This window comes from Pelodiscus sinensis, chromosome 5 (assembly GCF_049634645.1).
Source record: "Pelodiscus sinensis isolate JC-2024 chromosome 5, ASM4963464v1, whole genome shotgun sequence".
NCBI classification, from domain to species: Eukaryota; Metazoa; Chordata; order Testudines; family Trionychidae; genus Pelodiscus; species Pelodiscus sinensis.
In genome coordinates, this window is record NC_134715.1 from 122480094 (window position 1) to 122581490 (window position 101397).

The 101397-nt window shown below is 44.0% G+C and overlaps 2 protein-coding genes and 3 non-coding genes across 6 annotated transcripts; 4 read left to right on the plus strand and 1 right to left on the minus strand.

The window, feature by feature from the left end:
• Positions 1–4500: 4500 nt before the first annotated feature.
• POLR1A (RNA polymerase I subunit A) lies at positions 4501–61639 on the minus strand. The gene is made up of 34 exons (XM_006111628.4): positions 61245–61639; positions 60005–60209; positions 58172–58321; positions 57991–58098; positions 52106–52191; positions 51878–51987; positions 49542–49628; positions 48076–48178; positions 46731–46893; positions 44124–44297; positions 43788–43910; positions 39436–39663; positions 35049–35303; positions 34672–34863; positions 32584–32733; positions 31954–32137; positions 29729–29811; positions 29485–29643; positions 28933–29031; positions 27380–27532; positions 27041–27123; positions 25297–25462; positions 24546–24767; positions 22537–22751; positions 20553–20720; positions 19885–20020; positions 18622–18779; positions 16433–16562; positions 15490–15606; positions 14377–14634; positions 13395–13595; positions 12497–12614; positions 11478–11642; positions 4501–5546 (listed from the first exon to the last, which is right to left on the minus strand). The coding sequence occupies exons 1-34, from the start codon at positions 61319–61321 to the stop codon at positions 5446–5448; spliced, it is 5127 nt and encodes a 1708-aa protein (XP_006111690.2). The 5' UTR covers positions 61322–61639; the 3' UTR covers positions 4501–5445.
• Positions 61494–100024, plus strand: PTCD3 (pentatricopeptide repeat domain 3). 2 transcript variants are annotated; one of them, XM_014574642.3, is made up of 24 exons: positions 61494–61624; positions 63102–63151; positions 63391–63427; positions 64729–64774; positions 65736–65804; positions 66872–66976; positions 68395–68518; positions 70474–70592; positions 72853–72926; positions 74908–74995; positions 75088–75148; positions 75514–75596; positions 76254–76398; positions 77733–77783; positions 78578–78652; positions 81339–81367; positions 82279–82385; positions 85826–85904; positions 86009–86099; positions 86670–86755; positions 87679–87827; positions 94795–94836; positions 96743–96901; positions 98284–100024. In XM_014574642.3, the coding sequence occupies exons 1-24, from the start codon at positions 61530–61532 to the stop codon at positions 98342–98344; spliced, it is 2025 nt and encodes a 674-aa protein (XP_014430128.2). In that variant the 5' UTR covers positions 61494–61529; the 3' UTR covers positions 98345–100024. The 2 variants fall into 2 exon arrangements, with proteins under 2 accessions (XP_014430128.2, XP_014430131.2); XM_014574645.3 differs by lacking the exons at positions 61494–61624; positions 63391–63427.
• On the plus strand, positions 75277–75423 carry LOC112546209 (small nucleolar RNA SNORD94). The gene has a single exon (XR_003089849.1). It is a non-coding gene; the product is annotated as a small nucleolar RNA SNORD94 (small nucleolar RNA).
• Positions 79958–80090, plus strand: LOC112546205 (small nucleolar RNA SNORD94). The gene has a single exon (XR_003089847.1). It is a non-coding gene; the product is annotated as a small nucleolar RNA SNORD94 (small nucleolar RNA).
• Positions 86421–86552, plus strand: LOC112546204 (small nucleolar RNA SNORD94). The gene has a single exon (XR_003089845.1). It is a non-coding gene; the product is annotated as a small nucleolar RNA SNORD94 (small nucleolar RNA).
• Positions 100025–101397: the final 1373 nt, after the last annotated feature.

Genomic DNA, 101397 nt, shown 5'->3' on the forward strand with positions numbered 1-101397 from the left:
ATTTGTCTTAAGTGTACACATAAACTTAAAGCTCTTTAAAGATTAAGCTGTCACTTGGGACCATTATTTCTATTTTCTATCTTTATTTTCTTTGTAACCATTTTTAAAATCTGTATTTGCTAACAGTTAAGAAAAAGAGCAATAGCCATTGTAACCATATGCTTTTTAATAAACCTGTAACTGTTTAAGTTTTTAACCTAACTCCTTCAGTTGCTGTAACAGAACCCAACACAATTTTAAAAAACTTCAGCCGGTCATAAGGAACAGGTATAGGAAGAGCTTGGGCGTTTTGGATCGTGTCACTCCCAGGTGACAGATCCGTTGGGGCATCTCTCAGTCTTCCCTAGACTGCCCGCTGCGGAGGAATCTTGTATCCTAGCAGCTGAAATCTAAGGTGTAATAAGCTCTTCCTATAAACAGGGGCGTCTGTCAGCCTGTTGGCTGCCCTCTGCAACGGGACCCCGGTCCTAGCAGTAAAGTCACGAACGTTAAACCTTTTCTCAGCACACACACACACACACACACACACACACACACACACACACCCCCCCCAACCATCGGCTGACAGAATTGGCATAGTCGGCAGGATTGTGTTATTGGTTCAAATACAGCAGCATGAAGCCTGTCACGCTGGACATGGATTTTAGCTGTATAGAGAAAGAGTTTGCCCAAGAGGGATGGGGCAACCCTAAATGGGATAAAGAGATGTTAGGGAAAGATGCTTGCATCTGGCTGTTAAAGGGTGTGTGGCAAGCAGCCTGTACTAGCTACTGGAACTTAGAAACAGAGCTGATAAGGTTGCAGAGAGAGAAATACGAACTCTGGGAACAATGCCAGAACCTAGATACCCGGATCGCTCTGCTGCCTGCCACAGTGAGTGCGGGGGGGTTCAAACCCTGCTGCTGCCAGGCCCCTTATAATCCAATGGGCCACCCTGACCCCCGTCGCCATGGCTAAAACAGTCCATAGGCCGGTAGAGGTGGTTGCACCGAACCATCCTATGGATGGGATAGCTCTGCTTGTGGATATAGACAAGGCCACACTGAAACACTCAAGGCACTGGGGCTGCCTGCCCTCAACTCGCAGTTACTTTACTAAACAGACTGAGGCCAGGGATCAATTGGATGTTGCTCATCCCAAACTGTTCCACATGGTCAAGTAGAGCAGCCCGGGCTGTCTTCGATTTGCTAGGGCCCAGGACGGATGCCCAAGTCCTGAGGCCCAAGGCCGAAACTGAAGCCTGAGGGCTCAGCCCTGGGTGACAGGACTCCGGTTACAGGCCCCTGCTGGGCATGGAAACCCTTGAGCTTCAGTTTAAGCCCCTCCCAGTGTAGTGAGGCTTGGGCTTTGAATCGCCTCAGCCCCAAAGATGAGGCAAGGGTGGGCTCAGGCTTTGATCCCAGCACCTAGGTGTAGTAATTTGTGTGTGTGTGTGTCAGAAGGGGTGTGTGTGTGCAATGATGTTTGAGAACCCTTGAACTATAGGGATGTTGACTTGTTGAATATGGGAAGGGGGAGCCCTGTTCAACTGAATGGGTCGAATGTAATTAATTGGTAATAGACTCCACTGTATCTAAGGGTGGGATGGTCCTTTAAGAAGTGGAAGTAGCCCCATCTATGAAGATGATGGGCGATTACTCATTGCCGAGTATAATCATCTTCTATGGGAGTTATGGACCCTCAGGTGGCTGATAAGGCCGGTCCTTGAACCACAAGTTCTATTACAGTGAGGACAGATGTTTCCAGATAGACCAGGAGGCTGATGACCACGACTAGAAGCCAGTCTCCTCTCCTTCCTGAGCCTCTTCTCCTCCTCAGCTTGTTGGTGGGCAAATTCAAAATGCAGGGAGCCATTGACAAAGCTCTGGCTGGGAGGATTTAATTAGGGTTGGTCCTGCTCTGGCAGGGGTTTGGACTCGATCACCTCCCGCGGTCTCTTCCAGCCCTAGGACTCTATGCTTCTATGAATCTTTTCAGGATGTTAATCAATTAGTATATTTAATTTTATTGCATTTCTGCATGTTTAATAAGAATGCATTTTTATAAATTAACATTTGTATTTGTTGCATTATATTAGCAATATTAATTGTGCTGTATACAATATTTTGTAGTTTTTCAATTTTTATATTACTGAAAAAGGATACAGAAGTATATTTTTCTATTTCATTTTTTACCACTTTTGGCATTGTTTTGGCATTCACTATTTATGAATTTATTTTTAACATTTATAATGTTTTTTAAATTATACTTTGGAAAAGTACGGAGACACATGAAGGGATAACTAACAGTTAAGACTGCCAGGAATCGCTGGTTGCGTACACAAAGTAACTGGGTCAGTTTTGCAACCATCAATGAAATATTTGGATGGATTTTTAGGGGATTCTTTTAAAAGCCAATTCATTTTACACAAGTTTACTTTAAGAGGTGTTTTCTTAAATTCTGTGATCTCTTCCTGTGTTGTAAGCAGTTTGTTATGAGACCAAATAAATATTTTATACTTTCTCGGCTTAGTGTTACCAGCTGAGCCTCGAACTTTCTCCTTTTTTAAAATGGTTTTACAGTCCTAGAGCTGTGCTTTTTTTTTTGTCAATTTGAAGTTAAGAGCAGATGATATTTACATATTGCTTATATTTTAAACTGTAATTTTTATATTTAAGCTGAAATTACGTTTTTCAACATGCAAGATAACGTTTCCCACCTGGGCTCTAATAATGGCTGCATTCTAGCAATGTTTAGTTTTACTACCAGGTTAACACCCTGATTTTATTTCTGTTTTTCCAGATATCTGAGACTGTAACCATAAATGTACTATAATTTTTTTTCCTGACAGGCAGTTTCTGCTGCTTTTGTATTTGTTTTTAAACTTAATACAGGTTGAACCACTCCCTGGTCCGGCAACATCCATGGTCTGGCAGGACCGCAGAGTTGCTAGACCACAGAGCTCCGGCTGCAGAGGTTGAGAGGGGCTGGGAACGGATCTGGTCTGGTCTGTGGCAGTCTACAGGGGCAGTGACCTGGGGGGTAGAGAGCCCTAGAAGCAGTTGCCAGCTATCTCTGGTGTTCCACGTCCCCATGTGGCAGCAGCTGCTTCCAGGGCTCCCTGTCCCTTACAGAGAATCCTGGGATCAGCTACCGCTGCTGCGCATAGGAGGCGAGGGAAACCTCGGAGCAGCTACTATCACCCTGCATGCAGGGTCAGGAAACTCAGGGAGCAGCCATCACTGCACACACAGAGCTGGGGAACCCTGGGAGCAGCTGCTGTTGCTGCCACTGCTGCATATGCAGGGCTGGGGAACCCCGGGAGCAGCCGCTGCCACCCTGCAATGCCATGGGCAAGAAGCAATGCCCCGGGAGCAGGCTGGGGTCAGCAGACCTAGGCAGTGAGCCCAGATGCCTGATTTCCCCTGACCCAGAAAATTCCCTTGTTTGGGACCACTCTGGTCCAGATTAGGGAGGTTCAATCTGTACAATTACTTATAACCTTTTTTGTGTTGTGGAAACAAGGATTATGTGTAGCCATCCGAGATTTGTTAGCAATGGACCTAACCCTATCCACAAGGGGATGCATCTCTCTTACTAAGTGATGAAAGGTGTGGAAGACTCCTGGCCTAGTGGATTTATCACATTTCTGAGGGGTTCACAGTGTATCTGACTTTTGAGTTTTAAAAGGGTTAGGAAAGGGAAGAAGGTCTAAGAATTGTAACTAATCCCGGGCCAGCCCTTCCTCTGATTGACCCATTGTGGTGCAGCCCATTGAAAACGGGCAGCTCAGGAGCTGCCACTTTAGCATTGTTAAGGGGAAAGTGAGTGTGTGGGGGGGGAAAGAAGGGAGGAGGGAAGCGCTGAGAGGTCCTAAGTTCTTTGATCCTGGATCCCTGCCACCAAGAACGCAGCTGCTTCGCCCCTGTTGCCTCAAGAGTTCCCACCACCAGCCTCACTGTTCCCCTACAGGCTCTCAGCTCCCCACTGCCTGTCATAGGGATTCCACTAGAGATCTGGGTGACGGCAGCCCACTGGAAATGGGAACCCGACCTATGCAGCCCCACTCAGAGCTGGAAGCCTAGACAGCAGCCAGGCTGGGGAAACCAGGACCCAAGGAACAGCTGGACCCCCCACTGGGTCCTGGCTTTTCTGTCAACTTCATGCCTCCATGCCATGATAAGAATGACAGCCAACAGCTGATATAAGCAATGCAGCATCTATATGGACACAGCATCACCCTAGCTGCACCGACACAAGCCCTATGCCTCTTGAACGTGTCGGTGTAGTAGGGCACTTACATTGGCAGGAGCTAGGCTGTAGCTCATACACTGGCATAATTAGATTGACAGACAGCAGTTTACATCAGCCTAACTCTGTAGCGTAGTCCGAGCCTCATTTGATTCCTGGTAAGTGGCTAACATGGGTCTCAGCACCACATAGTCTGTGCACTTGTTAGGAAGTAAAAGATCCTGCATACTGATGTGAGAGCTTCCACAGCACAGAGAAACTACACAAAGGTGTTTTTCCAACATCAGATGTTCTTTATTGCAGAACCTCCCTTTACACAGGATAATGTTCACCAAAAATAGAAGTTTAAACTCTGCTTTACAATATGGTTACATGCTTGCTTTGTGCAGCCAAATTCACAGCAGTTCATTTTGCTCCAGCTGCTCTAGAAAGAAATCTCAACGAAAGAGAAGAAACAGCATTGCACTGAGGGCCGCTCTATTTAGGGCAAGCACAGATCTTAGAACCGTCTAAAAGAACTCGTGAAAACACAGCATTCAAATCACAGTCCTGGCCAGAGGGCCCGTTAATTGTCCAGACTCACTCTTCTGAATGACTGGAGCAGAGACATTCGGTGCACGATCATTCTTTAAAAATCCTTACCAGTATAGCTCAAATAAATACAATAAAAGAACAAGACTTGCCTCCAGCTCACAAGTTTCATTCCTGTCAACACCCTGTTCCTCAGGCCTTGTGAGCTTATCCTAGAGCTATTTAAAATAAGATTAGGTAGAGATATTATGTGACAGAGCCAAGTGACGCCTGAGGCCTATCCAGATAGGCTGGGATTACCAAACCCCTCAGATATGTGAGCAGACTTTCCTCTTTGAATTGTACGCACACAGCTTTGTTCATCTCGCTCTAGTGTAAACCCATAGTTTCATTTTGATGACTATTGAATGTGGGTGAAGGGAGAGAAAGAAGTACTGGGCCAGAGGAGAGATTTTATGCATGAACATTCCCAAAAAATGCTTAAGTTGAGGTACACCACTTAGTCCATTGGCAATGAAGAGAAAAAACTGGAGATCTACTGAATCCCTCAACAACTTGAAGATATCATTAACGGACTTGCACAAACATTCATTGGTTTTGGCATTCAGAAAAGGCCTACAGACAACTGCAGTGCATGTACAGCTCTCGTGATAGCCACGCCACTTTTTAAATACAGGCAAAATGTTACGTAAGGGGTTGCTTGAGGTCAAACAAACCAGTCCCTCCTCTGACAACTTTTCCTACCACCAGGCATGCAGAAGGAGATCTCAGCTCATCGTGGGCACCTAAGTCAAAGAGGTCAACAAAAATCAGATTAAAGCCATTTCCAAAGGTCTTTCACAGGTTACAAAAATAAAAGTGATCCACTTATTTATTTTGTTTACACAGTTAGATCTGCTGTCTCAGATACATGCTGCCACCTGCTGTTTGGATTCAAGTAATCTCTGTGGAAAATGTGGACCTGATTCTTTTCTCACAGTAGTTTTATACTAGGCCTTGTCTACACTTACCAGGAGATCAGTGCTGCTAGTAAAAGACACCTAAATCAACCACTGATTGTGATCCCATCAATGCTGGCACTCCACCAGAATGACACGAACAACCACTCCCCTCCCCCAGCGAAAACTCTGTGGTAACTCAAACTAAGTATGTTGACTCCAGCTACCCCTAGTGTAAACCTGGCCTAGCGTACCTCTTCTGACTTCAATAGGGTTATTCTATATTGGTAAAAAGAGAAAAGAATCAGGTCCTGCTTTCTGAACCAATTTAAGATAGCTCCTTTTATTAAGTGACATGAAAAGGCAATGCATGCAGAGTTCTAAAGGAAAACACAGTACTTCAGGGTAAAACACTTCAGGGATGGGGGTGGTGTCTGTGTTTAAAGAAGTATATACCCAGACAAAAATAATCATCATTTTTATTACTAGCTTTTGCCTATAAAGGCTAGTTTTGGTGCTTTTTGGCTAGATTTGAAGGGAACTAAAATTATTTTCACTGTAGACGCATTCCATGAATTCTTGTAATTCTGTGCTATTTACAGAAGTAATTAATAGTGTTACACACACTGCAAAATTCTCCTGGCTATGATGTTTGTTTCGTATTGAATTTTCTGGTGTTATGAGCAACTATGCTGTTCATCATTCATACTAAATGTTTAGCTAAAATGTTACCATGTCAACATTCACTGCCATTCACAAAGATGCACAGTTATTTAGCATATGGTAATTCTGGTTCTTCGAGGTACGTTGTCTATACAGATTCCACTTCTCATGTGCACAAGATTAATTTTTTTTGGCCAGCAACATCCTTAATGGCACACCTACACTGTGGATGCTCTCCCCACAAATGCACACCCAGACCATCAGCCATATACAGCAAAGTGGGCCCAACACTCCCTCATTTCCTTCTCCAAAGAGTCCAGGTGGAACAGGACTCCATGGACTTGAAGGAAAAGTGGGTGATCCTGGAAGCCAGGTGGGCCACACTTCTTGGAGAACCACAGTTACTGAATAGCAAGTAACAATTTTTTCCTGAGTGACTGTCCACAATGGATTCCACTTTGGGTGACTACAAAGAAGGGACCTCAGTCAGGAGGCGGGTGCTAGGAGGCCTATTTAAACAAGGATTACAGTGCTGCTTTTCCAAAGCAGGCATCAGAGCTTGGAGCCTGAACTAGGGAACAGTGCTGTGCCAAAGTGTGGATGGATCTCCCTGCAGCGGCTCTGCAAAATTTCTGGAATAGTCACGTTTCTTAGAGAAGGCTCAGAGACTGCTTGAGCCCTGGGAGAATGAGCTGCTAATCAGCACAGATGGATCTATACTTCATAACAGGATTTAGTGCAGTTAGAAGTCCACTGGATGGATACAACCTGACCTGTAATCTTTTCTGCAAATGCTACAGCCTACGGGAGCACCTCCAGGGTCGCATCCTGCCCAGGAAGCATAAAAGAGCCCTGGTGACATCAAGGCTATGCAGTTTCCATTTCCCTGAAAGCTTGAGGAAGAAAGCTAGGGTTTGAATCAACTGATAGTCTTGTTAGTCTTTAAAGTGCTACATAGTCCTGATTTAAATGATAATTGGAAACCTAGGGTGAGTCACCCCAAGGTACATGGAGTAAGGTGGACTAGCTATACACCTGGGCTACGTCTACACTGGCGCCCTTTTTCGGAAATGCTTAAAATGTGGCCCCTTATTCATTGTGGAAAATGGAATATAGAGGTGACTGAAGGATCATGTTTGCTCTTCCACTAAAAGAAGTGGAAGAACAAATGTATCCGTGGATGCAGAAGAGTTTTTCTGGGATATCTCCGGAATCCTGAAAAACTCCTGCAGTCTAGCCATTACCTTGCTGGGTTGAGACAAGATGTGTAGGCTCTGGGATGGGAATGAGGGATTTGGAGGTGGTAAGAGGTGCAAGCTCTGGGAGGAAATCTGGATGCAGGAGAAGGTGGATAAGGGGACACTGGCTCGGGGAAAGGGTGCCAGGCCGAGCAGTATTGGGGTCAGATGTAGCGTTAGGGTATTAAGCAAGCCACAGACTTCTGGATGTGATGGTTCAGGAATTTGGGTTGGGGTATGTGAGGGGCTCAGGGCAGGGGGTTCCAGTGTATGTTAGGCTCCCATGTAGGGTCTGGGGGAAAGGGGAGCGCAGGAGTATGATGATGCTGTGGCCAGATAGGTTCTTAGCACCAATTTGGGGTTTGTTGGCAAGGCTTCATTTTAAAATAAAATACTGTGTCAAACAAAATGTTTCTGCATTGTCTTTATTTCTGAGAAGGGCAGGGAACCTGTCTTGAGTCAGGGGTCACTGACCCAAGAAAAGTCAGTTGGGGCCACACAAGTGAGATGCAAAAAAACCCGCCTCCATCAAGCTTCATTAATGTGGCCCCAACTGTGTTGGTGGGAACAGGGGACATAGAACTGGGGATGGGTGCTAGTGGGTGCTTTGGCAGGGAACAGGGTGCCAGTGGGGACAAAGTTCTGTGGCTTGGGACAGGGGAATGGGGACAGGGCGAGTGGGGGGGGGGGAGGAGGAGTGGAGGCAGAGAGTCCTCTGCATCTGCCTCCTCCCAGGATTCTCCCCGCTGCCCTCACGGGAAGCCAGCGCATGCCTCCTCGGGGCCCAACTCACTCCCCCGGTGCAGGAAAACCCTGCACACGTCTGCACTGGGGCTGCCCCACCCCCGCACACGCAGGGAAACCCCGCCCAGGGCTGACTCACTCCTCCTCTGCGGTGCAGGGAGCCAATACTCCCTCCTGCAGTACACCCGGCAGAGCAGCCACTGCACTTCCGGAATCGCTGGAAGTGGCGCTAAGCTGCAGGACTTCTGTCCATCCCCGGGAAGCCGACACTACCTCCATTTTCACTTGAGGTAGGTAGTGGGGCTTCTTGGGCGTGGGAGGGAAATGGAGGTGGGGCGGACAGGACGCCTCGCGATCGACCATCGACCTGTTGGTGACCACAGATGTAAAATGTACTGTAAGAATTTACATCATCCAGCTGGGTAGGAGCAGAAGGGACTATTAATCTCATCTGGTGAGAAAAAGGATATTGCTGCTAGACTCAGCTTCCCTACCATTTTCTGCAGGTTTTTCTCCTGTCATGTTTCTTACAGTAGCTGGTGGGGGTCGTACCACCAACTCATTGAGTGAGCCTACAAGGTTATGCAGTGTTGGGATGTAGAGGAGGGTTTTCCCATATCAAGACTATATACTGTAGGATTAAGCAGTTGTGGGTCATGTGAAGTGGTGTGTGGTTCACTGTCCTCCACGCGATCCCTAGAGTCGGTATTTGTCAGGGTGATTCCTGGATTCTCCAGCAGGCCAAGATGGCTCATAAAAGCGAGAATGGAGGTGAATGGGGACATCTCTCAATTATATTCAAAGGATAGGATGAAGTCTTCCTCTGAAGGAGAAACTACCCAATCTTGGCCTATGGTGAACTTGAACCCCTGACCCCACAACCTGAGCCAGAGCGCTCATCTATATCTTTGTAGTGTTACTAATCAGCATGGAAGCAGAAGAGGAGGGCAAGGATGAGACTGGTTGCACAGTCCTGGCAAGATCACTTGAAAAGCATCCGTCTGTAGAGCTAGGCACTGGAGTATGGGTACCCACCTACTCAACACCAAGTATGTCAATATCAGGACTAAAAGACTGGTCTTGGGAGAAGTGTGTGCTATAGATTCAGGCAGAACAGTGGGTTTGGCATCAGAGCACCTGATGTGGGCTGTGACTGGCTTTTGGTAGAGTTGCATGAAGCGACAATGACCTAGTGTAGTTTTTGCTTCAGTAGTACCTGAGAGGGTGACCTATACCTGCGCTCATTCTTCTTTCCTACCACTTTCTGAAGGCTGAGTGGAAGAGGTTTTAGCTTTTTGCTGGGCCTACTGGTCTTTGATCTCTTCAAAGAGTGAGCAAGCCCAGAAGACGGGAGTACAGCCACAGTGCAGAGAAGCACTAGCTGAAGAGCCCGGTTCAGGATTCGTAGGTCCTTATGTCTCAAGTTCTGAAGAGGCTCCCATTGAGTGGAGAAAGAGTAACAGACTGAGCATCCAACATCAACATGCTCCTTTCTGAGGCAAAAATGGCACAAAAGCGCCCATCACTGAGCAGAAAAGCTGCATCACAGGAGGGGCAGCTTTAAATCCCTGGGACGTTGTTGCAGATGTAGCCACTAGATCCTGTTACGGAGGATTGTCCCATATTAGAAAAAGGGGTAAAAAAAACCCCAGAAGTATAACAAGAGAAACTACTACTTATTGGCCCAAGAAAGGTCACAGAAGTTCACAGAGTACAGAGATGTGATAGGTAGCAAGAAGAGTGCTTAAGTAAGTGGCAGGAGAGCCCCTTGGATGGGAGCCCTCAAGGAGACTTAGGCATGGTAGGACAAAAGATTCTGAATTTGCATGCTTGGGGCACATGCACAGCAGAAGTGGAATCCATGCAGACAATTGTTCAAAGAACAACTATATGCTTTGTTAACATCACATAAGGAACTAGAACAGTTGACTGTCTTATGCAATGAGCTAACAAAGAGGCTTTATTTTTGACTGAAAAACAGAAGCAAATTATTTGCTGGCACAGCTGTGGCTGAGATCAGAAACACCAAGCACCACCTACTACACTTTTCACTTTCAATACTCCTCACCCCAAAGACAAAAGGTTACATGTATTTTGCCCAATAGAAATGACAGATGACCACCCAGCTGACTAAATCTAATTTGTTGTAATGTTCAATTTATACCACCATAATCCCATCTATGATTTCAATTTCCATCTGACTGCTGCCAACAACTTCCAGCTTGACCTCTTCACCCTTAACCACATTAGAGAACTTTCTGCTGATCCTTTATGCCTTGTTGTTGCTTCCATATTTTGTTTATTTGTGATGTTATCTGTATAACTAAGATTAACATTCACTTGGCAAAGATCATTTAGTATTTCGAAATCTACCTAGGATACTAAATATGTAAATATGGGAAGAAGCAATGTGCCATACCCTCCTTTTTTAAATTTAAGCCTGTATTTACACTTATCCCTTTGCAGATGGTCATGAGCACTGTGCAGTTTTTTAAATATTATCACCATTCTTTCAAGTTTAAAAATTATCTTCTGTCTCTTGAAAAAAAAACCTTAAACAACTAATAGTCTAGCAGCACTTCAAGATGCTTTTCAAGGTTTTCCTGTTACAGACTAACTCAGCTACCTTTCCAGAGCTTCTGTCTCTTGCGAGTGTATTCAGGGTTAAGGTGTGATCCTCCACCCTTAGCTTGTGCCTATACACAGAAAATTATTTTGGCGGAATTTTTAATCGATTTGAATAGAAAAGTTAGACCAGCCCCGCCAGAGGTTACAATGCAAACATGAGAAGGACCTGGAAGCGTTTGAATGCTGTAGACAGTGGAAAAAAAAGACCAGATCTTCAAGTTATAATAGACTAGCCCTATCTGATACTTGAAAAAAGGTTAGACTCCACAAGTACCTCCATGAGGGAGTCTTCTTTATTTCAGCTATCAGCACCATATTAAAGAGAGCATCCCAGTTTTTTCTCAAACTTTTTGGCATGCAAGGAACTCAAATGTTTTAGCCTGTAAAAAGTTTTAAAATGTTGAATAGCTCTCAACAGAGAGAAGAATTATAAAGAGAAACCAAGCAGATGTGAAATGTAGCTACAGTAATGCACAGACTTATAAATCAACTAAAAACTATTTACCCATCATTGTCGCATCCTTCAAAAATTTGTAGCTGGTTTCAAATGTCATCTGTTGCAGAGGGGAGGAGTTAGACTGCATTCCAAACCGATTCAGTGGTTTGTAAACACCCTCAAAACACATGTAATCTGCCACAAGAGAAAGGTGCCGAGGATCTACCTCAATACCTGACAATGCACAGAAAGGGAACACGAGACCATTACAAAACTAAGCAGCATTAGGTTAAATCCCTAAAGTCTAATCAGTGGGGGGTAAGCTCTTTACTTCCATCACTAGGACACACCACCACACAGTGAAGTCATTAATGCTGCAGTAGTACTTCTCCTTTCAGTAACTGGCATCAACTGTCCTCTGCAACACTATCAGACCTCCCCTTTGTTGCAAGAAATAATGGAAATGCGGGGGTGGTGGTGGTGGTATATAATGAGAATTGTGCCTTAGCTACCCAAAATTTTACCATATACTGTAACAGTATGCTAAAACTTTTGGGGCAGTACCTATTTTTTAAAAGACGGCAATAAATATGCATCATCTCTGTTCACCCAAAGCTGGCTAAATAATTTCTGGTCCAGCCACTACAGCACAGAGCTCTGCTCACTCCCTCCATGTGCAGATACCCCTAAATCCCATGCAGTGAAACAAACACTTATTGAGGAACGGTTCCACATTGTCATACACATGTAGGCTTTATCCCAGCAGATGTATAACCGCATAACAGCAATGGAGCTTTGGACATTTGTGCAACATGATGGTGAAGTCTGTTAACAGCCTCTACCAACAAATATCCCAGAGCTCTAAAATAGCATAAAGAAAGTCATGCATTAATGTAAATGGGGATTAGTGAGCAGTTACTGCAGCAGTATTTGTGGACTAGCAGTCCAAAAGTCTTCCCTCTAATGAAGGTGTAGTTAATGCAAAGAGGTCACTTTCCAAACCTATTTCTAGTGGTGAAATTTCCCATCTTAATGAAAATCAGAAGAACCACAATACTAACTCAGTTGATCAAACAACAGTATCTTACCATACACAGCAAACACATCTTTAATTTCCTTTTCAATCACCCTCAGGGCAGCCTCGATTCCATAGGTCTTAGCCATTGCATGAATGTCATTGGAATAAAGTCGGTTTAGGTCCAAGAGCTGAAGGCAAAAAAGATAGGTGCAAGTTATTACTGCATTTACTGTTCCTCTCCCACCTCCCCCAAGATAAGCTGGGATAATTTTTCTCCAAATCTCCACTTGCTCAAATCAGCTCAAGGAGGGCCACCAATATAATCAATTACAAACTGGTCAGATGAAGACACAGCATTAGCTAAAGAAAAAAAATGTACATATCATTTTACACCTGGTCAACAACTTCATTATCATTTACATCAAGAAGAGTAAGGGATGGATATTAAGTAAAATATAACACTTTCAGATGAAATTCCCAATGAGATCTATTAAGGAAAAGTCTTTTACACAGTGGAAAATACAATGTTTGGGACATCTGAAACTCTTAGACAAAGCACTGGAGAATACACTGCATTCAGTAATCCTGCATTTGTAAGGAGATGGGCCATGTGACAGAATAGATCTATTCATCTCTAACTGCTGTGATTCATTTAAGATGGGAGAGCTCTCCCTCAAGCAATACTTTCAGAAACAGCTGCAAGGAGAGTGTAGCCTCTTTGGTCATTATTCTGTTAATAAGACACTCTGTGTCTCTGCACAAAAGTCCAACTGAAATTATCAAAGAGTGACATCTAGGTTCATCTGAGGGAGAAGTAGCACAAGCATTAAAATATGCCGGGGGAGATTTTCAGAGAGTCAGAAGGTACCCAGTTCTCACTGAAAATCAGTGGGGCAGATAGGTGCAAGTCCCCTCAAACCTTATACAGCAATTACATAATTCTAAGGGATTATAAACATGTTACATACATCAGCATATCTGAATAGCTCCGGGAGGTTTATTCCCTCTGTGTTTAAAACAAATTCTCTCTCCCCTTTCTTATTGGTATTTTCATTTAAAAAGCACCGCGTGACTCCCTTCGTCTCATGGATAACTGTGTTCTGCATGAGCGACTTTAGGATAGAGGAGAGGTCAAAGTATGCCTTCATCAGAGGAAGCTTCAGTGAAACCTAGAAGAGAAAGACAAGCAGTATTGTACTGAGCGAGAGGGCAGGGAAGGTAGAGGCTCAACCACTGGGTTATTTCTTTTCAGGGGAATGAGATTCACAACACACACATTAATCCTAGTACTCAATTATTTAGAAATAGACAGATCCTGATATAGCTCCCAACAGATGGGTATTAACAGGAAACTATCCACACCAGGACTATTCAATGACAAACTGCAGCTAAGGCCTTACTGATACGAGCTCTGAACAATTTCACTTTTATTTCAGCTCACCTAGAGAATCCCTTTACCTGCCATTACCTGCCACTTAGTTCAAGTAAAGCTAAACCTTCTTAAAGCTGCATGCTCATTTTACACACCTCAACGAACATGGGCCTCCCTTTGCTGGATATGCGCTTTGGAGGATTATGCAGGTTTTCCCACTCTGAACACGAACATGAACGCGTGCCAACATGTGCGCGCGCACACACACACACACACACAGGTGTGTGTTAATAAAAGCCTCGAGGCAGAATGAAAACCTGTTACTTGCCAATAGAAAAAATACTTTCAGCTCCCAGCAGCTAAAAATCAACACCCAGGAAGTGTTGGCTTACATGCATTAGCTGGAGAGACACCATATTTGCATGTTAATAATAGTAGTGGTGAGACAGAGCTGCAGCACTCTAGTAGAGAAATTTATTTATTCTTTGCATTGTGGTAGCTGTGCATTGTAGCCTGAAGATACACAAGTGCCTGCATGCATAAAAGCAGCAGCTGTTTTCCAGTCATCACCATCTTACCTCACACCAGAGCTCATTTTCTGTGTCATATGTGTAGTTGACTATGGATGGATGACTGCTCATCACAGCACTAACTCTTAGCTGTGTTGAATACTCTAGTTTTGGTCTTTTTCCTTTGTTTGTCTGAGAATTATCTTCATGCTGATCCGCTTCTTCAACATCCTCAGTCTGTTTATCGTCATGCAGCATGCCTTCTTCCTCTTCTGGATTTTCCTCACCATTTTCTTCACCGTTCTCCTCTTCACTCTCATAATCCACCTGAGAGAGATTATATGATTAAAATTCAGTCAAGACCCCATGCACGTGGAGAGCACTGCAGGAACCACAAACCCCTCACTGTGGAAGTGATCTTCCTGACAGGCAAATTGACATATAGAGACAGAGGCGCTTATTCATTTTAGTCTCAACTCCTTTGCAATCATAACAAGATTTCTCAGCATAAGTTTTACTGTGCATTGTTAACTTTAGGCTGCATATCACACATACACACAGAATGTATACTACCATAATGCAAAGCATGGAGGTTTCCTCAAGGATCCTAGGGAGAGAGCAATGCTTCTATAAGGGACTGTAAAGGAATGCCACAAATTTCCACTAGTTCATCTTCCTGATGAAATTATAGCTATCCTTTATTAAATAATAGAATACAGTAGGGACATGTTAATAATATAAACACACAAGAAGAGGATGTGTTTAATTCTACAACAGGGCCATGAATTGAAATAATGGGATGAAATTAAGAAAATTTAGATTGAAATACAACAGACACAACTTGACTCCCAGAAGCATCAATCTTCCATCAGCAGGAGATTGACTAGAAAATCCACCTGGTCTTTATCATCTCTAATTTCTATATTTTTTAGTCAATTAGACTAACGAATACTAGATAGATAGTGTCCAGATCGATAAAGTGGTTTATACTTAATTTTTTGAGGTTCTGGACCAAACACTGCTTCTACCAAAGCATATAGCTGATCAGAAAATAGGGAGAGTTTTCAGTTTCTTTCCCATTTTTCTCTATCATTTTGCTTTAACAAAATTATCTGAACAAGCTAAGTCAACGGCAGCTGCAGGTGCTTAGCACCTCTCTCTAATTGGTCCCAATGTCATTACCTCTTCTTCCTGATTCTCTCGCCGTTTTGCATCTGTAGCATCTGCATCCCCTTCATCTGCTTCACCGTCAACGAATCTTCCTGCCTCTTCTTCCTCAGCATTATGATCATCCGGTGCCTGTGAAGCACAAACTGGTTCTACATTTGATATGCCCAAGGTTAAACAAGAAAAAGTTCAACCATTTGAAAGATTCCCCTGCACTAGAAGCACCCTGCTAAAACTTTGGAACTGAACATCCCCATATCCTTCTACCTGAGACTTATCAATTTATGAAGATGAATATTCAGTACATCAAGTCACACTTTGAACCCTATTTCACAGGAGCAGCAACGCCCAGTGGGTGATACTTTCAGGCTCTACGAAAGAGAAAATTCCGTAGATGATACATCCACTATCACCCTGGTTAGCCAATACCCAAAGCCTTCAGATGAAACCGGGAACTGCCCAGAATACTTTGAAAAATGCTGCTCCCTTAAGTTCTTGAACTGAGAACAAAGCAATCACTGGAGCTAAAGCCAGCCAGGCATTTTCATTCAGTAAATCCTAAGGGACTGCAAGTTTGGCAAATTAAGATGTACTAAACTATTCTAAGCTATTCATTCCCATGCCCTCCTCTGGGAATGTCGTTCTGAGTGGAGTGTGTGTCACCAAGTTGCTTTTCAGACTTTTGTCTACAAAGACTTTTTTGTATATACATAAAGGGCATCTTTAGAAAATCATTATTACATACACAGAGCTTCAAAAACAAAGATATAATCTTTAAATGATATAAGCACTATATGGGGCAAGCATTAGTATTCTATATATAGCAGCATTTTAATGATGCTATTAGATCTCTTTAGAAAAATCTGACCTTAAAAGGATAATGGAACAAATAAAAAAATAAAAAGGATTAAAAAAAACCAAACAAAAAACAAAACACATTTCCCCCTCCCCCCCACACCTGGTTTTCTTGGGATTCTCCACTACTGCCATCTAGATCCTTTCGAGTTGCTTTACGAGTATTGACCATGTTGAAAGATTCCAGCTTTGCGCTCTTCCTTTTAATAATTTCCAGCAAGATTTTAAAGAATCTAAAAGAAAATGCAGTGCAAAAACGTCCAAGCTCAGAAGTACCATAATCACCTTCCAAGCATTGCAAGGTGCTAAGAAGCCAGCCAATTCAGAAGCAGAGGACACACTCATTGATGCATTTAAAGAGACTTTTAAAGGTGGGGCAAATTACTTTGCTTTTCCTCTCTCCCATTTTTTTTCCGAAGAATGATGTAGTGTCTCTTTGACCTGTCCTGATATGAAACCACATGTCCAAAGCATAAACAATTAGTTCACCCATCAAGATCAAACCGAAAGAGGCAGGAGACACGTTTTCAGTGGTGCTGGTTTATTGTCTCTAAGGCCCTACCAAATTTTCAGCCACGAAAAATGCATCACAGACAGTGGGATCCTCTGGTTTATTGTGCACTTTTCCCTTGTACTGTGTGCATTTCAAACGGGAGACCAGCATTGCTCAGACTGGGGGTCCTGACCCAAAAGAGAGCTGCAGAGGGGATGCAAAGCTATTTAAAGGGGTTGCAGTATTTCCATCCTGATTTCTGCTCTTCTTTCAGAACTGGGCATCTGGACAGCAGTGGCTGGTGGCCAGGCACCCAGCTCTGACGGTGGAACCCCAACAGCAGCACAGAAAGAAGGGTGGCAATGAAATAAAATGCCACCTTCACTTCTGCACTATTGCTGGTGGCAGCTCTGCCTTCAGAGCTGGGGTCCTGGCCAGCAGTCACCACTCTTCAGTAGGAATGCGAACAGGTAACCAGATACCTTGTAAGTAACACCTATTACCCAGAAGCAGCCCCCTTACCCAGGGCCTGCCCCCAGGTAGAGGGCTGTTCTGCTATCTCCCAGTCCATGTGGGCTGGGAGTCGGCAGCCAAGTAGGTGGACAGCTAGGGGATGAGAGCAAGCTGGTTCCTAGACTGCATAAGCTGGGAGTCAGCAGCCGTGCGCAGGGCCAGAAGCAGCTGGGCTAGAGCAGACCCTGCCTGCAGCACAGGGGCTGCTCCAGCCTGGCCACAGCGGGCAGAGGGATTTCCCCGCCTGCCCATTTTGTCAGTTAACTGGTTAAACTTAACGGTTAACCGATTTACTCAACGAGATTTTACATCCCTACTGTCCAGTTGCACACCTCTGAAGGCAGTGCCGCTGCAAGCAGCAGCACGGAAGTAAGGGTCACAGTATGGCAAGCCTCTCCACTGTAATCTTGCAATCCCTGCCCCCACAACTCATTTTTGCATCAGGACCCTTACAATGACCACACTGTGAAATTTCAGATTTCAATAGCTGAAATAATTAAATCTGTGATTTTTAAAATCCCATGACATTGAAATTGACCCAAATGGACCATGAATTTGGTAGGGCCCTAATTACCCGAGTCACATTTTTTTAGCAATAAAAGTAGTCAAGCATTTTTTTAAAATCATCTCAGTCTGAACTAACACTGCCAGTGGGAAGAACAAAGAAGGCTGGAATGGTGATGAAGTCTCCCTTGTTAGGCAAAACCCAAACAGCTTTCAAAATAACTGTTCAACTTGAATTTTCTTTTAATGCATATGTGAAGTTTGAATTCAGTGATCTGATGGGAAGGATCAGACTCCTCAATGAAACAATCTGCTTTCAGCCACATCACATTTGGCAATAAACACTGAAAAGCAGCCTCTCTTGAAATGTCATCAACATGGGAAAGTTCATATTTGGTCAGAAAGAGTCATGGAATCCCTTGTTCAACAATCCTGCCTGTAGTACAGGTGAACACATGCAGATGAGGTGGCTGATGACAAAAGACAATCTGTAGTGTGAGTAGAGAACAGTAGAAGAAGATTTGGCCCGAACTAATCATATGATGCATGTGCAGATCTAGACAGTTTATTATTTTGAAACCTTCTGCCATTCTCCATTTAAATCCATTTACTGGCCCAGTGAACAGCTGTGTGGACATTTATTGCACAAATACCTTCATGAGTGTCCAAAACTGAAGCCTCAAACTGCACTGGTGAGATCTCGCAGCCTAGAATGAACCACAGGACTAGACAGATGGGATGAGTGACCATTGAACAGTGGAGGTATTTGGAAGTGAACTCACCGTGTTTCCATGAAGTGTAAGATGTCCCTGGGCTTCAGGCATTTCTCCGCCCGATAGTATTCATAGGGCAGGAAATAAAATTTGATTTGGTAGAGACGGTGTTTGCTTAGCTTCCCTTCTATGCATAGAGATTCCTCAACTTCAACTTTTTGCAAGACCTAGAACAGCAGTAAGTAAGATTCTGCCAACTCCAAGCAAGGCCTTTTCATACACTTCCCAGAACTTCATCCCTTGTCTCCCGTTTAGTTAATCGGTTAACCATTAAGTTTAAGCAGTTCACTGATTAAATGGGAGAGAAGGTGCATGTAAGCAAGCTGTCAAAAACTTTGGGGATGTGATTTGACACTTTCAGCTCAAACTTAACACTGCACATCTGGATATACCTTTCCCTCTTCACTGACCAAACTGCCTTACCCTCTAAGAAGCCAGGAAAGCTTCTCACATATACACCTCACCTTGCCAACAGACTCTAGCTAGTGACTCACATCCATTTGTTCATTGATGGTGTCAGATTCTCAGCACACAGCAGCAGCTTGTGTTTGCAACTGCTCTTTTTCAGTTTTAGGAAAAGATGCCAAAGCAGGAGGAGGAAGAAGCAGAGGTTAGGGGAGCATGGGAAATAGTCAAGAGGGGGAAATACAGGCTAGACCATACTCTAATCTCTCCATTCGTCCAATTGCTTGCCTCCTTCCTAACACGGCAGCTTAGGGAAAAACCTAGAGGAATAGCTAGCTAGTCCCTCCAATGCAACCCTCTAAGATTAACTCATTTCCTAAAGGCTAAAGATAATGAAAATCTCCAATTCGAGAGTTTAACAAAATGAGCGGGTGGCAAGACCAAGACAAGCTACTTCAGGAGATAATTCCTGAACCTTCCCCTCAACATACCATTATGCACTCTTACCCTTTCTTTATGGCTCTTTGGCCAGTTTCTAGCCTGTGACGGTGCTCTCATTAAAAATTCAAGTACATTTCAATTTCTATAGTTACATACTTAGCAAAGCTCTTTTCCAATTATCTGATTTATTCAATGAACTCAGCTGGCAAGAATAGTCATAAAAGGACCTCTAAATCTGTAGATCAAATTCTAGGCCTTTCTCCCTCCAACTCTATTGCAACTTGCATCTTCAGGGCAAATCTAGAGCAAGCAATGGTTTACTAAACAGCAGACTGATAGTGTACCTACTTTGTTGAGCTATTTTTTGAGGCAAGGGGAAGCTGCAAGGATCTGCAAAACATGCGCAAAGAAAAAGTAGAGGCTCACCTCAGCTAAGTACACTTGTGTAAACTGTTTCTTAAGCCTTTTCACCTTCTTGTGAGCTTTTTTGGTATTAAACACAGGAACAGTCATCATTGGAGTTTTAATGTTATCACTAGCGATCATCAGGATCTCCCGCAACCTTTAAGAGAAAATACTCTCTCTCAAACTAAGCTACAAAGGCACCATACAATTGTATACGATTATAGTTCATTTAATGAGGAAGCATGCAATACTCTCTGGAACCACCCAGTGTGCATCTAAAAGCTAAGGCTAGTGTAACACTTGTTGCTTTTCAATTAGATATTCAGTTCCCCATTATCAGATATATACTGAATAAACAGAATATAGCTCTCAACTGTAATATCACCCAGATGAGATCTGAAATGACGTGAAATAAAACAGTACTGACTAAAAATATAAAACAAAAAGGATATTCAATCGCATTAAATTAGATAGAAAATTATATTAATAGCTATTCCATCTCCAATTTGTTTTTCTTTCAATCTATAAAATGTTTAAACACTTATATTTTCCATACAGACACCAGTGATCAGTTACCTTGAGAGATTATTATGCTTTGTTTATACATGCTGTTTCCAATAAGTATTAATGGGTACTCTCTACACGCTTCAAGAGGGACAACAGGCCCAAAGGGAATAAAAGTTTCTTACCTTGGAATACCCAATGTGACATTCATTTCACCTCTGCCGGCAAAGTGAAAGGTGTTCAGAGTCATCTGTGTGGAAGGTTCCCCAATGCTCTGAGCAGCAAGGAGACCCACAGCCTCTCCTGGATCACAGAGGGACCTTTGCCACTTAAAATGCAGCAAGCTCTTTAATCTGAAGACAACAAGAGATGATTGCACACTGAGGTTTAACTCACAACTGTGCAGAGTGGCAACCAGATAGAGACTGAAGCACTACTCTGTTTACGAGAACTGTTTTCTGTTTTACAGCTAGTTTCTTTTGGAAGAGTCAGATATCCATGTGTCTGCAAACACTTAAACTCCACATACAGTAAGCCAGTTCATCTAACTCGAAGGGGAGATCTACATGCAGCAAGGAAATGCAATTCCCAGACTCACGTTAGCTCAGCTCACTGTAGCTCGCTAAAAAGAGCAGCATGGATGTTGTGGCACTGGTAGAGCTCAGACCCAGCGTTGGGCAGGCTTGAACCCTGACAGCCAATCTGAGCCACTGCCACAATGTCCCTGCTGCTGTTTTTAGCATGCTAAAGCTAGCAGGAGTCTGCCCAGCCTTCATCACACCTCCCCTAGGCAGTGTAGGCATAATCTAAGCTTGAGAGGCACAGTCTACTGATCTAAACACAGAATTAAGAGCCTGGATCCAGGGCCGGCCCACAACATTTTGGCACCTGAGGCGGGGAGCTCAAATGACGCCCCACCCCTATGCCCCATCGCTTGGGCCAAAACTTTGAAAGGTCTCTACACAGACATCAAGAACCATTTGCACCTTCATTGGTTGGTTAAGTCATTAAGATGTAGAAGATAATGTGCGAGCCAGTTGATACCATTTGCATAAGAATTAAACTTGTGAATGAAGTTAAGTTCCAACCCTTCTCTGTGTATTTGACTTGTGGAATTGGTCTGAAACAAAACAGCAATTTGGAGATCCATTAATGAGTGTCCAGGAAGACTAAATTATTCTCCAACGGGTTTTTGTATATTGCCTTTTCGGATATCTGATTTGTGACCATTAATTCTTTCCTGTAGAGACTGTCCAGTTTGGCCAATATACATTGCTGGCATAAATCACATTAGTGGATATGCAGTTAAAATGAGCTTCTGATTTGGTGCTAATGGTTCTTATCAGCCCCATGTAACTATTTAGTCTTTAAGGTGCTACTAGACAAGTGTTGCTCAACTTTTTTTTTTGTAAAGTACTCCTCCCCCCCCCCTTTTTTTTTGGAAAAAGTTAAAGTACCCCCAGTACCTACAGTTTTCAGACACACAACATTTTCTACCATGGTTTAAACAACTTAATCGTAGCCGGGCAGGCGATGAAATTTTAAGTATAAAAAGTACAAAAATAATAAAGCATGGTAAAACTTAAAACAAAAATTCAGTTTTCTCCAAATTTCAGTTGTGTTGACGTACCCCCCATTTTTCTCAAGTACCCCTAAGGGTACTCATACCACTAGTTGAGAAACACTGTCATAGACTATTTGTTGTTTAAGTTTTTCCTGTTACAGACTAACTCAGCTATCCCACGGAAGCTTATCTACTCACTGTCTCTTTTTTCCTTCCTCCCCTTCACTTCACTTATTTATTCTTGGATCTGGACTTCCAATACTCCTGTCATCTGAAAAAGTGGGTTATGTCCATGAAAGCTCATGATACCATCTACATATTTTGTTAGTCTTTAGGGTGCTACTAAGACTATTTGTTGTATTTTAAGTTTTTCCTGGAAGAGATGAACTCGGCTACCCCTCTGAAGCTTTTGAACATAAAGGTACCAGCTATGGCCATGGGCACACTGGTCTCCTAGGAACTAGACAGACTCACTAACTCATTTCACAAAGGTCAAGACAGAGCCACCAGATGGTAAAGACTATCACTGCTGTCCTGGATCCTGGAGAGGAAAAGGGGAGGAGGAAGAGGAAAGATGCACTATGTAAATATCTAACAGTTATTACCTATCACAAGAAAGCTCTGATCTTATATAGTTGCTGCTGTTCTGAGCATTCCATTCACCGATGTAATTCTCTACTTCACTTTCAAATGTTTCCGAAACAGATGCAAAATAAACATCTGGACGCCAGACGGCCAGGCTGGGGTCAGGACACTTAGATGTCCTCTTCAGATATTTTCTCTGGCTCTTCTCATCCAATTCACACCACATCTTCTGTAACTGAAAAGAGAATTGCAAAATGAGCCACAGTTTACCCATGCAGCATTACAGCGAGCAACAGAGAAAGGAAAAAAAATGACCAGTGTGCCAGTAAGAGAATATCAGGGGTCTCATGAGACACGTTTATGTTCCTATTATCAGATCCAAAACACTTAGCCAATTTAAAGTGGCTATACCAGCAGTGTGCAATGGTAATTTCACTCATTACTGAAATGCTGCCATGTCTGACAGTCAGGTAGTTCAACAGTATACAGTAACACTATGCACCTGTTTAGTATAAAGTGAAAAATACCTTTTCCAATTACAACTGAAAGTGGATGGGAAGATGTTCTGCAGACAGGATGGAATGAATTGTGCAAGTCACTGGAGTTAACACACCTACTTTTATCAGCAGTGATATACAATCTTGAATATCTCTGTTGTAAGTCTCATCTGAAAAATTGCACTTGTAGCAGAATAAGGACTCCTATTATATGGGGAGCTGGTGCAATATTTCCTCAGACAAAAAGGTGACACCTTTTGAAATACAACCGCCACTTTCCTCAGCTCCTCACCTAAAGTAAATGTGGCAAATCAGTGGAGCTATACTGTTTACACCAGCCAAGGCTCTACCCAACAGGTACTAAATGGACATTTTCCATTTAACTTGAACCTTATCAACACTGACAGGGCAAAACAAGATGATTGTACCGTCTCGGCCTATATTTCTTTTTTCTTTTTTATTTAAAAGGGGGGGGAAAAATCAACTTTTTAAAAATTAAAACAAAACACAAGCTAACACCAAACAAGAGCATTTGATATACACAATGGGGTCAAATTAATTTCTCATGTAACTCCCTTGTCTTCCAGGGCTTAGCTCAGAGATGAATAGGGTCCATGGTAAAAAAATTCAGTTTCATATTCCATGTATCTGCTTTGCACTGAAAGTTAGTGGACCTGTAATCACATCACAAATGTGTAAATCAGATCAGTGACACTATTTATAAAAATTTCAGCTGAGTTACCAGAATTAGAAGCTTCACATTTTACAGTGAACAATTAACCATAGAAACAATTTACCAAAAATTGTGGTGATTTCTCCATCACTGGCAATTTTTAAATCAAGATTTGATACTTTTCTAAGATATCTATTCTAGTTCAAACAGGAATTATTTTGGTGAAGTTCTCCGGCCTTTGTTGTACAGAAAGTCAGACCACATGATCACAGTGGTTCCTTCTGGCTTTAAAAAAAATGAAGCTTTAGGAGCACAAAGTAAAATTAAGCTCCTGTGCAAAATGAACCTACACATATTGGAAATTCAGACTTGTTATAGGTAAACACAACCACACTGAAATCATTGGACTTGCACCTGTTTACACCATTTATCTGCATGTTTGCTTTATTAATAAGAAGCTACATGGTACAGGTAAGCACTCTGAAGTATAAGATTTTGAATAGTTATACTATTTGAAATAGTAGGCACGGCTGATTCAGCCTTTTACCCTCCCCAATTAAATTAGGCTTTCACCTAATTTGCTATGCATCAGTCTGTCAAAGAAGACTACTCTGTGGGGATGTTCAAGATCCCAGGGCCTACCTCATGTTTTAGCCCTCGGCCCACCATCAAGCAGTATACATTTACCAGGATGGCACATTCCACCTCAAAGCTGGCTCCATCTCATAGCTCAGACAGCACTTTGGGATACAAGATATGATATAGAAGTAACATGGGAGCAGTTTCTCCTTGCCCTTTTCGTCCCAAATCCTGTACTAAAGTGTTTAATCATAATCAGTTCATTTGCTCTTTGAATTACCTGTAGAGTTGCAGGGTCTCTGCCATTTGTGATTTCCCCTCCTAAGGTCTGTTCCCTCACTCTAGCCATTTTTTTCTGAGAATAAAGCAGAAAAGCTCCTTCTCTTGGCAAAGAAACTTGGTGCTTAGCTTGCCACTTTTTGATAGCGCTGAAGTGCTGATTTGCTTGCTGAGAATCTATCTTGGATAAAACTTCATCTATGTGTTTAGACTTCTGTATCACCTAGAAAGAGAGATCCAAAGCACAGAGTCTTCTAGTTTTCTGTATGACAGTTTCTTATCCTACATTCATTACAACTGAAACAGACAATGGCCCTCAATCTTCAGTTCTTGTAATGCTGTCTATTATTTTCCAACAAAGCTGACTTGTAAAACTAATCTTGTTTCATATGACCATTATCACTCCGTAATAATTAAGGTTGCCATGACAATATCAAGGAAGATATTTGGCCATGGTAATGCTGCACAACCTTGGTTGGATTCGTAGAGGTTGGAGTAGAGGAGAGAGTACAGGTATGAGTGACCCTGAGGCACCACTGAGAACCAAGCTCAGCTCTGTTGTTCCTTATTCTAATTAGACACTTTTACAATCTAAAGGAATCGGGGACATAAAATACTGTGTAAGAGATGCACTTTCAGACAATGCCATAAAAGCCATTCTGCCACTGTAAAGCTCACAGATCTACCAGATGCTCGCTGTGTGCATATGTCTTTCTCCTCCCCAATGTGAGTTGAAGATCAGAGTGTTCTACCTCATAGTTCTCTGCAATGAAGGGAAACTGCTTGGGTTGCAGGAACTGGGTCCTGGGAACATCTAGCCCATCTTCACCATAAAGAAACTGCACCACGCTGCCATCGCTGTCCCTCACACTCAGGTCATACTGAACTACCAGCCCTTCCAAGTGCTTTATGATACACCTGCAAGAAAACAAGTGTTGTTAAAAGCAAAGGAACAAGTAGGTTGTGAGAAATTTTTAACCTGGATTATTACTCTAGTCAGGATGTTTCAAGTAAGTTTTAGGGGCGATCAGGAGGCTGAAATCTCATGCAGCCACTGCACAGTTGTGACATCCCCTCCTATTTACTTTGGCCATGAATGGGAAGAACCCCCTCAATGAGCAAAAGTGTAGTTTACTTTATGCGCATTTTGATCCTTAACCCCTCTGCTTAACAGCTACTTTAAGCGCTATGGACACACATTCAATAGGAGTAGGATTGAGACCAAAACATTCCAGATGGGCCACTGAATATATAAAGGGGTATTTTGCATTATGTCACTTTTGCCAAAAATTCACGATACTGGAAATAGAACCTATTCTGAAGTCCTTATGAGTTTTGCCTGAGTATAGACTAAAGCTGTTTGGCCAAGAACACTGACACTGAACTCTGATCTCCTTATTTTCTTTCCAAGAACTTGCTTTTCCTAGTACAGATAAGAAGCCAGTATCAATACAAATCAGAGAGGTTAGACATGAAAAAGACCCATTGGACCTTGTAATGGGGTGGCTATACCCCACACTAGAGAGAGTGGGGTAAAAGGCCTAAGGGTGGAGGAAGCCCTGCCCCTTTCAGCCAACTGGGCATGCTCCCGGTGTGGGGACTGAATAAAAGGCCCAGGTACACCTCATTCAGGGGAAACAGCAAGCAGGGAGGGAGTTCAGGCTGGAACTCCTGAGCCAGCCTGGTGGCGCAGCCATTCTCCAAGCAGCAACCCTGCAGCAGACCCAGCCACAGCTGCCACCAGAGGAACAAACTGAGCAGCCGTCCCAGCCACAGCCCTCTCTGGAGCTGCAGACCCCATCGCAGCTGCTGCCACCGCCGCGACCCAACAGACTACCCCATGACCAGGAGACAGCCGCAAGGTCCAGGTACACCGTGCCGCAATCCAGGGACTGAACCCCACCAGAGACAGTAGGAAGTGGCCCAGAGTGGAGGAATACCTTCCCGGGAGCTCAGCGTGTTGCGGGCAAACTACCCTGGGTCAGGACGCAGCGGAGTGGGAGGGCCCCAATCCACCTACACTCACCCCAACTGGTGGTAGGCTCTCCAACAGCCGGGGAGAGCAAACCTGCTACTCAGACCTCTAGGCCACTGAACTTTTGGACTAGGCCTGTGGGCCATATTACCTCTGGAAAAGGGGCACTGAACTTTTGGACTAGGGTTGGGGACCATATTTCCCCTAGAAAAGGGGAACTGAACTTTTGGACTAGACCTATGGGCCATAATTCCCCTGAATAAGGGGTACTGAACCATGGGATTGGGTTTGTGGGGTTAACGGACCCACTGATAGAGGGCGTGCTTCATGACAGACCTCAGCCCTCAGAAAGAGAACATTTATTTTTCTTAGCTCAAAAGCCTACATGGTGAAACTATGCTTTACGAACCCACCAGATGCTGTACAATTGGACTCGATGATCCACATCTATTGCCTAAGTTTAAAAGTTTCTTTTCTGAAATATTTAAAATGTCAAAAAGTTTCCAAGGAACATCTCTTACCTTTGAAGGTATCCAGATCGGCTGGTTTTGACAGCTGTATCCACCAGACCTTCCCTGCCAGCCATGCAGTGAAAGAAGAAATCCTAAGATACAAGCACAATTTTCATGAGGGGAAAAAAAAAAAAACACCAAACAGCTTCATGCTGCCAGAGAAAAGTGTTAAGGTAGAGCATGATCTAGTCCTCAAGAGCAGTATTTCAAAAGTGTTGGAGAAGGCCTATTTTTATCTGGATTTTTAGAAGTACACTCTGCACTTTAGTGTCTGGAGTTAAGTCAGTCACCTTACAAGTAAGGCATGAAAGAGGAAAAGAGAAACAGGTGTCTAAGCAGAATACTTACAGATGGTCTGATGCCTGTGAGAAATCTGCCTGTCACAAATCCCCCTGATTTAGGGGAAAAATCATAAGGCTGGAAACAAGGCAATGATTTGCCAGATGCCATCAGAGGTGGCCTTCGACCTTCCAACTCAATCTGGCCCAGCAAGCACGAAATCTACATTGGAAAGATACAAGCAGAAAAGAAAAAGAAAGACATGCAAAACTGTTAATGGTAAAAAGCTAATTTTTCTGTCTTACACTCTTGGTTCACATAAGTGCAACACCTTTTCCCTCCTGGAAAAAAAAGTATACATCATAGGAAATAAGCACTGTTAAGATAAAGTGAAGCCCAGTTCTCTCTGTCCAGCCCTTTCCTTGTAAGGCTTTCCTTTGCTCAATTTCGTCACATTACTAGTTACGACCCCTAAGATTATCCTGAACAATTCATAGAATCACTTAGATGGGAGGCTAGAAAGGATCTTGAGAAGTCATTAAGTCCAAACCCCCTGTGCTGAGGCAGGCCCAAATAAGCCTAGACCATCCCTGACAGGTGTTTGTCCAAATAGTTCTTTAAAACTTCTAGTGACTGGGATTCCACAACCTCCCATGGAAACTGATTTCAGAGTGTCAATTATCAATACTCTCAATTTATCTTACCAACTAACCTAAATCTCCCACATTAAACACTTCTTGTCAGTGTCAGTAGACACAGATCAAGTAATCGGTCTTTTTTATAACAATGCTTCATGTATGTGAAAGCCTATCAAATCCATCCCCACTCTTTTTTCCACCAAGACTTTTTTTCCTAACCTTTATGCATAGGTCAGGGTTTCTAAACCTCCTATCAATTTTTATTCCTCTTTTCTGTACATGCTCCAATTTGTCCATATTTTTCCTAACATGCACTGCCCAGGTATATCAGCTAAAACCTCACCAGTGTGAAACACAGAAAGACAAAAATCTCCTACATGTCACTCCTGCCTATACACCCCCGAATATTAGCTTTTTTCACAACTGCATCCTGTTGTTGACTCGATTAAGCAACATGGCTGTCATGGTGGTTCATTTTCTTGGCCATTATCCTCCAAAGGGAGAAGTGGAAAGCTGGGATGACCCTTAGTTCCTGTGGAAGTTCATTTCCCTGAGAAAGCTCCATCTCCTACATAGACAACCTTTACCCTGAAGTACAAAGTTCCATTGTGAAATACAAAACAATTCCCAGCTAGAACTGAGGTTTGTTTTGATATTCTTCATTATTTCATCATCTACTAAGGAGTTATGTTTTTTGTTGCAAATCTTGCTATTTTAAGAACTGATGCAAAGGTGAAATGTGGTCAAATTGAAAAGACTCGTCCCTCCCTGTCCTTTGCATCATTGAGATCTTTGATTCATGATATTTCCCCTAAAAATTACTCATGCCAAAATTGTGCCCTCCCAGCTCAAAGTTAAGAATAAATCCCTTATTTTGCTACAGAATACATAAGCCATTCTAAAATAGCCTCTTGATAAACTATATTTGTAGAACAAACCATGTACACAAAACAGTGAGTATTATAAAAATAATTACTTGAATACCTGCATAGTATTTACAGTCGATCCTTTGGCTCCTGACTGCACCATTAACTGCAAGTTGTTCTCAGGGAAGCTCCTGTGGAGACCAAGGGGCATGCATGCCTAAAAACAATTTTTGAAAGAAAGATACCAAAAAGAGTCAAGTTCACATTTCTAATTAAATCACAGGAATTTCTGTTGGCAGTAAGAAAAAAATGTGAAATCTGGGTAATCAAACGGACGTCTGTAGTTACAGGAAACATTCTTGTTTTCCATAAAAATTTTACTCTTGCCAGAAGTACCACTGCAGCTGGCAGCCTTGATGCTAGGATCTGACATCAAGTAAACATTAAAAGGGTCTTAAAGGTTAAACTAGTTTCTTATTCTCAGAGGTCATCTTCCTTTAAAAAAAAAAAATAATAATAATATTAATAATAACAACACGAGCAGGGCAGTGTGGAAAGGCCCATTCTGTGGACAAAGGATAATTAGGCACCTTTCCTCAGCATTAAATCAACATCAGAAGAAAAAAATCTCCAAATAACTTAGTGCATATGGATGCTTCTGAATGCCAACCTTGTTAATCTCATTGCTGTAATTGTTTACTTCCTCCTTGAATTTCATATCAACCATATTAAAATCCCTCTGGTCTTTGTGGAGATGGGCATCCTGCCATTTCCCTTGGACCTCTTCACATGATGCCGTTTCTGGCATGTTAAATGCAGCTCTCACAGCCTGAAAGTAAAAAAGTCTCTTAGGTGCCAAAGCAGATGTAACTGCAGAAAGCCAGGACTAAAACCCTGCTCCAAGATGTGCTTACCTTGGTACCACAACGGGTGGACTCTTTGATTATTTGGTGTCTTCTCCGGTCTGCTTGGGGTTTGACCAAAATATCTTCAACTCCTGCAACAATGGAAGAGATACATTCCATAATGGTCTGAATGTAAACTCTGACAGCTTGGATTTATGTGCTTGACTGCTACTGGCATATTTGAGGGTCAAGGTAGCGATAAAGAGGGATTTATCACAAACATAAAGCAACATAACTTGAATCAGACTTACTGCATTTTAATTGCTACACGAAGAAAAAATACTGGGGACCTTTTTTGGGTGGGCAAGTTATATATGCTATATATAAAATCTTAAACAAAACCACACATACAAAAGGTCTATTAAAAAAAAAGTAAGACTGCAAAATCAAGCATTAAAAATGGCTGCCTATGCAACCTTAATTCAGTCCCCTTGTGCGTGTGCAGTATCATTGATTTTAAAAAACATGATCACATTCTGTGAGAGAAGGGTCCTGTGTAAAGAACAGCGAGAGCAAAATGGAGGATGCTTACTCATAATGAGGAGCTAGTCAATATTTTCTTCTAATTTCTCAATGTATACCCTACATACTGCACACTATTAAAACCCTGCTCTGACAAGAGAATTATTCATTTCCTCCTGGGATTTTCTAGGTCACTCAACACCAGAATATCTGAACACTTTGACAATAAAAGTGAATTTACTTACACAATACTCAGAGATGAGTGGGTATTAGCATCTCCATTTTACAAGTACAAAAGCACAGAGAAGTTAAAGGTCAGAAGTACCTGTATGTTTTCAGTGCCCAGTTTGAGACAGAGGACCTGGTTTTTTAGGTTACTTAGCATTATATAGCACTTCAATTATGTGCAAACCTCAGCTCCCACTCACTTCATGTTGCAGTTGTGATCAGCATTTCTGCAAATCAGACCAAGGGTCTCCTGTTAAGAACCCAGAAATCTCTGACGTCTGATACAAGTGACTTCCCCAGCATCAACCAGGATCTCTGTGGTGGAGGTAGGGTTCAGTTCTCACGGAAAGCATCCAATTGCCTCGGCCATGAGACTACTGTTTTCCCCTTCCTGAAGTCTCCCTATGCACCTTTTAACTTCTGCAGCAAGAACTCTAGAGACAACATTCTCTTTACTATCCAACCTTGATTCAAGCTCAGGGCAAGTCCAGCCTGTGCTCTGAATGAGACAGAGATTTTTTTGGGAGGAGAGAAAGAAAGCTGATTTCATAATACACATGCACAAGAAGGCCAAATTAAGGTTGCACAGGGAACCTAGTGTAATTTCCTAGGATTGATGAGGAATGTGAAAAAAAAAATGAATTCCATCACGTGGATTGATTGATACCAACATCAGCCATCAGCAGGTTTGAAAACTTAAGATCCAGCAGAGAGATCTCTGCCACTTGATCTAGCAGAGTAAGTGAATGCAACAGTAAGTTTATCCCCAACATGGGTCAGCTATTGAGGGAACGAGACACTCTGCCAATGGATTTTACAGATATGCACCGACAGCAGCAAAGATTCGGGAATTATGGTTTCCATTACAGCTCTGAAAGGCACAGCAGCAGTTCTCGACCAGGGCTCCATTACTTAATGGGTACCACAAGCTGTTTCAGGGATCCATTAAGCAGGGCTGCTTGGAGCCTTGAGTCCCATGAAACAGAAGGCCAGAGCCCCCCATGTAAAATAAGAATCCAAGGAAGATTAACAGCCAAAAGCAAGACAACTGATAACACCTCCAAATACAATAGCATTTGACTATGGGAAATTTAATCCTTTAATCTGAAAACGTGGGTAAGATTTGGTTATTATGCTGCTTGGAAGTTGGTTTTAAAGAAGAGTGGGGAAAAACAAACAAACAAACTCACCTTCAGACTTTATAATTTAACGAACCTTCATTCAGGACAAAATTACAAGACATTATTACCAGGTACACATCAAAAACAGAGGACATGAGATAATTTCAGTGATGGATTTACTTGGGAGTGGATCATTTCTCCATAGTGTTTGGAAGGAACTGAACTGCATACTGAATAGAAAGAAAGCCATGCTAGGTCCAGGAACACAGCAGAATGCAGGGTCAGATCCAGGAATACTGCAAAATGCTGTGAAATGTCATGCATGGAGTGGTTTTAATTTCTTATACACAACTGCAGTTTTGAACCTCAGGAGCTGCAGCAGCAGCAGCAGTCGAAGAGCTCATGCGCATTTTCCATACTCACCCATTGTAAACCCCCTGTACAGCTGCAAATAGGCAGTAAAGAGGCGAGCCAGACACGTGAGCACCTTTCCGCTGGTTTCACCACCATAGACTTCATGGCAGCAGTGGACTAGGCCATAGGCCGAGCTGCCATAGTGAGCTTTGTCCAAGACTCCGCAAAGTAACTCCCCATCTCTAATGATAACCTAGTGGATAGGATGAGATAACAGATTTAAACAGTGAGGAAAGTTGCCATTTTGATCCTTACACAGATTATTCCACTAAGAATAAACTATCACGAGGAATAAGAACGTATAACATACAAAATGCTTATGGATGAAAATCTTCTGGGGAAACCATAAGTAAGTAAATTGAAATAGAGTTACAAATAGATTTTGCACTTATGTAATACATTCCATCCTGAAAGTACTTTACAAAACAAAGTAAGCAGGTGCATATGAGTTGCCCCACATGCAAAATGGGAAAAGATATTCTGAGAAGATAATTCAGTGTTCCTGGCTCCCAGTCCCAACCTCACACCACCCCATTCTAGCAAGTATAAAAACTTGACAAGACATTTTTTCTGCTACAGGATTTTTTTTTTAAATAAATGAGTCCTTGCCTCTGTGGCCACTTATTTCTACAAACATACCTTGGATTCACACATGGAATCAAGATTAGAGCCAGGAATTCTGTTTTGGAGGCCTTTTACCCAAGCTCTTCCGCCAATCTTAGCTTTCCCGGACAAATTCAGTGGGATTTGATTTTCGGGAATTACGTTTAATAGCAACGTAGAAACAACCTGTAATGAAAGACATAGGGCAGGATTAACCAACTATCAGACGCCATCAGTTTTTCGCATCTCCACCCACTGTGGCACACTGGGAGTGAGGATAAACAGCCACACACATCTATAAAAAGCGCTGTTGCTCAGCCTTGTTCTTGCTGCTTGCCTTTCCAACAGCAGAAAGCTTCCAGGAGTGTTGAAAATCAGCATTCAGGGAAAGACTATCTTTATCCACAGATGCTGAAAGTCCCCTAAGGCAGTGTTTCTTAAACTGTGTTCCGCGGAATATTGGTGTTCCATGAACAACTCACAGGTGTGCTGCGACCTCTTTGTTTTTGTCTGACAATTTTTTTTTTTAAAGAAAATATTCATGTGTGTTCTGCATTAAAAAAAAACATTGTTTGGTGTTCCGTGGTCTCAAAATGTTTAAGAAACACTGCCTTAAGGTATTCCCCTATATTACCAAGAGCCAGCAGATCTTTTTTGTTTAAAATTTCCCATAGTCAAATGATATAAGGCATTAGTCTACAGTAATGAGTTTCAGATGCTGTAGTGCAGTAATACTGTTATGAGCTCTCAGGCATTTACTATAGAGTGGCAGCAGTATTTTTCAAAATTTTGTATTTTTTTAATAGACAGTTTTTAAAACTGGTTTCTACACTCCTTCCACCATACATTATGATTCAGGCTCATTACACATATGGGCAGTAAGACTACTGAGACACATTTGGTAGCGTATCTATCAAAGGTCAGGATGATACAGCATAAAATAACACTAGAAGATTCCCTTTTTGTGCCAATGATCATAATACCTGGATATAGAGTACTTCACCCTGAAAAAAAAAAGCACAAAACCCTCTAGTAGGAATTATCAGATATTACATGACTAAAATCAATACTGTAGTAAACATTTAAAAAAAAAAACAGATAAGACTTTGCACATCAAAATTAAATTTAGAGATTCAAGCTGATCCAACTTTAAGTCTCCTTCTCCCTCTCCCAGTGAAAAATTCTATTTTCTATGGACAATGATAGAATTGTTTTGATATCAGAGATGCATAAATACAAAATCTGAGGGACTGGAAAAAAGAATACCTAAAAAAAAAAAAAAAAAAAAAAAAAAAAAAAAAAGGATAAAAAGACGTTATCTAGATCCCATCCCAAAAAGGAAACCACTATGCAGCAGTCACATCATTTCTCTGCTTCTGTCCCGCATGTGCATCTCCTCCTTCAGCTGACACTATAAATCGTGCAACAGTTCTAGCTGAAACACTGCTAAAAGTAAAGTGATGAAGTACAATTCCTATATTATTTTAAAGCACATAACACTGTGCAACTCCAGGAAGAATACACGTAGGCTGTGTCTAGACTACATGCCTCTGTCGGCAGAGGCATGTAGGTTAGGCAGATCAGCAAAGGCAAATGAAGCCGCAATTTAAATGATCGCGGCTTCATTTACATTTACAAGGCTGCCACGCTGAGCCGACAAACAGCTGATCAGCTGTTTGTCGGCTCGCCGCTAGTCTGGACGTTCCCCCTGTCGACATCAAAGCCCTTTGTCGGCAGCTCCGGTAAACCTCATTCCACGAGGTTTACCGGGGCTGCCGACAAAGGGCTTTGATGTCGACAGGGGGAACGTCCAGACTAGCGGCGAGCCGACAACAGCTGATCAGCTGTTTGTCGGCTCAGCGTGGCAGCCATGTAAATGTAAATGAAGCCGCGATCATTTAAATCGCGGCTTCATTTACCTTTGCTGAACAAACAAATCTACATGCCTCTGCCGACAGAGGCATGTAGTGTAGACGTACCCATATAGACTGTTTAGACAGGCAGTGTTACCTATCTACTGGGGCTATGCCTTTCAGTCACTATAGATAGTGCTAGTTTTAAATTACAGAACTTGGCTTAGTTCTCAACAGTGTGTTTTCTTCACAGTTTTCACTTTTCAGCTACCTGCTTTCCTGTCCATAACCGTTGTGGTTTCATAATGGCAGGGGGAAGGATTTTCACCCTTCCCTTTTTGTCCGTCAGTCCTCGATATATCAGCTCCATGTACTGTTCTCTTGTGAAAAAGCAGCCTCGGATTGTCATGCTGGTGCCAGAGATCATATGATCCTGGATCAAACCTGCCAGTGGCTTGCCATCCTAAGAGATATTCACAGAGTTAGTGAAGTGGGAATCACATATTAGTATCTTCCAAAATTAGCCCCATCACGGGAATATAAAGGCACAACAGTCCTTGTGGGAGGAGTTCTTTATGGTGACAGCTCATCCCCCTCCACTAGATATCTCCTAATCACTGTTCTTTACACCAGGGTGATTATATTTACCTTTGGAACAAGATACTGTTCATCAGTGCAGGCTAACACATAGGCTTCTGCCCGACCCAGCTCACTCTGAGGAAAGTGAGCATTCATTTCGTCACCATCAAAATCAGCATTGTAGGCTTTGCAGTTGGCATAGTGAAGCCTCAGCACCTTTTCTCCTGGCAGGATTCTTGCTCGATGGGCTTGGATGGAAGGTCTGTGAAGGGTGGGCTGACGGTTCAGTAAGAGGACATCCCCATTTTTTACATGGCGACATACCTATGAGATTGAATACAGTTCACCTTTTCATAAAGCATTCCTGCTTCATCAGAAAATGAGACCATGTTTAACTGCTGTGCACAGTCTAAAGAAGTTTTTCCTCTACCATTTTTGGTCTATGGACCCCTTTGTAAGATTATCAGATCTAGTCCACTTATCTCCATCACTCTGTTCCTCACTAGACCACATTCCAAGACTCTACAGAAATCAAAATTAGTTCCTTATGTTATCTAGCCAATTCCGCATTCCCAGTAAGATGCAATCCCTTCCCCCTTTCACAGTATGGTTTATCAAAAGACCTCAGCATAACACTAAAAAAAAAAAATTTTTTATAACTCTGCCATGTAAGGGGAGAAAAGTAATTTGCTAGACATGTAAAATCCCAGTTAACCAACTAAGCAGGATCCAGGCTGGCGACTGCTGCAGGCTGGCTGGAGTAGTTCCCAGGCCTGTGCTGGGCAAAGGCTGCCAGTTCTCAGCCTTGGGCTGGGGCTGCCAGCCAGCTCCTGCTGGAGCAACCTCTGCCTGCGGGGGCACCCAGGTTCCCCGCAGACAGGGGATGCTCCAGAAGAGAGCAGCCCTTATGCACAGCAGACCCCCTGTGGGACTAAAGCAGCCCCAGCCAGTGGCAGGCAGGGAGCTACTCCAGCCCCCACTAGTTAACTGGAACCAGTTGGCATTACCCATTTAGGGTGATGCTTAGCAGCTAACAGGGTAATTGGTTAACCTTTCACATCCCTATCATTTACCTAGTTCTCTCTAAACTAGATTGGTAATAAGAGGGAATAATTCCAATATCAGGCATCCTAGAACGAGACAGCATGGTTTAGGGGATGATGCACGGAACCAGATCACATGGACTCCTGAATTTCATTCTTCTAATTTCATTTTGGACACCAGATGGGCACATGATCTTGATCACACTTACTGTACCTCAGTTTCTCTGTCACTAAACAGATGCTAGAATACTTAACTACTTGGCAGCACTCTGGTGATTATTTAAATTTTTGTACAAGTGCTTTACACACACAAAACACTATCATTTGTTTGGTATTTTATTCTAAGGCATCCATAGCCTGAGCAGTTGCAGCAAGCTTTCCAAGCACTGCAGTGCCCTTAAGAGGCTATGCTTGCATATTTCTGTGCTGAGTGCTCTCCACAGACTGGTTAGTGGGTGCATTCAGCACATACGTTAGTGATTAACTTAATTTTAATGTTTAAACCAATAGGAAAATGTATAGCTCCCTTTAAGTAATAGGATAGCCAGTCCAATGAGCCCAAAAGGGAGGGAACCTATAATCACTGGAATTCCCCAGCCCTTAGAGAGGATTCAATGACCAGGATAATCAAAATTTTCCCAAGAAGATACTCCAACTCTGACTCGGTAGATCTGTGAGCATCTGGCAAGTGTTCCAACTACAACCTTATGTCAGAGGTCTTTTAAGCAGGCTGTGTGTTTTCCCTTTTACCTTTCTCTGTGAATTTTAGATGGATAGGCCGACAGTTAATGATGTTCTACTATTTCAGGTTTATAAAAGCGCAGATACTGCTGTAATGTAAAGCGAGTGCATTATTGTCCACCCCTGAGCATATCTTGGAAATGCCTTAAATGTCCACAACTGTTGCCAAACCGCAAATGTTTGAACACTGCCCTTTCTAGTCCAAAACAAACAGCTCTCTTGCTTCTGTTCATTGAATAAATACTACAGTGATAAGCCTTTTATTAAGGCTTCTGTAGGACTTGTTTTGGATGAGAGAAGACGTTCCCTAAAAATTAGTTCTCATCTACTGCAAAAATATGAGCAACAACAGAGAAAGTTTATGTACAGATATTTTTTGGGGGTGGGGGGGAAGGGGTGGCAGAGGCAGGCGTGGTGGAATTGTCTGCCAAGCTTCCTAGTGGTTCACTATTTAAAGAACATAAGAATGGCCATATTAGGTCAGACTAAAGGGCCATCTAGCTCAGTATCCTGTCTTCTGACAGAGGCCAATGCCAGGTGCCCTAGAAGGAATCAACAGAACAAGTAACCATCAGGGCTCGACAAATAATACAATCTACTTGCCACGGGCGAGTAGATTGTAACCCGGAAGAGCCGGGTTCGAGCGATCTGCGCGTGTGCAGATCGCCAGACAACGCAGCTGGCGAGCAGGGCTCGCTGCGGTTCGGCGAGCCCTGGTAATCATCAAGTAATGATTTAGTTGGTATTGGTCCTGCTTTTAGCAGACGCTTCGATGACCTCCTGAGCTCTCTTCTGGTCCTATGATTCTAAGCCATTCACCCCTTGTCACTGATTCCCAGATTCTGACAAAAAGAGGCTAGGGACTAGGGATGTAAAATCCTGTTTAAAATGGTAATCAGTTAAACTACATATTTAACCAGGTAACTGGCCTGTGGTATCGCACCACGGGGCTGCTATAGCTCAACTGGGCTAGAGCACCCCCTGCCTGCAGCGTGGTGATCCCAGCTGAGCTGTAGCATCGAATAACCCATTACCTTGGAAAGCATGCTGGTAAGGCAACGTTTACCAGGTGTCTGGTTACTAGCCAGGGCTTGACAAACGGCGGCGAAAGCCACTCGCCAGCCCCGCACTGCACAAGAGCCGCATTGTGCATGCACGCACCGCCAGTAAACAGGGCACGCACCTGAAATCTACTTGCCATGGGCAAGTAGATTCTATAGTTTGTCGAGCCCTGTGAAAAGCCATTGATGGACCTGTCCTCCATGAATTTATCTAGATCTTTTCTGAACCCTGGTCTTTACAAAATCTTAGGAAAGGAGTTCCACAGGTTGACAGTGCGTTGTGTGAAGAAATTTCTAGAGGGATTTTTGTTCAGTCAAAATTGGCTGTATTATATATTATCTATGGCAGGAGTGGCCAAACCATTTAACAAAGAGAACCAAGACAGTGGTGGAAAAAAATGTGAAGAGCTGCCCCCGAATTGTCAAAAGGAAGAAAAAAAAACAAGCTCCTCAGAACAGAATTGCCAAAAAAATTTTCCAATTTTTTTTTTTTTTAAATATTTTTAAAGGAGGCTGCCCCGTTAAGATGGCCGCCATCTTGGGCACCATTTTTAAAACCAGTGGGGCGTGGGAGATGTTTGGGGGGGCGAGAGCCACACTTTACAAGCCATACTTTGGGGGGCAAGAGCCACATGTGGCTCACGAGCCATGGGTTGGCCACGTCTGATCTATGGTATTTATATGGCCCTCATTATTATCATATGTGAGCACATCACATTCTTGAACACATTTTTCCCCTCAATACTCCTAAGGTAGGAGGACAAAGCTCTACGCCCCCTTTTACAGAGGGGACGCTTAAATACAGAGACTCTATGTCACTTACCAACCATGTAAGCCTCAAATCATGTGAGGTAGGGAAAATATTATATAAGTTTTACATGTGGGTTGAACTGTGGTATAGTGAAGATAAGTGATTTAGACAAGATCAGGCAGTGAGCGGCAAAGCAAAGATCAGAATACTAGAGACCCAGCTAAGGACTCTAACTAGACAACACTGTCTGTACCATACTACCACTGCTTAGCCTGTGCTATTTTTAGCAGAGCTAGCTAGCCAGCAAGGGTAGTAGATTGAACTAGCTACCAGAATGCATACCCAGTGTGTCTACAGGAGCTAAGAATCACATGTCTCAGTTTGAATGGAGACCCAGCCATAAAATCAACTCCTTTTCCTGACAAAACAAGAGGTCCTCTTTTTTCCCCCCCTTCCTTCCCACTATACTCAGCTGAGCATAAAGAGGTGCACAACCTCATCCACAGAAAGCTAGAAACAGTACATGTACATTTAGGATGGGAAAAAAAAATCTGACAAAATAAGTTGTGTGACTAGAAGAAAACTTATCTTGCTAGTTAAATCCACCCAGATCTCCAAGAGACGCAGCATTTTACAGGATTGGGAAGTCATGCAAACATCAAGAATTTAAGCAAAACACAGGAAGGAAAAATTCTCTCAGCCTAGAAGTTGATTATTTCTCCTCAGACATCTCCATGAGCTTCTCTAGTTACCAGATATAAAGGTGAGTTAAGTGGAACATCCGCTCAGCTTTGTAACCAGCTTCAATAGCTCCTGCCCCCAAAAACATCTTTAACTGGCTGGGTTTGTGCAGTACTCACAATTTTCATTCCTGGTTTTGGGGCACCAGTGGAAGGAGTAAGGAGCTGCTTCGCTATGGCTTCCCTCTGGGTCTGACTGGCTGCACTCAACACTGTACGTGATCCATCTTCATTAACAACCATAGAGGCACCAGGGTGGACATTTGGACCGTTTATGACAGCCTGCCTCAGTTCTTTGACATTCCATGGAGTAACTGGCTGAGGGTAGGTCAATTTGGTAGCAAATACCTAACCAGGAAGAAAAAACAGGCACAATGCTCAAGGAACAGTAGCCATTTGACATACAGATAAGTTGTTATTTGCAAAAGGTTCTGGGAACTTGAAAGATGAGGCATGCTCCAGCCATTTCTCCTATCTGCATCTTAACCCACATAATTTCCACCCACCCTTTAAGCCCCACAATGCCATTACTATCTCCACACAATCTAGGACGTACAACCTCTGATTTACCAAAGACACAAGGACAGATCTAACACGTGACCTTTTATGTAGGTTGTTTAAATCTCCTGATGTCAGGATTTTTTAAAAATATCAGTAGCCTTCTAAATAAGCCATTTATTTACAACCATTTTTCTGCTCTAGTAAATCAAATTAAGTGATTTCTTCCTCACCACATATCAATCACTGCACAACAAAGTAAGTGATTGTTGAATTTAGTCTTAAAAATGGTACAGAACTAGCAACTCAAAAGGACAACTCTAGAACCACATATGAATGTAAACTAAAAAGAAAACTGAAATCCAGAAGCTGCAACCCCAAGCAATATCTTTGGGGACCACTGCATTTAATTTATGAACGGCTTATGTAGAATTGGTCTTCCTTTCAATTCAGCAAATGGACAGAACCTTCTGTCCAAGGAAAGGCTCTGTCTCTTTTTCCAGAACTGGAGGGGCATGGACTTACCACACTCCCCACATGGAGTATGGGCAATTTCCGGTTTAAGTAACTGTGAAACATTATTATCGGCTTTTAAATACACATTTATTGTTATGCATCTATGTGCTTTCCTCTGCTAAGAATAAACGTACCCTGCTGAGTCATGGTTGGGTGGTAATTTGTACATCCTGGTAATACACTGTTCATAGCCCAGAGAGAAAAAGCAACCCACGGGCCTTTAGGCAGATTGGCTTGCAGGGGATATCCGTGTACAGCAGGGAAATGTGCAGCCTTAAAAACACTGCTCAGAAGGGAGTTGGACACACAGGTCCCTGCCCAGAATCAGAAGACAGCTGAAAATCTGGTCTTGACTAGGTGCTCAACGTGGGGTTCCCTGAGATGGCATGCAGGTGCAATTACCCCTGAAACTGAGATAACTGCCACACTAAACAATTTTACTTATAACAAACATATTTCTGTTCCTATTTTTGTGATCTCACTATGATAAACTAGATTGTTCCTTCTCTGTTGTTTTCCTCCTGCAAGGACAAGTAGAAAAATCCATTAACTGGATTGTATAAAGAACAGAAATCATGATTTTATTTCCCAAAAGCAAACAGCTGATGATAAAAGCAAAAAAACGAATCAGTCACAGATCTGCTGGTTTTAGCAGGCAGTGAAGCGGAAAAGATGACGTTATGAGAACAGCCCAAGAGTTAAACTCCAAAATTAAAAACAAGGGCAATGTAATTGCCAGAAAAAAAAGAATTAACAAATCACAGTAACGCCCTTCCCTGTGGGCCTTGCTGTACAGGCTCAGTCACAGAGCCACAATAATTAACAGAACTTTCAGGTCTTCAGAATTGTCAGCAAGAGCTTCCCTTGGGGTGCAGCTCACTCTTTGGGAGGAAATTTCAAGTCAGTAGGGAAGGAATTAAGCAGCCTGCACCAATGACTCAGCACACTACCCAGCACACTACCCTAGGTCCTGAAGCAGGGATCAGCAACCTGTTCAAACCAAAGAGCCAAATTACAGGCAGTCCCCGGGTTACGTACAAGATAGGGACTGTAGGTTTATTCTTAAGTTGAATCTGTATGTAAGTCGGAACTGGCGTCAGCCGCTGCTGAAACTGATCAGTTTCAACAGCAGCTGAATCTGGACGCCAGTTCCTACTTACATACAGATTCAACTTAAGAAACCCAGGTGTCCCCAAGTCAGCTGCTGCTGAAACTGATCAGCGGCTGATTCCAGGAAGCCTGGGGCAGAGCAACTCTGCCTCGGGCTTCCTGTAGTCAGCCGCTGGTCAGTTTCAGCAGCGGCTGACTTGGGGACACCTGGGGTAGAGCAGCTGGGGTGCTGCTGGGTTGCTCCAGTAGCGCGGCTCCTTGGCGCTACTGGAGCAACCCAGCAGCACCCCAGCTGCTCTGCCCCAGGCGTCCTGATTCAGCCGCTGCTGAAACTGACCAGCAGTGGTTGAATCAGGATGCCTGGGGCAGAGCAGCTGGGGTGCTGCCGGGTTGGTCCCGAGCGGCGCTGCGGGACCAACCCGGCAGCACCCCAGCTGCTCTACCCCAGGGGTAGGCAAGAAAAGCCTGGTCTGCTGGCGGGGGGAGGGGGGACACTAGCTGCACCCCCCCCAGCAGACCAGGGAGACGGGGGTGGCGGGACCGCCCAAGTCCTCCACGGCTTTGCTCCGTCTCCCTGGTCTGCTGACCTGGGAGACGTGGAGCAAAGCCGCAGAGCACGCGGACAGCGGGACAGTCCAGGCACGCCGCGGCTGTCCCACTGCGGGCGTGCTCCGAGGCTTTGTTCCCCATCTCCCTGGTCAGACCAGGGAGACGGGGAGCAAAGCCTTGGAGCACGCCCGCAGGGGGACAGCTCAAGCGCGCCCGGGCTGTCTTGCTGCGGGCATGCTCCAAGGCTTTGCTCCCCGTCTCCCTGCAGACCAGGGAGACGGGGAGCAGTTTCTCGCCCTGGAGGACGGGGGCAGCGCATCTGGGAGTCCCGCCGCTCCTGTCCTCCGGGGCGAGAAAAGCCCCATTCGTAACTGCGGATCCGACATAAGTTGGATCCGCGTAACTCGGGGACTGCCTGTACATTAAAATTCAGAAAGGGTCAAAGAGCCGTATAAGAATGCCCATCCGAATGACTGAAAATACAGAACTATGTATTATTGACAACTGACACAATGATTAATAGCGGCATCAATGAAACATTGAACACAGACTATTTAATGGGACTTCTGCTGCTGCTAGGAGTGCAGTTTGTGGATGCGAAGGTGCAAGAGTCAGGCCAGGGATTAATGATAGGCTCAGGGCAGAGGGAAGGACAGGGCACTGGGGGTGGGAAGTGGAGTATGGGGGGCCCTGGGGCCAGATTACCTTAGCTGGCTGGGGCTCGGCTGCTGCACCCAGGCAGCAGGGCCTGGACAAGGGGCCAGGATAGCCAAACCCTGATCGTGGTCTCCCTGTGCTGCAGCAGGAAGGGGGACGCCACCAGCCCTTCCTGTGGCCAGACCACAGGGCCTGCCCCAAGATTGGGGCTGAGGACAGGACACTGTGGCCAGATGGGGGATGGGGTTGCTGGGACATGCTGCCAGGGCCAGAGCCCAAGCCGGGCTTCCACAGCCGAGCTGTTGCAGCAGTCATGGGGCTAACAGGTTTGTCCTAGAAGCACAGCAGCTGGGTACCGACCACGGCAGTCAGATGGGTGCTGGAGCCAGACTTTTGCAGTCAGACGGAGGCACTGCCACCACCAGCCCCGCTCATTATCCTGGCTGGATGTGTGCAGGCATCCCCTTCAGCACACCCTCAGTTGGCCTTTTAAATCAGAAGAGTGCCCCAGCCAGCTCTAGCCAGAGTGCTACTAGTACTTACCAGGGCTCGCTGCCTTACTTTCACCTCTGGTTTAAGGTGAAATAGACAAAAAGAAGCCATCTTGACATGAGTAATTATGCATTTTTTAAATTTTGAATTAATTTTTCATTTTAATTTCAAAAGTTGCATGTATTTTGGGAATGACAAAAGAGCCATATTTAGCTCTGTACTGAGCCATAGGTTGCTGACCCCTAATCTAAAGTCTTGCACAGGCTGCTGTGATGTTACAAAATGCAATGTGCTAAGACAAAAGATAGGAAAATGGATACTTAAAAATGTTTAGTGGTTGTCAAGCTCCCATGATCCAAATTCAGACCCTTTTCCTTTCAGTCTCTTTCTGAGAAGCAATATTTAGTACGGAAACTGGCAAATTTTTTGTTCTTCAATTATCGTTTATTAACATAGCTGTAACAATCGGATGACAAGCAATGGGAGTATGCATTGCAAGACTATGGAGATATTGGGGATGTGGGGTAGGAGACAAAAATCACTCCGTGAATATACACATTTCAAATTGGAAATTATATTATACAATAAGCTACACTGCAATCCCACCTACAGGCCTATCCAAACACACACAATACTTAATCTTCTCTTACCATAGGAATACCAATCTCATTGGTAGCAATGTACATGTCGGGGCAAATGACTGACCGAGCAGCATAATCCACTCGTTTTCCCATCATATGCTTGCGGAACAGTCCTTCCTTCTTCTCCAGTATCTTTGAAAGTAGAAATTAAGAGAATGATAAAACATAAAATGCAGATGTTACTTTCATACAGTGTATTTGTATCTCACGAGTGCCACAAAAATGCCTACAAATTAAACATAGCTACATCATTTTTCCTACCTATTCCCTTCATGATTACCTCTATTGCTGTCTTTACCACAGCTAGTCTCGTGAAGTCCATTTAACACCTTCCCTGATACTCACCTGACGGATACCAGGGTATTTTTCTGTCATTAGTTTGTCCATGTCACTGTCAAATACAATATTGACACGACTCTGAAGACGAATCCAAATGTTATACAGTTTATCTGCAGTGCTCTGTCCTGAGATAGTAGCCAGGACGGAACGATCCAGTTGTTCCAATGGCTCATCGGTTTCCTGTGGAAACATACAATGGAAACCTGGATTTAAAAAACTCAATTCCTGTCTTAGCAGCATTATGTTTAACACATTAAACACTCAAAGAAATCACAGCTGAAATGTTGCTCACTATTGTCCATCTGACTAAAGCTAAAACCCCCAGAAAAATCACTAACAAGATAAATGTTACTATTAGATCAGCTCAACATACTGTACTGGCTGTTCTGTTTTCAAAGATCAAAAATTAAATGGTCAAGTCTTATTAGCAACTGGACAAGAGACATCCAAGGAAAACATATGTAACACTCAGCGATAGGGACTCAGTAGTCAGTAACTAAACAAGTGGCAGTCTCCCAGCTGAGTCAGCATTGAGTGAACAACACAACAAGATGATACAAGCCACCTGTCTGCTGGAAGGCACCTTTTTTTATAAAAATCATCTAAGATCCTAATTTCTCACAATCATTAAAAAACTTAAGCCATTTTTTTCATAAGCAGTATGATAGTCTGGGACATGGCCAATTTCCAGACACAGCAAATTATATTCTGCTTATCTCAAGCAGTTTCAAATAGCTCAAGATGAAGCTCCACCTAGTGGTGAAACTGCCATCAGTGATGTTATTGTAAAGAATGCAAATCAAAAGTAAAATTTCATTTAGCTGATGCATCTATGTTAAGGAGACCTCATGACATATAGCAAGCCTGGACTATGTACCTGAAGAGAGGCACTCAACCTGATTATGGTTTATTTCTACAGGCCAGCTTCACAATAAGCCCCAAAATACATTCCAAAAAACTTGGGACTTATAGCAAAACAACTTAAAGCAGAGAATTTTTTTCCTGCAGCTGATTTCCATTTGTGAAAATTGTTGGGTTTTTTTTTTGTGCATGACTTAACAGCAGGGAATGGGAGGACTTATAACACATCACTTCCTACAAGTGTCAGTGACTTTAGTGCAGAATGGATATAAACTGGGGCGATATATAGAACATATTTTTAAGATTCAACACATTTCAAACTAGAATTGGGGAGTTCCTCTCCCAGCTGAAAGGTGGACAGGTTTCTTACTTACCTGAGCATAAGAAACATAGAACATGTTCTGAGAAAGACACAGACCGTAACTTACCACATGATTGTATAGCCCCTAGCATTTCAGGGACTGAAACTAGTTAAGGCCTGTAACTGCCACCTCAATTTAAGTGTTAAAAAAGTAAATAATAATAATGAAAGTAAAATTCTAATGCCTTTCCACAGTCAGGAGTGCAACTACAAAGGAGAGTACTGAAATCTGGGGAAGAAAGGTCTGCAGAGCAAGTGTTGGGCATATTCTGGTTGCTGCTAAAGTGGCTCACAAATTAAATTTTGAAGTCATTAGTAGAAGGGTTCTCTAACATTCCCCTTGCAGCTGTCAATATGCTTCAACTGGGAAAAAGATATGAAACTATATGTTACAGGAGGATTGGTGAATAGATATGGAGCCTTCCATTTCTAGTTCACCCTAGGGATGTTAACTATCAGTTATTTTACTAGTTGACTAGTCGATAGGCACTTCCGTATTCCTCCTTTGAAATGTACAAAAGCCCCCGCTGGGGCCCTTGTACATTTCAAAGGAGTAATGTGGAACTCTGCATGCAGCCTGGGACCAGCGGGAAGTCCCACTGACTCTGGGCTGCACGCGGCATGCCAGCTTTGAAATGTACAAGAGTCCCCAGCAGGGGCTCTTGTGCATTTCAAAGTGGAAGCGCAACATGGAGTCCAGGGTCAATGGGGGACTCATCTGTGCAGTGCTGCCCCTCTGACGTACCCTCTCTTCCCCCCGCATTTTGCTGCCTCCGATAGAGGCAGAAAAGGGGGGGGAGGTGAAAATCAACTAGCGGACTAACTAACTATCTGATAAGCATTTTCTTATCGGATAGTCGACTGGTTCTTAACATCCCTAGTTCACCCATGTGAAAACAGCTTAGGTCAGCAGTGACTGAACATTATCATCAACTAACTGCTTTTGGTGGCCTGTGCTTAACCTCAGAAGCTGAACTGCCCATTTTACCCACAGTGGTAGTTCCACTTCTTGCAATTCAGTAATAATGTAGGTTCACAGCAGCATAGCAGAAACTTCTACTGTGACCATCTGCACTGTACCAACCCAGCAAACAGATGACTTCACTCTCCAGTGCTAGTCACCCTCATTCTCTCTTACACACTATCATTTAGTTCATTAATAAAAGCAGAGAAATCAGCAATAGACATCTATGGCTAAACTGCTCACCCTTGCAGCACATCTCCTTCCTAGGGTAATGGTGCACAAGCCTGTCCAGGGAGAAACCCCTTCCAGTCAATGATGGCCTACTGACCCATGCTATGATCTTTATGAGAATAGTTTTAATGAGAGTCTTCTTGAATTGTACATCATTTTTTCCACTTTGCATACTTGGATATGAAGCAGCTCTTACCTTCTGGATTTCATTCTCTATAAGCTTTACTGGCTGACTTTGTTCTTGAGCCATGAAAGCCAGAAGCTTCCTTATCAATTGGACATCTTTCATAACAGCCTGTAAGTTCACAGTCTGACCGTTTGTAAACATTTGGTCTCCAAGACGGTTCACAGGACGATACCTATGATAAGTCATACTCATTACATGGGGATAAAGCCAACAGAAACAATAACTCCCTCTTACAAGAAATTTCACTGGTACAAACAAGTACATATGATCACACAGTTACTATAGTAATTTGGAATATTACTTGTAAATAGCATGTTAGTCTTTCAATAGCTTGCTGAAAGACACCTTTGATTATTAATTATTGTGATTTTTCTTGAACTGAATTTCTCTTCTGAATTAACAGAGTAGTACAGCAAAACTCCGATGGTCCGGCATCTGATGGTCTGGCACTCCTGATGGCCCAGCACCATCAGGAACCCGGAAGTGCTCCGGGCAGCCGGACCATTGGAGCTGCACTGGCCCCAGCTTCCCCGATTCAGCTGCCGCTGATACTGATCAGCGGCTGACTCCAGGAAGCCCGAGGCAGAGCTGTTCTGCCCCGGGCTTCCTGGAATCAGCCCCTGATCAGTTTCAGCAGCAGCTGACTTGGGGACACCTGGGACAGAGCAGCTGGGGTGTTGCCAGGTTGGTCCAGTAGCGCCGCTCCTCAGCGCTGTGGGACCAACCAGGCAGCCCCCCAGCTGCTCTGTCCCAGGCGTCCTGATTCAGCCGCTGCTGAAACTGACCAGCGGCTGACTCCAGGAAGCCCGGGGCAGAGCAGCTCTGCCTCGGGCTTCCTGGAGTCAGCCGCTGATCAGTATCAGCGGCAGATGACCTGGGGACACCTGGGGTAGAGAAGCTGGGTGCTGTCGGGTTGGTCCAGTAGCGCCGAGGAGTGGCGCTGCGGGACCAACCCGGCAGCAGCCCAGCTGCTCTGCCCCAGGCATCCCCAAGAGCAGCCGCGATGCTGCCATGCCAGGTTGGTCTCGCCACGCCAAGGGTTGGCTCTACCAGACCAACCCCGCAGCACTCCAGCTGCTGTGCTGCAGGTGTCCCCGATTCAGCCGCTGCTGAAACTGACAGCAGCGGCTGAATCAGGGACGCCTGGGGTAGAGCTGGACTATCGGAAGGGGGGGGCTATGAGAGGTCTGGGGTGGCATCCTGATAATCTGGGGTGGCATCCCCGGCAAATCTGATAATCCGGCACTCCCTGGGTCCTAAAGGTGCCGGATTATTGGAAGTTTACTGTACTTTAAGAGTTTGCACATCTGACTAATAACCAAATTCTACAAAGGTTTACAAGAGGTTTTGTTACCTTGAAGGTGGAACTACAAGGAGATCTAGAAAGAACATATCGGGACTGAATCCTGACTTCTCATCAACCTCCAGACCAGAGAAGAGATGATTTAGAAAGAAACCTAAATAGTACAAATAGAGAAAAGATAAAACTGATAATGGGACTGCTGTAATCTAGGCATCCAAATCTACAACCACCTTTGATGATAAACTAATGGTATTTTATTGAAGTAAACATTGAGACCAAATGCTAAATACCAATGGTACCCACCATATGGATGATAAAACTATTTCCTTTCTAATTTATCTATCAGTCAGGTGTTATTTATTTTACTTTTGCCATTATAACCTTCAGGGTTTTATTTACACATATCCATGGGCTCCTATTACTTAGAAGTCTCTGTATTACCAAAAAGCCACTGAAAGGCTACTTATGAATTAGAAGTGTTAGCAATATTGCTAAGTGATATCTGACTTTCTACATCTCTCCCAAGAGTCATATGAGCAAATGTCTGTTATTTCACAGTATATTATGTTCCCCTCCCCAACATCACTCAGTTTCATTGTATATACAGGCAGTCCCCGGGTTACATACAAGATAGGGACTGTAGGTTTGTTCTTAAGTTGAATTTGTATGTAAGTCAGAACTGGTACATATTGTAGGGGAAACTCTAGCCAAACATTTCTCCAGAGCTCAGTTTTATTCTCCCACACCTCATTTCCCTCAGTCCTTTATTCTCAAGCTGAGGTGTCTGCTGAGAAAAGCCGCTCCGCGTCTCCCTGGTCTGCTGGGGGGGTGCTAGCTTCGCGTCTCCTTGGTCTGCTGGGGGGAAGCAGCTAGTGCGGGGTTGCCTCACCCCGTTTGTAAGTAGGGATCTGATGTAAGTCGGATCCATGTAACCCGGGGACTGCCTGTACTACACATACCAGAGCCATATTAGATAGCAAAATAGAAATGTAAAATCCAATTTAATTAGTTAACCAATTAAATATTATGTGGGTGGTGAAAAGGGGTATGTGCTGGGCTGGAGGCTGCTCTAACCTCCGACTGGTTAACCTTAACGTGTAAGCATCGCCTGGTAAGGGCAATGCCTACCAGTTAACCTTTCACATCACCTACACCAAACAAACACACCCCTCCAACTCTATATTAAGAAAACATTTGGTTGTGAAGAAATACCAGCATGGGGCGGGGGGTGGGGCGGAAGGGTTTGAGCTAAACCCTGGGTTCAATCCTTGAGGGGGCATAGGGGACTGGACCCAATGACCTTTCAAGGTCCCTTCTATGAGAAAGGTATATATCTCCATCTGTATAAACTTATTTCTGCATATGCATTGTGATACAGACTTTAATTTAACCTTCAAATTTGGATTATTACGCTGGGCACTGTACACTGTAGAGACAATATCTGCCCTGATAAGCTAAAGGAATAAAGATGTAGGATAGGGATACGGACACAACATAGAAGCACTGAGAAGAGTTACCTTCATTCTTCCACAGAGCCACAATGTGGTCTTTGGCAGTGATGGGTGTCAAGTACCCTCTTTTCCCCAACTGAGTCTCATCTACAACTGACAAGTTAAAAAAAACATATATATATAAAAAATATTCCCTTTGCACATAGTAATTATGAAAAAATAAAAATCTGTTTCCAGCTAAAGAAAACAATTAACTGAGCACCATTTGCTGTTATCAACAAGAGTGCTTTATTAATGCATCCTATGTTCTTGAGAAATTAAGTCAAGTAAACCAACTGCTTCTCCAGTAAGTAAGATTAAATGTGCAAAATATGAGTTACATTCCTACTCACAGTTAATTGTTTCAATTCTCTTAAAAGCTAAAAGTTTGACATATACAGATTAGGAGGTGTGTACAGGTCTGGGTTAATTCAAGAGGAAAAAATTGTTCCTGTGAACTATAGGGAAAACGTATCTGAGTTCACATGAAAGATTTCCTTTTTTCAAGTAGTAAGCCCCCAGATCGGATACAATAAAGCTACAGAATGCTTGCTGGTTGGGGGCAGCACCAGGGTCTGTTAGGATGAGCCATAGGTATGGATCTGATTACTCAAAAAGAGAAAATGAGCTCATATAATCTTGTTCATACTGAGGCCCACAGATCCGTTACAATGAGATCTTCACAGCAGTGTGCATCCTTGAAAGGAAGGGAAGATCATCCTTTAAAACACAGATACCCAGCACTAAGAAAGATAGATGCCTTCTATCGTCCCTCTACTAAGGTGGTGAAGTGAACTTCTGTTAAAATATCATTGGCTAATGACTAGGAGACTGATAGGTAGAATTTATAAGGCCATCTAGCCCACCTCATTAAAGGAGATATCGGATTTCTCTGTGATGGGATTGTCTGGGCTCTTAAAGACCACCTTTTGATGGCCAACTGTAGGAAGCATATTTTTTGATTTTGCACTGAGAATGAATGTTATGAAAAATGTGAGGACTACATGTCTGACCTTGAAGTACAATATGGCATCCCATTGGAGAAAACTCTTCTGATTCAAGATAGCAGCTCTCTCAATGGTTAGAAAGTACAGTATCATCTGGGGTTTTAACTAGTGTTAGAGCAAGAATGCGGTCTCGAAATTGTGCTCTATGACCTTGTGGTAAGGAAATCTGAGCAGTCGTGCAAAGGAAATGTTTAATGTTGGGAATTTCAAAAACGAAATTATGGTAACGTTCTCGAACATGCAGAGAACAACAGTGCAGAGCATTGATATTCATCCACCTACATGATAGCCCTTTGGAAGGAACTCAAGATAGTTTCACTTATTTTAACATGGTAGTTAGACTAGGGACTTTGTACCAGTTATTAGAATACACTCTTTGTTGATTTCCTTCTAGTGTCTAGAAAGAGTTAATCACTATTGCCATTTGAAATCTGTGAGGTCCTGGACACGTGATCAGTCTTGCAATAGCAGACCTCCTCTGTGAGCCAGAAATAGCTGGAGCTCCAATTCTAAGCTAAACAGAGCTGAGAACGATAGTTTCTTCAGCCAAACCAACACAAAAACTGTTTCACTACTATTCTTTTACCCATTTCTTTGGTCCTAAGGGACAGAGGAAAGACATACAGCACAGGCCATTGTCAACTCTAAAATACTTTATCAGGTCACACCCCTGGTCCTGACATGTGCTTTTTTATGGTTTGCAGATGCAAAAGGGTCAGACAGCAGCCCACTAGATTCATGAACAATGAATGAAGACTCATCCAGATGCAGACTCCATTCTGCTTCATCCAGCTTCTCTCTTGTACACCATTCTGCATGGATGTTCATTTCTGCTGATATACAGTGCATACAGAGTTAGGAAAGTGCTCTTCCCATGATAGAAGTTTATTTTCTCTGTGGAGATATCATTTTGTTCCTAGTTCATTTAGGGAAATACAAGGAACACGTTGTCTGTTATGATCAGAGAAGACTATTGCTTATGGAAGGAAAAGAGCTCCAAGACATTGATGAACCACTGAGTTGCAAATGCTTGATGTTTGTGCATGCTCAGCCTAGCTCTCTCCTTGAAATCTTGCAGGAGCGCCAGCTGCTACAGCAACTCCAACAGTGAAACCAAATTATTCGGTCTTAAGTCACAGATTTGAAATAACAAGCTGCAATTTTCCTCTAAAAAGAAATTTCTCTGCAGCAAGGAAGTCAGGTTAAGCACAGAAAACTGAAGGAAATTTTAGGTCTGGCTGTGCTCTTGTGTTGCAAGCATGATGAATTGCCCTTTGTAGGGGATCTGTGGACCTTAAGAAAGAAGAAAACACAAGTATCATACTATTATTTGCAGAGAATAAAAACAGATTTTACTTGCAGGCTCCTCCATGACTGCCTCTTTGCCAGACTTCTGCTGTACCACAGTGGGATAGGTTACTGTCAACTTGCTATTGTGCTCTTTCCGTACTAGTGATCTTCTAGATCTTGAAGACAAATAGGAAAAACAAGTGAGTGTAATAGTCTCCAATGATCTAATGGCTATTACATTACAAGAACTAAATCCACATGTTACTTGCTTTCTCTGCAAACAGTCAAACTTACTTGCAATTTGGGCATCTCTTTGAAGACATATGCGTTCTCCAAAACTGTGCAATCAATTTACTCCTACACTCACACACATTTTTTACCTAGAAGGGAGAAAAATAACACAAAACCCAAAGCCTTAAAAATGATAAAGTGACAATAAAAGTTACAATTTAAACAGTAAACACACAAAAAGATTTTATTTCTAATGCTGAATAACAGCAGTTACTAATTTAAAATTGTCTCTATTGATGAAATTCATGCCTTAATCACCTTAATTCCCCCTTAAACTGAGATTTTGCCAGTATGAAACTGGAGAAATTGTGGTTGGGAATCTTTGGGTAAAGATTAGAGGCAAAAAGCAACAAGAGTGATGTAGTAGTGGGCATCTGCTATAGACACCAGACCAGGAGGATGAGGCAGACCAGGCTTAATAGAGACAATTAACAGAAGCTTTCAGATCACAGACCCTGGTTTTCGTAGAGGACTTCAATCACCTTGACATCATCCCTATCCAGTAGGGATGTTAAATAGCATGTAATTGAATAATCATGTAACCACATGAAATCTTAGTGATGAACCAACTATTTGATAGGCCCCCGGGGTGGGGCCAACAACCAGTACTCACAGCCCCACTCTCAGGGAGCCCCCTGCTACTCTGCACTGCTGCCTGTGTATCAGAGGCAGCAACACAGGGTGCCAGCTCCTGTTTGCAGGGGGTTTTGAGCTCCCTATGGACAGGGGCTGTTCTGCAGCAGCAGCCCCTGCTACAGAGCAGTCTCTGTCCATGGAGAGCTCGACCCCTCCCCCCCCTTGGAACAGCGCTGCTGCTGCAGAACAACCTCTGTCCACGGAAAGCTTGGAAGCAGCAAGGGAGTAGAGCTGGCTTATCACCCCCACCCTCCGTGCTGATGTCTCTTGATCAGAAAAGCAGCCCAGAGGTGCAGGGGTGGGAGGGTTAGGCTGGAGCCAATATGCATGGGGAGCTGGCTTTCAAGTTACCTCCTGGACACTTGATACAGAGGCAGCAAGGGAGGGGGGAAAGGAGAGAATGTGTGTACTTGACAAGATTAACTGATAAGCCCATGCTTATGGTGTAATCATCTACACAATGACATCCCTACTATCCAAGGGGGGAGAAGGGGGACGACAGAATGGAGTAAGCAGGGGTGGGGCCTCAGAGAGAGGCGGGGCAAGAAACACAAAGGAGGTGGGGCAAGGATATTTGGGTTTGAAGCACATCTTGGATTGCACTTAAATTCAAAAAGTGATCTCATGCTTAAAAAGTTTGGAGACCACTATGGTAGAGAAAGTAAAAGTAGGTGGCAACCTGGGCAGCAGTGACCATGAGATGGTCTAATTCAGGATCCTGACAAAAGGAAGAAAGGAGAGAAGCAGAATGTGGACCTTGGACTTCAGAAAAGCAGACTGATTCCCTCAGTGAACTGATGCGCAGCATCCCCGGGGAGACTAATATGAGGGGGAAAGGAGTCCAAGAGAGCTGCCTGAATTTTAAAGAAGACTTATTGATGGTGAAGAAAGAACAGCAAATATGGCAGGCAAATACGTTGACTTATCAGAGAAGTCTTTGGTGAGCTTAAACACAAAAAGGAAGTTTACAAGAAGTGGAAATTTGGACAGATGTCTAGACAGAAGTATTGTTCGAGTATGCAGGGGTGGAAGCAGGAGGAACAAAGCATAATTGGAGTTGCAGATAGGAAGGGATGTGCAGCATAATGAGAAAGGTTTCTAGTTATTTTAACAACAAGGTGGTGATCAAGGAAGGTGTGGGACCTGTACTAAACAGGGCAGGCAACCCAGTAATAGGGATGTAAAATCCTAAGCAACTAGTTAACCAGTTAAATCTGAAGTTTATGTTTAATTAAGGGGGGGCACCCCAGATACCCAGAGCAACCCATGAAGGGTTTACGGATTAACCTTTCACATCCCTACTTAGTAACAGATGATGTGGAAAAAGCTCAAGTACTCAAATGGTTTTTTTGTCTCAGTCTTCACAGATAAGGTCAGCTCCCAGACGGCTGCACTGGGAAGGACAGTATGAGGAGGAAGTGAGTAGCTTCAACAGAGAAAGACTAGGTTAAGGATCAATTAGAAAAGCTGGATGTACACAAGTCCATAGGGCTGTACCTAATGCATCCGAGGGTGCTAAAAAAGTTGGCTGCTGGGATTGCGAAGACATTGGCCACTGTCTTTGAAAAATTGTGGTGATTCGGAGAGGACCCAGACAATTGGAAAGAGGCAAATGTAGTGCCGTGCCCATCTTTAAAAAAGGGATACCTGAGAATCCAGGGAACCACAGATTGGTCAGCCTCATCTCACTCCCTGGAAAAATCCTGGGAGCAAGTCCTATAGGAATCCATTTTGAAACACTTGGAGAGGAAGGTGGTAAGGAACAGTCAACATGGAATCACCAAGCGCAAGTCATGCCTGACAAATCTGATTGCCTTTTATGAGGACATAACTTGCTCAGTGATATGGAGAAAACAATGAACCTGATATACCGTGATTTTGACAAAGCTTTTGATACAATCTCCCACAGTATTCTTGCTGCCAAGTTAAAGAGATATGGCTTTGATGAATGGACTGTAAGATGGATAGAAAGCTGGCTAAATCGTCAGGCTCAACAAGTAGCAATCAACAAATTCATGTCTAGCTGGCATCAAGCAGAGTGCTCCAAGCAGCGCTCTCTCTAATATTATTTCTTTCCATGGGCAGATGGAATTTTGGTATATGCACTAATATTGAGATACTATGTGGATAACAGAGATACCAAAATGTGTTTATTCAAGTAAAAGTGTAACCCTTGATTCAAAGGTAGCAGTGTGGGGAGAGAGGGCCTTATGTGTGTGACCATGAACATAAGTACGGCCATACTGGGTCAGACCAAAGGTCCATCTAGCCCAGTAGTCTGTCTGCCAACAGTGGCCAGCACCAGGTGCCCCAGAGAGAGTGGACCGAAGACAATGATCAAGCAATTTGTCTCCTGCCATCCCTCTCCAGCCTCTGACAAACAGAGGCCAAGTACACCATTTTATCCCCTGGCTAATAGCCTTTTATGGACCTAACCTCCATGAAATTATCTAGCTTCTCTTTAAACTCTCTTATAGTCCAAGCCTTCACAGCCTCCTCTGGCAAGGAGTTCCGCAGGTTGACTAAATGCTGTGTGAAGAACTTTCTTTTATTAGTTTTAAACCTGCTACCCATTAATTTCATTTGGTGTCTTCTAGTTCTTCTATTTAGGGAACTAATAAATAACTTTTCTTTAATCGGCCCTCTCCACACCATTCATGATTTTACAGACCTCTATCATATCCCCCCTCAGTCTCCTCTTTTCTAAACTGAAAAGTCCCAGTCGCTTTAACCTCTCCTCATATGGGACCCGTTCCAAACCCCTAATCATTTTAGTTGCCCTTTTCTGAACCCTTTCCAAGGCCAAAATATCTTTTTTGAGGTGAGGAGACCACATCTGTCCACAGTATTCAAGATGTGGGCGTACCATAGTTTTATACAGGGGCAGTAAGATATTCTGGGTCTTATTTTCTATCCCTTTCTTAATAATTCCTAACATCCTCTTTGCCTTTTTGACCGCCGCTGCACACTTTAACATGCATGTTAAAGGCTCATCAGTTCACTGTGTACAGTTACACTTTCACATTCCTAGCAGATACACACCACCAGTACAAACACACACCAATATATATATTTTAATTGTTCATAGATATGGAATAATATTAAAAGAGGCATAATTAACAAGGTCACTGACTTAATTCTTTTAAATTTGATTTCATATTAAATATTTTAAATTGCCCTTGGAGTACATGTATTTTATCATCCTAACTTCAACTAGTGAACACACCAAAATGTGATATACTCAAACAGCAATATTAAGACAGACAGGGCCATTAAGTGAAAGCATAAAAATATTCACCAGAGGCACAATTTAATAACCTACTTCTCGTATCATACACAGACCACTAAATCTTCAGGGGAAGTTTCTCTCAAAAAATGAAGCATCTGCCAAAACACTACAATGCTATGGACTTTTGCAGTTCAAAGCCATCCCTATTGCAGGTTTATCTGCACACATACCTCAGCTTTAAGATGCTAAAAAAATAAAATAAATAAATCTATAAGTCAACTAGAAATAGTCATGCCTTCATTGCAAATATTACTACAATATTTTCTGATCCCGGAAGGAGTATAATAGGCAATTACTCAGGCTTATAGAATTTCTGAAGGACATCAACTCAATTAATACTTCACACACAGAACACAATAAAAATGAGTAAAGTTACAGAGAGCAAACAAAACTGCAAATGATACCACTGAAAATACAAGGGGAAGTAAAACAAAGTGGTTGGTTATGTGTATTTTAAATGAGTATTTAGGACTCATACAGTGTGCAAATTAAGGATGTTAACCAGCGGTTAATTAAGTAATTGAGCAGTCGATGGAATTTCCATTGACTACTCGATAGGCACTTCCGCATTCCTCCTTTGAAATGTACAAGAGCCCCTGCTGGCCTCCATGCTGCACTGCCACTTTGAAATGCACAACAGCCCCTGAACATTTCAAAGGAGGAATACAGAACTCTGCATGCAGCCCAAGGCCAGTGGGAAGTCCCACTGACTCCGGACTGCACGCAGGTGCCAGCTTTGAAATGCATGAGTCCCCAGCAGGAGCTCTTGTGCATTTCAAAGCTGCAACGCAACATGGAGCCCGTAGTCAGCGGGAGACTCAGAGTTCTCCGCTGACCCCGAGCTTCATGCTGCACTGTTGCTTTGAAATGCCAGGCAAAGCCAGGGTCAGTTGGGGACTCCCCAGCTGATCCAGGGCTCCACGCACAGTGCTGCACAGCTGATCCCCAGCTTAGCTGTGCGGCACTGCCCCTTTGAAATGCCGAGGATGTAGTCAGGCTATTCTCAGTGGTGGCAAATGACAGAAGGAATCAGTGGGGGGAGGTCTAGGTTGGATATTAGGAAAAACTATTTCACTAGAAGGGTGGTGAATGTTTTACCTGGGAAAATGGTGGAATCTCCATCCTTCGAGGTTTAAGGCCAGGCTAGACAAAGCACTGTGTGGAATGACTAGGTTTGGTTCTGCTTTGACTGGGAAGCTGGACTAGACAGCCTCCTGAGGTCTCTTCCTATCCTAATGTGCTATGATTGAATGAAGTTTTCCAAAGATCCAAAGAGTCCCAATTTTTATAATCCCCTCTGTACGTGGCTAGCAATCTTTTAGATAAGAATAACTGGATAAGATATATTTTGGCCAGAGGGATCACTGATTGATGGAAGACAATGCCTAACATCTGACTTTGTATTGTCTTCACAGTGCTCCTGATACCTGCTGGTTTAGTGAACAGGACAAGAAATTAAATCTGAGACTTCAGTTCCACTCTGATTCTAAATCCAAGACTACACTAGTGGGTCTTGCAATCCCCAAGGCTACAAATTTTGAGTTAAAGCTTAAATTGGTATAGAAAACAAAAATATGCAGTGCAGCAGTAAATCCTCAGAATCTTCAGATTTTTCATGTCAAGGATTTCTGTTGTCCTAAGAATGCCTAAGAGCTTCATGATAACAACATTCCTGTCGTACGGAACAACTAAACTAAAAAAAGATAAACATTGTTGGTAAATTACTGTACTAGGTAACTTTTCCTGTGGCTTCCTAAAAAGGACCTGCTTCATTTACATAATTATTCTCTAAAAAAACTATCAAATCATTTCCCTCCACACACAAACAAATCCCAAAACAACACACACCAAAACTCTTTTGGGATGGTGTTAAATCTGGAAGATACCATACCAGCCCACTCATTTAAAAAGGTACATGCATGGCAAGATTGAGATTCCAAGCAATAACACTTATTCTACTCACGTGTGAACACTGATCTCCAAATTCATTATTTTGTAGCATTTCATTCACATGATGATTTAATTCTTCTTCAATGTCTAAACCAGAGGCATCTGTATTTGCATCCACAAACTGAAATAAAGAGATGAAATTAGCATCATCATGCCATTACATTGCTGCCAGCTCAAAGATGGGGGATACCTACCCTATTCAGGATTGCCTCAAGATCACAGACTGCATGAAGTAACCCCTTCTCTAAGACTTTCAGTTGGCTAAGTAATAAATGAACCACTGCTCGACTGCATGTCAGCAAGCGACAGTTTAAACAAGAACCTCGGATCAGAAGGTATAGTTTCTGAAAAGGAAACAAAAATTAGTTTGGTAGATTTAATGATGTGGAAAACAGAAAACCTGAAGGCAAGTTGACTCTTTTTAAGGAAAATGCCAGTGTTATTTGGAAGACAGAAGCTACCTTCCCACAACAGAAAAAGTCTCTAGCTTCCAATGTTTTCAAACAGTGAAGTGTTTCCTTGACACCCCAAGTCTCCACATAAAAGCCTGCTTCTCCCGCCACATTTTGGGGAGCAGAACTGTTTCATTTTATTTCTATTCACATTCATATTCCATAACCCTCACTATGGTTTCTGAGACTCTATGCCATGATCAAGGAAAAAGAGACATCCAGAGGTGGCATCCCACTTCAGAACAGCTAGCGAGGCTCCAAGTGAAGACCTTTTATATTTACAAAGTTATTTTGGGGGAAACAGCCACCCATTAATTCTGAAATACCTGCAGCATGTTACAGAGAGGTGAGACTTTGGACATAGACAGTACCTCCCACGATCAGGCATGCACAGTGTCCTCAAGCTCTATTGAAATCAACAAGAGTTGCAAGTATTCAGCATTTCTCCTCAGGCACTCCGCATACTGCCAGTTGTAGCTCTTAGGACTTTCCTTCGCTTGGGCATTTAGCTAAACAGCTATTCTAGAATTCTGAACTATTTATTTAGTATCAGCTCTACTGTGGTTGCTCTTACTCTGCAATAAGTATTTAAATACATTTCCATATGTAGAGAAGCCTTTAGTGTCTGTAAAACCCTTTGAGATCTTTGGATAATAAGCAGTATAAATGATATGCTAAACTGAAGTGTTATTACTAATTTGTTACATTCATATTATTTTATCATCAATTTGTGTTTAACCGAGACACAATGATCTTACACTAACTAGTACTATTTAACTATTATGTATTCATAACACACTGCTTGCAGTGAATTTGTTACAGTGCAATGGAGCAAAAGTCTGACTGGTAGAAGTACAGTTCAATGGACTTTCACTCCTCTTATAGTGAAACTTTGTCCTGCTTATGCTGAAATAACATTCCACCATAATATCAGAGGGGTAGCCTGGATCTAGAAAAGCGACAAGGAGTCCTGTGGCACTTTATAGACTAACATGTATTAGAGCATAAGCTTTCGTGGGCAAAGACCCACTGTTGCATCTGACTAAGTGGGTCTTTGCCCATGAAAGCTTATTCTCCAGTACATCTGTTAGTCTATAAGGTGCCACAGGGTTCCTTGTCACTTTTGCATTCCACCATACATTAGTTCTAAACTAATCTTGTCTACTTGTCCTCCAACTAAGCAAGAAGGATGGGTGCAGACATTGCTACTACAAAGTAGGGTATAGCCTTTGGCTCCTCATTTCACTATAGTTTCTTCTATAAGAAGAAAAAGTGTTTGGCCAGTCTTATTACAGGTGTTTCCTCACTGTAAATGAAGGCATGGTAATAGCAAGTGGGAAAGGGAGAGAAAAATCATTTGACTATTATGGTAAATATATGTTTAAAGTTAAGTTTATTTGATGGAAGACATTTCACCAGAGGAGGATTTCCCCATATCACTATTTACTGCACTTAGTTTAATATTCTTCAAAGATCACTAGCTCTTGAAGACAGCAGACACTACTAGCCAATGAAGACTAGTCCTGATACACAATAGTCCACATCATAAGCAAATTCTCAACAGCATATACATACATCAAAAAATAGAGGATTATAGACAGTCAGTGGCAGATCTATGTGGCCTAGGTGTCCTGGGCAGTTATTGAAGTTCTGCATACAAGTAGTACACACTTCTTTGGCATCAGCAGGTCCCAAAGATAAGTCATAGAGTCCATTTACTGCTGGATTACCCACATTATCTAGGTAATTAGGGTTGGTTATGGCTTTTACACTTAGTTTCCTAAAGATCAAAGAAAAACACAGAAATTACATTTATGAAGGCAGATACTGTTGACACTGTGTATATATATATATACTTTGATGTTACAAGTAAGAGCAAATATTACTGTAACTGGAAAAAGTAGTCTTTTCCCCTTTCTCCCAGGTTATTTTGTGCATTTGCCAGCACTTTGTGTACAGTCAGTTTCACTTATTTCCTCTGTATACCCAGTGATAGGACATTAGCTTTTCCTTAAATGCTGCAAACAATGCACCACCAACAATGGCAGGGATGCCAAAAAAGCTCATCACAATGCACACAAGGAAATACTCCTGTACCTACTGAAAGTAGCATCTTTAACAACCACAGGGTTGGCAGAGCAGAGTTCCCTGTAACTTAAGCGTTTGGGTGGCCTCCCAGGGGAGATTCCACCCAGCTGATTGGCACAGCACCCACAGCCCTAAACATGTGTTTCGACTGGTGGCGCACATCCACACCATTTGTCAGTGCATGTAACAAAATGTATTCCACACATTGATGGAACAAAATAGAAGGAGCACTGGTCTGCTCCCCTGTAGCACGTCAGCAGCGCTCCCTCCCACTCAAGTACTCTTGCTCCTAGGGGCACACACCAGGCCCTCTTCTCCATCCCTCAAGAAAGCAGGACCAGCTCCTCCCCCCGCCCCACAGACTGGGGCTCTCCTCTCCGCATGCGCCCCGCTCCGCGGCACAGGACACCTCTCCCCCTCCCTTCCCAGGATGGCACCTCCCTGGCCAACCAGTCTCGTCTGGCTCATGGGCTGCGTTTCACCACAGCCTCCTTCCACCCCCGACAGGCCAGGCCCAGGAGCGGTGCAGGCAGAGGGGCGCCGGCCTGGCCCCTGCAGGCCAGGGTGAGGGGTGTCCCCCCCGCTACTCTGCTGAGAGCCTAGCACAACAGGACTACACGCCCCAGCATGCCATGCGCCAAGAGTCCATGACACCCCGGCCGCTCGGCGGCGCAAGGCGTGCTGGGAATAGTAGTTCCCGAGGGGTTCTCCAGGCTCGGGTCCTCACCTGATTTCCTCAGCAGTGTACATGCCGAAGGAGATACCGGCCAGCCGCCGCCACGGCATCTCTCTAGGCGGCCCCATGGCGAGCGCTCCAGCCGCTCCCTCCTTCTTCCCGCTCCGGTGACTCCCTCAACGGGCGCCACGCGGCCCCCAGTAGCGTGTCCGACGCGCGCTCAGGGGGAGGGACCGTCACTGGCCGGTACCACTCCCCCTCTCCGCTTCCTTCCGCCTCACGCAGGCAAATGGTACCGTCCTCCCTTTCCCGGCATGCCCCGGGCGGGCCGCCAAGATGGCGGGACGGTGGTGGCGGCAGGTCGCCTGGCAGCGAGCGGTGCTGTTGAGCGGCCGATACGGCTTACGGCTGCGCAGCGGGGCGAGCGGCAGGTGGGAGCAGGGGGCGGCTTGAGGGGCAGCTCCGCTTGTACAGGCCTGAAAGAGCCGGTAACGGGAGTGGGCCAGTCACTGAGATGAGGCCAGCGCCACGAGAGAGAGCTCTGCGCCTGCGCATTGTAGTTGCCGTTCGCGGTGTGTTCTAGCCCTGTGGCGTTCACGCGCGCGCTCTCCGCAATCCGCCAGGAGAATTGCGCGTGCGCATTGTCGGGTTTTCCCATGTGCGTGCCCTTCAGTGGCCGGGGTTCTTGGCGCTGGCCCCGTTGAAGTTAAATTGCCCGTTGGGGTCCAGGTTGTGAGCGCAGGCGATTCTCTCCCCGTCCCCCACCTATGCTGCGGGGGGTCTGCCTCCCTTTCCTTGGGCTTCAGCTGCCCGGGGAAGGCTCTGCCCTGGCTGAGGAACCTCTGAAATGTACAAGAATCCTGTCTGGGGCTCTTGCTGCCTGGGGCCTGTGCGGGACTCAAGAGTCCCCCTGGCTCCATGCTCTATGACATTCTCATCTTTGAAATGCGCAAGAGACCCTGCTGGGGCTCATGTACATTTCAAAGGCAGAATTTCCCAAGGCACTTCTGCTTTGAAATGTAGCAACTGGCAGGCTCTTGCTACATTTCAAAGTGGAACTGCCCTTATTGATTAATCAAATAGTCGATGAAAATTCCATCCACTGTTTGATTAGTTGATTAATCTAATTTTAACATCCTTATTCTTTACTAGCACACGCTTATCTGGACCCGAGCAAGGAACTTCTACTCCTGGAGTGCCCCTCCCCAACCAGGAAGCTCTCTGCAGCCTGAGCTCAATTAGCATTTATACTGCCTCTGCTTACAGGGAACCCCACTGAGCTTATCATCAAGCCATGGGGCCATGGCCTGGCAATGTTCTGCGGCCTAATAGCCAACAGTTCACAGTCCGGCACCAGTCTGTGACCCAGCAGGTGGGAACCATTGGCATAGTACATAGCAGTTCTGTACACTCACTTCGAAATCAGTCTACATCCTCAGAGCTCTTTGAAACAGATGAGATCTGTATAAGCATTCAGCCTAGTTCCAGCTTCCAATGCAAAGCTTTGTGTTTGTGCAGGCAGTGCAAGTATTGAAAAATGTGGAGTGGGAGGAATTTATTGTCCTTTTTTTGAACGGTTAGTGTCTGTGTTTTCAAGCCTTTTGTCAAGAAATTTAGCTAGAGGTTCTCTTGTGATCAACTAATTTCAGGGGCTGGAGCTTTAAGAAAAACAATTATGTATCCCTTGGGTTGTGATAAAATTCCAGGGTTTGGGAATGCTGTGTGGGATTGCCAGAGACTTGCATTAATGGTCTAGTTGCTTGCAGTACAGAATTCTTCAAATTAGGGATGCAAAAAATGAAAAAAACAAAACTCTGTAATCGATAAAAATTCTGTTGGTTACAGGGTTAATCACTCCTGGGGCTGCATACATATTAAAGTGCATGCTTCCATATTTGGTTTCTGTAGGTATTGTTCAGGAAGTGCACCACTTCAGAAGACTGACGCTGACCCAGGAGGTACAGTATCTTAATTATATAGTTCATTTTTACAGCTCTGCAAAATGTGTGCTCTTACATAATTAAACAAGGCACCTGAAAGAGGAACTTAAAAATTACGTGTTCAGAATTTCCCATCTTAACTGCTATATATTTTATATTTAGTAGCTTAGACTAGTCAATAGTTTGTTTATAGTTGCAGAAATGCCAGTCTCATGTATCTGTTCTAACAATATTATGATCAATATTTCTTCTTAAAGTTACCGAAGAAATTGTTATTCCGAGAAAGAAAACTTGGTGAGTGTTAAAATCTCATCTCTAGGTCTCTCCCTCCCTGTTGGGGCCCTTGGAGTTTTCCTGACATCTGCCCTCTACACTTTTGTGTATATGCTAACAGTAAATACATTTGAGTTTTGTGTATTGTGGTGTGAGGGAGAAAGTCAGTGGGAAAACTGCATGTAAGGCTCTGTCTCCAGTAAGCCACCCTTAGCCTTTCTTTGAGAGGCCACTTTAAAGAACCTCTGTTTCAGTACATTTTTTTTTGTTACTTAAAGATCACATTTATTTGCCAACCACATCTTACTGATCTTGTGAGGGGATAAAATAAAATGGATAAAATGTTATAACTGGAGTAGATAAAATAAAACCAGGAGGAAGCTTGTATTTCTGAAATCTTGGCTAATGGATTATTATGGGGAGTATGTGCTGAAGATGTGATATTGGATGTATCCCACTCCATTTTCACCTTTGTTTGTTGATCCATAGAGGGGAGCTGACTCAAGTGCAGAGTGAATCTTAATAGTTATAGATCTAGAAGTGAGGGTTTGCTTGCCAATGAATGGCTGTACAGCTTGCTACCCATGAAGGATTTGAATTTGGATCTTTGAATTTGCGAAGTCTGGGAGCTTAATGGAAAGGGGTAGTTCTCATCACTGTCAACTACATTTTTTTCAATTTGCCCAAGAGTTACAGCATAGGATACTACATCCATTCCTCAGTCTGCACAATTGTTTTTTGTGATTTGAGGGTTTCACTGATAACATTCTCTCCCTTGCCTTTCTCCCCCTCAGTACTCTCCCAAATAGTGAGTATGGCATAGGGGATGAAATGCATATGCAGACTCCATTTTTATAAAGTTTTAAGTGTGTTGGCAGCAATGGTTTCCTACTTGTTAAATAAATACATATGTGTGTGTGTTAAATTAAGTGGTTCAGTTACACTTCATCAGTCTTTCATTCCCCTCCCTCTCTCCATGTCCCAAGAAGAAATGATATATTTTAAATAGGATTATAATATTCAAAGCATCAGTATATTTGACAGCAGTGTTCAACGTACGCTGAACGCTCGGGCGGATGCCCAGGAAAGATTGAGGTACCACCCAGCTGATTAGCAGAGTGCCCAGAGCTGTCCACAACTAGCTGCATATGCCCTGGTACACATCCAAAATTTATTCTGCCCATGGATGGAAAAAATTAGAAGGACCAATGTTTGACACTGAGATTTTTCTTAAAATCCTGATCCTCTGAGATTGCTAATATATTAAGAATTGATGTTGAAAGCCTGTTACACACGATTCATGTAAGTTTCTTTAAATTTAGGGATAAACTAGCAGTTCTTCAAACACTAGCAGCTACAGTGAACCGGGTAAGTACCTTCTTAGATTATAATTAATCTTATGGAACTATGTAGTGCTGCTTTTTAAAAATATACTAGACTTGCATTGTGGAGATCTTTTGTACACCTGCCAGGATCATAAGTGAGAAATAGGATCCTAGTTGCCATGTGAGCACAATTGCCACATCATTCAGCACCTTGAGTCTTGAATAACCTGTCCGATAGCTGTTACTCTGTGTAGTACTATGTTAAGATAATGTATCAGACCAACATTGAACTGTTAGAGTGGGAAGATGTGCATATACTCTGGACCATAAGAGTCTAATTCTCAGTTGCCATGCACATTGTGCAGCCATTCTCGTCAGTGCAGCATGAGTCCAAAGCATATTTAAAATGCTGATGTTTGATTTGGTAGATTTTTACATTCATTATGCAAGGTGCTTGGTAGCAGAAGATCAGGCCTTTGATTTTTATTCTAACAACAGTGCCAAATGAGTCTGTTAAAAAGCATCATAGAGTAAAGGACAGAAATCCTCTAAAGCAAGAGTCCATGTGTCACAGGAACACAAAGTGCAAAAAAAATTAGTGTGTGTTTGATGGTTCCTGGAAACTAATCCCCCAATCCCGCAAGATGTTGAGAGGTGCAATTCATTTCTGTGGCAGCTGAGACACTTGCTACTTTGCAGGATGTCCTTAGTACCTTAATTATTTAGGTCCCCATCCTAATGGAATCATTATATTATTAATGTGTGTGTGCCTATTACGTACCTCTGAAGAACTGTTTGATCATTTATTCACAAACCAATACATTGCTATACTTCAAATGAGTGAAGTTTTTTGCTGCACAAATAAATTCCTTATTAAAACGGTATAGAGAGATGGTTGCACTAGTCCTGCCAACAGTCCTTTAATTTCAGAGATGAAATAAGAAATATCTACAGCTGTCTGCATAATGCATAACAGTTTAAATGCTGCCTTTTCCTTTCTGCAGGATCCTACAGCTGCACATTATATGTTTCAAGATGACCCCTACCTTCTCCCAAGAAGTTATTCTGAGTTTGTAAGTATTCTATTTTGAAACTTTGAGGACCTCTGCCATCAGGCATTAGGGGGACAATTGGCAAAATGTTTTTAAATGAAAAGAAAAGAAAACTTCTGATCACTCTTTAAACACTTCAGAATATTAATCTTTATTTACTTCTGGCTTCCTGTTATAATGGTTTTCTGGACAGTCTCAGGCTCAGACCCACTCCTTTCTGCCATCCCTTCTGAGCACTTGGCTGCCTGCACCCTTTCTGCTTTCAGAACTTCTACTGTTTGTTCAATCAAATGCCTTATCCATTGGCCTGCACTACCAGGTTATTTGCTGATGCATGACTTTCCTTGAGGAATACAAGCCTTTGCACAGATGATGTTTATGTGAACTGGTTACTGAGTCTTTAGAGCTGAAGCCTGCAACACAGTACTGTGTACCACTTGCAATTTAGTAAAATTTGAGATGAAAATGTGAGCTAAAACATCTATTTTATGTGTTGCTCTATAGAACATAAACCACTAATTGTCCCAACTTTTAGGAGTTTACTGTCTTACACAGAATAGCCTCGGTATAATAGAGTGTGTGGAAAGAGCAGTGTTGAGAGGAAGGAATCTTTGAAAGAGAGTTCTTCCAGAGTAACATCTGGTTTTTCTAAAGAATGGAGAACAAGCGATAAGACCTAAAATCTAGGAACTGGGGACAGAATTGGAAGAAATGCCATAAAAGGGAAGGCAAGTAGAAGGAACATAGGTGGAAGCAAAATTAAATGAGTCCTTTAAAGTGAATCCCAGGAGCTTGAATTTGATCTGCCTGGAATTCCATATAAACATTAGGGCAAAGGGTGATGTGATTTGAGAGTGAAGATTGTGGAGGTGAAGCCAGAGAGTAGAAGGCTGCTGTAATCAATGTGAGATATGAGTGTGAGGAAGGGTTTAGCAGCTGAAATAGCAAAGGGAGTGTTTTCTTGTCTCATGCTGGGAGACTTGATCCCTCAGCGAAGTCATTGTTCTAAAAGGTCACCCTATCTGTCACTCAACCTTTTAGGTATTGTAAAGAAACAAACAAATGTATCTTCTTTCCTTTCCATACAGCGTTTATTTTCGTTATCCAAGGAGTCTGGGAAAAATGTTGCAAAATACATGGTTAATGAATTCCCTCAATTCTTTGAGAAGGACTTTGCGGAGCCTCATATACCGGTAAACTCTCTGCTCTTGTAGTCATGCTATGTTTTGCTGTGTAGCAATATGAGCAGTAGGATTGTATGCATAAGGGTTACAGAACTGGGCCCCAAATTAGTCCAAAAATGGCAAGATCTTATGATTTACCACTCAATAACTGAATGTTCTCTTGTTTACATAAACTACATTTCAATTTGGGTTTACCAAGGGAAGCATCTCTTAAGACCTCAGTTAACATTTGTGGTTAAAGTTAGTCATGGTTTTTTCAGGCAGAAATAAGGAGTGAATAGATTTAGTTAGGATTTTTATAGCACTAGTTTGTTTTTAATTTTAATGATTTTAGTGTTGAAGGCCCATCTTGTAAATGACTGGCATCTTAGGAAATGTAGTCCCTAATCCCCAGAAAGTAATTCCAGCTAAATTTTCTGCTGTTATTACCTATGAGGGAGCAGGGATGTTGGAGGAGCCATAACGACTTTTAGGATGGGTAATACATTTCAGTTGGGGTCCTGGCTATTAGATGATTTGAGCAATATTCTTGGAAGAATTCTGAACCAAGAAATTCAATTCTGTTCACAGTATTTAAAAATTCTGCATATGTCAAAATAACATAATCCCACCGGTTTCAATTATTTTCATAATGTATTTCTAAATAGCTGTGAGCAAGTATCTTGGTAACAATACAGGCACCAAAAAAGATTCCGGAAATACTTTTTGACAAATAGATTCCATATTAGCCATATTAATACAGAATTTTGAGTAATATTCATTTAAGCTACAAAATATAGAAATATATTTCCTGTACCCCTTGGAAGCAGTGCAAAGGCTTGGGAGAGTCGGGTTACACAAGAACTGAGGGAAAAGGAAGTAATTTCAGGGAAGGAACCTAGGAGGGAACCTGGAGAGTTGTTGGGTGTTGAGTAGGTTTTTTGGGGGGCAGAGATTGTTGGGGAGCATCTCCCTTCTACACCCTCACTTACCACTAGCCTCTTCCATTCAGTCAGGTATATCTGCCCTTTGTTTCCATGTAGCCCTGCATCTCTCTCCCCCTTCCTCATATATCCCTGAACCCCTCCCTCCCCCGCCCCCACTTCCATTCAGTTCCTGTGCCAGCAGTCCCATGTGCCCTTTTCAATCCACCCTCCTCCATAGTTCATGCCTCCTCATTTAGCCCCACGGGCAGGACACTGTAAGGAACTCAGCCTCTTTTCCTCCCTGTTCACAGCTGACTCCCTAAGTCCTTGAGAGCAGCAGCCCTCTTTTGGTGCCCTAACAGCCCCTGGACAAAATGCATAACTGCAGTGCCTCTCTGGCAGAATGTATTTTCTGCAGAGAAGAAAAAATTCTGTGGGGGACATGAATTCTGAATGTGCAGAGTGGCACAGAATTCCCCCAGGAGTAGAACTCCATTCAGCTGATGTGCTTTTTAATTTTAGTGCTTGATGCCAGAGAATCTTGCACCTCAGATTGAAGAAGTGAGCGAGGCAGCCCTTAAAGAACGTATCCAGCTCAGAAAAGTGAAAGCTTCTGTGGACATGTTTGATCAGCTCCTGCAAGCAGGTACCACCTTGAGTTACAGTACTGGATTTGGACAGCCAGCTTATGTGTACGGAGATCAAAAAATAGAGTGAAGCTGGCTTAATGTTAAAATACAGAATTGCAGAACATTCTTGAATTCTTGGGGACTGATTCTTAAAATCTTATTGGGCCATCACTTGTTCACCAAGTCATTCTTAGTATTGAGAGTAAGACACTTAGCTAGCTCAGCAGTGGGAGATAAGTGTGTCAAGAGGGAGGAAATTCCAAGATTGTAGGCTTTCTTTTACAAACAGGACCACAGAATTCAAGAAGTTGGAATTCTCACCGCTGTAGGGTCTGTTGTGTAGTTTAGACCACTATCTGACCCTGAGTGATGAAGTATTTTGCATTGACTGCAGCCAAAAATGTCTGTGTATTATCCATCTTCAAGAGTATTTCTTGGTCTCTATTATAGTAGTAACTAAATCAGAGAGTTTTTCAAAATATAATTGAAGTAGTTTCTACCATTACCCATGAGAGCTACACGCTACATGCATCAAGAATGGCCTTAATCAATGGGTCATTCTTTCAGTACGACTCTAGTTAATCTGGGCCATATGTCTGTCAAGAAGCAGGAAAGGCCCTGTAATTCCAGGCCTTTTGAGTGAAGAAGTAAAACAGCAATGGTCAACCAAGACTAGTGAGTGAATCACATGAGTGGCCCTCTAGTCTCAGTTGGCTGCATTATTGAAACCAGGGGTGGGCAACCTGCGGTCTGTGCATTCCCTCTCTGCTCTCTTCCCCCAAATCTCTCGTGCACTGGGACACTGGAGCCCTGTGCTTCCTACTCTTCACTCCTTCCCAGCACTTTCGGGGTGCCATGAATCTGCTGATTTGCACTCTGTCCATGCTACTTCCTTTTCCTGCCAGAGCTTGAACACCTCAAATCAGATGTTCACGGTGTTCAAGCTCTGGGAGGGAGGCAGAGGAGCAGGGACAGAATGGAATCAGCAGATTCATGGTGCTTTGAAAGTGCTGGGAGGGAGGCGGAGAAGTAGGAGGTGCAGGCCCCAGTGCTAGGGATGTATTAGTGTAGTCAATTAACCAGTAAGCAAAAGCTTATAGGTTCATGCTGTAGACTACATGCATTCTCTCTTCCTCTCGCCCCCCACCCCCAGTAAATTTTTTAGCAGGCTGGCCAACAGCCTGACTCAGTCCTGGCTTGTGCCAGGTCCAGAACATACCCTGCTGCAGCTCTGCATTTAAAGTGTATTAGGAGCTGGGCGGGCAGGCAGCCTGGCTCAGTTCCAGCTCGTGCTGGGTCCAAGAGCTCAGACCATGCCCCGGACAGGTGCTGCTGCCACTCTGCACTGCTGCCTCTTTATCAGAGGCTGCAGTGCAGAGCAACAGGCAGTCAGTCTGTGAGGGGAGCTGCTTTTTAAATTGGCTACTCTCTCAGACCAGCTCCCACCTGGCACTCATACAGAGGCAGCAGCGCAGAGTGGCAGGAGGTTCCCTGGGAGTGGGGCTAGAGTGCACATGCTGCCAGCCCCACCCCCAGGGACTATAGAATAATCAACTAACTGATTAGAATTCATGAGGCTAATTGACTATTCAGTTAACCAATATTTAACATCTCTACCCAGTGCATGAGAGGCATGCGAAGGAGGGAGCAGACAGGGGTGCGCAGGCTACAGGTAGAATCCCAATGGGCCACAGGTTTCCCACTAAGCTAAAAGAAAAAATAGGAGGTGATGGGAGCTGAGATGGCCTTGTCCTAACAATTGGAGAGGAGAAGATTCCGTTACATTAACTAAAAGCCTGTTGGAATGAAGCCGAGGTTGTTTGCTGTTGTCCTTTGCCCTCATTAGCTTTTTTTGATCGAGCAGAACACAGGAGCCATTACCAAAAGCTTATGCTGTATCAGTAGAGAAGCCCATTTCACGAGTCTGTTGAATAAACAATATAGCATAATTCTGCCTCCTCACTGCTTGAAGGTACCACCTTATCTCTGGAGACATCGAACAGTCTTCTGGATCTCTTATGTTTCTATGGAGATAGAGAACCTGCTAGAGAAGACCAGCCTGATCAAAAGAAGGAGCTGGAAGAACCAGAGGTACAAAAAGTTTTAGCGAGTCAGTTTTAATTAACTCTCCTAAAGTAGTAGAGAGCACATGTGAGGCTCCTCACACCTGGGATGCTTGGAGGGGCATGAGTGTGCTGATGTCTGCATCCATGTGGAATATCTTATTACAGTTATAAATCTTTTGAGCTGACCAAAGTGGCCTATCTTAAAAGCTGTACTAGACCTGGAAGGTCCCTGTCCAGACTTAGCTACAATTTTGCTGTCAAGAATCAACACCAGTTGTTGACCAGTGTGGTGCTGAAGGTGGATAATGTTTTTATTCCTTGCATGGTGTCAAGTATCAGAGGGGTAGCCGTGGGTCTTTGCCCACGAAAATTTATGTTCCAACTCTTCAGTTAGTCGATAAGGTGCCACAGGACTCCTCGCCGTTTTTATTCCTGACAGCCATGTTTTTATAATTAAAAAAAAAAAAGTTACATCCTACCAAGAGGCACTAGCCTGCAGCAACTTATTTCCCTTCACAAGTCAGAGTATCTCATATCAAGAACCTCGTTAGTAAAGTACTGACACTGCTGGCAAGACTTCAGCCATGGTTGGCACCAAAGGTCCTAGTGTTCAGCCAGCATATTGATGAAGCTGATGCCATGGCCTACTGACCAGGAACAAGCAGTTGTCTATTTCACATGAGTGCTGCTGCTCTCTCTTTGACCCTGTAGTAAGGACATGAGAGCATGTCTTGATACTGTTCCCTCTCGCTACCCTTCTTCCTCCTTCCCTACTGTCTTAATTCCACCACTCTGATTCCAGTTCACTTCTCATTTCACTCTCCCTGCATACATAAAGAGTTTTGACTGGCTGAATTCTTCTCCTGTATCCTAGTTAAGACAGAGCATGGAGGCAGGTCTCTCTTACTTTTTGGTGAAGAGGGCATTGGGGACAGCATTTCTTGTCTATGCCCAGGGTGGGCAGCAGGGTCAATCTGAGACTGCAAGGTGAATAGGAATAAGCAAGTAAATTAAATACACGCTTGTTTAATATTATTTTTAGTACAGGCAGTCCCCGACTTAAGCGGATCCGACTTATGTCGGATCCGCAGTTACGAACGGGGCTCCCCCGGAGGACACGGACTGCGGGACCTCGTGGTCCTGCCGCCCGTGTACTCCGGGGCTTTCTCCGCGTCTCCCTGGTCTGCAGACCAGGAAGACGCGGAGCAAAGCCGCGGGGGGGCTCGGGCTGCAAAGCCTCGGGGAAGCCGGCAGCGGGACAGCCCAGACTCCCCGCAGCTGTCCCGCTGCTGGCGTCCTCAGAGGCTTTGCTCCCCGTCTCCCTGGCAGACCAGGGAGACTGGGAGCAAAGCCGCGGAGGACCCAGGTGGCGGGACCGCGGTGCGTCTCGGTCCGCCGCCCGCATCTTCCTGGTCTGCTGGGGTGGGGGGGGGGGGGGCGCAGCTAGTACGCCTCTCCCCTTCCCCCCCCCCCCCCCCCCCCAGCAGACTAGGCTTTTCTCCAGATGCCTGTGGCAGAGCAGCTGGGCGCTGCCGGTTGGTCCCGCAGCGCCGCTCTGGGCGCTACTGGACCAACCCGGCAGCACCCCAGCTGCTCTGCCCCAGGCATCCCCAAGTCAGCTTCTGCTGAAACTGACCAGCGCTGACTACAGGAAGCCCGAGGCAGAGTTGCTCTGCCCCGGCTTCCTGGAATCAGCTGCTGATCAGTTTCAGCAGCAGCTGACTTGGGGATTCCTGGGGTTCTTAAGTTGATTCTGTATGTAAGTCAGAACTGGCGGACAGTTTCAGCAGCGGCTGAATCTGGACGCCAGTTCCAACTTACATACAGATTCAACTTAAGAACAAACCTACAGTCCCTATCTTGTACGTAACCCGGGGACTGCCTGTACCCTGAGGTAACCAGTCAGGGTGGTGCAAACTGTCTCCCTTATCTCAAGACAGACAAACCAATTGTGATTTATATGTGGTGAAAGGAGTCTAATGTTCCTCTTCTTTTTGTGTGTCGTGTGGGTTCACGTGCAGTGCATATTCACTTGTCTGTTGTAGATTGGGAAGCAGGGTGAAGAAATACAGTTTCACCAGCATGCAGTGTCTAGACTGTCAGAGGTCCCACTGGTGATTGTGGGGAAGACTGGGAATCACTTGAGTTCTTTTGCAGTGTATGAATCTTTAATTAGAGTGGTCTCCTATTTTATCCCACCTATCATTTGTTAGAATTGTAATAATTTTTTTAAAAGTTAATAGTTTACTCCTCGCAAATGTTGTTTATGGCAAAAATCTTTTTAGGAAGAAACTCCAGATCAGAGGAAACAGAGGGGACGCTCATGGAAGGCCTCAGGCTTCATAGGCCCTAAGTGGAGGTATCTATAGAAGGTGTTCCATCAGTCTCTAGGGTTTTATTAAATGTGATGTGAACATGACTCTTGCTCTAAGATGGCAGTTTTTTTTCCCTTGTGTTTGTAAAGACATATTAACATGGTTGCAGTGGACAACTCTTTATACAGTATGTTGATGTATTTAAGATGTACAGTAGAACGTCAGAGTTATGAACACCACAGTTATGAACTGACCAGTCAACCACACATCTCTTTCAGTACCTGAAGGTTGTCATTAGGTAACATAGGGATGTAAGCGACTAGTCGAATAGTGACTCCACTAGTCACTCCCTTCCCCCCACCTCTCCTTGCTGCTGGTCTCTGATAGGGGCAGCAAGGGAGGGAGCAGGATCCAGTTATCGTGGGGAGGGGAGAGGAGAGCTGTCTTAAAAGCCAGTTCCCCCCAGCACCATCTCCATGGGGAGAAGGGTCAGGGCACAATGGGGAACTGGTGGCACTTCTGCCTTTGAAATGTAGCAAGAGCTGGGCTCTTGCTACATTTCAAAAGCAAAGCACTGCATGGAATGCGTGGCCAGCGAGGGACTCAAAACAGGCAGGGCTCTTGCTACATTTCAGAGGCAAAGGTGTCATCATCAACTAATCAATAGTCGATGCAAATTACATCAACTATTCCATTAGTTGATTAATCTAAATGTAACATCCTTAAGACGGCAGCAGCAGACTCCTTCTCCTTCCCCTCCAAAAAAGCAAATAAGTACTGTTAAACTACTAAAAATTAAAGGGAAAGCATTATTTTTTTTAGCATAGTAAAGTTTCAAAACGTATTAAATCAGTGTGTAGTTGTAAACTTTTGAAAATCTCAGTGTTTTGTTCAGAATTATGAACATTTCAGAATTTCAAACATCCTCCTTTGTGAGGTGTTTGCATCTCTGAGGGTATGTCTAGACTACATGGTTCTGGCAACAGAGCCATGTAGATTAGTTTACTAGACATACCCAAACGAAGCGGCGATTTAAATAATTGCTGCTTCATTTAAATTTAAATGGCTGCCGCACTGAGCCGATCAGCTCTTTTGTCATCTTAGCGCGGTAGTCTGGACGCTCCGTGGTCGACATCAAAGGCATTTGTCGACCTCCACAATATGCCTCGTGGGATGAGGTTTACGGAGGAGGTCAACAGATGCCTTTGATGTCGACTGTGGTGCATCCAGACTACCACAGCTGATCGGCTCAGTGCAGCAGCCATTTAAATTTAGATGAAGCGGCAATTATTTAAATCGACGCTTCATTTGGGTATGTCTAGTAAACTAATCTACATGCCTCTGTCGCCAGAGGCATGTAGTCTAGACATACCCTGAGGTTGTCTTGTACCTTTTTCTAGAGTGGTATACATGATCCTGTAAGATTTAAGAGTGGCTTGATCTTTTACTCCAGCGTGGTTGAAATAATTTGTAAATCTTATATATAATCTATTTTCCACAACATTTGCAAGAGGGTGGAAAGTCTCATGTGACTAGTAAATAATTCAGTAAGTAACAGAGTGCTATTATGTTAATCTCTTATCCAGAAGACTTCTGAAACACTAAGAGAAAATTTAAAAAACAACAAAAAACAGTAAGAGGTCAAGAAAAATGCCATCATGGCAAAGTAGCCTAGGTAAAAAGTGGTTAGAAGAAAGGCATCCTTGAAAACTTAGAAAACAGATCCTAGTGAGAAAAGTAGAAAGGAGTATAAACTCTGTCAAGTCATGTGTAAAAGTAGAATAAGGCAGGCTAAAATAGAACTTGAAGAAGAATTAGATAAGGATACGGAAACTAGCAGCAAAAAAGTACATCAAAAGCAGTACACCCTATCACTTCTGTAGAATACAACCAACTATAGATGGAGTATGTTAGAATTTTCTGAGGATATTTTTTCATAGAACTTTCCAACTGAAAACAGTTCATAAATTACTTAGTCTTCCTTCTAGATTTCCTGTCTAATGTTCTACTCTTTATTGAGTTTAGGGAGAACAACAATGCCGAAAGGATATTTAATCTAATGCCAGAGAAAAATGCACACTCCTATTGCACAATGATCAGAGGAATGGTGAAGGTACAGTTATTTTCAGAGGATATGAGGGGTTTTTTTGGCTTTTTCCCCCAGTTTACTGTGTCACTGTCTGTAACATATTTTTGTCTTCTCAGCATGGGGCTTGCGTGAGGGCTCATGATATGTATGTAGATTTGCTGAATGACAGGCACACCGGTGAGTGTCTTTCTCTTATTTTTTAGTAATAGTTGACAGATGTAAAATACCATCTTTTGTTACTTAAAATCCAGTCTTCTGGAAAGTTTTGCAAAATATTCTAATTTTGTTTAGCTATTTGTTCTTCCTTGGCAATGATGATTGGCGCAGGGGTACAGACCTCAGCTAAGCCATGGGAGCTGAATGTGAACTCTGCTTTTTTTCCAGTGTGACAGACATGTGGTCAGTTGCCTGGAATCAAGTTCACATGAAAACTTTGCCTAGCGCTGAGCCATATTTGCAATAAGCAATAAACTCCTATATAAAGATGCACATGTTAGTAAAATACAACTGTTAATTGAAATGGATTTTCTTATTTCTTCCAGCTGATGTGTACACCTTCAGTGCACTAATTTCAGCAGTTCCACAAGTGAAGGAAAATTACACTGAAAGATGGGAACTTGTTAAAGTAAGGAGAAAGGGATGAGGGAAGGAAGAGGCTGGTTTTGTTTGGAGTAAATGAAAGTGTGTTTTCAATAATTAAAGAAAAAAAACTTTTTTGCTAATTTAATCAGTAACTTCAAAGAAAGCACTGCAGTTTAATACTAAAATTTGGACAACGATGGCTCAGAAATCCTTATATTGCTTTGAGATGGATTTGTGTGTCCTCTAGGAGATAGCCAATCAGAATGGGTATGAAATTAAGATAGAATGTGAGCAAGCCTTCTAATCGAGTTCTGCACTGAATTTTGTCTACAAATGTAGGAAAGTTTTAAAAGCCATGGAGTGAGATTAAATTATTTGGGATAATGTAAGAGGGTCTGACTGCAAGTTAAGGGGATGACATCCAAAAGAAAAATTACGATGAGTATCAAAAAATCTTCTTAGCTGAGATCTCTTACATTAGAATAGTCACCCAAGAACATTTGTTGCAGCCCCATAATTTAGGAAATGCAAACTAAGACTGGATAATGGGCTAACAAGTGTAGTTTGGGGAGCAGTCATCCACTTGCAGAGGAACAGAAATATAAAAGACAGAAGAAGCACCAGCAATTCTATAGAAGTGCTGAATTGTAGTGAGTAAAACGCAAAGCAGTGTGATTTAATCTGTCCCTTTTTTGTATAGGAGTTGCTGAATCACATGGTTGAACAGAAGGTGCAGCCAAATCTATTAACTTTTAATGCTGTTTTGAAAACCCTGAGGAAATGTGGAAATATGGCCAAGGGTCTCTCCCTTAGAGTACTGAGGGAAATGAAAGCACTTGACATAGGTAAGAGAGAGCCCTAGATTCACTCAGATATTCCTAATATGGTACTTCCAAATAGCAAACCTGAGGGTGATGGCTAGAGGAGTTTTGAGAGAGGGCATAATTTACTAATACCTGTCTCTTACATGAAGTTTTTCCTCCATTGATCTCAGTGTTTTACAAAGGAGGTGAGTGTCAAGGATGTGAAAGACTTACTGGAATGCTTACTGGGTAATAGGTTGGACAGCCAACTGCGCTAGGCTGGAGCAGCCTGGCTGAGTCTGGCCAGCTATTTGGGAGTAGCAGGCAGGGCTGTGCCTGCGTCAGGTCCTTGACCACACCAGAGCAGCCTGGGTGTGCAGGCAAGACCCCCAGCCATGCTGGGCCAGTAGGCAGGACCTCGGCTACACTAACGCAGCCGTGGCTGTGCCAGAGCAGGGCAGCTGGGGCCCTGGCTGCACTGGAGTGGCCCAGGTTGGCAGAACCACTGCCCCAGTTTCTCCAACTCTGCTTGGGACTATGGGACCCCAGCCTCTCCAACTCAGCCTGGGTGGGCGGGAGGGAATCTGGCCTCAGCTGCCTTCCCACATAAGTACTTAGAGTAGAATGTGTGACCTCTGAACCTTTTCTTAGATAAACTATAAATAGATAACAGCTAAGTGAATCTAATTTAAAAAAAAAAAAAAAAAAAGCAGAAGCAGCATTAGTTCTTGTATACTGGTATTATGGTAGTAAGAAAAAGGCACAATGAGAGAGACCTGCTCAAAGCTGAAGCTAGATGCATTTTATTTCTAGCTTAAATGTATGCTCAACATTGCAGGTATTACACATTAACAGTTTTTCCAGCGAGGTGCAATAAAGTCTTTAAGTCAAGACTGGATGTCTTTCTGAAGAAGACACTCTAGATTAATCAGAAATTATGGGTTTATATGCAGTAATTACTGAATGAAAATCTTATGTTGTTTTGTAAGGCATCAGATTAGATGAACAGTGGTCCTTGCGGATTTTAATCTATGAAGATTTGTACATCTGTAATGTGTAACAGAGTTCCATGTGTGGCAGGAAGCGCCAAATGGACTGTTAACTGCACAATTTCTAAATATGGCTTTTTTTACTCCACTGATGTAAGAGAAAATAATATGGCTAATAGCATCTTTGGTGTCCTGTTAATTTTATTTATTTTCAGTCTTTGAGAAACCTTTGCTATTAATACATTTTTAGAAGATGTACAGGTATTAATAGACAAAATATGAAACTCCTTTGTACAGTGTTTTTTTTGCTATTACTTTAAAATTCAATTGTAAAGCTTTGCCTAGCTCCATCTATCAAGCTGACATCAGTATCTTTATACGTTTCAGAACCCAGCCTTGCAACATTTGAACACCTCCTTGCTATATTTCATAAATCCGGTATGTAACAATATAAACATGCTCTGTCTCTTAGGGCTGGTCTGCACTAGAGCTGTGAGTCAGTCTAGCAAGTTGCGTGAAGGAAGTCGACATAATTAAGGTTGACTTACAGTGGTATCTACTCTGTGCTGTGTCAACTAGAAATACTTCTGTCAACATAGCTTCTGCCTCTCGGTAAGATGGAAAGCCAGTGGGAGAGCGCTCTCCCTTCGACAGTGTGCCTTCGTGGCAGCAGTGCTGATTTAGCTGTAGTGCAGAACTGGCGTTCGAGGCAAATGAACTGTTCCAAGTGCCTAGAAGCAGCTTGAATGAAAGCAGCAATTTGGTGGTTTGAAAGTCCTTTCACCCCATGCAACTATCTTGCGAGGATAATGCATGTTGCCACTGAAGGGGGCTTTTGTCCTGTGAGAAGGGAAATTTCTTCTCTCTGGCAAACTTGTCTGTGGTTGAGTGCACTAGATTTTGGGTGTTCATCCCATCACCCATAGGCAAATCCCTTGTCCTTGAGGCCTCTTTGCTTGGTCTTTGGGTAAGTCTCTTGATTCAGTCTTTTAGGAAGTGTCTACATTTCTGAAGCTGTCCTGTTGTGCTCTGTAAATTCATTATCAATTGGGGAACTTTTAATGGTGAGTGGGAGAAAGAAGAACTGTTGTTTGCGCTGCGTTCAATATCCCATGAATACCTGGTTCCATTTCCATGGCGCTCTTGCTAGACATACCTTGTCAGTCAACTGTATAACATAATGGAGATATATTAGTTGCATTATGATTCTCATGTGGCCATATCTACCCCAGGTTCAATGGAAATCCTCTATGAGGTGATGGATGAAATTGAAGGAAAGACTTTTGTTGCTCAGGATCCAGAAGATGGTAAGTTGTTTGGTAGATTTAACAAGTTGCTCTCTCTTAATATGATGTCATATCTGATAGAATAATCATGAGTGAGCTGTCCAGGGAATTGCAAATAAGTCCAGCAGGCATAGATAAATCAAGTGTATCCTGAGCTTTAAGCTTAATAATTTGTCCACCTCTGACTAAATATAGAACAGGATTTGTTGTTGGAGTAGAGCTCAAAACACCAGCTGACTTGAAGGTGCTCCCGAGTAATGACACAGCATTTCCTTTCTTGGAGTATCGTATCGAGAGGAGCAAGTGGTGGAACAGTACCACGCACTTCTGCAGGAGAACGTCTCCTAGCATGTCCAGAAAGTCAGTGTATTTCTTGATATCTGTTGCGTTCTGATTGTAGAACTTTGTGACTCGTTCTAGACGCCTTGTTCTGGTCTAAAAATTGTATGAAATAAAACTTAATGGAAAACAATACTTCAAACAACTCTATTCTGTGGTAGGGTGGAAGGGCAAAGATTCAGAATGTCCCACATGTCTTGTTGCTATTGCTCTGCTCGGAAAATTTGATCAGTGAATGGAAATGTCAGTGTGGCATGTACGTAGATGGGTTGAACAGACTAATTCTAAAATTAGATTTTGAAGTATGACTGTAGAAAATAAGCTAGTATTTTAATATATTTGTTTCAACAAGTCTGTTTCTGACATACGGATTGTTAGATGGTTGATGATCCACAGGGCTACTGTGCTAGAAACTTTAGCTTTCCAGAGTGAAGAACCTGCAGATGATCTCCCATTTTCTTCTTAGTCTTAGAGCTGATCTTCCCTAGAAAATTGGATCGGCCCAGCTACATCACTTGGGGTGTGAAAAACCCACATCCTTGAGCAGCATAGCTAAACTGACCATGTAGACTGTGCTAGGTTGATGGAAAAATTCTTTCAGCAATCTAGCTACCACCTGTCAGGCAGGTGGATTACTTGCACCAATGGGAGAACATCTCCCATCAGCACAGGTAGAGTCTACACTGAAGTACCACAACAATGCAGCTGCAGTGTATTAAGTGTAGACAAGCCCTTACTGTTCTACATTATAATTTTGGCCTTTCTACTGGTTACTCACCCCTTCCCGCTTCCTGCACTGCTGTTTCACAGCAGCTCTGTACCTTGGGAACTTATTCATGTGAGACATGGTATGGAGGCTGAATGAAATGCTAGTAGTGATTACTGAAAGAAAAACCCATTTAGCTGAACACAGCTAGCACTTTGCTGGTTCTTCCACACTGCTCTTAAAGTTCCTTTGGAGTCACAAAAGAAATGTCACTTTTGAATAAGGCGATGATGATTGGCGCAGGGGTACGGACCTCAGCTGAATCATGGGAGCTGAATGTAAATGTTTCTCTGCCCTGCATGTTGTCAGGCAGCTGAGAATATTTGCATGAAATTTGTGCCTAGTCTGAGCCGCTTAAATTAAAACACGACACATCTTCAGTGCATACTATTTCTCAGCTTACTTTTGGAGATTTGTGACCATTCCTCTGAACTTCACACTTTCACTTTCTTGCCCCTTTTGAGTTTGTCGCAGTGTGTGTTACTTGTAAACCACGCACCACATTAAAATGGTCTCTACAAGATCTTGACTTTGTATCCCAAAGGATTTTTAGTTTATAAGGCAGAGATTTGGTGGATGTTCTAAATATATTAATAGCAGGGTGGTACTTCTCTATTCAAAAAAAGGATCTTTGCTCTTTATTGCCTTGCCACAATGAGCCCAATACAACTCCCAAAGTTGCTTCTTAGATTTTTTCATCCATATTTCTGTCCACATTCAGTCACTACCTGAATTTAGGGAACAAGCTGCACACGCTCTTACATTAAACTTGTTTTTAAAAATTGCCAGGAAGACTTCTTCAGCCCATGCACAGATGGACTGCACTGCGGTTGCTCTTCTCCATATTCCCGGATGGAATGGTTTTCTCCTCTCTGGGGGCTTTCCTATTTATCAAAAGGTGGAAGGGAAGTGTTTCCTTGCTACTTTAGGAGTAAAGTAGTGGTGAAACGTGGATAAGGATGTAGGCAAAGGAGGCCGAGGCAGCTGTTGTACGTGTTCTCGTGCACCGCAGGGAAAGGGAAGAAAGGCAGCCTATATGTGTTCTTACAGCCTCTGCTAGAGATCTGGAAATGGGAAACTGATGACTCTTACAGGCCTGTCTCTGAAAACTGACCTGAAGCAAACAGATGAATGTAGATTTCACAAAGTGGCCCTACTCCCGAAAATGGGGCCTTCTGCAGAGACCTTTCTCGCAAATTTCCTCTGAACAGATCTCTAGTCTGAGTCTAAAAGTGTAATACCGAGGGAGTACAAGCTATTTCCTCAAACTTACCTATGAAGTCTCTGTATAACTGGAAAAATCTCTTCTGTCTCATGTGAGGCCATGTTAGAGAGTTGGTTAGTATTTCTCATAACAAGACATTAATGGTCTGGTAACACTTTATAGTCTAACAAAACATGTAGGTGGTATCATGAGCTTTCGTGGGCACAGCCCACATCTGAAGTGAGCTGTGCCCACAAAAGCTCATGATACCATCTACATGTTTTGTTAGACTATAAAGTGCTACCAGACCATTCGCTTGCTGTGTTTTTCTGTAACAGACTAACTCGCCTACCCCCCTGAAGCTCCTAGACATTAATGGACTCTTTTTCCCCTTTCAGCCAATTTCTTCGTCAGTGCAATGCGAATGGTAAGTATCCATTGCTTGTATTTAACACTTCAGACTAGTTCCTTAGTTTCACTGCCTTCCTGTAGAGTTGCCTCTGGGTATTCCAAATCTACTGCACAGACTAGTTCTAACTATTTGCCTTCCTTGCTCATTCAGTTCTACCAACCTTGGCTCCCCCGAGTAATCTTTCACTGCTTCATTTGTACCTCCCATTCCGAAATGCTGCTCTTCTCTTGTCAGCCACTGAATCAGTAACCCATCTGCCTCTGGGCCACAATCCAAGCAGCTTTCACCATGCAGCATAGATAAAGGGATACATTTTTGGAGGGAGTGGGGATGGTGTTTCTCTGCCCCACCATATGTTTTCTGATAACTTCAATGCTGTTCAAAACATCCTCTAGTCTAACTCAAGGTTTTCAAACTCGGTTGCAGCTTAAGGTCAAGCCAATTGAGGGCTGCGATATGCTTTACTTACGTGTGCCTCCCCAGGTACTGATGATCATAGCTCCTGTTAGCCACTGATCCCTGTTCCCAGCCAATAGGAACTGCAAGAAGTTGTGTCCCAGTCCACACCTCTTCCCGCAGCTCCCATTGGCTGGGAGAGATCCATGGCTGATGGGAACTGCCATCATCCATATCTGCAGAGATGCAGGTAAGCAAAGTGTCTCTTGCCCTTAAAAGCCACAACCCAGAGTTTGAAAACCCCTGCTCTAACTTGCCCTTAAGTGAAGCCAGCCAGAGTGATTCTTTGTCTTAGCCCAAGGAAACTGTTAACCCATCAACTCCACCGAATTGCTTCTTCACATCTTGTCTTTCAACTTTCCTTTCACTGTCAGATGATTGACTCTGCAAATAGCTCTGCTGCCATGCATAGAAGGACTTAATAGAAGTGTTATGTCTGAGCAATTTAAATGTGCATTTGTTTATTCCAGTGCCTCAATCTTAAAGATGTTGAGCTTGCGTACAGATTGCATAAAGTAATGGAGACAGGCGACAATTGGAAACTGATAGGAGATGCACAGCATCTATCTCTCTATTGGTAAGTTTGGTGCAGTTCTGTCCTTGTTTTATTAGACATAAAACAATTTGCAATACACCTGCAGTTGAAAACTGAACTATTCTTTATGCAGAAGGAGACTTTGTTGAACACTTGCCACCATATGGACAACTTTAAGTCTGTCCTTCGGAGGAGTAGGGATAACTCACTTGTGGCTCTCCTAACAGTAAAATAAAAGCTCTTTATACAAGAAGCTGTTTAAGATTCATAACTGCAGGCAGACTAAATGTGTAGAATACATAATTTTGAAAGGCCATCCGATTCAGTGTGTTGATGGCCCCACTTGCATTATAGGACACTTAGTTCTGTTTTTTACACAGCACATTTTCTTGGCCAGAATAGAAGAAGCTTAAAGTCTCTTGGGGTATGTCTACACTGCCACCCGAGTTCAAACTAAGATGGCTAATGTAGGTATTCGAACTTGCAAATGAAGCCTGGGATTTAAATATCCCGGGCTTCATTTGCATGTTCCCGGGTGGGCGCCATTTTTAAATGCCTGTAGTTCGAGCTACCTGCCCGCAGCTACACGTGGCACGGACTAGGTAGTTTGAATTAAAGCTCCTAATTCGAACTACAGGCAGTCCCCGACTTACGCGGATTCGACTTATGTCGTTTGCCCGGGAGCAAAGCCGCCCGGGCAGCTTTGCTCCTGTCCCCCTGGTCTGCTGGGGGGGTCCAGCGGCTTTGCTGGACCCCCCCAGCAGACCAGGGGGACAGGAGCAAAGCCGCACAGGCGGTATCCTGCCGCCTGTGCAGCTTTGCTCGGGGGCAAAGGAGCAAAGCCACACGGGCGGCGGGGTCCCTCCGCCTGTGCGGCTTTGCTTGGGTCTCCCTGGTCTGCTGGAGGGAGAGGGGGCGCAGCTAGTGTTGCATACCCTTGGTGTTGCAGGGGTTCAGCTCAGTCTTATGTCTGACCTGGCCACTCTGTTTACTTTTGGTCTGTGATCAACCCAGCCCATGTGGTGATGGTCACTGTACCATTCCCCTTCTGTATGCAGCTAGTGCGCCCCCCCCCCCCCCCCCCCCCCCAGCAGACCAGGCTTTTGTTGCGGGACGCCTCGGGTAGAGCAGCTGGGGTGCTGCCGGGTTGGTCCTGTGGGAACCTACCGGGCAGTGCCCCAGCTGTTCTGTCCCAGGCTCCAGATTCAGCAGCTGTTGAAACTGATCAGGCTGATTCCAGGAAGCTGGGGGCAGAGCAACTCTGCCTCCGGCTTCCTGTAGTCAGCCTCTGGTCAGTTTCAGTGGCAGCAGCTGAATCTGGAGCCAGTTCTGACTTACATACAAATTCAACTTAAGAACAAACCTATAGTCACTATCTTGTACGTAACCCGGGGACTGCCTGTACTGTTATTCCTCCTGCAAGGAGGGCATTTAAAAATGGCGCCCGCCTGGGAACATGCAAATGAAGCCCGGGATATTTAAATCCCAGGCTTCATTTGCAAGTTTGAATGCCTACATTAGCCACCCTAGTTCGAACTAGGGTGGCAGTGTAGACATACCCTTGGTGTTGCAGGGGTTCAGCTCAGTCTTATGTCTGACCTGGCCACTCTGTTTACTTTTGATCTGTGATCAACCCAGCCCACGTGGTGATCGTCACTGTACCATTCCCCTTCTGTATGTAGTTTGTTACCATAAAATAACAGTCATCAGACCTTCTAGCATCACTATGTTCCCTGGGATCCATTAGCTCTTTCAATTTATAACGGGATTCAGCATCCATATACTCCTCCCTTTAGGCTCAGAAGGCTTCCCAGTCCATCACTGGGGCTTGGTTCCATCTCTTGCAGCCGTCTCCACTGAGGCTGCTGCTCCCTGCAGGACTCCAGGCCAGGCATTGGACTCTGGAGAGTGTTTCTGCTCTGCTCCCCCACAGTCCTCACAGCCTAAATGAAAGTTAAGGCTTTCCTTAAAATACATCACCAGCTTTTCAGCAACTCAGGCACTTTCTTCAGAACTCTGTCAGTTCTAACTTTTCCCAGTGCCCGAGCCCTGTAGCAGAGCATTAAGAACATAAGAACGGCCATACTGGGTCAGACCAAAGGTCCATCTAGTCCAGTATCATGTCTGCCGACAGTGGCCAATACCAGATACCCCAGAAGAACGGAATACAACAGGTAGTACTCATGTGATCCCTCCCTGGTCACCCACCTCCAGAGAAACAGAGGCTAGGCCTACCATTCCTACCCATCCCAGCTAATAGCCATTGATGGACCTAACCTCCATGAATCTATCTAGCTTTTTTTTGAACCCTGTTAAAGTTCTAGCCTTCACTTCATCCTCTGGCAAGGAGTTCCACATATTCCTCTCTAGTGTCCAGCTTGTATCACCAGACAAGTCACAGAAATTTTCAGGTTTGCTACATCCAAAGGAATGGTATAAATAGTTCAGCTTGTTTGATTCAGCTGAGTATCAGCTCCAGTATAACAACACTGCACTTGTAATCTGGTCATAGTGAAATCAAATATAAATAGATTAGAAAAGCTAAGACAGTGACAGGGGGTAGGTACTAAAAACAACATGTTACAAAGAAAGCAAAACTGTAACATGCTTTCTAGAGACTGACACTTGACAGGCAACAATTCTTGTGTAAAGACCTGAAGAAGAGCATTATGGATCTTGAATGCTTGTCCCTTTCACCAACAGAAGTTGGTGCAATAAAAGATATTACCTCACCCACCTGGTCTCTTTGATCCTGGGACCAGCACAGCTACAAAAACACTGCAAACAATCTTTGGTTTAGAGGGGTCTCATCTCATTTAAGTCTTTTGTGAAGCATTTCAACCGAAGTTGGTTGAGATCCTGTTTTTATGAATGTAACCATACTTCCTGATTTATGCCTTTAAGGGCAGGATAAAGAGGAGTTCCAGTGCCACCTTCTTAAACCCCCCAAGTCCACTGTCTTTGTCCACAGAGCCAGGTGCCTCTCTGAGGTTCAGATTCTGTTGAGTTCACCTCCTCTTCTCTCTCCTGTACAATCAGTCATCCTGTTGTCCTGTTGACTTTTCATGTAAATGGGTCTTGCTTTGTATTAGCTTAATTTCAGTCAAGGACACTTGTAGTCTCACAATGATTAGGAGGTTCAGTACAACATAAGCTTCTGTTACACACCTCCTGATCCTTTCTGGGTAAATACTATGGAAGCAGTGTCTTGGATGGAGTGAATGTGTCATGCTCGATGGGTGTCATGCTGTTACAGAACAGTGAACCCTTGGCTACATGACATTGGGGGTTCTTAGAGTCAGACCTGCCAAAAACATTCTTCTTTCAAAGCTAATTGTGTTAATGGCCAATTTCATGCTAGTTATGGAAATGTTACTTCGCTCAAATCTGAGCATTGCTATGTACAGCTCCTGTGTCTGTCTGCTTCAGCCAGTATAATTACTACTGAGGTCTGATAGCCTGCATTTTCCCATTTTCTGCAGTGCAAAGTTCTTTACTCTGTTGTGTATGATGGAACAACTGGATGTCATATTGAAGTGGTATAAAGAACTAGTCCCTTCGGTAAGATGGTCTTTCCATGTATCTGGGCAGCATTTATACTTAAGATGTAAATCTGGAAAAGCAAGGCGACCCTATCAGACTAAATTGTAGTCTCTGTTCATCAGCACTTCTACCCAGATGCTCGAGCAATGTGGGCTTTCCTTCAAGCATTGGACACGGCCAACCATTTGGAAATGGTCCCTCAGATTTGGAAAGGTTAGTGGTAGTGTGGTTTCTTGGTTGCCTGTGGTAACCTAAGGCTTGCCCCATACCCCTTCATTCAGGTGAGTTGTAAGGCAGCATACTAGTATTTGGAGAGCCATGTAAACGCCTCCATGGTCAGAGCCACAAACTGTGGCAGGACAATATGATGATGCTGTGATGTTTTGTTCAAATACAAGCTCACAGCCATGGTAGTCCTCACATGTCAAGTGCAGGACATCTTCGTATGGTGGGTAAGGGGATCGTAGATAGCAGAGGTTGCACAGTTAGTGGAATTGTTCATTGAAAGGGAAAATACATAGCTCTCCCTTCAAATCAGCAATGATGATTGGCGCAGGGGTACGGACCTCAGCTGCATTATGGGAGCTGAATGTAAATGTTTTTGTCCTGCATGTGGTAGGAGAAGTGAGAACATTTACATGAGAATGGTGCCTATATCTGAGCTGGTCGTTAGGTGTACTATATGAATTCTCCTGCTTGCTCCTGGGGAGGGAATGTGGGCTTTAATATGTAGGAAGGCTCCAGAGATGGCCTCATTGCTAACCACTCTCTTCCTTCAATCAGATATCAAACAGCTTGGGCTTAGCAACAGACTTGAACTGTTGGAGGAGGTGTTGGCTCTGATGGCCAGGGAAATGCACCCTCAGGAGGTGAGGCTCGTGAAGTAATCAGTGAAGTGAAAGTGTCACCCTGACTTTACAGTCCATCAGAAGGCGTGTGTGTGTGTTGGGGATGGGGGAGTTAACACTAAGCGCAATCTAAAACGTGCCTGTAGACAGTAATCCTAGATTTCCATTCACTGTATAGATTCACCATAAAATGCTTGTTGTGAACCAGGGTGGGAATGGGGAGTAATTTCCAATATTGAGTGAGCCCTTTACAAAAATGAGTTAGTGGCAGAGCATTCTCTTCTAAATCGGGAGGGAGTCAGGCTCAAAATCTGACCGTGTGCAAAGAATAGATCTCTCTCTTCTAGAATTAAATTGGCCTCAATTTGGGCTGTGTTGGGTTTGTCACCTTTGAATTGGTAGAGATGAGGAGCTAAATTCCACCCTGTTGGTGTAACTCCATTGACTTCAGTGCAGTTAAACCAGGAATAAACTTGACCCAAGATGTCTCAAAAATGGTATGATCAAGGAATACAGATGACTTACTGAAAGAAACTGTTTTCACTGGGGGGGGGGGGAACAGATGACATTTAGCTCCATCACTCTGACTGGCATTCAAAAAGAATGAGATACATAATTGCCATTTGTGCTATCTGAAAATCTCCATTAAAAAATTGCAAATGTAGATTCTCATGACTTGTCTAGGCCCAGTGTTTAATGTTAAGCAGCTTCCTGCAGCTTTCTGAACATCACCTGGTACTATCCCCCTTTCTTGCCTTGGTGTACAATGAATTACAGCTGCAGCAGTGCTTAAAAATTGTCCAGTGGAGAGCATTCTGGTGGAACTGTCTTTCTACAAAAGAGATGCCTTACCTGATGCTGAACGCATGGTAGACAAATAACTCGTGTACAAGATGCCCACAAGTTTCAGTTCATTTGGTGCTAATCGAGTGATCTCTTCACAGACTCAGATGTCATTTGCCGACTGTGCTGCAGATGTCAAATCTGTTTTTGAAACTCGAGAAAGGAACCAGGTCCCATTAGGGTGGACAGCGAGTACTCTTGGTAATGTGGCCATACTGTTTTCAAGGGTAGGAAGAACCCAGGAAGCCTGGTAAGTGTGTGACTGCTGTGAATTCTTGTCCTGCTCACATTCTTTTGATGTCTCCAGTTCCCATTTTAATCATGGACTGGGAAACTGCAATGTGCAGGTGCTTTTAGACTCTGTTGTAAATGAAAAAGCTGCTAAATTTTTATTTTTTTTACTTGAAGTTAGTCTTCTTCTTCGAGTGGTCCCCGTGGGTGCTCCACTCCAGGTGTCGGGCCCCGTCCCGGCGCCGCTGGTCGGAAAAACTTCTATAGCCGTAGCCGAGCCGGACCGCGCACGCGCGGACGCAGCGCGCGGCGTTCGCGCCTTTGCAACGGACCGGCTCCCCCTTGTCAGTTCCTCTCAGCCGCCCGTGGTTGCTGGCGGAACGCCGTTTGTCTCCTCAGACAGGAGCCGTTACTACACAAAAAAAAAAAAAAAAAAAAAAGAAAGAAAGAGAAAGTTAGTTAGTTAATTGGTTAATAATAGTTAGTTAGGTTAAAAAAAAAAAAAAAAAAAAAAGAAGACAAAAAGACAAAAACGAGACATTATGCCTGGGTCACCGGGATTTAAACGGTGCGCTCTCTGCAAGGAAGCCATGCCAGCATCTGACGGGCATGAAGCTTGTGTCAGATGCTTAGGAGAGGCGCATGTGCCACAAAAATGCACTCACTGTGCTAAATTGACTCCGCGGGCACGCAGAGATAGAGATATGCGTCTGAAACTGCTGTTGTGTGACAAAGCTTTACAGCCTCCGGAGCAGCAGGTCTCAAAGTCCTCTATAGGACAAAGGAAGAGATCAGATTCCCCTGAGGCGTTGGGATCAAAAAAGAAGAGAGTTTCTCCCACCCGCTCTCTCCCGCCTCCCTCGCTGTCCCGGGCTGGTCAGGAGCACAAGCCGGGTGTCTCCGGGGCGGCAACGCACTCAGGCAGGTCGCATAAGCCGCAAGCGGCAAGCCGCTCGTTATCGGCACCGGCTCCGCGTCCCGCCGAGAGCACGGTCGCTGCGGAACGCTCGGCACCGCCACAGGGGCTGGAGCCGCGACAGTCTGCCCAGCCGCATCGAGCGGCACCGCAAACGGCTATTGGGGGCCAGGACAAGCCGGCACCGTGCTCGGCACCGGATGCCGCATTGCCAGATGGCACCGGGGAGCGGAACGAACGGGGCCGGCAGATCGCCCCCCACCGTGCCGAGTCGGCACCGGCAGATCATGCTGCTATCGCAGCTGCACCGAGTGACCATCTGCCTGCGGTGCCGGGCAGGATGCTAATGCCTGCCGACAATCCTGGCGAAATTATTCCTCCCCCTACCAGCTGTTCCTTATCAGTGCAAGGGGGAGAGGCTTCCCCTGCCTCAGCAGTCCCGACAAAGGCTGCTAGAAAGTCAGCACGAAGGCATTCAATTTCACCTTCACCTCAGCCTTCAGTTTCTCCTTCTCAGTCAATGAGGGCTAGTCATCCTCCGTTGTCTCATAGCCCAACAATGCCTTCTCCTCGCTGTAGGTCAAGATCTTGTTACTCTGACCATCGGGAACGATATCATTGCTACCGTCGGGAATCATCATACAGATCCCGCTCACCTAGCTACTCCCCGCCTAGATCTTATCATAGGCGGTATGACAGCAGATATTCCTCGCGAAGGTCTTCCCCTGACCATTTTGAATATAGAAGTCACCGGTCAGTTTCGGGATATGGGAGACCTCATTCTCGCTCTCATCACTGCTGCTGCCATACTCCTCATGAGGCACGTCAATCATCTCCAATTCAACACTGGAAGAGGGCATCGCCTAAACACCAGAATCCTTCGCCTTCAGTTCAGCTATCTGAGCCCGAGGAAGGCCAGATATCGGATACGGACGATCAATTACAATCTGTAACTCAAAAAGATATTTCGACATCTTCCCCAGACGATGCAGTGTTTGAAGGGGATCCATCTCCCCCGGACGACACTAAAGACTTTCAAGACCTTTTTAGGAGAGTAGCCCAGTCTCAAGAGGTTCAGATAGCAGACACTCCAACGAAGCAGTTTAAGCTCTGGAGAAATTTACACCCCAAACAACAATCTAAGGTTGCTCTTCCTATGGACGAGGCGATCCTCCAATCAGCAGCAGAGATTTGGAATACCCCGGCTTCGACTCCACCAACTTCGAAACCGGCAGAAAAGCGTTATTTTATAGCATCCAAAGACTCGGAATTTCTGTTTACTCACCCGCAACCAAACTCCTTGGTCGTCGACGCAGCTCTCCAAAGGGCTAAGAACCCACAATTGAAGAATGCGGGGGCTGATAAAGAGGCAAAGAAACTTGACATATTTGGCCGAAAGGTTTATACATCGGCCACCTTGCTTCTTCGCATAGCGAATTATACAGCTCTGTTGGCGAATCATAGCTTCGACAGTATAGCGAAACTTACAGACCTGTCCCAAAGATCATCGGAGGCGGACAGAGAGTTGTTACGATCGATCCTCAAGGAGGGCTATGCATGTTCCAAGGCCAATCTTCAGATAGCCATGGATATAGCAGATACAGCAGCTCGAGGAGTGGCAACAGCGGTGTCCATGAGGCGCTCTTCTTGGCTCGCCACGGCGGCAGTGCCCAAGGAGTTGCACTCCAAGGTAGAAGACCTCCCGTTTGACAAGGTGAGGTTGTTTGCAGAAAAGACAGATGAGGTGCTTCACACGGGAAAAGATTCAAGAACGACACTTCGGACGCTGGGGATGTACGCACCGCCATTCCGCCGCCGTCGTTATTTTCCATACCAAAGACGGTACGATTATCAGTCTCGGAGGCAAACAAATCGTCCGTTCGACCAGTCGCGACCTAGACAGCGCCCTCAACGAAGGCGTCCACCACCACCCAGGGTGACGGGCACGCCCGCCTCAAAACAGCAAGTTTGACTCCCTTGTCGGGGGCAAGCGCATCATACCAATCGTCATTGCACAGACAAAACCCATTTTTCACCACCGCTTACGACCTTACTATCATCAATGGGTCGCAATAACATCGGACAAGTGGGTTCTGGAAGTCATAAGCAGCGGCTTCACCATTCCTTTCACTTCCATCCCTCCCACCACCCCACCCTCCCCGTCCCTTTTCAGGGACCCATCTCACGAGGATCTCCTGCGACAGGAAGTCCATCACCTCCTGGACATCGGAGCGATAGAGAGGGTCCCCGATCAGTTCAGGGGAAGAGGGTTCTATTCCAGATACTTTCTAACGGAAAAGAAAACGGGGGGCTGGAGACCCATTCTCGATCTAAGACGTCTGAATCGTTATCTTCGCAGACAGCGCTTCAAAATGGTGACACTGACTTCCATAATCCCATCCCTCGATGTCAACGATTGGTTCGCTGCCCTCGATTTACAAGATGCGTATTTTCACATCACAATACATCCCGCGCACAGGCGTTTTCTGCGATTTGTGATAGGTCTCGATCATTTTCAGTATCGGGTTCTACCATTCGGTCTGGCTTCAGCACCCAGAGCCTTCTCAAAAACCCTGGCCGTCGTGGCAGCTCATCTGCGTCGGTTACAGGTGATAATATATCCATACCTGGACGACTGTTTAATAAAAGGTGCCACGCAGCGAGAGGCATCGCAGATGGTGGCGACGGTAGAACAAACGTTCGAGTCACTCGGCCTCCTCCTCAACAGGAAAAAATCAACACTTATTCCGACGCAATTCATAAAGTTTATAGGGATAAACCTCGATTCACGCACGGCAAGAGCTTACTTACCTCACGAAAGGTTTCAAGCGATCAAGGATCTCGTGACCATACTAACCAGCAACACCATGGTATCGGTACACAGTTGCCTGCGTCTCCTGGGCCACATGGCAGCGGCCACTGCTGTAGTTCCTCATGCGCGCCTCCACCTGAGGGGTCTCCAACATTGGTTGTCCACAGTTTATGTCCCTGTGAGGCACGACATCCAAAAGGTAGTATGCCTACCTCCGCATGTCCAAAGATCCCTGCAGTGGTGGACGAAAAAGCAAAACCTTCTGCCAGGGGTTCCATTCCATCGACAACAACCATCGGTACAGATAACATCGGATGCCTCACTCATCGGCTGGGGGGCCCACATGGGCAGCGAACGAATTCAGGGCAAATGGTCTCCCAGCGAAAGGCGTCTGCACATAAATCTGTTGGAGCTTCGGGCAATCTTCTACGCATGCAAACATTTTCTTCCCCACATCAGAGGTCTGACAGTGAGGATACTGACGGACAATATAGCTGCAATGTATTATGTCAACAGACAAGGAGGAGCACGGTCACGATCCCTATGCGCCGAAGCAGTGCGATGTTGGAACTGGTGCATACAGAACAACGTAACCATAGCAGCGTCGTACTTACCTGGCACCGCCAATGTAATTGCAGACTCTCTCAGCAGGCAATTCCCCACGGATCACGAGTGGGAGATAAGGGCAGATGTACTTTCTGTGGTATTTCAGAAATGGGGGATTCCACAGGTAGACCTATTCGCAACATACAACAACAAGAAATGTCGCCTGTATTGCTCGAGAGCAGGGCTCGGCAAGGGCTCTCTCGGCGATGCGCTTCTGGTCACATGGAAGAAGACACTTCTGTATGCTTTTCCCCCCACAGTGCTTATCTCCAGGACACTGGAGAAAATCAGCTTAGAAGCGGCGACTGTCATTCTGCTAGCGCCAGCGTGGCCCAGGCAAGCCTGGTATCCATTCTTACACAGAATGTCAGTTCAACCACCTTACCCTCTTCCTCTTCACCAAGACCTCCTTACTCAGGAACGAGGCACGCTGTTACACCCCAGACTGCAGGCGTTGCATTTGACGGCGTGGCTCCTCAGTGGTTAAAAGGGGATGAAAATCTCTGTTCTGAGCAGGTCAAGACAATACTTCTACACAGTAGGAAAGACTCTACGAGGAACACGTACCTTGCAAAATGGCGGAGATTCGCTAACTGGTGCATTCAAAACAACATACACCCTCTCTCATCTCCTCTACAACACGTTTTGGACTACATCCTTCACTTACGGACTTCAGGACTGGCACTATCGTCCCTAAGAGTGCACTTGGCAGCCATCAGTGCTTTTCACCAGCCAATAGAAGGTTCCTCGCTCTTCTCCCATGCAATTACAAAGAGGTTCCTCAAAGGGCTCCTAAATTTGCATCCACCACGAAGGGCGCCTTCCCCTTCTTGGAATCTGGATTTAGTATTGGACACCATTATGTACCCACCTTTTGAGCCCTTGACATCAGTTTCTCTGCATATGCTAACAATGAAAACAGTCTTCCTCCTTGCAATTACATCGGCAAGAAGGGTAGGTGAACTGGGGGCGTTGATGGCAAGCCCTCCTTTTACAGTTTTTTCCAAAGATACAGTGACGCTGCGATTACACCCAGATTTTATTCCCAAAGTCTGTTCTTCCTTCCATATTAACGAGCCTGTGGTCCTCCCGACTTTTTATCCCAAGCCTCATTCTTCAACTAGGGACGCTCTGTTTCACACGCTCGATGTCCGACGTGCGCTCTCTTTCTATATAGATAGAACACGTCAATGGAGACGCACTGACAGGCTGTTGGTATCTTTGGCACCTAGATCAAAGGGCAAAGCGCTTTCCGCTCAACGCATTGCAAATCTCATCACTCTCTGTATTACGAAATGCCACTTGCTTAGGAATAAGCCTCTACCTGTTTTACCTCGGGCTCATTCTACGCGAGCGGTAGCGACTACCACTGCCTTTGCAAAGGGTATTCCCCTTGCGGATATCTGCCGGGCAGCTACCTGGGCCTCTAGCGCAACTTTCGCGCGGCATTATGCCGTAACTAAGAGGTGGGCTTCAGATACAGCGGTAGCCTCTGCAGTCCTGTCCACAGTAGAAAATAACTGACCCGGAGCGCATGCTGGGTTACTGCTTTATACTCACCTGGAGTGGAGCACCCACGGGGACCACTCGAAGAAGAAGAAGAAGTTACTCACCCTGTGTAGTAACGATGGTTCTTCGAGATGTGTCCCCGTGGGTGCTCCACGCCCCACCCTCCTCCCCGCTCCGGGTCTTTCTGCTTTATCTTTCAGAGACCGAGCGGTGAGAGGAACTGACAAGGGGGAGCCGGTCCGTTGCAAAGGCGCGAACGCCGCGCGCTGCGTCCGCGCGTGCGCGGTCCGGCTCGGCTACGGCTATAGAAGTTTTTCCGACCAGCGGCGCCGGGACGGGGCCCGACACCTGGAGTGGAGCACCCACGGGGACACATCTCGAAGAACCATCGTTACTACACAGGGTGAGTAACTTCTTCTTTTCTTTGGTGTTGTCTGATTCATGGTTACAGTCTAGCTCTGGACAAGATGAGCAGTAAATACGGTAGCCATCATAGGGAATATAATACTCCCTTGCAGGCAGATGGCTTTCTGCTACTAGATGTCTTGTAAATGCACCAAAGGAACTAGAGTCTGAGCATTTTATTTATAAAACTTGTTTTGAGACTACAACGAAGGTAACACTTTACCATAATATGGGCTTTAATTCAAAATAATATTATTGCTTCAAAAGTCTAGTCCCCAATTTTGGGGTCTGATCCAACTCCCACTAAAGTAAAATCTTCCATTGATTCACTTGGATCAATATGTTTGGGAACGGACCAACAGATGGGTGACTTTCTGGAAAGTTGCATGTTTACATCTGTTTGGATTTTTAAAGGGTGTGTTTTTTGTTAAGGTCTACATTCAGCACATATGCATGATGTGATAATTTCTTAAAATTTGAAGACTAAAGCAGCCTTAAATTAGTCACACATTTTAGTTTACAGATAACATCATTGAATATTTGAAATGTGTATACCAAAGACGCTACTTAATGAGTATTTTCCATATATTGGTGGGGGAGAGGAACATAGGGAAGTGTCTGTTCCAAAGTACAGTGAAGGTGGGTCTGATTAAGGACATTTTGCTGGTGTTCCAAGCAGATATTTATCTTAGAATGATTTGGATATTATAACCTCAGGGTTTTTTCTCCTTCACACAGGAACATGCTGGAGCTTTTCAAAAAAAGCAATAGAATCCCCAGGTGAGTTAATTTAGTGTCCAATTTCAGGTGGCAAATCTTATACAATACTTTGGGTAAGGTCTTGCATTGTGTTTGCAGGTGACAGTACCCGTCTAGAGTCTGATTTTCACACCACCACCTCCTAAGAGTGTGAACAGCTCAGTAGTTTTGATTTGGGTGTTGGCCTCCCGGATGAGCATGGGAGTTTTCATTCACTCTATAGCACCTATGCTGAGAGCTGTTTCTAACCCAGAACATGATCAATGGGGCAGAGGTGGGTTTTAGAGCTGTGGGATGTTTCGGCTTTTTTCCCCTCTTGCATCAGACTCCTGAAATATGGGGTAATAAAATAATTGAATGGGCCCAGTAGCTCAGAGTGTGTTGCCAAACAGGCCCAGCAGCTCAATGTGGGGCTAGGTTAACTCCTCCACTAGAAACCGAGACCAGCTCTTCTAAGATTCTTCCAACCAATGTCACCCTGTGTGCTCCAAAGTGTCCCTAGCCTTTGTCTGCCAGAAGCTGGGAATGGCTGATGGCATGGATCACTTGATTGTCTGTTCATTGCCTCTGAAGCACTTAGCATTTGACACTGTTAGAAGGCAGGATACTGGGTGAGATGGACCTTCGGTCTGATCCAATATGGCCATTCTTAGGTCAGATTGATGGTCTTAAACTTTTAGCATACTTTGCATTCAGCTGGAGGGTAGAATGTTGTAGGTCTGTCTTTTGGCTTCTGGAGTTCTTCAGATCCCACCCACCAAATCACACTAGCTGCTGAACTGATCACTTGACAGTTGGTAAATGTTCAGTAGAAGACAAATTGACCTGTGGTTGGGGGAGGGGTTTATAGGTATCTTTTGAGACATTCTACAAAGAAGCTTCATTTTACAGTAGAAATGTTAACTCCTAAGAGAAATAATGGGTTTAAAACTGATTTGTGTATCAAAAAACTGTGTGCGCTAGCACTTACCACAGGGAGTGTCCATGCTGGCTCTGGTGTCCTAGCCAAGCAGCAGTTCTGGCAGCTACAGCCAGCCTGCCTAGAGGCCTTTGGAGTGGGAATTGGGTTTGCATTGGGAGGAGCTGTTGCATGCTAACTTCCCCCACACACCTGAATAGGTATATCCCAAAGCACTTGCACTAGTGGAATCCTCTAAGCTGATGTGCTAAGTCCAGGTCCCAGCAGGAATCTCTGCTGAGAGGTGGGAGGGGAAAGTTTTCACGATGGCTACTAGTCCTCAGAGGCCACGAGCTGTGAATGTGGGTGAAGGGAGCATCCAGCAGAACCAAAAAAGGCTCTTTTGGTTTAAGTGGTCCAGCTCCATCGCCCCCCCACCCTCCCAAACTCCCCTCCTTTCCTACTCATCTCTAGCAGATGCTTCTGCCCAGCTCCTCTTCTCCCTCCGCACCATGTGGAACCTGTAGCCGTAGGGGAGGGAGCCTGGCTAGTCACCTAAAATGTGAGGCTGTGCCGCACTGGCAGCTTCACAGAAGTAGCAGAGCTGGAGACAGCTTGTCCGGGGTCCCCTCCTTCTTCCTTCACATGCAGAGCTTGTTGGGGAAGGCAGACACACACATATTTCTCTGACCTCTTTCCTCTTTCAATCAGCTCCGTACAAGAGGCTGCAGCTCTGCCTGTCAGTTTAGAGGGTTAAACTTATTGTTCAGGTGGGAAACTTCAACCCTTTGTCAGCCAATAAATGAGAGAGGGGCTGGCTGCAAGAACAATCTCTAAACTGGGCTCAAAATAATGCTTTGCAACCACAGAGAGGTGCTGCCTGGCATGGGGTGGGAGAGGAGGGGCTCCCCACATTGTCGTCTTTTCCTCAGTTAATGGGCATTTTTACAAGTGTTGGGTTGAACTGCAGTTCCTTCCCAGCCGCGGCATAGCTCTGCAGACCATTCACTCTTCGCTTCTCGCTTGCAGTGACAAGGTGGTGAACGAGTTCTTGACCTGCACTAAACAAAGCAACAGTCCAGATCAGGCAGTTGAGCTAGTGAAGTTGGCTGCTGCCTACAGTCTACCAACAACTGCAAAGCTGGCAAGAAGGGTCAGAGAGGAGTTTGAACTGTCCGAAGAGCAGAAGTAAGATGGATTGTTTTATGTATTTGTTGTTCCATACCCACTATCAGCAGTGACTAGGAAAGTCTCTGTCTCTCTCTGTGAAGGGCTGAAGAGAGAATAGGCTTTCAGATCACCACACAGAGCTTTGCTGTTGCCATCTCTCCACTCCTCCTCGCTTGCAGAATAACTCAATATTAATCCCAGGCTCTCCTCCTACCACTTGTGAAAAAAGGTGCTCAGTTACTAACGTGCTATAGTGTGTACTTGTAGCAAAAATTCATTTAAAAACAGCAAAACCACTCCTTTTCCCTGTCACTGAAAGATGGATCCTCAAAATCTTAGGAAACTGGACAGAGAACTGGACTGAAGCTGCATTTGCTGGCACTTTGGGCCCTGATGGCTTCAAATATGTGCCTTGAGGGATTTTTAGTTTGCATCTTGCATAAAATAACTCTATGAAACTCTGGCTGTTCTTATCTAGTCAGAATAAACCAAAAAAGTGGGATTAGTTTTCAAGTGACTACTGATTTTTGAGTGTCCAAATGCCCCTCTTTAAAAGGAACTAATGTATAAAGTAATGCTAAGCACCCACTCTAAAAATCAAACCCCCAGATGATGTCAAGTTTGGGCATCTAAGCCACTTCTAAGAATACATGCTTTCTCCTCTCAGCTGAGTGAACCATAGCTGTTACCAAGTAGATCATGCTTTCAGTGGACTTTCTAGTGTCTGCATTGACAGTGGTTGTTTTCAGATGTCTCACTTCTAAGAGAGTAAGGGCTTGTCTCCACTATAGCCAAGATCTGTGCTGCAGAGACTGATCCACAGGGGTTGATTTAGCAGCTCTAGTGAAGACCTGCTAAATCCACTGCTTATCGCTCGGACATCAACTAGTACTCTACCTGAACAAGAATGAGTAAGGGGAGTCAACCCAGCATACTCTGGACACTGGGATAAGTACACCTAAGCTATGTTGACTTGTTGCGCTACTGCCATGATTCACATTGCATAGCTTAAGAGTGACTTTTCCCTATAGTGTAGACCTGAGACTTGTATTTAAAAAAAAAAAACAACCCTAACAATTGGAACATCTAGAGATCAGCTAAACCCTTAAGACCCTAAAGAAAAGTAAAGCTTACTCTAAAAGGTGCATTGTAGCACTGAGATTATTCCTTGAGGCCCAATCTAGCCTGGCTCCTATTCCAGCTTGGTTCCACTACAAATGAGTCTTTAGAATGGGTGATCTCCTTGGTTTCCCTCTGGAAGGAAGTGATCTTGCAGGGAGGAGTACAGATAGATGGAACCTTAATGTGGAACTAGTCTTCTGTGCATTGAACTGTCTTCTCTGTGACTGTCATAACTGGTGTTCAACAATCTGACTGTTAATTGCACTGTTTCTCCCCAGGAAGGCTCTGGAAGCTGCTGAGCCCCAGTGCAGTGACAGCAGTGACAGCGACAGTGACTAGAAGACCCGTTTCTCTCCAAAACAAAGAACGGGAGCAGTTTCTCACTAGTACTGCCTGTTTGGGCTGCTTTAGAAAACTGCACTAGTGATGTCACATCTCTCCAACCCGTGGACACATTAGACCAAAGGACACTAGACATATGAGGCTTAAAGTGTTGTGCTTGTGGTGATACCTTGTTCCTCCCACCATCCTCAAACCAGTTAGCAGGAAAGAGCTTTCACCATCTCTAATTGCTCCCCTCATACTCATGTCCGGAGAGTTGAAAGGAGACCTGCTGTTCTGGACCAGATCACATCTCTAAAAGCCTTACTGAGACAATTACCTGTTTTCTGTTGATTTTGTTTGTGTGTAACATAGCCTTAACTACGGTGTTTCACTTTTACATGAAACATTCCCTCCACCTCACTGTATTACTCAGTGCTGAGATACTCCACAGCATAAAGGAGCGGAGCTGATCTGTGTAGACTCCCCTGGAGGCTTGATTATGGATCCTCTCCTCTCTTGGATTCAGGAATGGGCTTTGGGGGTCAGAGTTGCAACAGCTGCTGAACTGTGAGCTTGAGATTCCCTCTCCTCTGCAGGCTGAGGCTGTGCTTCCTACCTTAAAATGTACAGGGATGTCAATTATAAAAATGCTACTTCACTCCAGCGTGCATGGGCAGTGCTGTCTGTGAGACTGGATTGGTTCCTTCTAACTATTTCTAGGATTGTTATCCCTACCACACCCTACCCCAAAGGGCAGTTTAACCTTCCAGGTTCTGCTGTGGGAAGCAGCAGCTTTTCTCGGTCTTTTAATTTGGCTTCTTAGAGGTGAGAAAGATGATTCACTTGAGTAGTTTGAAGAGCCTCAAGGCCCACATTAATCCTCATTTCCCCATCTACCACTCTAGTATGACTATATGCTCAGGAGCACACACTTAATTCTTAGCAGAAATGAGAAAGGGGTTTGAGGGCAGCAAGCTGTGACTGCTTAGAGGAAATGAAGAATGCACCTACATGACCGTTTGAATAGCCTCAACAATATAAATTACAAGTAATGGATATAAGAGGAAAAATGGCTGGCAGCTACAGGAACAGGCTCCTGCCATGTGTCTCACAACCTTAGACTAAGCAAAGTGAGGGCAACTCTGTTCTCTCTTCCCTTATCCCCAGTGCCATCTGTACAGCTAACATAAGCAAAAATTGGTGCAAGGGAGAAACCTAATCAGCCAATAGAGAGAATAACTGGCTGCTACATCTTTCATCCATGTGTGCTTGCAGTGCTATCTTGGATTGCAGCTGTTTTGTTTAGGTACTGCTAACTAGGTTTATATGAAGCTGAACTAGAGCAGGCAGTGGAACATTTTCCTATATGGGAGTCCTACTCAAGCCACAACTTTTGAAAATGACAGTGAATAGGAAATTTTGTTGAAGTTTTATGGTGGGGTAAAAAATGTGATAGGGCTGTAGCTACCTGTTCTAAGTAAATCTCCCACTGCTTGGCTCTGACTTTAAATCACGAGACAAAGATCATCATAATAAACAGCTATAAAGGAAAACTGATTGAAACAAGTTCCTACTGAATACGGGTAAATGAAGGCTTGAACAGGTCTCCTTCACTGTCTTCCATGTTGGAACTGAATTGTAGTCAGCTGTGTGCACCTGTATGTTTTGTAAATAAATGTATGTAGTTTGACTGGACACTTTGAAATACTGATTGTATGTAATTGGTTCTAGGCAATTGAAGTGAGCTGATATTCTAACCTGGGCTTCAAAAGTGAAAATGCAAAGTTCCTTTACCAGAAAAGGTTGATTTAGTTGGAATTGGTCCTGCCTAGAGCAGGGGGCTGGACTTGATGACCTTCTGTGGTCTCTTCCAGTTCTATGAAAAGAGCCCTGAACATACAGAACATGTTTAACTTCTGTGCCAGGGAAGATAATGGCGCAAGTAATTGAGGAATCCATCTGCAAACATCTGGAAGTTAAGGTGATAGGGAGCAGCCAGCATAGATTTGTAAAGAAGAAATCCTGTCAAGCCCATCTGATAGCTTTGATAGGCTATCAAGCGCCTTGTGGATAAGGGAGAAACTGTGGACTTGCTATACCTAAGACTTTAAAGGCATTTGTCATGGTCTCACATGACTTTATCAATAAACTAGGGAAATGCAACCTAGATGGGGCTACCATAAGGTGAGTGCATAACTGGTTGGATAACTCTGAACTGTTATTAACAGTTTAGAGTAATGCTACAAGGGCATAACAAGTGGGGATTCCACAGGGGTCTGCTTTGGGACCAGTTCTGTTAAATATCTTCAATTATTTAGATGGCAGAGTGCACTTATTAAATCTGCAGATGATAGCAAGCTGGGAGGGGTTGCAAGTGCTTTGGAGGATAGTCATAATTCAAAATGATCTGGACAAACTGGAGAAATGGTCTGAGGTAAATAGGATGAGGTTTAATAAGGACAAATGCAAAGTACCCCACTTAGAAAGGAACAATCCATTTCATACATACAGAATGGGAAGTACTGCAGAAAGGGATTTAGGGTCCTAGTGAACCACAAGCTGACATGAGTCAGTGAGACACTAGAAAAAAAAAGGCAAACATGATTCTGTGATGCATTAAACAGGAGTGGTATGAGCTAGACACAAGAAGCCATTCTTCTGCTCTACTCTGTGCTGATTAAGCCTCAGTTGGAGTACTGTGTCCAATTCTGGGCACCACATTTCAAAAAAGATGGAGAAAGTGGAGATGGTCCAGAGGAGAGCAACAAAAATGATTAAAGGTCTAGAAAACATAACCCATGAGGGAAGAATTGGGCTTGTTTAGTTTAGAAGACAGAGGAGACAGGATAGTTCAAATATCTAAAAGGGTGTTACAAGGAGGAGGGGGAAAAATTGTTCTTTGGCCTCTGATGATCAGACAAGAAGCAATGGGCTTAAATTGCAGCAATAGAGGTTTAGATTGAACATCAGGAAAAACTTCCCAAGGTTCAGGGTTGTTAAACACTGGAATAAAATTGCCTAGGGAGGTTGTGGAATCTCCATCACTGGAGATATTTAAGAACAGGTTG

Excerpts from the sequence above, each read along its gene's own strand:
- POLR1A (XM_006111628.4), bottom strand. The coding sequence starts at position 61,321 with ATGGGGCCGCCTAGAGAGATGCCGTGGCGGCGGCTGGCCGGTATCTCC. Across the intron at positions 43,911-44,123 it reads AATACCCTGGTATCCGTCAG|ATACTGGAGAAGAAGGAAGG; the intron begins GTGAGTATCAGG and ends CTACTTTCAAAG. Across the intron at positions 25,463-27,040 it reads CGATCTGGATACCTTCAAAG|GTGTATCATAAAGCACTTGG; the intron begins GTAAGAGATGTT and ends GTTTTCTTGCAG.
- PTCD3 (XM_014574642.3), top strand. The coding sequence starts at position 61,530 with ATGGCGGGACGGTGGTGGCGGCAGGTCGCCTGGCAGCGAGCGGTGCTG. Across the intron at positions 63,152-63,390 it reads GACTGACGCTGACCCAGGAG|TTACCGAAGAAATTGTTATT; the intron begins GTACAGTATCTT and ends TTCTTCTTAAAG. Across the intron at positions 74,996-75,087 it reads TGATCAGAGGAATGGTGAAG|CATGGGGCTTGCGTGAGGGC; the intron begins GTACAGTTATTT and ends TTGTCTTCTCAG.